The following is a 130,864-nucleotide window of genomic DNA, read 5'->3' as shown; positions in this document are numbered from 1 at the left end:
AGCCAGAGCCTCCCTGTCTATCTGAGCGTAGTTGCGCTCTGCAGAAGACAGTGTTCTGGAGTAGTATGCAATAGGAACCTGATTTCCATCAGACCTGAGGTGACTCAGGACAGCTCCAACCCCGTAGGGGGATGCATCACAAGCGATGCACACAGGAAGAGACTCGTTGAAATGTGCAAGAACACTGTTATAAGTGAGCAAGGCCTTGACTTCTTTAAAGCAAGCCTCATGTGCTTGTGACCACAGCCACACAGCTTGTTTGTCTAGTAGCCTGTGAAGAGGCTCAGCTACACTAGCTTTATGTGGAAGAAAAGAATTGTAGAAATTCAGGAGGCCTAAGAAGGCCTGAAGTTCGGCCTTAGACTTTGGCCTGGGTGCTTCTAAAATAGCAGTTAGTTTGGATTCAGCAGGATGAATCCCAGCATCATCAATTTTGAATCCCAGAAATTCAGTAGAAGGCACCCCAATCTTGCATTTGTCTTTTCTGAGCTTAAGGCCTGATTTCCTGAATCTTAACAGGACAGCCCTCAGCCTTTCAGCTAGAATGTGTGTGGAGTCTCCTGCAATCAAGACATCGTCAAAGTAGGGGCAGACTCCTGGTATACCTCGTAGTGTGTTTTCCATTACGCTTTGGAAAATCCCAGGAGCGACATTCACTCCAAACTGTAGCCTTTTTACCTTAAAGGCTCCCCTGTGGGTCACAATGGTCTGAGCTATAGCAGCATCATCATCAACAGGCAGCTGTTGATATGCTTGAGCTAGGTCAAGCTTTGCAAAAACACGCCCCCCCTTGAGAGAGGCCAGGATGTGACTGACCACAGGAACAGGATAGGCATGTTGCTGCAATGCCTTATTGAGTGTGCATTTGTAATCAGCACAAATGCGAATGTCCCCATTTGCCTTTAGAGGCGTGACAATGGGGGTCTCCCACGGGCTGGAATCAACAGGTTCTAGGATTCCCTGTTGGATTAGTTTGTCTAATTCAGTGTCAATCTTACTTTTTAAAGCAAAAGGGACCCTTCTTGCTTTAATCCTAATGGGAGTGACAGTGGGGTCTAGCTTTAAGGACACAGGTGGTCCTTTGAATGTGCCCAGCTGGGGGCTGAAAACATCTGCAAATTCTTTGCAGACTTCCTGTAGGTCGAGTGTTTGTAAGCTATTGAGTCCTGTGACGTGTATCCCCAGGGCCTCAAACCAATCGAGTCCTATGAGACTCGTTCGTTCACCCCCTACTACTAATAAGTCTAGTGGACCTTCAAAACTCTTGTATTGCACGTTAAGGGTGGCCTCCCCCTTAACACACACTCTTGAGTTCTGAAAATCTGTTAATACAATATCAGAAGGCCTTAACTTGGCCTTAGTCCCACTACTGGAACAAATCTTCCTAAATGTATGCAATGAAATGATGGAAAGGGCAGACCCTGTGTCTAGTTCCATAGATAATGGAACCCCTTGTAGCTTCACGTTGAGTGACAGCTTTTTCTTCATGGGCTTGTGTGTGCCTGTCCTACAGATGCTTCTTCGCGAAGCGCAAAAACCTACCCTATTCTGGCTGGGGAATCTGGTACCCTTCAGGCGTTCTTCTTGGGGTTGTGCCTTTCGTCGGCCCAGACACACAGCTGCAATGTGCCCTTGTTTGCCGCATGCCCGGCAGGTAGCGGAGCGGAACTTGCAGTCGGTTCTCCTGTGGCGACCTCCACAGCCGATGCACTTGAGCGGAGCCGAAGAGCTTCCCTTCTGGTTTCTCTTCCTTCGCGGGGTGTAGACGGTCAACTTCCTCGTCCGGATCCTCCTCGGAGTTTCGTTGGACGTCTTCCTGGTGCACGGACGCACCCTCTGCACTGCTTCTGATCGGCCGCATGTTCTTGACGGCGCCGCTTGCTGCTTCTTCTGCGGTGACTTCCCTTAAGGCGTCTTGGAAGGATAATTCTTCCTTAGCGAAAAGTCTCTGTTGTAGCTCTCGATGCCTTAACCCGCACACGAATCGGTCCCTCAGTCGTTCCTCGAGGTCCTTGAACTCGCAGGGCTTGGCGGCCTTCCGTAACGCGGCGATGTATTCCTTGGCTGACTCACCGGACCGTTGATCCCTCTGTTCGAAGGTGTGGCGCCATGAGATAACGGACACCTTGGGGTGGAAGTGCTCCTTCAGCAGCTTCTTCAGGTCTGCGTAGCTTACAGACTCTACTGGGACAGGTGCTGCAAGGTTTTCTGCGATTTCGAAGGCGTCTTGGCCGCAAACGCAAAGCAGGGTGGCAGCCTTCAAGCTATCTTCCGTCACTTGGTTTGCCTTGAAGTAGTTCTCCATTCTGGATACGTAGGACTCCCACCGCTCTGGATGTGAGACGTCGAATTCCGAAAGCCTTCCGATTTTCGCCATCTTCGGATCTTCAGGAGACGGGTCTATCAGCCAGCCTACCCCCGAATGCGCACCGGATTGGCGGGCAGCTGCCGAGTCGACGCCGTTCCTCTTCCGCCGCTCAGGACTCCTTGGGTAAGCTTACACTTTTCCTTTCCAGGTAGTGCAAGGCATCCCACCCTCGTCGCCAGTGTTGAGTCCGTGGCGGGAAAATAGACACGAGAAGCAGCTGGAGTTCTCAGTTTCTTTTATTCAGCGTTCAGCTTACAGGAAGATGGCTTCAGCCTCGCCCAAACGCCTTGCAGCCTCTTATATAGGCAACTCCCGGGTAAATGGGTTACTTTTCCCGCGCCAGCACCCGCGCATGCGCACGGCGCTGGCGACAGCCTGTCTGGTCCCGGGCAGCTTTGCACCTGCCCGGGACTGCCTGCAAACGCCCGAGCTGTTTGCAAAGGCTCGGGACATAACAATTTACGTTTACACAGATTTTATAAAAATATGCAGGCTGGTCTATATTTTATCCAGATAAAAGCTTTTTATCATATAAGTATCTCTTTTCATTCTTCAGTAATCCTTTCTGTTCCTTTGCATGATTAGAACATTCTGATGTTTTGGTTCTTCTTTTTCTTCTAAAATGCTGGCAGCTGCCTAGCTGCACTAGTGGAACTTCTCATCCAGTATGATATTATTTATATACTACAATAGCATTGAAATACAGTCATGTAACCATTACAGAAATCACTGGAGCCAATAAATAGAATAAAATACATTAAAGATATACATTTAAAATCTACCAAGATTCTTGGGAATGTAGGAAAGTTACTTTGCCAATACTATCTTTAATTTTTATTAGTGTTTTTATTTTATTCATTTTATTTTCCAACATTAGGATATTTTGACTTGAACGTACTTCCAATCAAGGTTCAGAAAAACTTTTTATAGATCATCTTGCTCATTGTCACAAATGTCTTAAGACATGATAGGATATAAGATAAATGTAATTTTGTCTAATACTTGTGATAGATATTTTCCATGTTTTTCTTTTAGTATTATTTTTCCATATATGATATATTTTATAGTAGTTACTATAAAAAGAATGGTGGAACTCTTTGTTTCACAGATTCTGTTCAATATAGAAAAGTAATGATCAGTGCTAATCATAACCACTACTATTATGCGCTTACATTAATCACAAGCATTTCCAAGGCATGTTCCTATGTGGCAAATGGGAGGGGGCTATAATTTGGATATATCATTATCGGTACAAGTTTAATAAAAAGTGCTGTTTATATGAATTTTGAACTATTTATAATGTAAGTTTCCCTTTGGGAATTAATCAGGATTCAGTTTCTCTTGTCTGGAGGTCATAATTAAAGGAGTTATCTCAATTCAGTTTGTACGTTTTTTCTCTGTGACTATAGCAGGTGAATATCAGTATTCTGCATGTAGCAAAAAAAAAATCTGACTGTTATTTTCCTGACAGTTAGCATAGTTTTTAATAAAGGTTATATGTATTGTTAATTAATGTACGTCTTGATGTGTACATCAACATTCAGCAAATATATATAGCACAGCTTTGTTTCCTAAGCTGAGTCCAAATCACATCTGATAAATAAGTAGGATAAATTGCTTAGATTAATTCCCGTATTGTTTCTCCTTTGTTCGAATATTTTCTCTGAAAAAAATGATTCCCAATAGCCAAGTTTTCCACCTCCCAATCCTTCTGAGTATAATTTAAAATGTGTGCAGGTTAATTTGGATATCAGGATGCAATAATGTTTATAAAAGGCATAGGCAACTGCCAACCAATCAGAGTTTGCTTTTTCCAGTCAGAATCCAATTACAGAGAACCATCAACCGGGCAGTGCTTATTTGTTGGCCTGTAACAGAATGCCTTATTCTCTCTCCCAAGATTCTTCCCTTCTGTTCCTAATTAACACAGAAGAGAATATATTATGAGAATTTCTCCATGTTTCTGGGCTTGCCATAGGGACAAACCTCTCTAATCTGCAGACTTTCTCATACTGAAATGCTGACAGTTCTTCAGCATGACCATAACCCGGCAATTAAGAAGTAACCAATAATCCCTCCAGTGAGAGTACAGATTGTCCTTTTTGAGAATAACAAGTGTCTTTCGTTATAAATATTTCTAGAATATGGATAAAATGACACTTCTTGGAATTGTAAACCCAGTTATAATGTTGTATGATCAACAGGAGTCATTCCTTCAAAGTAAGTCTCAATGAGAAACAGGCATGGCATGAGCACAATTTACTATAGATAGAATAATAGACAATTAAAAGCTTGTCTAAAGCTTGTCCAAGTTTCTCTTTGCCTCATCTTATACTAAACAAACACTGACTCATGATTTTCTTCTGGGTGTAATTCATGGTGCCGTTTATTACCTTTATAGCTTTATTACCTTTATGTGGCAAAGGGTGAGATTTTCTGCAGGACTATGTATCCCTAAGGACATCTACCTATCCTACCAGATCAGATAGAATCGGCATGCTCATCGTCCCTCCCTTAAATAATGCCATTTTACGGGATCTAGGAGGCATGCCTTTTCTGTGACAATTCTGCCCCATGGAACACCCTTCCTCTTGATGTCTGGCCGGTCTCTACCCTCCTAGCATTCCCAAAAAGCAGTTCAGACCTGGCTCTCCTCCCCACTGCGCCAGCAATGGGATAGGGCCAGATGGGTAAAAAGATGTTACATGAAACTGTATTGTTAGTTGCAAAGTCGTGTCCGACCCATCGCAACCTCATGGACAACGTTTCTCCAGGCCTTCCTGTCCTCTACCATCTTCTGGAGTCCACTTAAGCTCACATCTACCGCTTCAGGGACTCCATCCAGCCACCTCATTCTCTGCCGTCCCTTTCTTCTGTTGCCCTCTATCTTTCCCAGCATTAGGCTCTTCTCCAGTGAGTCCTTCCTTCTCATCAGACACTTAATTTTATGTCAGATTTTTAATGCTTATGGTTTTAATAGACAATGTATTACATAGTTTTATTATCAATATTGTTTTAATTATTGTTTGGGAGTTTGATACAAGGTGGATGGCTATATAAATATTTAGATAAATAAAATAAATAGAACCAAGGTAGGATTATTTTGAGTTCCTTTCTCACATGCTGTTTCTCAGTACTCTCATGCAAGCCCCCCATTAACTTTTCTGTTCCATCCCCATTCCTTTAGACGGGCTCATAGTACAAATACTGGAACTGCACTGTTATTAGGAAACCCCTCTTCCCTGAATACTTAGAACCTTTATACAGTTTCTTATATAATTCTTAATGTCAGTCTCATTAGAACAGAGTTGTTATTTTCCAGAAACCACATGGAGCCAGTCTTTTGATTTAGTAAAGAAATCAACTGTCTCTGCTTCTCCAAACTTGTTGGCTTTTATTTGTGTGGTACCATACACATGTTCCACCCAAACTTTGTTTTTCAGATGGCACATGTTCTCTATTTTCTCTTAGCTATTAAAGAAGCCCCGTGAGCTTTCTCTGCATATTTATTTTTATATCTTCCGAGCAGAACTAACAGCTGTTGTGAAGGAAGCATAAAATTTAAGGCTATGAATTTACCAGGACTATCCAGTTGTAAACCCTAATCATGTCATGTTTGGTGGGATTAATCACAGTACATTTTGTGATAAACAATTCCTGTATCTGTCTCGCTGATTTTATAAATACAGACTGATAGCACAGTGGAGGACATACTTGCTTCCATTCATAATCTTGATTTCCTATTCAGCATTTGTACCAGTTCCTGGAACAAAGTTTGTAATATTTTATCCATTTCCTAGCAATAATGAAGCAGTCATTTACCAGTGAATTAAAACAACTGAAAGGAATATGGCATAATCCAGAGGAAGTTATCAAGTCAAATTTTGTTAAGTTTTCTAAGTACATAGCTGGTAATTTACTGAGATAGTTCTGTCAGAAAAGATCAACACCAATCCTATCCTAGAATGAGAGAGAATAAATCAGAGTCATTAAGAGTTGGGCAGAATACAAGTTTAGTAAATTATTATTATTTATACAACAAGATGAAATCACAGTTCTTTAGTTGGTGTTGGCCTTCATTGAATCAAATTCTTCCGAAGAATTTAAGATGTCATAATGTATTGGGATAACATATGTGCAGATCCAAGCAGTGTGGCTTTTTGTAATTTAACACATGGAAATTTTATCAATGTGCAAATTTTCTTAACTGTTATCCGAAGTGTTTTGATATTATTGCTGTATTTTTATTATTATACAATTATGTGCAGTTAACCAGATGTTTAAACTGGATTTGGCATTTTTATGCTACTATCAAGTCCTTCCCAATGAGTTGGATTAGACAAATGTTGTTTAATAATATTAAAGGTATTATTGCAGGATGAAAGCTGTTCCAAGTAAAGGTGCCTTTTACAATTGATGATGATTTTGTCAATGTCAATGGTGTTCAAGGGCTAGAGAACATTTTGAATTGCACCCAAGGTACCTATTACTATTGGTACTATTTTTGCTTTCTTTTACAGCCATTCTATTTTTATTTGCAGGTCTTTGTATTTTATGATTTTCTCCAGTTCTTTTTCTTCTACTTTGCTGTTTGCAGGTACTGCTATATCTACTATCCCAGTGATGGCAAACCTTTTAGAGACCGAGTGCCCAAACTTCAACCCAAACCCACTTATGTATCGCTGGGTGCCTGGTGTGTGTGGCTGCTGGGTGGGTGTGGCCTGCTGGGTGGGCATGGCAGATGGGTGGGCATGGCCAGCTCAATGTTACTCCTGGAGAGGGACACCTGTGGGGGCTGGGCAGGGTTGGGGGAGATCCAGGGGGTCTCTGGCAGGTGGGGTGGTGGTCAGAAGGCTGGTCCTGTGGGGTGAGGCGAGGCAGGGCAGGGATGCCATTGTTGCAGGGCAAGGCAGGGGCCTGGCACCATCGGCCAGCAAGCGCATGAGTGCTGGGATGCATCCGGCCACATGGGACCTCGGTGAGTTAGCAAGCGGCTGGTTGAAGAGGACGGTTGCCATCTCCGGGGCATGGTGCGCGTGCCCACAGAGAGAGCTCTTAGTGCCACCTCTGACATGCGTGCCATAGGTTTGCCACCACTGCACTATCCAGACTTTTTTGTCTTTCTTATCAACAAATGCTAAATCTCTGATGTTAACCGGTGTTAGTTTTTGCATATATGTCTGCTTACTTTTTATGATGATTTTTTAAACCAGTTCTCAGAGTTGTTCATTCATTTATTGTTATTATACAGTGGCTATACTCTGAAAATCCAGTCAGTTTATGTAAAGTGGCTATTTTTGTTAATGCAATTATGTTTTCTTATTGTTAATGAATTAAAAACTAGAAAGATTATTTTGAAAAAAGAAACAGAGTCTCTAGCTTATACCTTCCTTATTTCTATGAATAAAGAAATGCTTCTTTGTTCATTGAGTCTTACAGGTTGGGCCATGTTGTGGCAAAACTAAATTGGAAGCAATGTATGAGTAACCTTGGACTCACACATAATATGTGGAAGGGGGGATATTACAAATTACAGTTTTTTTATTAAAAGTTTTAAAGATTTTATACAATATATATCCCAAATCCCTCCCACTCCTCCCCCCTCCCCCACTTCCCAGAACTGATTACAAGGTTATAAATAAACAATCATAATCTAACTAACATTACCTAACTATACAAACAGTCAAATCCATAACATGCTTTAACTCCTTTTCAAAGTAAATATTAACAAATTAATTACGAAAATAATAATATAATTAAACCATAAAACTAAGAGTAATATAAATTCTACCATATTAAACTATTAGTAATAATCTGAAATTTACTCATAAGCTAGATAATACTTTTTAGTCTCATATTTATTCTGAATATAATTATCCATCTTCTCCAAACCGAAATATATCTTTCTTGTAAGTAGTCCTTCAAATAAGCGGAAATTTTTGCCAGAAATGGCAAATTACAGTTTTTATGTCATTGTGAAGCCCAAACAACCAAAATATTGTATGACTTAGTGTTATAGAACAAATGCATAGAATTAAAACATTAATTTGCACAAAAACGAGACTATTTGTAACTCAGGGTTGAACTATCGGGTCCTTGGTGCTCTCTGAGTTTGGTGGTTTTCTTGCAGACATTTCATTAACAAACTAGGTAACAACATCAGTTCACAGACTATAGGTGTTACAGTTCTTAGTTATCTTGGAAGAAAAATCATGGTGAGACAACATTTTTCAGTAACAGGGAATCACTTTGATATGACCCACAGTTTCTGGAAAGAGGTTTTAGGGAACCGTTATTACTTTGCTGGAAAAATACAATGATCTCTGGAATGATTCTAGTTTGTTGCTAATCTGCTAGTCTTTTAATCAGAAAGACATGGTGTGAGCTGTTGCAGATAGTTGTACTCAGTGATTTAGCTCTTCAGCTAGGTATCTTCTACTAAAAATGAACTCTGTAGTTTGAGCATAGTCCTTCCCCATGAATGGAGTGTTTTAATTTAAGCAAATATACTTCTCTTCAAAGCTGATAGTATCAAATGTATTTAAATTGACAGAACTATAGATTGAAGTGGGTTGTTACATAGTTATGTAGAAAATACCATAAACAAAACCTTGTAGTTAAAGTAATAATTAAAGCACTAAATGGATTAAAAGAAAATGGTTTTAAAATGGAAGAAATACCAATAAGTACTACTTTGTTAGCTAAAAATTCCAAGGAACTGCAAGCTTTAATAATAAAGTTAATTTTCTGTATTGACAAGAAAATTACATGAACAAAGGAGATTATATTTATTTATGCCGAAGGATAGCCATGTTAATCTTTTGCAGCATAAACAGGAGATTTTTTGGCATTTTAACAATTGATACATTGGCATAAACTTTCTATAATTCAAGAAATGTATTCATTGATAAATTAATTAGTTTTTGGGATGACATAGGATTGTTCTTTCTGTTCTGTAGTAACATGGAGTTAATTTTATCTCATTCTTCATCTGAATAATTTAATCTTAAAATGTTCATTTTGGTGACCTTTGTTGTGGCTATTAAAGCAAAAATTTGTAGAAATTAATATGGGTTTATTTTATTAGTTTTGGATTATAGGCTTTAAAGCATTCCATAGTTATGCTAGGATGAAAGTGGAACCATCCCTCTGTTCTCCAAACAAATTGAATTATATTGATTTTTGTTGACTAGCTTTTGTAATGATCTCTTCTTAGATTTGGGTATAATAAAAAAAATCAGTGTAAATGGTGGCAGACAGAAGGATTAACAAGTCCTCTGGGAATCTTAAGTAGTTATTCTTTTGTTGGCAACAGATGTCCTTAGATTATGCTTATAAGGGCTGAAGCTGGCAGATGGACTGAATACTGTTTAGGACACTTTTAATATTGAGCAATTGCCTGCTATTTTCTGGATTGAGAAAAGAATGCCCAAAAGTCATTATTTATTAGATTTGTATCCCTCCTTTCTTACTTTATAAACAACTCAAGGCAACAAACATTCCTGATACTCCTTCCTCTTCCTATTTGCCCCCACAACAACAATTGTAAGGTGAGTTGAGCTGAGAAAGAATGACTGGTCCAAAGTCATCCAGCTGGCTTTCAGATCTAAGGTGAGACTAGAACTCACAGCCTCCTGGTTTCTAAGCCACCACCTTAGCCACTAGGCCAGTTGATTTGAAAGAGCAGGAAAAAATGTGATGGGATTTAAACGAGAGAGTTGGCAGATATATAGGATTTGAATCTTGTGATTGGTGATCTTCCTTCCTGTTTTTAATAATACAGATTCTCTTTCAGGAGTAAGGGAGTAAACTTTCACAGGTGTGTGCTGCTCACCATGACGATGCCAAAATCTTGAAACTCTACATATCATGATTCAAAGTCCACCCTTTGTACATGCATTATGATTGTTAGACTATGGAAAGGGAAAGAATTTTTCCAGACACTCAGGCTGTCTTCTTTTGCAACATAAAATGACTTTTATGGTTCCAGTGGAAATAAAATAAATAACCTGTGCTTATATAAAGTAGTCCTAGCTTAGTAATGTAATATACAATCACATACAAGGCTCCTTGGAGGTCTTCAACTGTTTCAGTCTTTCCTTTATTTCAATGTTGTTGTTAAATTTAATCACTGGTTAAGTTAACCCAGTGGTTCTCAACCGATGGGTCGCGACCCCATTTGGGGTCGATCGACCATTTTTCTGGGGTTGCTAAAGGCGGCGATCCGCCATTTTTTACGGCGCCGTGCGCCGTGCATGGGGGCAGCCCCGTGCATGCGCGCCGTGCATGCGCGCTGCACATGCGCGCCACGCATGAACGCGTCATCGTGCACGCGTGCCGCACGTGGGGGGGCGCCGCGCATGCGCGCTGCGCATGGGGCCCCCGCCCCCATGCACGCGGCGCCGCGCATGCGCAGAACGTTTGTGTGACGGGGGTCGCCGTCACACAAATGTTGAGAAGCACTGAGTTAACCCCTTCCAAAGGCTGCGTTGCTTTATTTTCACTTTCATGTTCCCAGCCTAGAGAGAGAGGAAAATAACCTGTTTTTCTGAATGTCCTGAAAAGTAAACATCTTTGTCACACTTTGCTGTGCTATTTTGCTGTTTTTTCCCCCCAATGAAAGTAACTTCATTTCACTAGTTAGTCCGCTGCACAGATTTTCCTGTCCAATTCTGCTTGCTCTGCCAGTAACCATATTCCTTTCCTCTGGAGATCCCCTCTCCGACTCTGTTGCCCTGCTTTCATCCTGTGACTTCAGTCACCCCCATCCTTGATACTGTAAAGCACCTCCAGCGCACAAGGACACACAAAGCACAAACAACCAAAACTGCTTTGCCCCATATAAACATCTTTACTAGAAGGCAGATATGATTGCTCACGGGTGTCTCAATTAACCCAAGAACCCAAGGCAGCCTTTTAACTGTCTATTTAATGCTTTTCATGCTGCTGACAAATAGACAACATTCTCTCCTTGAGGCAAACTACAAGCCGGTCTTAACTAGGGAGAACTGCACAGTGACTCTCTGCAGAAGTACATAAGAGGTGGAGTTGGTTTCATGACATTGCAGTGTGTGTGTTATACCACCTCTCCATCTTTCTCAAGGATGCCTATGGCTTATTAGTTTGGGGAGGGTAAGGATTTACTGGTGGGCCTGAGTGAAGACTGATCTAAATTATTAGAGTGTGAACATTATATATCTAATATTCTATGATATGTCCTATCAAGTATATCAATTATGTGGAAGATATGTGAATGCAAATAGATGTATAATATGCCTTTATTACGTATTTGATGCCTGGAGAAATTGAGCTGTTTGATTAGATCATATGTTTATTATATCAGCATATCAATTCATTTGCAGGGACTGTGTGCAGTGTGCTTAAGGTTATCCCAGTACACTCTAAGAACAGTCTTGGAAGTAGGTCAGGCTGAGTGATTATGTCTGGCACAGAGTCAATCAGTGGACCGATAAGAGATCTGTACTCTGCCAGTATCATAGTGACTTCTGCACAATGTTTACAAGCTTCAGTAAATTCACTGAAATTTAATTTGTCATATTGATGTGACTGAGACAAAGTTAACACTTGAGATAGTTGATGTTCAGGAATCTCACTCTGATAGACAATTGATAGGTAATGTTTTGAGTCAATCACATATTTGAAATTTAGAGAGCTAATTATACACAAATGTGTGGTAAAACACAATGATGTTTTTGGGCTGGTCACAATTCCATGCTATCAAAGGGTTGACCACAAAACACTTATTTATCTAAGTCAAAGTTGCCTGCCATTTCTATTATCCTGATAATGGTACTTTCTACCATTTTATCTCCCCCCCCCTGTTATGGTGACTACAAAGAGTTAAGTTGTAGTCATTAGTCATTTATTTTCTACGAATCCTATGAGGATAAAATAGGACTCAGATGCATTTGTAAAGTAGATATGTGTAGCTTTTTTCAACCTGCCAGTTCTATGTATTTATGTTCAGTTAAATAAGCTTGCTGTATTTGGCAATCTGCGAATTATATTGATTTAATAAAAGTCTTTAAAAATGCAGTCCAATGGGCAAGGTGCCCGTAGGAATTATTTTGCTTTGCCCTGGGAATGAACTTCTTTCAGCTGCAACCAAGATGAAAATAAACGTTAAAAGTGTCAGATCTTAAAGAGAAGGTTTTTTTTTTTTAAATCATTCTGGTTCAGAAAGTAAGATTTGTATATTGATATAAGAAATGCCTCTGAATTTCACCTTAAATTAATTTGGAAACTACGTATTATTATTTTGATTGAATTGCTTTATTAAACCAAGGTTCAGTTTCATTTGTTAAGTGTTGAACTCTCAGGACAAATGAATTAAAGGTCTATAACTATGACTATAGGGTGTGCCAAATGCATTGAATACTCATTGGAGCTGACAGTTGTTACAAACTGAACAATTGAAATAGTTTGCATGTTATTCATTGGAATAGTGCATGCTTGCAAGCACATTGTTGTTGTTGTTAGTTGCGAAGTCATGTCCGACCCATCGCGACCCCATGGACAACGTTCCTCCAGGCCTTCCTGTCCTCTACCTGCAAGCACATAGTTGCAACTAAATGATTATTTCATTAAGAGCAAATAGTGCTGCTCTTATGTAAAAACTGATTTGGAAGAATTTTTTTAGTCTTAGGATAATAAAATGGCCATTAATTTCCAGATATTATGTGCTTCTACTGCTTGTAGGTATTAGAGGAGGCTTGTCCTCAGAAACAGAATTCAATAATGGAGATGGAATAATTGTTCCCTTAAGATCAGAGATTCTCACGATTTCAGTCTTGGGCTTCTTTCCATTTTCAAAAAGTTAAGGACCTTAAAGAACTTTGTTTTATGTGGATTATATCTATTCATACTTAAAATATTAGAAATTAAAACTGAGTTTAATATATATATATATATATATATATATATATATATATATATATATATATATATATGTGTGTGTGTGTGTGTGTGTATATATATGTATATATATATGTATATGTATATATATATGTATATATATATATACATATATATATGTATAAAAACAGTTATATACAAGGGTAAAACAACTTAGCTTTCGCTGGTCCTCTGCCAGCATCCTCAGAGTGGGGCTTAGGGGGTGGGAAAGTTCTTTTTATCCCCTTGCTGATCCAACTGCCTACTCATTGCCCTCGGGACAGGGCCACTCTTCCTGATTGCCTGTAACTGCCTTAACTGTTCCACCCTCTCTTTCTTGCACTCCAATTTTGTATTTTTCTGCTCTGTCATCCTTGTACCGCCTCCTCCTCCCTGCGCTGTTATTACCAACATACTCCTCAATCCCTCCTCTCTACCCAATGCAAGGTGCCTCCTCCGATTCGACACCACACGAGTCCTGTCATGGAGTTCCTCCTTTTTATTCTCCCTGTTGGGCTGCTGGTCTACCTGCCATTTTTGCGTTCCATTGCCAGTTCCTATCTCATCTCCCTCCTCCAACTCCCCTCCTCTCCTAACCTGCCGATTCATACACCCTTTTTGTCTTCTGTTGTCCTTTCCTGTTATCCCTCCCTTCTCCAATTTTTCCCTTTCCCTAACCTGCCTACTTGTGTACCATTCCTGCCTGCCATCATCCTCTCCTATCGCTCTTCCCTTCTCCAAATTATCTCTCCTCCTCTTCTGCCGGTCTACCTGCTGTTCCTGTTTCCCATCATGCCTTCCTATCAACCTTCCTTTCTCAGGTAGTTTGTCTACCCCCTCAGTCTGCCAATCTCCCTGCTGTTCATGTCCTGCCCGATCCATTCCTGTCCCTCTTTGCTCCCTCAACACTTCTCCCCCCCACCTGCCGATCCGTCCATGCCTGTATTACATCATTCATTCCCATCACTCCTTCTTTCTCCAATTCTCCTCTATCTCTAACCTGCCCGTCCTGCCCTACGTCATCCATTCCTGTCAATCCCCCTTCCTTCAACCCTCCCACCTGTTGATTAACATATCGCTCCTGCCTTTTGGCAACCATTCCTATCGATGTTCTCCTCCTCAATATCTTTCCCCTCCTAGTCCGCTGCTCTACCTGCTGTTCCAGGATGAACAGCAGGCAGGTCAGCAGATTACCGGGGGGGGGGGACATTGGAGAGGGGAAGATGGACAGCAGTGGAGGAGGGCAAACAGGAACAGCAGGCAATGAGTAGGCAGTTGGATCAGCAAGGGGATAAAAAGAACTTTCCCACCCCCTAAGCCCCACTCTGAGGACGCTGGCAGAGGACCAGCGAAAGCTAAGTTGTTTTAACCTTGTATATAACTGTTTTTATTGTTTTTAAATGTTGTTTTAACAATAAATAACTGGAGTATACTCTTCCCGGAGATCGAAGATTGCATCATTGAACAAATATGCCTGGGATTCGTATTTTTACAACCATTAAGGATATGTATGTATGTATGTATGTATGTATGTATGTATGTACTATATGTATGTATGTATGTGTGTGTGTGTGTGTGTGTTTAATAAAAATGCTGAGCTTTCGTCAGCCAGCACTGCCAACATCATCAGAGCATAGAAACAAGTCAATGGAAGTTCCCTTTTTTTTTAATAACACCGGCCGATTTTGCGCACGGCTCCTGGACCTAGCCATCGGTCCATCTGATGTCTCTGATTGTTTCATTCTTGAAAGGCACGTACTCGCTGTTCCCTTGATGGTTTTTAAAGCCGCAATTCCCTTATCCACTTTCTTTTCTCCAATCCCCTCCCTTATGCACCCCCTGCTGTCTGTCATTGCACCACCAATTTTTAGGGCTGCTGTTTCCCCCCCTCCTTCCTTTTGCCCATCACTTTCTTCGTATGTATCCCATCAACCAGATTCGTTGTTCCTTCCTCCCCCTCTTTTTCGGTCGTTTCCTCCCCCTCCCCCCCTCTCTCTCTCTCTGTCACACACACACACACACACACACACACACACACACACACACACACACAGAGCAAACTTCCTGAAACTGTTGTGGAAGATGCTGGAAGAAGACATCTTACTTATGTGATACTGGATATAGCTTAAATTTATTTTTTACACTGCATGCAAACTTTTTGAGAAACATCCTTTTAACCAAAAGAAGGTGATGATTGAACATGCTGTTTATGCTTTGACAATGAAACATGGGTTGTGTTCTTTCTTGCCAAGTCAAAGCTGATTTAACAAATATTTATGCCTTGATTAATTTCACTAGTCGCTAAAGGCTCCCTGCAATGGGCAATAAGTTATGCTGCAGTTTTGATGGTTGGCATTTTAGTGATATTTCCAGGATAACTTGAAGGGCTGTTTACCTCTGCTTACCTGTTCACTGGTATACAACAAGATAAACATATTACCTAAAAAGGGCTGTGGATCAAATTTTATTTGGGAACAGTGATGCTTTGTAGGAATTGTAGGAAACATTTTAGGGTAATTTTTATTTATTTTGGTTCTTTAAGAATATCAAATCTATATACGACTAAAACTCTTGTGTCTGAGGGTAAAGGTTCATTCTCCTAGCTTGTGGGTTGGTTTCTGAACATTTCGTTACCAGGGTAGGTAACATCTTCAGTAAAGTTTAGGGGGTGTCAGTGTTCGGTTTATAAGGGCTGCAGGTGTGGGTGTGTCAAGTGAGGGTCTTGTGAAGGGTCAGGTGTGAGTCATCAGTGAGAGGCTTGTGATAGATCTTGTAATAGGAAGGTTAGATCAGGTCAGGATCATTGGGAGGTGAACAGCTGGTGGGGGGGACAAGACCCATCACAAGACCCCTACCTGACACACCTGCACCTGAAGCCCTTATAAACAGAAGAACACTGACTCTGACATCCCCTAAACTCTGCTGAAGGTATTATCTAGCCTGGTAATGAAACATTTTGGAAACCAACCCACAAGCTCAGAGAACGAACCTTCAACCTCATCCTATACCCAAGCTACAGATATTCACCACTATTACAAACTCTTGTGTCTGTTTGATTGTGTGTAACCTTCAGTTGGCGAAATGGTGATTCATAGAACAACATTTTTAAAAGAAATATACCTCAAATGGGCTAACATATAGAATACATCCAAAATCTGTGACCCATTATTCCAGTGGGATTGAATTTGGCAAAGTTGTGGCTGCTTCATTATTGCCATGCTGCCATACTGCTATGGTCAACTACAACCATGTGATCTTCATTTCCAGTGTTCCCTGCCAGCTTCCCATAAGGAAAATAAATGGAGGGGGGAGGGAGGGAGGGTGTGCAGGCAAGGCACAGCACGGGTGGGGCGGAGTGACAAGGAAGGTGTAAGGAAGGTGCAGCACATATCTGGGAGGCTTTTGAGGGACAGTGTGTGAGAGGTGCTGTAAGGTTGAAGGAGATTGAATGGGGGATATGGGAAAGGTGGACATTGTTCAAAGAGGCTGAATGAGAGGGGCCATGCAGATCAGGGAGCTTACATAGGGGTGCAATGCAAGTTGTAGAGAATGCATATTGTTGCAAGGGGATGGACAAGGAAGGACAGGGAAGATCCAGGAGGTTGTGCAGGAGTGTGCAAGTGGTAGGTAGGGAAATATCTCTGAAACAATGACCAAGAGATCACAGGCTATCTAGTGATATACATCTGACCAAGAATTTATAATGCCTTGCTGAGACCACACTTGGAATACTGCATCCAGTTTTGGTTGCCACAATATAAAAAAGATGTCGAGACCCTAGAAAGAGATGATCAGGAGACTGGAGGCTAAAACATATAAAGAACAGTTGCTGGAATTGGGTATGTCTAGTTTAATGAAAAGAAGGACTAGGGGTGACATGATAGCAGTGTTTCAATATCTCAGGGGCGGCCACAAGGAAGAGGGAGTCAAGCTATTCTCCAAAGCATTTGAAGGCAGGACAAGAAGCAATGGATGGAAACTAACCAAAGAGAGAAGCAACCTAGAACTAAGGAGAAATTTCCTGATAGAACAGTTAAGAAGTTGTGAATGGAAGTTTTAAAGAAGAGATTGAGCAACTATTTGTCTGAAATGGTACAGGGCTTCCTACCTGAGCAGGGGGTTGGACTAGAAGACCTCCAAGGTTCCTTACAACTCTGTTATTCTATACTATTCTATTCTAATTAATAGAATAGAATAGAATAGAATAGAATAGAATAGAATAGAATAGAATAGAATAGAAGGGACCTTGGAGGTCTTCTAGTCAGGAGAACCTGTACCATTTCAGACTGTCTAGCCTCTTTTTAAAAACCTCCAGTGATGGGGCACCCACAATTTCTGAAGATAAGCTGTTTCACTAGTTAATTGTCCTCATTGTTAGGAAGTTTCTCCTTAATTAATTCCAGGTTGCTTCTCTCTTTGGTTAGTTTCTAACAATTGTTTCTTTGAGGAATAATTTGACCCCCTCTTTATGGCAGCCCCTCAAATACTGGAATACTACCACCATGTCACCCTATTTCTTCTATTCTTTAGAATAGCCAAACCCAAGTCCTGCAGCCATTCTTCATATGTTTTACTCTCCAGGCCTTTGATCATCTTAGTTGTGTTCTCTGAACTTTTTCCAAAGTCTCAATATCTTTTTTGTAGTATAGTGACCAAAATTGGTTGCAGTATTCCAGATGTGGTCTTACTAAGGTTTTATAAAGCTATACTAATACTTTGCGTGATCTTGTTTCTATGCCTCTGTTTATACAACCCAGGATTGTATTAGCTTTTTTGGCTGCTGCTGCATACTGCTGGCTCATATTCAAGTGATCATCCACTAGGACTCCAAGGTCCTTCTCACAGTTACTGTTTTTGAGTCAGGTCTCACCTAATCTGTACTTATACCTTGAGTTTTTTCTGCCTAAATGTAAAACTTTGCTCTCCTCCCCATTAAAATTCATTTTGTGGATAAGGCCCATTGTTCAAGTTTGTCAAGATCTTTTTGGATCCTGAGCTTATCTTCTGGGATGTTGACTATTCCTGCCAGTTTAGTATCATCTGCAAATTCCCTCATATAAGTCATTTATGAAGATATTGAAGAGTATTTGGCCTAAGACAGAGCCTTGTGGCACCCCACTGCTTACTTCTGTCCATGTGGATGTAGTACATTGAGGACTACTCATTGCGTACGGTTTGTCAGCCAGCTACAAATCCCTCTGGTGGGGATGTTGACTATTCCACATTTTTCTAGTTTATCAAGAAGTAGGTTGTGGTCTACTTTGTCAAATGCCTTACTGAAATCTAAATATACTATGTCCATAGCATTTTGCTGGTCTACTAGTTTAATCACTTTATCAAAGAATGAAATGAGATTGGTTTGGCATGATCTGTTTTTAACAAATCCGTGCTGGCTACTAGTTATAACTTTGTTTGCTTCTAGTTGTTCACAGATCTGTTTTTTATTATCTTTTCCAGGATATTTCCAGGTATTGATGTTAGACTGATTGGTCTGTAGTTTCCTGGGTCTGTTTTTTTTCCTTTCTTGAAGATGGAAACCACATCAACCCTTTTCCAATCCTCAGGTACTTCCCCAGTGCTTTAGGATTTTTGAAAGATATGGTACAATGGTTCTGAGATAACATCTGCCAGCTCCTACAGAACTCTGGGATGTAATCTGTTGGGTCCCAGTAATTTATATTCGTCAAGGTCGGATAGGTCTTACCATTTTCTTGCTCAATTTAATTTTTATTTCTAGTTTGTCTTTTTGCAGTAGTGTTTTTGGTACATTGGGCTATAATTTCTTTTTGTATGAAGACTGATGCAAAGAATGAACTAAGCAGCTCTGCTTTCTCCCTACTGCCTGTTACTTCCTTGCCATCTTCACTCTTGAGTGGACCTACTGTTTCCTTGACTTTTTTCTTGTTATTAATATGTTAAAGAAACTTATTTTATTGTTCTTGACTTCTATTGCAAGTCTTTGTTCATTCTGAGCCTTTGCTTTCCTGACTTCATCTTTGCATGTTCCGGCTGTCTGCTGATAATCAACCTTAGTTATGTGTCCCTCTTTTCATTTTTTCTACTTGTCCTTTTTGTCTTTCAGTTTGTCAGAGAGATCTTTGTGCAGCCATGTGGGTTTCTTCTTGAATTTCTTGTTTTTGTTTTTCGGTGGTATTGTGCTGGACTGTGCTTTTATGATTGCATATTTCAGATTTTCCCATGCTTCTTGGGTTGTTTTCCCCTTTAGGATTTTCATCCATGGAATCTTTCCTAGGTTCTCTCTGAGTTTGTTAAAATCAGCTCTTTTAAATTTTAAGACACTGGTTGGGTTATTTTCTTTGGCTTGTGTGTGCATTATATTAAATTCCATATGTCGTGGTCACTTTCGCCCAAGGTTCTGGCAACTTCGACTTCCTCTCTGATCATTACTTTTAAACTGATTATTATTATTTTTTAGGCATAGCTGATATTTTTGGATCCTTGGTTTTCGCTAATCCATAAATAAATAACTGTTCACATTAAGCATGGATAAAATATTGTTAGTATTATTTTTCCTTTAAGTTTTTAGTTTTAATTTTTTTTTCTTTTTTGGATTAAAAAGCTCCCATAACTGCTACTTCAGATAGAAGATTGCATATTAACATTATTTGATAGACAAATATCCCTTTCTTTTTAAAAATATCGTCCCTAATCTTTATTCTTTAATTCTTAATTTATCTTACCTTTTGCATTTTTGTATAGTAGGTATATATCTATAAGCATAATATAAACATCAGTGTTTGGTTTTCCCAACTTATGTTATTATTCAAAGATATACAATTTTGGAATGATAAAATATAAGAGTTTCCTGTAAAGCAGTGGTTCTAATGCCGCGACCCCCAACTGGTTGTAAGTCGAGGACTACTCAACCGGTCGTAAGTCGAGGACTACTCAACTGGTGCAGCACCGTTTGCAGAATGGGACTTTTGGTGGGCTTAACAGGGCAGAGACAGCCTGGACAATTCCTATTGGCTTTTGAAAGCCAATAGAATTAGACTCTATTCAAGAGAATCTATTCTATTGGCTTTCAAAAGCCAATAGAATAAAAGGGAGTAGCACAGCTAAGGAAAAGGGGGAAAAAATGGCGGACTGCGTTGTTTGGTGACCCCCGTGAAATGGTCGTTCGACCCCAAATGGGGTCCCAACCCACAGGTTGAGAACCACTGCTGTAAAGCATAGAAAAAAATGGAAACTTTGTAATATTGATTTAAATCAGGCAGATCAATGCTAATTTTCTGCTCTTTCCACCTTTCTTTCATATATGTTTTTGTCTCGCAGTAATATTGGTTCAGATTCAAAACTAATTTCTGCATATGTGAACTTGACCTATTCTTTTTATTTTATCTCTCCTGGTTTACAGAAAGCCAGCTCTTACCTTGGAATAATTTCACAAATGAATGTAATATTCCTGGAAACTTCATGTGCAGTAATGGACGCTGTATCCCAGGAGCCTGGCAGTGTGATGGGCTGCCGGACTGCTTTGATGAAAGTGATGAAAAGGAATGCCGTGAGTATACTATACTTTGAATAGTGAAGCTTAAACCTACTGTATGTAATTCAGTGCATCTTCTCAATGAGGATTGATAAGAAGAGAGACAGACAAGTTATCCTATAGGATGTGCAGGGTTCTAAAGTGACAAGACTTTCAATAAGGAGTCTCCCAAATGTTATAGGATGGGCAGATTCACTTTGGAGCAGGCTTTAGAGATGATCAGGATGGACTTTAAAGGTGATTTGCAATACTTTGAATGAAATCAGAAGCTCACTAGCATCAGTGCAGCTTCTGGACTAACATTGCTCCATGGACAAATCTAGATGTGGCCATCATTCAACCCAGGCTAGTAGATGCTGAACCAGTTTAAGCTTCCAGATGGTTTTCAAAGGGAGTGAATTGTGGTAGTACAGTCATGTGGTAGGCAGGAGCGATTGTAAGCAACATCTCCAGGAAGGTTTGCATTGAGGCATAAGATGTAATTGGACATAGGCTGCCTAGGCATGGTCACCCCGTTTGCGCAAGCTAAAGCAGCAAGTCCTGGAGAACCCCCAGACTGTTAACTAGTTCTGCATAGGTGGGATCGACCCATAACTATAGATGAACCATCTTTGGAATCAGAAAGCTGTTATTCCAAAAGCTAGAGTTCAGCCTAAGTCTATCCATATCCTAACAGCTTCCTGCTTATATTCAACCATCATTTAGTCCTCAACTTGCAGCCATTCATTTAGTGGCCATTTGAAGTTTCAATGGCACTGAAAAAAGTCACTTATGACTGTTTTTTACATCCCCATGGTTACGTGATAAAAATTTGGATGCTTGGCAACTTGCATGTATTTATGACAGTTGCAGTATTCTGGGGTCATGGGATCACCTTTTGTCACCTTCTGACAAGCAAAGTCCATGGGGAAGTCATATTCACTTAACACTAATTTAACAACTACAATAATTCACTTAACAACTGTGGCAAGAAAGGTCATCATGGGGCAGAACTCATTTAACAACTGTCTTACTTAGCAATTGTTTTGTGCTCAACTGTGGTTGTAAGAGAAGGAAAATTGATTTGTGTCCTTGATGGATGTTTCCTTCCTCATTAGAAGCATCATTATTTTCTTATTTTTATAGAAAATGGCCCTGAGATTAAGTAAAATTTATTAGCACGATCACCACCACCTGCCTGGAAGAGCTTACTCAAAAGCACTGTGTTTTTTGTGATTGAGTGGACATTTGAGTGGACAGTCTCAGTTCAAACTAGAAATGATCAAATATTCCAAGTTTTAGTTTCTTAATTTCCATGGATCAAAGCTGTCCTACATTCCTCAAACTGGGAGATGCTTTGCAAGCTGTAAAAGTTATCTGCAGGTGACATGTTCTTATGAAATTGCATTTAGTATTCTGTTATTCCAGATCTTGTTTACTTATTAACATAATTATGTCCCCCAAGTTGGTAGGTTGAATTTCAACATTCGTATCCTGATAATGATAACTTCAGACAGCTTCTTGAAGAACCCTGTTGGTGCAGTGGTTAGAATGCAGTGTTGCGGGCCAACTCTGCCCACAGTCAGGAATTCGATCCTGACTGGCACAAGGTTGACTCAACCTTCCATTTTTGTGAGGTTGGTAAAATGAGGACCCAGATTGTTGGGGGCAATATTCAAATAATGCTTACATTATAAACCTCCCAAAAAGTACTGCAATGCAGTATGGGGCAATATATAAACCTAAAGCTATATTACTAAATGGCCCTGAGAGTTAAAATTACCAACCCAATCACCACCATCTACCTGGAATAGCTTACTATTCTATATTTGTATGATCTTTAGTACAGCTGTTTAGTGCCTTTGGTTCAATTCTAGAAAAGTGCCTCAGAGGATATAGGGATGCTCCTTAAAGCGCCTGCATCTTACTGATGATATTGGGGCAGCTGCAGAGGCCAGGTATGAAATCTCACAAAAGTTGCCTCTTTAAAGTATTGTAGATGTGATCTGTTTTTACCCTTATAAATTTGAGAAGCCATTGATTTCAATTGGGAAGACTCTGTTCCAATGAGCTTTATACATTTTTGCAAAGATTTTCTTTATGCTTTCTGTCCTAGTTTTTATATTCCATTTCAGGGATATAAAATAACTTTATATTCTAATAGAATGGTTGTTGCCCAGAACTGTGTGGCCCTGAACTATGTAAAATAAAATTGTTTTTAAAAAAACCAAAGCATTAAGAGTAAAAACTAGATGGGATTTCCTTTTCATATCACAAACATATCTTAAATTAGCTGTGCTGAGATTGACCTTATGAGGCCTGAGATGAAGATTACTCAAGATTTATTTATCTCTCTGTCCACAATAATCAAAATCTGAACGTCATCCTTAAATCTTGTGAAAGAACTATATATATTTATATTTGTTTTCTGGGGTTTTCGTGGGTGTTGGTATGTAGGTCTTTGGTTATTCGGGTTTTCTCCCGCGTCAAATTGGAAGTGTCTTGGTGACGTTTCAATGAAGTCTCATTCGTCATCTTCAGGCTGGTGTTTTTGGCTTTGTGCTTCTAGGAGCACGAAGCCGAAAACACCAGCCTGAAGATGATATATAAAACCCACATAAGAGGCTTTTTACTTCTGTTTTCATATAACTTCTTTATTTCCTCTATTGCATGATATTGCCCTCGTGAAAATAGAGAATTAATGAAGTGTTCCAAACAGAATTTATATTTTGCTTATGAATGAATCAGCAAGTGGCTTGGCAGTGGGCACAAACTACATAATTGTTTTGTCACTGAGAATAAAATGGAATCCAGTAGAATTCTGATAGGAGAGAAAACACTGTAACTGCTGATAAAATCTTAAACAGTTGTAAAACCTTAGTTCATAAAACTGATTTCTTCAGTTGAATCAGCTTAAATCTTGGGATTGTTAACTGATGCTCATGGAGAATTATATGTTCTTTCTTTCCAAGATTATTGAAATAATTTAGCTGGGTCATTTTTATTTCACCCATGCAGAGATAATCATCCTGTTCTTTTTTTCATCTTTCCTTATCTTTGGATAGTAGCATAGCAAAATTCATGAATAAATTTGAACAAGAGTAAAGGGAAAAGAACCTTTGAGCAGGTGATTCATTTCCTGTGCTATCCTACATTGACAGAGGAGCTAAAAGAAACAAAGAGAGGAAAAAAATAGAAGACTGCCTTTATAGTTTCTGGTTCAAGTTACTGTGAAGGGCTGCAGACTGTAATTTCTTTTTATATGAAATCTGTCTCCATATATAAGAGTGATTTAATTTACCTTTGAAAATGGAATAAATGATAAGAACTGTAATGATTTATTAAAATAAGTGAAGGAAAAAAGTAAGCCCACTGTTAACATGGCACAAAAAAATGAATATAGTGAACTAAATAAAACATCCTATATGCCCATAAAACTTATAAAATATGAAGACTCTGGTTGTAGTCTCCAATTGGAAAAGAGCATTTCACATCTGTGTACCACAGATAAGAAAGCCCAGTTTTGTATATGGTTATTCACATTCTCTCTCTCACAGACAGACTGACAGACAGACAGAGTGAGCAGGGCCAGGTCCATAACTACTATTTCCGAAATATCACTTGGGCATCACAGCTATGTTCCCTAATCATAACTGACACCAATTACTCTTAATATTACACTATAAAAATAGATTCAATATATTCAGTATAATCACTTCCATTCAATCAGTTTTGCTATCTGATTTATAATTTAGAATCTAAAGCTCTGCATGAAAAAAATGGAATAGAGACTTATTTATCCAGAAGATGAAATTTTAGGAAAAAATATGAGTGAGGGGTCCTTGGTGCTCTCTGAGCTGGCTTCTTTTCTTGCAAACATTTCCTTACCCGAACTAGGTAACATCATCAATGCTAGTGCTAAAATATGAATCTTGGACAACAAATGTTCTTTATCTCTAATTTAACTAGCCGGGATATATATATAGAATACATATGGTAATTCAAAACCTTCAAGTACCCAATAAAGTGGACTGGTCACAAAAGAGGTTTGTGTGAAGTGTGACTGATGATGTTACCTAGCTGGTAGTGAAACATCTGCAAGCAAACAACCATGAAACATCTGCAAACAACCAAGCGAGCTCAGAGAGGACCAAGGACTCGACAGTTCTACTTTGACCTACATATATTCTCTTCTATTGGATATTTTTCTACGCATCTGTTTTACAAAATAATCTTGGCATGCAGCAATACTTAACTGTCAGTTTTTCCAGGCAAACTAGACAGAAAACACAGCTTTACCATGAACCATACATTAGCATAATCTTGCAAATCTGAAGGTACAAGTCTGCTGTGGCCACTTACCTGATCAATTCGGGCTGGTGCTTCTTAAGTTTTTTCCTCTGACTGTTAAGCCACTACTAGGGGCTCTTCCCCCTCTTGTCTAATTGTTTCCTAAGCAGCATCTCTTCTTGGAGTTCTTCAAGGTCATTCTCACATAACATTACCTTAATTGTATAAAATATCAGTGTACAAGCTCCTTTTTGTTTCTTACTTTCTTAAGAAAATTTAATTTTAAGAGTAGCTTATACGACTGCATGAATATTTAAATCTGCACCCGCTGTGAGTCACTTTTACAACTCAGATGGCATACAAGTCTATTAAATAAATAAATGTACAATTTCTGACCCCTGTTCTTGCACTAGATACTTTAGCATGACTTTAACAAATACAGAACTCTGCAGCATTATTTTCAATTCACTCATGAGAAGTGAAATCCTTCTGAGTAAATTTAAATTTTCGTTTGTACTCTAACCTGTCTGTTAAAAATGTTGATAAGTGTTGAAGTCTTGTAAAAGGTTTTAACAACATCCTGGAAAAAGTATTCCTAATTAAATTAAGTTTAAGTTTCATTAGTAGTTATTCTTTTCTGATGTACGGCATACCCTACATGATGTTTGAGAAATATACAAATGGTAATCATAAAATAATCCTTCAAATATTTATAGTAAATATTCCTAATCATATTATTTTATTCAGGAAATGTCAGTCTATAAAGGTCCCCATAGGGTCTTTAGTGCTCTCTGTGCTTGGTGGTTTTCTTGCAAATGTTTCATCAACATCAAGGACCCTACTGTTCAATCCTGAGTTACAGATATTCTCTTCTAACAGTATAAAGATCTCCCTCTGTCCAGTGTGCAGTTCTCACACCAGGGAGAGGCAGGACATTCTTATTCAAACAAAAAGCTAATATAACAGATAGTATCTCTTATGGCTACTCATATTGCTTAGCACACATCTTCAGTGATTGCGTGCTTAGTTCCCTGTTTTTCCCATATTACTGCCATATGTAAGCTATCTTAATGTCTCCTGGTACTCACTGAAGTAAAGACTTTCCTATCTTTTCTATATAAATGTTGAGGTGACTATTTGTAGCAGCTGAAGTCATGGAAGCATGTAATCCTAATTATTGCTTTATATGTTATGAAAACTATTTTTAGAAAGGTGTCTGGCCTGGAACGCTTTCTGTTCTTTTATGATAGAGTGGAAATTACTTGTAACATTTGCAGTCTCTCAAAGAAATGACAAATAGATTGATGGAGCTGTTTTTGCTGTAAGGTCCATTCCGGCCATGCAAATTAGGCGTTTGTCCATTCATGCTGAGTATATTAGTTGGTAGTAAATGAGGGGAAGGAAGGGAATTGCCAGAAACTCTATGAGTCTGTGTGTACCATGCAAACAAAAATCAGAAAGTATAAAAGGAGGGAAACGTCAGCCTTGGAACAAAGAGATTTAAAATGTTTAATATCTTTAGAAATACTGAAACATCATTTAGTTTTTTATGTTTGCCAATAAATAACTATGAAACACTAGGTGGTTTCTGTCTCCAGAATCCCTGCTGTAAATCACACAGTGTTTAGTAGGTGAGTCTTGTCATCAACTTCATTGAGAGTTGGATTCTGACCTGGCTGCCATATTTAATTTCCCTTTGAGCTCTTGCGGTTTTCTTTATTCCCTGCCCTGATCAACTGTAATCTTCATCTGTCTAAAATAATCGAATAATATGTGAGCACTGAAAGTAGCTTTTGTCGGCTAATAAGCAACAGTTACTTAGAGAATTGATAGGTTGCTGCTTTTATCAGCTAACAAGCAGCAGATGGTGTATTTTCAAAGTATGGCATATCATCCTTGCTTACTGCCTGACATGATAACAGCCAAATTTAAAGTTTTACCAAATATCCAGACACATGTGATTATCTCCCCCACAACACACACACACACAGACACACACACACTCATACACATGCACACTTTGGGGAGGGGGTTAGGTGGGAAGAGCCTTTTCTGCTAGTTCCATGTGCTTTCAGAAATTTGTCTGTAAATCAACAGTGACACCCAGTGTCTAGTTTCCCTCATTTTGTGTTTATGACCATTGTATTTACGCATTAGGACAGCCAGCCAAAATTAGCTAATTGTCTTATACTTCATTCTTCATGACAAGATATAAACATTGAAGTATTTGTACCCCGAAGATGCTTTTTCATGAAGCAACTGGATTTTCTTGTTTTTCTTTGAAGACGTTTCACTTCTTATCCAAGAAGTTTCTTCAGCTCTGACTGTATGGGGGGGGGGGAATGAAAGGATTTATATATGAAGGATTTATATATGTACAAACATATATATAAATATAAAACAATCATTATTAAAAAAACAGTCACTATTAAAATATAAAAAAACCAAAAGGCACTAGACTTGAAAGAGAATATTAATCAGAGTAATGAAGCCATGTTAGAATTTCACCAGTCCACTGGAACCCCAAGGCCTAATGATATAGCCAGGTCTTGAAAGACTTACAGCAGTGATGGCGAACCTTTTAGAGATCGAGTGCCCAAACTGCAACCCAAAACCCACTTATGCATTGTTGGGTGCTGGGTGGGTGTGGCCCATTGGGTGGGTGTGGCCCATTGGGTGGGTGTGGCCCATTGGGTGGGCCTGGCTGTGGTGGTAATGGCAGACTGGGTGGGACTAAAAAGTTCAATCAATCAATTCCAACTTTGCAAGATCTTGTTTTTCCAGCAAGAAGTTGAAATTGACTGATTGATTGAACCTTTTTTTTTTGTATACGGTGGCGGAGACCTAAAGCAAAAAGGTTTTATAAAACCCAGCTGAAGGCCTAGGACTGGGGCGAGAGGGCTCTGAGTGCCGCCTCTGGCACCCGTGCCATAGGTTCGCCACCATGACTTACAGGGATGGAACTAATCCCATTTCAGGAGGGAGAGTGTTCTCTAAGGTGGACACTGCTGCAGAGAAGGCTTTAGCAATGCTGGCTGTGGAATTCTGGGAGTTGAAGTCCACATGCCTTAAAATTGTCAAGGTTGAGAAACACTGCTTTAGACTTGCCTGCAACATACCTTCTACAGTATACCAGAACTCGTGAAATAGACAGATATAATCAGGGAGAGGCATCCCTCACATAACCTGGCCCCATGCCATTAAGGGTTATAAACTTTTAAGCCAGCACCTTGAATTGGATCCAGAAGCAAACTGGCAAATCAATGCAGTTCTGGGAACAGAACTGTGTTCTGTTGTAGGAGCACATATAATTACCTACCCATTGCATTCTGGATGAAACTTTCAGATACTTTTCAAGAGCAACCCCATGGAAAGTGCATTACAGGAATCCAATCGGGAGTTGACAAGGGCATGAGTGACTGTGAGCAGAGCCTCCTAATCTAGGATTGGGCACAACTGGTGTGCAACATGAAGCTGTGTGAAAGCCCTCCTAGCCACAATTACCACCTGCTTTTCCTCTGCATATCCCTGCAAGAGGTTCTCCAAGTCCTGTTCCACCCAACAGGGCACTTGTATCACCGAAACAAGGCAGCAGGGTAGCTCCCTGCAGACCCAGTAATGACAAAAAAAGTACTCAAGCTTTGCCACCTTACTGTCAAAAGGGAGACCATAATAGCGGCACTAATCCATGTTCAGTCAAGCTTATTCTTTCTTGAGTGGGCCTTCAAGCAGGTCTTATATCCAGTAATAAGATCCTATGAATAATGAAATGAAAATTAATAGTTAATGCATGACAGAATAGATTGGCTGCTTTTAAGTAAGGGTTCAGGCGCTCAGTTGAGATTCTGGAGTCTTTGACTTGTGCAGTGCATATGGTTACTGCTGATGCCACCTGTCATCAGTCACCTGTGGCTTCATTAGTTTGAAAGTAAAGAAGAAAGCTTTGCGAACCAGATGCCAACTACCATATATACTTACTGATAAGCCAAAACTGATTTTGGGGATGTATTTTGCGACCTAAAGTTTTCAGCTTATCCATGAATATACTGTTTATAGTATTTACATTAGAACACATATTGCAGAAAATAGAAAGCTGGTTCTTTTTTGGTTGATGATAGTTACTGGGATGGTATAAATGTAAAAATCCCCAAAAATCTGGGACCAGCAAATGTCACTGAGGAATGTATGATTCTACCTTTTACTTAAATGCTATGTAAATCCAATAGTCCATGTAGCCATGTTCAGATTCAACATAAAGTATAAGAATACACATGCTGTTCTTCTCACTACAGCAAACTTAACCATTAATCTGCTGCCCTTCACAATAGGAAGTCCAATTGTGTCTGTGTTAATGGCAAAATCAGAATAATAGAAAAGCACTAACTATATAAGTGAGTATCACAGATGTTAACATAATAAATCAAATGTTTGACTATTATATCAATGTCAACATTGTGATTTTCCCACAATAATTTTTCCCATTCTCAAATTTATATGAGAAAGAAAAAGTACTTATTAATTGAACAGTGGTAAATAGGTATAGCTGTTTCTAGCCATATTCCCCAGTGTATGTATTTTGACCATATTGAAAACAGAGGGAGGAGAAGGAAATTAAGTTTGTGAGCAGTTATTCATGCATTCAGACTCGATGTAGAGAGATAGGGAAACATGAGAATTTTGACAATAGTATGCCCTGCCTTTCTTAGGGCAATTTGTTAACCCTAGTTATTGTATTCTTATTTATCACACCCCAATTACTAAAACATTGCTTGCTCTCTTTCCCTTCATCACTTCATTTTGAAAAAAAGGAATGATAAAATAGTATGCAGTTGCAATTTTAGCTGAATGGATTAGAAATATGAAAGGAAGAATACAGATTCAAATGGTTAGGAGGAATAAGTTCATAATTTACTATCATTCCCATTCAGTTAGCTAATACATTGAACTGATATCAGAAACCGTTCTTGATATTCTAAAAGAGTCAGTGGAATGAAACCGTTGACTCTGATACATGAAAATAATATTGTAGGAAGTCAAGATTGAAATTGTAATAATAATTTAACACAATGCTACATAATTCTCAGTGGAGAATAGTCTGCTGTTTGGGGAAGCAATGAAAAGGGCAAGAAGCCAAAACACAATATTTGGGTTGAATATGAGGCCCTCTATTGACAAAGGATATATTCTACCAAAAGACAGAGTCATTGCCATTCATCAAAGTTTATATACCATTATAATTCATCTTTGTTCATTTTTGTAACTCAGCAAAATTCTATATTTCTGTTGCTTTACATTTATTTTTGAAATCTTGCATGCATTTTCCAGATCTTCGGTATAGGGAGAGAAAAAGTTGCCTTAAAGTAAAGTGCATGTTGTTTTTAGCCATCCTGCTGTGATAATAAAGTAATGTGGTTTAGCAACTCTTTGTTGAGGTACTCTTTTTTGCTAACAACTTTCAAGGTTTCCTCTGGATTTGTGACATAATGCCTTCACCTTTTTGATTTAAAGACCACCTACCAGGCAACAGCATTCTCACTGGTATTGCTTCCATCTAGAACAGGTTTTGTTTTCTTAGAAATTTGGTGGAGTAGAATTTATTATATTGTGCGACTCACAGTATATGCACAACATTATGATTTTTATGGTGCTAATTAGATGCTTTTGTTAATATAAAACTAAGTGAAAATTGGGCCACAGTATTAAAATTCTACTTCTACATCTCTTGAATATAAGATTTTAAGGATATAAAATTGGCTACACAAAAGTAATTGCTTAGTTTGATTTAATGAAGTTCTTAGATGCTCTTCTAACCTTTTGTTTTCCTATGGCGGCTTATGTTGTAAAACAGTAATAATTAGTCCCAAGTTATGTTTAAACACCATGAACAATATCATTTGGAACACCGTGAAATAAACGGGCTGTTGTATTTAATCTCATGTCTAAGTATCCATTTAACATGCCTTTTTATAAATGTTAATATTTCAGCTTGTGTAAAGCTAGTTTTTTCAGAGTTCTTCCTGGAAAGTGAAGAAACATAGAGATTTTATATGGAGTCAAAGCATCAACAGGTTTCTCCTGTTTGGTTGATATCAGACCCATCTTTCTCTATGCCCCTCCCTTCCTCTCTCCCTCCCTCCCTCTCTTTTTATGAGAAAAAATGTTAAGTACAGTTTTGTTGTCCTGTAATAAATTTCATTATGACCTTTATGTGAAGCTTATTTTATATATGGTACAAAATTTTAAGATGTTTCTGAAAGCCATAATAAATTGATTGCACCTTTATAGAAACTGATCTTTATCTGGCCCAAGAGTTTTGTCATGTGAGCCACATGAGGATTCATTCATTAGTCTGAGGGCTGCAACACTGAATTTGTTTTATATATTAATACAATAGTCTCTAGTGAGTTCAAAAATCTTTATCAAATTTGTACCCTAATTCAATAACAACTTTAGGTAGCATACAACATTAAAAACAGAGGAGAACAAGAAACAGCAAAAAGGAAAAATAAAAAAAAGCATCTACAAGGGACAAAACACCCACCTATACACACCCCCAGACAGATATTAAAAATGTATCATGGGTTGTTCTTAAACTTTTCTTCTTAGTAGCAAAGTTCAAACTGGCAAACTGGAGGGCTACCAAGATGGCAAAGGATCTTGAAACCAAGCCCTACTAGTAATGGTTTAAGGGGAGATGAAAGAGGACAAATTTCAAGCCTCAGAACAGTTTCTTGGGAACAGTGAAATATGGAAAATAAGTTTCCTTTCTATTTGGGATATTAGTTCCTGGTGGGCACTTTCACACAGATGAAGGAATGGTCAATTCTCCTCTGTCTCAGCATCTGTTATGGCGTATAAGAACAGGCGGACATATAGTCTTGAAGGACAATGCTGTTTATGAAAGAAAACCTGAGATCCTAACTATACAGACTAATCCTTAATGGTGCCAGAAGATCTGTGTAAGCCCAAGATGTACTGTGTAATTGCCATTGTCAATCTCTTCCTAGAATGGTTTCTACAGCCCAGACTGCAGGTTTGTGTAGCAATCAGCAACTTGGCTTTCCCAAACATTGGCCTTGAGACCTACAAATTTTGTTTCAAGCCACAGAAAACATCTTGGAGAGCTAGGAGTGATCCATGGGCCATGAGTTTGCAACCCCTGATCAAGCCTGTCTCTTAAGAATCCAAGCTTGAAGGCTGAGTAATATAGGCAGTCCTTGACTTACCACCATTAATTCAGTGACTGTTCAAAGTTACATCAGTGCTGAACGAATGGTGGTTATAACTGATTCTTGGATTTCTGCTTGTACTGCCATCCCCACAGCCATGTGATTGTGTTCTGCATGCTTGACAGTTGGTTCACACAACTGGTTGTAGTGCCTCTGATCACATGATTGCCCTTTGTGACTTTCCCTGTCTGCTTCCCCAGAAACTCAATGGGGGAAGCTAGCAGGGAAGGCTGCAAGTTGATGGGGTAAGTCTCTCTCATCCACATGCCCTCTTCCACCCTTCTAGGCTGACATCACACTGGTTATTCACAAACCCCTGCATCCCCTCCCTAAGCCTCATTGTGCCAAGGTCTCAGCCACCTCTTTATTCCAAGCAGTAACCTAAACTTTGGATGGACTGTGCATCAACTCAACAGGGACAACCCACACTTCCCTCTGAAATCTGTTGCTAAGTGAGGAGGTTGTTAAGTGAGTTGTGCACAATTTTTCAAACTTTTTTTGCAGCTTTCATCCTGCAATGATACTTTAACATGATTAAGCAACACCTGCTTATCCTCTGGAAGTACTTGATAGGTGGATAAAAATATCAAATCCAGTGTTAAATATCTGGCTGATTGTATGATGAACTCCAATAATAATTATAAACTACCAACAAGAAAAATAGCATGTTACTGGAGCTCTTTGAAATCAAACCATATTTTTTCAAATATTTTGAAAACAAGTACAATTTTGCCTGGCTCTGTAGCATATTTCTTTAAAATACAAATATGTAACAAATTGTGTGGATTTTTTTTTCACATGGAGATTAGATGTACCTTAGAGACAATGTTTATTTTGCAGATAAGTATGGCTGGTTTTAACCAGTGTTTCTTCTACATCTCTAATGGCATTTACTTCCTATTTTGTTTTTAATGTTGTTTCTGAAAGAATGCTTTACCAGATGTTAAATTCAAAATTATCAATAAAAAATTGTTAGTAAAGGATTAGAGTATTTATTAAGGGATTTTTCAACATTGGTTCTATTAATTGCCTTAGACCGAGTATCTTGAATTATGCCATTTATATGTAATTGACAGCATTTGACATCACAAATATAAATGTGGTAGCAACCACAAGGGTTGCTATTTTATGTGCCATCCTCTTGTGTGAATATTGGAATTATATGTTTAGACATAGCACTTTCTAGGAAATCTTCATAAAAATAGTGGTGGTAAATAACAAATAACTGATGGAAATATATTGAAGATTCCTAAAGAACATGTCCTGTTCAGACATTTTAATCAGGCTCATAAAGCACAAAATATTGATCTTTTCAGAACAAGATATAAACTGACTTTGAAGTTAATTATAAAATGTGTGTTCCATAACTACTTTTTAAGATACAAGGTGAGTTTTTTTAGCTATGGCCCATAGGCTTCCTCCAGATTTTATTGACTATTCTAAATAATACTAATAGCAAAAATAGTTAATATACACCATCATTAATCAACAACATTATTTTCTTCACACTTTCTTATTTTGATAGTGTAGGCTTATAAAATTACAATTTGAAAAATGTTTCAGAAATCTTTAAAAAATGCTTGTTCTCTTTGTTTCGCTTTTCTCAGGATGGTGTATGATTTGTTAGCAAGAAAGTTATTATTTGCAAACCTATTGGTTACTCCTGTTACACTGCATTTACTTAATCTATGATATAAGCTTCTACAAGATCTTATAAATAGTTTAAAATAAAGATATTTCTTTGACATGCATTTAATACATCTATTTTTAGATAAGTGATAGCAAGGTAGATTTGATTGACACCTCAGCTAGAACAGAGGCTATGAACACTTGTTACCAACAATTTACTTGACAAGCACTGGACTATGCAATGATTCTCTTAAGTGCTGCAGTCTTCAGAAACAGATTGTGTTTTCTGCTACAGATGAATTCATAAATAAGTCATAAAAGAACTGGTGAGAAATAAACTGTCTTTTTGCGCTGAATGTTGATCTCCAGACAAACTTTAAAACACACATAAGCATGAAAACTAAAAATGCTAACACTTACAGATAGTAAATTTTCTTTCTTGTTTCCTGCTTAATAACATTAATGTGATGTTATGACACTGTCAAAAGATAAATCATTATCAGAGTGAAATAATGTCAGGCTTTATTTACTCTTACCATCCTATAAATTTAGCTCATTTTTAATTTTCTTTTCTTCCTAGATAATATTGTAAGCCAGTAGTGCTCACTAGCAAACATATTAATGTACTAAGAGAGTGTATGTATGTATGTATGTGTGGGTGTAGATAGGTAGAATTGCTTTCATTAGTAGAATTAGGAGAGATATTATTTTGTCTTCCTCTATTATTTTTTTTTTAAAAAAATCTTTTTCAAAAAAATTTGTTTTGTCAAGAAATTAGTGTGGTCACAGAAACTGTGAAGAAAAAGAACAAAGAAAATTTTGTGAGAAAAGAAAAACCACAACAATAAACAAAGGGCTACAACCATTGTTTAGAGAAAGTTACTATAAATCAAGCATCCTTAACCTGATTCTTTTGGAATCCCCAGTCAGCCTTGGCATTTGTAAGAAATAAGCAACAGAAATTCACTTCACATTGAAATCTTTTAGTTCACATTTTAAAAAGCCACATAAATCTGATAGCATAAATATATGACTGGTAGCATATATTTAAAGGATCAAAAGATAGATAAACAGATAGGATTGTTATTAGTAGTATGAGGTACTACTATTGTGATGAGATGATGGATATATTTATGCACCCTGTTTGAGCCGTGAGACAGTTTTTTTTAATTTAGTAAAAAAAATGAAGGACATATCAGGGTAGACCTTGGACCATACTTGAAATTGTTTTGAACTTCTGCTCCCATGAAATTTTTATCAATTCTGTTATAGTTCTGTTCTCAGTGGTTATATCAAAGAAAAAAAGGTAAAGAAGTGGTTTCTCATTCGGGGGCAAATGCTCTGGGAACTGAGCCAAAATTATAGTTAGTTCATCTGTAATATCCTTGAAAATCAAATTAATAGGTGAAAAATTTCAAATTCCAGGCAACCTTAATGTGCCTCTGCAGAGACAGAGCTGCTGTCTGGCTCATTTGACCATAACACCCCTTATGCTATGATTTCTTTACAGACAAGAAGCCAAATTTTGTAATGTGATATGCTAACATTATGGCAAAAAAATGGATTGAGTTTTCAGTTGGCACAAAAAAATGTCCCAGCTCTTGTTTAAACTACTATTAGGGTGGAATGTTTGAAGTCAACAGACGTCTGCTTTTAGCAGAGTTAAGGAGATAGAAACAGATGTGAAGCTTAGGGCTAAACCAGACATGACATGCAATCATTTATATTTTTTCCCTTTACACATTTTTAACCCCTAGAAGCCTCACAAAGCTCTGGATGTGTTGGAAAAAATGACAGAGTTAAAAGGTTGTTTAAATCTTTCCATTGTTTTTATTCTATTCGAAAGAGGATATTCTAGACTAGCTTCTTCACCATGCAGAAAAATAATCTGTATTCATCTCCACACAACTCTGATGAAATATTTCTTAAAGTCGCATATTACCAATTACAGGTCCCTTTATTAGATGTCATAGAAACTTATTAAAAATTTAATCCTTCAAAAAGTGCTTTTTTGTGCATCTGATTTTAATTTACCATATATACTCGCAGATAACCTGAGAAGTTTTTTTATGCCAAAAGACATCCCCTAAATGGGATTTGGCTTATATGTTTGCAGGCTTATCTACAAGCATATATGTTAGATTTTTCTGTAATCTTTTTCAATGTACTCATATTTTCTGTGTATATTCACATATAAGCCCATCTGCATATATGTAGACCTTCATATCTTGAACCAAAATAGCATGAAAAATGTGCCATCTGCAGATAAGCCAGTTGTGAAAATTAAAACACAACTAAAATTTTAAGGATTGGATTATCTGCAGATGGCACATTATTCATGGAAGTTTGGTTAAAAATATGAAAGTTGGCTTATTTATGGATAAATATATACGTGAATATATATGGTACCCACAGAGAAAACCTCTTTGCTCTGACTCATAGGCGTTTTTGGACTGCTTTTGTTTGTTTGTAAAAGCTACTATGACTTCTATTTTGAACTTTAATTATTCTATTGCCAGTGGCTTGTTTTAGAATGTTGCTTCTCTTGCTAGACACAGATTCATAATATTGTAGTTGTAGAAGAGAAAAGCTGAATTGAAATAAGATGCTATATATTTGAGTTGCAAAAATCTAGGCAGCCATTATTGTTTTGCTGCCAATTAATGCACATTCAATGTTTACAGAGGCTTACTTATTTTCTTATTTATTTGATAATCTCTAAATGAATGTACAAAACAAAAATGGATATGTTGTCTTTTTCATAGGAATTGTGCTGATATTTAACATTATGACATATATTTAAATTAGTGGATCTTACAGAATTTTGGTAGATGGAGTACTTGGGTTGGAAAGGAAAACTACCAAAGTAATAAGATTATATGCTAGAGTGGGGAGCATTTTAAAAAAAATCATAGAAGAAGGCATTAACAAAATCACTCTCATCCTGTTGCCAACAAAACTGTATGCCTGGCTCCATATAGTCTAAAAGACAAACTTATTGTAAGGTGCTTTACCTAGATCAGGGGTGTCAAACTCAATTTCACTGAGGGCCGCATCAGCATTGCGGTTGCCTTCAGGGGCCCGGGTGGGTGTGGCCCGGGTGGGTGTGGCCTACTGGGTGGGTGTGGATGGAGTAGGTGTGGCCTACTGGGTGGATGTGGCCAGTTCTACATTGTTCACGTCAAGGGTGCCTGTGGGAGCCTGGGCAGGAGTGGGACAGATCTGAGGGTCTCTGGCAGAAGGGGGTGAGACCAGGGCAAGTGGCAAGGCATGGTCCACTGGAGGAGCCTCACTGTTCTTCTCAGCCCATGCAGGTGGGGGGCCTGGATGGTGGCATGGGCTGCCCGAAGCCCTGGGCAGCAGAGGTCAAACACCAAGCCTGGTCCTCGAGCACCTGCGGCACCAAGCTGTTTCCAGACGGCCTTCTGGAGTTAAGACTGAATATGTTTCAGCATAGATGGCCACCATAAAATTGTACATTGGCTCCCGGCTGGCCTGGGCCAGGGCCAAGGCAGCGGGGGCCGTTCCCTCACTGTTTCCAGGATGGCTTCGCGGGCCACATGAAGCCACTTTGCGGGCCACATCCAGCCCCTGGGCCTTGTGTTTGACATGTCTGACCTAGATCATAAGTATCTGAAGAACCAAGATATATCAAGACCCTTATGCTGATTTTGCAGGAATTCTTTACAAATGTGGTTGCTGGAATTATTTTTGGACAACCATGTAGAGAAGACAATAAGAAATAATCTGCTACACTGAAGCAACTTGGAGAACAAAATTAGTCCACAAATGGCTGTTGCCAAATATATAAAATTTAATTAAGCTGTGATCCATCAAGGCATCAGTTATCTTTCCAGCTAAGAGTGTGCTTATAATGGAGCTTTGTTTTGTTCGTTACTTAAGGAGGTATAGCCTCAGGCCATATTTTGATGTAATTCCAATATATTTAGTGCAGGCTTTCCTAGTTTGATGCTCTCAATATATTTTGAATTCAGCTTCCATTATTTCAGCCAATATTGCCTTTGAGATTATGGGGGTTTATATCCAATAATGTAGAGGGCATCTGGTTGAGGAAACTGTTAATAGTACAAAATAATTGTCTTCTACTGATGATTTCTCACTCAGTGTTTGCTCTTTAACACATGTCCTGGGAAACTGCTAGAGTTGCTAATATAATATAATAATAGAATATAATAATAGAATAAAATACCCAGAACATCTATTATATTTAGCAAGAATGATGGATTCTTTTAGTTTAGGACTCTTGATTTTTCAGATGAAAGCATTTTTTATTTAATAATAATAATGATGATTATTATTATGATGATAAAGTTGGAAGGGACCTTGGAGGTCATCTAGTCCAACCCCCTGCTCAGGCAGGAAACCCTATACCATTTCGGACAAATGGCTGTCCAGTTTCTTCTTAAAAACTTCCAGTGTTGGCGCATTCACCGCTTCTGGAGGCAGGTTGTTCCACTGGTTAATTGTTCTAACTGTCAGGAAGTTTCTCAGCTTGTCAGCTTGGTGTCGTCTGCAAATTTGATGAGTTCCCCATCCATCCCCTCGTCCAGATCATTGATGAAGATATTGAAGAGCACCGGGTCCAGAACAGAGCCCTGGGGCACCCCACTACACACTTCCCTCCTTTAAATAAACCTATAATAATACTTGTATTAGGAGATGAACTTGAAAGAAACCTTACATATTAATAGCTTGTTATTGGAAAACTGTGTAATAGTATAATCTTAACAATAAAGATTTCTTTTATTTGATCTGAAATTTAATAATAAGTTCCATTGTACACCAAGTCAGTGATGTAATGTTTATATACCAGATGATAAACAACTTATTATGAGAAACTTTTAGTGCCAGACAGGAGATGACCTGCACAAGTGCACATAAAATAAATCACAAATTGAAAAGAGGTTTCATCATTATATTGAAGAATTTGTTCATGATTTTAAAAATGATGTTATTGTCTACTAGGTGAAGGAAAGCAAGATTTTAAGTGCTACTTCTCTATTTTTCCTAACATTCAGCCTACCCTTCCTTTTTTTCCTTCATGTTTTCTCTTTTAATTTATGTGAATTTATACAAAATAAAATAAAATGTAACAAACATCAAAAAACAAAAAAGAACACAAACATGGTAAAATACTTTAAAAAAAAATAAATTGAATTTTAAATATAGTAAATTTAGCCCACACAAAATAATATTGATAGGTCTTTCCTCTGTTTAATTAAATGCTGGAGATTCTTGAAAATCCAATTTTCATTGTAAATATCAAATCCACTTAATAAACATAAAGTTAAAAAACATTATCAAGGGATCTTCTAATAATTTAACCTGCACCCTATCAAAAGTCATTTCTGTATCCAAAGAAACCAACTGCGATTTAAAATATTTTTCTGAATCACTAATTTCTGAATACCAGGGCAAGAAGCTTAGAAGATTTATTAATCAGGATTACTATATCACTGGTGGATTTTGAAATGCAACTAATGTTTATTCCACTCATTATTCTAAATAAAAAAACTCTTGTCAGGTGAGGGAACATGAGTTTCTGGTTGGTTACTTGTTTTTAAAAAACAGCTTTAGGATTTTAGCAAAAATGCATCTCCATTTGAAAGGCTACAACTATCTTTTGAAATTCCAAAAGCTCCAAAGATGAGATGACCTTGCATGCAAAAATGATTCTATGTGTCAAAAAAAAAATCATTATATTTTCTTTCTATTCAGCTGATCCTACTGATTGGGATAGAAATTTGTCTTCAAGAGGACTTTGTATTGATTAGTACCAAAATCAATTTAATAAACAGATTTAATCTCCAATTTGTACTACTCTAACTATAATGAAAACATCCCATGTATGAATTTTTCCATAAATACCAGTATATACTGGCCTGCCTTGACATTATAGACTTACATTCACACATATCTGAATATAAAGTGCAGTAAGAAATTTTGTGTGCCTCTAAAAATTTAATAAATAAAGCATTGTTTATACTTGCCTTCAATTATAAAGTCTTTTTAGAGCACTTCTATTAATCTATTCTTTCTTTACAGGCTTTCTCTAACTTTATGTTGAATGCATTTTTTTTCCTTTTTTTCCTTTGCTTTTTCGTGTCTCCTTTTCCCCCCTTTAAGGTCTGTATATTGTTTTAAATATATTATTGAATTATTTATAGTTTGTTTATAATCAATACGCTTTTGATTAGAAAGTACAATTAAAATGTATTAAATAATAATCGTATTTGATTTAGTCTTTCTCTTTATTCCCTTAGTATATGATATGCTAAGATAGTAAATGGCACTACAGCAGGGGTGTCAAACTGCCGGCCCACAGGCCGGATGTGTCACGAGGAAACCGTACCCACTCCATTGCCAGCAATAGGGAAAAAGTTCTGATACGTCGCAAGACGTCATGTGACGTCACGAGTTTGACATGTCTGCACTACAGTATCACTCTGTTATAAATGCTTTTGTTGCTCATTTCTCCTAATGGCTTCTGCCCTTGGGTTATAAATTTGCTAGTGCCTAGTCATAAATATATTAGCCATGTATCTGAATCCTTAGGCAAATACAGACAGCCTCATGCCTTCAAGGTCTTTACAATTATAAAACACACAATGACTTCCTGTGTTGGCTGACATTGATGATGATTCCAATCCACAATATCTACTAAAGCAACTTTTCTCCCACCTCCAGATTCTTGAAGTACAGATTTTGAAGTTCAAGGCTGGAGGGGTTCAGATATGGGAGTGCTGCCTTAGAACATTGTTGGACTGATGGTCTACCAAGAACTCTAAAAAAAATGTTTCTAAACCATCAGATGATGTCAAGTTAATGTTGAATTGAATTGAACGAGAACACTAACTCAGGGGGCCCCAACCTCCAGTCCGTGGACTGGTACCGGGCCACGGCATGCCAGCAACCAGGCCACACAAAGAAGCAAAGCCCCATTTGCAGGATGCAAGCAGCACACAAAATCACACCCCCTCTGGTCCACAGAAAAACCTCTCTCCACGTAACCGGTCCTGGTGCCCAAAAAATTAGGGACCTCTGTTATAACTGATATGAAGAATACGAAGAATATTGATGCATTGCTTTAGTCGACCACTTTATTATTTAATTTATTGTTTGCTACTATATTAGACCATTCAGTGGAAATTAGAAACATTCTAATGAGTTCCTTGTCAGTCTCCTACGGTATTAGCTGAACATTTTAACATTCAAAATACTGATTCTTTATTCAGGAACTGACTGACTCAGCAGAACACTCACAGACATGACAGATACATTTTTATATTAGTTTCCCTATTACAGATAAGAATGTAGAATATCTATCTACAGAAATAAATAAGGGCTAAAGCCTATGTATAGGTTGTCTGTTCCAGATTTTAAACCATGTTCAAGTCAGCCATTTTTAACATAAAGATTGCTCCTAGTGTAAAAACCGCTGGTTCCTACTTTCCTCCTACAAGCTTACTCATGTATAAATAATTTATCCCATGAAGTGTGAAATCCTGCTCCCTTTTTCTGAAGCAAGCAGCAAATATATTTATTACTACTGATATTTATAATAATCTAATAATAAACTTTCTCTTCCCAGTATTTCTTTGCACACGTACTTTGGTTGTTTTTGAAAAATAGGATGGATAGCACCTAGGAGAGATTTATATTTGAATACCATACTTGAGAAATGAACCGATTAAGAAAAGGAATAATGTATGAATAGAGCCTTGGAAGGCTTGTCTGCTTTTGGAACAATGATTTGTTTAACATCCTGCAAACACAAAGAATTAGTGCCTAGAAAAACACACACACACACACACACACACACACACACACACACACACACACACAGAGAGAGAGAGAGAGAGAGAGAGAGAGAGAGAGAGAGAGAGAGAGAGAGAGAGAGAGAGAGAGAGAGAGAGAGACTGCCGTAAAGCTCAGTATAACATGTTCTCATTCATAATTCTGTTTTCTTATCATTTGGAAGAGGCTTTCAAATGTGTTTTGTTTAAGAATTTTTCACTGCTAGTAACATGTTGATGGCTTATTTTCTGTTTCTTTAACATTGTCCTTGGATCCTCCTCCCTAAATGTTGATATAGTACTTAGTATTTAGTGGCATTTAGTTGATACTTTTTTGATCCTCTAAGCCAGGGGTCCTCAACCTTGGCAACTTTAAGACTTGTGTACTTCAACTCCCAGAATTCCTCAGCCAGCTTAAAGTCTTAAAGTTGCCAAAGTTGAGGACCCCTGCTCTAAGCCTCAGCTTAGACTCAGAGTAATGTAATGAGTGTTCTATAAAGGAATTGTAGTACAATTGGAATTGTTTTGGTTCTGGGTTTTTGTTTCTTCATTTTGTTAAATCATAAATCAATCTAAGAATTGCTTTGGCTTCTGCTTCATAAAATCTTTTATATAATGAAGTACTTGTTCATATACAATTGGGTACAGAGCAGAACTCAACTCTCTTTTTATGATTACTAAGTTCTCTCTGACTCTGCCATAATATTTTAGTGGCAAAACTGCTAAAGCTATGGTGAATACCAAAATAGAAAAAAAAAAAACAGGGCTTTTTTTTGTCATAGATCGCCCAGAATGGAGTTCCGACACCTTTTTGGGATGGAACCTTGTAGGGTAGGCAAGGCGGGTTGTATGAAGTGTGTGAGTTCCGGCACTTTTTTTTTTTTTTTTTTTACAAAAAAAGCAGTGAAAAAAACACTGTGTACCATAAACTTGGTTTAGCAAAAAATATACTTCCCCTTCCCCCGAACCCTAGAGAAATATCTCAGCTTCTTCTGTGTGCATAATATCACCATATCCACTTGTATATAAAAATGTACAAAATGTCATTATCATTGTCCAGAGTGCTGGGCGAAGACCATGCCCAATAAGTAAAAATTTGAATAGATGACTGTTTGAACAGTTTAGAAATTTAAAAACTTCAGTACAATCCTATCATAAACCTCTTATCTGAGGACTGAATCATGTTTAAAATATAATACCTTGAATGAGTTGCAAAGTGATGGTTTGATACTGGATGTGGAGTCCTGAGAACTCGTAAAACCATCAAATTACTGTCATTAACTTTATATAATCCCAAAGGGATAGGTTGAATGGAATTATTGGTATATGAAAGAGAATCCTCCCCCCCCCCCAAATATTAATTAGCTTGGGTCTCGTTGGCATGAGAAAGCCATTTACCAATGTAAATACACTCTGGATCTTTTGCAGTATTCAGTGCCATGGCTACAAACTGGTGCTCTGATGATGGCTTTGGAGAATTTAAGTATGTGCATACACAATTTCTAATCTTTGTAAACTTATAATGGAAATCTCAATTATTCAGTTACATCCAACTAATCTATAATGTGTACTAGTAGATTAATATCTAATATTGAGTTTATCTAAAAAGACCCAGTCAAAGAAGCTAAAAGCTCTGCAAAAAAATCTTGGTTCAGATGCTTAGAGAAATATATGAGTTTGAAAGACTATGGCATGATAATAAGCAATAAAATGATAGCATATTGTTTTTTAGAGAATTCATCTTCCGGGAAAAATACATTGTTTATAGTGATTTGTTAATGTGCCTTGTTCAAGGAACAGTAGATTTGTGAATTGGTCTGGGCACATTTTATCTTTGAGTTACTATTGTTAATCAGAAATCTAAAAATATCATAGAAAATGAATGTTGCAAAGAAGAATTATAAATATTGTTGTTTTGCATGCAAAAGCAAAACGAACAAAATTTAAGTGTGTTTATAATTAGATAGAAATGTGATTTATTAAAAACTCTCTCTCTCTCTCTCTCTCTCTCTTTCACACACACACACACACACACACACACACACACACACACACACATATGACAGAAAGGCAAACATTGGAAATCTGAATGGCCAGAGGTTGTTTTTTTTTGTCTTTTACTGACTTGAGTGTGTAGCTACAAAGATCCAATTTTTCTTGGAGATATAGAGCTGGCAAGGATTCTTATGCAATTGCCAGAGGATCTTCTCTTAGCTGTATAATTCACAAAAAAAGTTTGCTTCTCCTCATGCTTACTAGAAAGTAGTACCAAGTGTGGAGACCAGAAGGTTTATGGCCTGCTAATAATCAGTTCATATATTAATGCTAGTAATGAATGAATGCTTAGTTTCTATTAACTGAAAATTTTGTAAGATATTAAATAATAAGATACAAACATTCTTACAGTTGTTTGCTTGCAGATGTTTCATTACCAACTAGGTAACATCATCAATATACTGTGAGGTAACTAGGACACTGAGAGCATTCTAAATCAAGCTAAATCCAAAAAGTCTAGGGCACCGGTGTCAAACTCAATCGAGTCACATGACATATCATGACATATTGCGACATTATTTGCCTTTGCGGAGCCGGGATGGCCTGACACATCCAGACCGTGGGCCGCCAGTTTGACACCCCTGTTCTAGGGACTTCCTGTAAACTTGGCATTCAGTTGGTTCAAGTCAGCTGATCAATAATCAGCTGATAATTGGCTAATAATCAGCCAATACGAATCAGCCATCAATAAAGACATAGAGATAAACCATATGTATACCCCATTCAAGAGACAATAGAAATGCTAATAAGAAAACAAAAGGGCCAGGACACATGTCCAACAAGCAGGAATTAACACCAGACAAACAAACAGGCAGAAATCAATACCCTAATCAAGGAACTACTAAAGGAAAAACCACACCCCCACCAACACTGGCAGGGCAAGCTACTGAATATCAGTAGGGAGAAAACCCCACACTCACTAGTACTGATGCTATTACTTAATGGTAATTAAATGGCTGCAAGCAAACAATCAAATTCAGAGAGCACTATAGACTCCACAGCAACAATTGTTTTCAGAAATGTACATCACCAGTCAACCAAGCAGAAATAAAGATTACATCAAGCTCTTGGCCAAGTTGTAAAATATTTCTATTGAGCTTTATCAGGTAGACAAATCTGGGACTTTTGTGACTATTTTTTGACAGAAATTTATTTTATAATCATAAAGCTTTCATTTTTTCTTCCCCAGCAAAAGCAAAATCTAAATGTGGTTCCACTTTCTTCCCATGTTCCAGTGGAATTCATTGTATCATTGGCCGTTTCCGGTGCAATGGTTTTGAGGATTGTCCTGATGGCAGTGATGAAGAAAATTGTAGTAAGTATCTACTACTTAAAGGAGCAAGTTTTATTTTTTAAATACACATACAGTATATTAATCATTTATCCCTTATATGATATTTGTTGCCTGCTTTTGCTATCGAGAAACTGTTGCTGCTGCATTTTGAATGCAAGTTTAAATCTGAAAACTTTCTCCAGTAAGTGTAACATCCTGAGAGTTGCATAGACTCATGAAGGCTATATAGTTATTCAATTAATTCTGGCATATAATTTTTGTCTCTTTTAGCTGCTTTTAAAATGCAGTGTTGTGATCAACTTTGTAAGGCACTTACAACTGATTTTTTTTTTTCAAGATTAAGGTTAGAAAGAGCAGGTGAAGATCAGAACAAGCATCCCTAATGAATAAAAAGTGCATTTAAAAAAAAGTTGTTGCAGGTTGCTCTCTATGTTATTGTGCTGTTATGTTTATTTTTTGTTGTTGTTATCTTTCATCCTAGTTTAGATTTAAGATTTCATATATCTACAAGTGCAAAATGTGTTAACGTTGCTTTTTGACCTTATCAATAATATATATTGCTTAGCTTTCCAGATTCACTACAAGCACGGGAAAGCTCTTTTCTGTCCTTTGCATCATCTCTACCATTGCCTGAAGGCTATGTCTAAAAGAAATATTGCATTAAGGTTGATAAATATTGAAAACTCTCCGTTGGAAGACTTGATTAATTTCATTTATATTCTTTTGTTATCTCAGTATGGTTGGAGGTAGGGGTGGGTTCTCCTATTTTTATCCCACAGAAATAATCCTGTTAGGTAAATTGGGATGGGAATCCAGTGAACTTGAGGACAAGGTTTGAATCCCCTCTTCCCTATCCAAGTCCAGTGTGTCAGCTACATTTTACTGGGAAGAATCCAATAAAATGAAAGCCATTTAACACATTGAATGTAATAATACTACAACATTTGCATCTAAATTCCAATAAAAGTATGAAATCTTTTTGTGGAAGCTCTGTATGTAATAAACACGGTAAACAGAATTAGGAAAACTGATGGAAACATGAAACACCTGTTATTTAATGGGGAACTGATACAGAAAGCAAGGCTTCCAGCTGTTAGCTCTCCAGTTCCAATGAATTCTTAAGATGAGGTTAGCATACTATCATGATTTTTTTAGTTACAGCCTTCTCTCATTTTCTGATAAGGAGGAAGTTACAAAAGAAAAACTTTCATTGCTATGTTCTTTCCTGCAGCTAGTTATAAAAGTTATATTTGTGCAGGTGGTTGAATAGATCTCATAATGCTGTGCCCTAAATAATTGTGCACTGCAGCTGTAAGGGGGGAAAAGGTAGAGTGGTTGACTGTGATTTAGTCACATTTAATATTTTGGTGACAGAATCTCTTGCTAAAGGAGAGCACAGAGTTGCTTCTTTAAAAAAACATTAGATGACAGTACTTTTTTTTTTTTGTAAGTTAACAAGAGGAACCAAGAGTTCTGCAGTAATCTTTAGTGGATGTGTGAAACATTCCACAACTCATTTCAACTTCAGTACGGTTGTTCTATATGGTCAGGATGTTCTCACCATTCTGGTAGTGTTCTGAGTGTCTCCATTTTGAACTTATACAGTACAATATAATATCTCCATTGCTCTGTTTTTTATCAGCAATATTACTATGACAGCTATACCATATTATACCATATTATGAAATATACTTCTGAAGGGTCAGAACATACTTTCCCTTCATTTGTATTCATGAAACCTTTTTCCAATGACTTTTAGCTTCAGCTGCTTTGATTCATGGATGTTCTCTAATAAGTTTATTACTATTTGCAAATATGGTTTATTTTTACGCTGTCAGGTACTAGAAAATGCCATATGATTGGATTGGTTAACAAATACAATTAATTAAAAACCAAGAGTCTGTGGAACTAACAATTACAACATTGAAGTGCCTCTGCTTACAATCTGTGAGGACAGTGAGTATTGAGTGAAAGTTTTAAGGTAAAAGTTATAAAGCTGTCATAAAACTAATAACTAAAAAAACCTATAGGTTAACAAAAATTAAATATTAGTTAAAATTCAGGAGATGAGTAAAATATAGTGAGATAATATACTACCCAAGGAAAAATAAAATTAAAATTAAATTGAGCAATTTAAGGTACAAAATTGACAACTAGAGACAGCAATATAATAGTTGGGCATGTGTCACACCTGCTTAACTGGCAATCAATATCTGGTGAATGTTATATGCTTGTAAAGCTTGACTGCTTTTTAAGTTAGGTTTTTAAGAGAGACAGAGAAGAGTAGGATGATGTTAATTTGATCTGATGTAAGTTTGAGCTGTGTAACCTGGTAATTTGGTAAATAGTAGAAGAATAACAGTACTGTGCATGTTTCTGTAAAATGAACAGGGAAAGGAGCAGGGCAAGCTATTTCAAGCTTAAAACATTTTCGTACCCTTTTGAATGCAGAGCAAATGTCCTGACTGCATACCCAGCAATCTGAGTTTAAATCATCTGGAATTTGAAACACTTTGCTATCCTCAGTAATAGTTCCTTACATCTCTCATTTTACCATTCATTCATTCATTCATTCATTCATTCATTTACTTATTTTGCAGTTTCCAGAGCCAAAGTCAGAAGCGAGGGTGGAATCATAGTTAGCCCATGGTCCACAAAACTCATGGGTCAGTTGAATCATTTGGCCCAGATTCAGAGTGACACAGTTTCAGGAGCATAAGAGTTAAGATTTCAGCGTGGGTGAGCAATTGTTTCGAATGAGGGATACCAGACTAGCAGTGGATCTTAAATATATGCCATGCTGGTGAAACTAATGAAAACTGGGAATGCCCTTGACATGTAAGGAGGCATGTCAAATACCACTGATGTGTTCTCTGACAGTAGGCACAGCTGCTTCTGATGACTGCCAGGTGAATCAACCTCAGATGTTTGAATTTTCTGAGCTTCTTCAGGCCAATCCAGAACAGACTCCTCAAAGTCCTCTAAGTTAGACCTGGTCATGACAGAAGCTTCCAGAAGAGAAAGAAAAAAATGGGGATAGGGACACAAACCTGGGGTTTGACAAATCTTCAGGGGTAACAGGTATCTCTTCTTACGAAAGGTCCATTACATTGAAGTTTTGTGGTTCCAGTATAGGTAAAAATAAAAATTGCTATTACTGAATATTTTGCTTTCCAAAAAACCAAATTGAATAGTAAATCAGTTTTTGTCTGATGTTGTCTGCATGAAGTGTCAGTTTCCTAAGCACAATAATTGTATAATGGAAAATTCACTTCTCCTGAAACTTGAAATAATTTCACGCATTTGACATATACTAAGATAAATAACGACATGGAGGATGAAAACAGAAAACAACTTTCCATCTTATTTCTTTCTATATTAAAAGATGTGATCTACTTTTCTATGAAGCAATGTCAATCTCAGAATGCTTCTATAAGACCAAGATGTCCTGCTTTGGAATCGGGCTGCATCGCTTAACAATCCTAAAACTGCAGGAACTTTGAAGGCTGTTAAAGGGCCCAGGCCATATTGCTTGCTAGTGTTTCAATTCTATATATTGCCAAACAAATTATATAGGTTAGTCACAAAAAGAGTCATTACAGATTAACATTTAAAATATTTATTATATTCAATGTGGAAGCTATCACATGTAGAATTAGGATCTCCTCTACAGATAACTGTACTATAAGCTTGGAGAGTGGCTTTTCATTGAGATCAAGAGTGAGTAGAAGAGAACAGTGGCTGTTTACCACTGCTATACACATCTTTCTGGAAAGCCAGTTTAGTGTAATTGTTAAGACATCAGCCTAGAAACCAAGAGACTGTGAGACTGGCTGACTTTGGGTGAATCAGACCTTCTCAACCCTAGGAAAAAGACAGTGGTAAAACACTTCCAAAATCTTGCCAAGAAAAGAAGGGACTTATCCAGACTGTCACCAGGAGTCAAGACTGACTTGAAGGTGCGCGGATACATACATCTTTGTAGCCCCCGAACAGCTGAAATGTTTTCACTCTAGGAGAAAGTGGTATGAATGCATATGTGCCTCTATATACAAAAGAAAATGCTAATATAAATTCAGCCTTTGGACTGTTTTAAAGCAGACTTAAACTAGTATGGAAGAATATAATATATGGTTTTCCATATATAGTTGGAATGGGTGCTTAGTTGCATAATTTCCCATTCTTCAGTAGGAAATTGTTCTATATTTAAAATTCCTCTTATGGCTCTTTTAGCTAAGACTTTGGTTTAATAGTTATCAAACATGCCTTGGATTTTTGAAGTATATCACCATACAGTTCTTACTTGGAGGCATTAGTCTTTCTGAAGTCTTTTAACCATAGCATTTATCTTTAAATCATTTTACAGACAAAAAGTACCTTTCTTTTTACTAAATCACTATCTAACACAACTTAAGACATCTATTTCTAGAGGTTACAGATTTAGCATCACACATCATTTACACATTCAACTCACTGACACATTTCTACATCAAGGTTTGTCTTAACAGGTCTGTCTGAATCACGTGCAAGTAAGAAGGAAGTGTGCTATTAATATCAAATAGAACCTGGGCCTTCAGTATCTTCCTCCTTTTACAGTTTTATGAATACGTATTCATGTATCCACTTACACAATGACTTTCTTCAGTATTTTCTTAACTTCTGTGTCATTTTCCAGAGGTCTACCTTAAACAACAAGGAATTTATGTCTCTAATGCTCTTAAGCTTATTCTTTCTGGCTCAGAGTTCCCCTGAAACAATATCCCTAGAAACTGTGGTTACAGTTAGGGTCAAGTATGAGGTTGCTTTCTGTCAAATTACCTTTTTGTCTTTTCACAGAAATATTTCATTTGCCAAATCCTTTAGACATTTTCTATCTTTGATTCATTAATACACGAGCCAAATTAGACTGTCCTCTCACAATTCATCTGCTTCTAAACTGTGATACTGGATGCACTACTGTGTTCGGGAGAAAGAAAAATCTCTCAGCTAACAATTTAAAGCACAGATGGTATAGAAGTGCTCTTGGGAATAATGTCTATCAAAGAGATATTGCAAGTTTGAATAAAATATGCTTTTGTTTCCACAGCAGCAAATCCTTTGCTGTGTTCTACTGACCGGTTTCACTGTAGGAATGGCCTGTGCATTGATAAAAGCTTTATGTGTGACAATCAAAATAACTGCCAGGACAACAGTGACGAAGAAAGCTGTGGAAACTCTCATGGTAAGTATGAAATTTAAAACATAGTTTTCACATTTAATTAACATTGTGCCATTGGTGGGTGTTTTTTTTTTGTTTTGTTTTGTTTTTGGCCTATATTGGAACTGTGAAGTCTTTTGTATTATACAAATAGCATTAAGAAGTTTCTGAACAGGGAAGTCTTGTATATCTGCATTATTTTTAATTTAATTTCTAAAATGGGTATGTCCAGCCCACAGGCCACATGCAGCCCCACAAGATCATAACAAAATGCAATTCAGTGGTGAAAAAACTAAGGTTATACATTTAGGCAAGAAAAACCAAATGCACAGGTATAGTATAGGTGGTACCTTGCTCAATAGTAGTAACTGTGAGTGGGATCTTGGAGTCCTAGTGGACAATCACTTAAATATGGGCCAGAGGTTTGCTGCAGCTGCCAAAAAAGCCAATGCAGTGCTAGGCTGTATTAACAGAGGGATAGAATCAAGATCACGTGAAGTGTTAATACCACTTTACAATGCCTTGGTAAGGCCACTTAGGTCACCATGATGTAAAAAAGATGTTGAGACTCTAGAAAGAGTACAGAGAAGAGCAACAAAGATAATTAGGGAGGTGGAGGCTAAATCATATAAGGAATGGTTGCTGGAATTGGATATGTCTAGTTTAATGAAGAAAAGGACGAGGGGTGACATGATAGCAGTGTTTCAATATCTCAGGGGTTGCCACAAAGAAGAGGGAGTCAAGCTATTCTCCAAAGCACCTGAGGGCAGGACAAGAAGCAATGGATGGAAACTAATCAAAGAAAGAAGCAACCTAGAATTAAGGAGAAATTTTCTGACAGTTAGAACAATTAATCAATGGAATAACCTGCCTCCAGAAGCTGTGAATGCTCCAACACTGGAAGTTTTTAAGAAGAGACTGGACAGCCATTTGTCTGAAATGATATAGGGTTTCCTGCCTGAGCAGGGGGTTGGACTAGATGACCTCAAAGGTCCCTTCCAATATTGTTGTTATTATTATTATTATTTACAGTAACTATATTATTTATATGTGGCCCAAGAAAATTCCTCTTCACTCAATATGGCCTTGGTAAGCCAAAAGGTTGGAAAGCCATGTTGTAAAGTATGGGGTGATTGCTTTGGGGAGAAAAGACAACCTTAAATAATTTTTGATTATGATTGTTATAGTTTGGGGTCAGTAGATTTTATGTATCCCTTTTTAAAAGTAAAATATATACCCTTTTTGAAAACAGTAACAATTGTAGCTGCAAGGACTACAAGAGTTGAGGTAAGATGGGTGGTCTATAATTTTATATATAAAAAAACAAATAAATAAATAAATTGACATTCTTCTTATCCTAGCAATACTTAAAGGAATAATAAAATACCTCCGTTTGTAGAAGTAATATACTGTATTGTAGTCCTGGATATGTTTGTTTTTATAGCATTTTAGCAGTTTTGTAAGTGTTACAGGTAGGGAGATTACAAAATGTTCCAGTTTCAAACATCAGTTTCAAGTATATCAGAGTTGATCAGCATTCATGGTTATAGGTATTGTTAGCTCAGAGACTTGATGTGAGTGGAAAACGCCTGGAAAGAACTGGGGATTTCATACATACTGTACAATCATACTGAGAAAGAAATGAGAAAATGGAAAGTTTGGAATTTGAAAGGAGAGGACAAGATGCAGTCTTATTAATTTTGCACACAAGATACAGAAATGCCCAGATTTATATGGATTCTTCTCTATCATTCTGAAAAATAACCACTGCCTATTTTTTATTGCGGACAGAAATATATCGACATTTTCGAACAATCTTATAACAAGATGATTTTTAATTTACTAAAGGTCTAGTTTAAGATCTTGAACTTGATTATCTAGTATTTGATTTTATGTAGCACAGGATTTAAAAAAGAGTTTAAATTCTAGCTAGTCTAACTTTTTTCCAGTTAGAGTACACAGCTTAAGAGATTTATATTACCTCCATTTATATAGACAATCAGATTCTTATATCTATACACAAAGGTTTATACACAAAGTTTGATACAGTAAAGGGCAATGATAAGAAGGAAGCTTATTCCATAACTTCTTAAATAACTAAATAAATATTTATATCATTCTGACAAGTGATTGAAATCTTAATAGCAATAGCATTTAGACTTATATATCGTTTCACAGTGCTTTACAGCCCTCTCTAAGTGGTTTACAGAGTCAGCCTATTACCCACAACAATCTGGGTCCTCATTTTACTGACCTTGGAAGGATGGAAGACTTAGTCAACCTTGAGCTGGTGAGAATCGAACTGCTGGCAGTGAACAGTGAGTTAGCCTGCAGCACTGCATTCTAGCCACTGCCCCACCATGGCTCCTTTATTAAGAATAAATGATATAAGGATAAAGGATAAATTAAATAATATCTTCCTCTATTCCAAGCCCTTTATTTATTTAGGCTACATTGTAATGCTAGACGATATACACTATTAAAAAAATTAAATATACAGACAAAAGGGCAACAGGCACTGAGATAAAATCTTCCAACAGTATCTAACAAGAACCATTTTAATCACAAAGAGTCCAGTGTCAACTCTTAACATCAAGCTTAGGCAATGAGCCATGTTAAGGACTCTCTTAAACAAGGTCATGTTGGGTCCAAAAAAATCTGTAGGGTGGCATTGTTCCAGAAACCGGGGGCTGCAACAAAGAAAGTATATTTTCTAGGTCCCATTAGATAACATTGTTTAATGGATGGGACCTGGAGTATGTTGACTCTGCCTGACGACAGAATGGACAGAAACTATAGCATACAGATGTCGGATAGTACAATTGTTTTGCTTAGGTTTTTTTAAAAGTAGTTTTCAATATAGTAATCAGTGCTAAATGTAAAGGAAGATAATTATTATAACCTTGCAAAGATAATTTTATGAGTATTTTGAAAATCCACCCCTCGCTCATCCCAGCATAGATTGTGGAGGCAACATAAGAATTTGTTATAAAAATGAAACCATTCAATTAGTATAGGAATTTAGATTTCTATTTGTGGTTTGTACCGTTGTATTATGAATAAATTATAATCACATTTCCTAGGAATTATTAACAATAAATCAATGAGCTTAAATAAATCAATTATTAGCTTAAAAATCAATGAGATGCTATGGAAAGAACAGTTTCTGTCTCTATGGAATCTTTCAGTTATTGCTACTTTTACTGCAAGAATATACTAATGACAGTTACTTGAATGGATACCGTTTCAATGTCACTTACTTTTCTCATTTTTACTTTTCTCTAATATATACTGCTCAAAAAAATAAAGGGAGCACAAACATATAGGATCCTATACGTTCGTGTTCCCTTTATTTTTGTGAGCAGTATATTAACAATGTCCTTTCTAATTTCTAATTTTGTTTTGCCTAAAACAAAATATTCTTTTCGGAAGAATATATCACAGCTCAGAAGTAGATATTTTACTGCCTTTTATTAATAAATCATATTTTATGTTACTTTTGGACATATATTATTAGATAATACATTCCAAAAAGCCCCTCTGTTATATCCTACAGATGATTTTATTTAGAAAGAATCTTTATACTTGGTGTCATATTTGGGAGATAGGTTAAACTATTATACATTTCTATTTTTCACTTTCTTTTTTCAAATCTATTTATCTGTAAAATATTTTTGCATTATCTTGGGATTCTCTTTGTCTTCCCAAGAACCTCACATTATACTTTCAAACTGTTTCCTTAATCTTATCATGTATTCAATAACTACATCCTGATGTCTTGGATATTTACCAAATGTAGATTATTTTAAAACAATCTTTCAAATAAACACTATAACAAGATGCTATTATAACTTTTTCTGGTGGGATTCTATGTGTATATGTTTCTTAAAAACACTTATTTCGTTCTTTTGGTTACGGTAAACACATTTTAATTTTATTGTCTTGTATGTTCCTTAACTGACTGATTCTTGCAATCTGCTGAGGCATGGTAACATCTCAATAAAGCTATTATTAGTTTAAGGGAAGCATTGTTGATCTTCAAGCCTCATTAATTGTTGTTTTACATTTTTTGTTACTATGCATTTTCCTCTTGATTAGCTTCTTATTTTTCTCCTCAATTTTTTTCTCAAATTTGTCTGCGCTATTAAACCTATTGTTCTACTGAGACTGCTCTCTCATCTCCACTGTCAATCTTCTGTTTATAATAAAACTTCAATTCCGTAAGGTAGAAGAGATAAAATGATCCATTAAAAGATATACAGTATGATGGCATTTGAGCCAGTAGTTGTCTGGGCTCCTGCTAATAGGAAAAAAAATATCAGATAAGGCTTTGTAAAGCGCCACCAAGTGAAATGCATATTATTTGGTTAGGTAAGTCATTCTGCTTTTATTTCCAATTTGGTTTCACAAATGCACTGGAAGTTTCCTATCTCTGACATCAACATTGTGCTTTCAATCTGAAATATTCTTCCCTCCTATTACTCATGGGTTCACTGTTTGTGATCATGCTTTATCATAACAGAGATGAAATAAAAAATCATAATGATTATATAAAGCCTTTTTTATCCTAAACCTTGGCCATTTAAATACCAGTTCCTTCCCTCCCTCCCTTGTTACTGCCCATCTTATTCTTTATCAAACTATAATAACATAATGGATAAAGGTCCTCTAATGGATTAGTAATTACTAAATAGTTGGAAGCAAAGAATAGAAAAACAAGCAGAAACCTTACAAAAAGTAAGACTGGCTTATAGTCTATTTTCACCCTCACTGAGGTATACCAATTAGAGTGGTTTTTTTCAAAATATCTTTTCCACTTGGACAAATATAAAGGTAGTCCTCATTTAATGACTGAATGAAATTATAATGGACTCTCCAAAAGGTTAATTATGACCCTATTCCAGTGTTTTGATGGTGGCTTGGCAATTGACTCACCTTTATGGCTAGTTGCAGTGTTCTCCAGTCATGTGACCACAATTTGCAATGTTTTTTGCTGGTTTCTGGCAAAAAGCATCCATAAGAGATAATGGATTTGCTTAATGACTGCTATGTATCCTTAACAACCACTGTATTTACTTAATGACTGCTGTAAAAAAAGTCATAAAATTGGATCAGTCATGATTTACAATGGAAATTCTGTGCTCGGTTATGGTTGTAAGTTGAGGATTACCATAGGTCGCATAGAGGTTTTTCTTCATATTATCACTTGTCTGAATTATCAAAGTACACAGATTTAAGTTATATACAAAAGTCACTCAAAACAGGATAGTTCAAATATTGTATTGTTCCTGCACATTAAAAGAGAGTCACAGTGGTTCAGTTAATGGATGCCAGAGAAGTTCTATGGTCCGGCAGTTTGAGTCTTACCACCACATGACAGAATGAGCTCTTGTCAGTTGCCTCAGTTCATGCCAAGCTAGCAGTTCGAAAGCATGTAAAAATGCAAGTAAATAGGTGTGGGAAGGTTCTGTGTTTTGCTGTATGCTCTGTGCTGAAATGTGATGTCATGCTGGCTTCATGACCATAGAATCTTCTTCAGACAGCATTGGCTGAATGGATTATAGAAACGGAGATGAGCATCACTCCCTAAATTTGGCTACGACTAGCAAAGTAAAACCTGAAGAGACACCTTTACTTTTTTACACATTAAAAAACAGAATTTTAGGTCTTTTGTTATGCTATATTTTAAATTCTGATTCATTTTGGGTCTGATCCCAAAAGTAAATCCAAGACAGACCTATGCACAATCAATATGACACAGTGATTTTTAAAGTTGTAGTATTTTTAAAATTTGAATTCAGAATAAGAGTGTGATACTCTATTAGCAGATGGTGATAACAGAAATCCTTTGTCCTTGGCATTGCACACATTTAATAATAAGAGAAAAACAACCACTTGTACTGGTTGGACAATTTGTTCACATAAATATTTCACCCTCATGAAAAATAAACAAAAACAGTATGAACCTGATGTGAAAATGAGCAAGATCTGATTGAGACTGTCATTTGTGGAAAAAATTAAAATAATTAATTTTTTAGTTCAAATACCAGAGCGTCTCAACTTAGCAAAGTAGTTAAAGTGAATTTTGTTAGGCAGAATATAAAAAACAGAATCAGAATCTATTTGTGCAGCAGACTATATGAATGGATGCTAAGCTTTGAAGATCATCCTTTTAAAACTTTATGTGTGTTGTGCGTTCTTGTTTGTTTGTGTGTATAAATTATATATAATCATTAATAAAATAGAATTGTTGGTTTAATCTTTAAATGTTTATTATGATCTAAAAGTTTCCAAAGAAGCCAATGCCCTGATCCAAACAGAAAAAGTTTAAAATGTTGTGTCCGAATGTACAACAAACTCTTTGTAGTAAAGCATTCTTTTTACTCATTTTCAAAAGCATTGAGCAGGAGTAATAGTCCCATTTTCAGTCTATACTTCCCCCCTGCCTATTTCAAAATAAAGATTATTGCAAATAATGAGTTTCTCAATGCAAGAAGAATCAAATTTTAGATATTCATCCAATATTATCCAAGTACATCTTGAGTGTCTTCAGTGCTAGAAATTACAATATAGTTCTAATTGCATTTAGAGCCAAGCCCTTGCTAACATTTTAGATGTGCCAGATTATAATTCTTCAGTTTTATCTATAACTATACATTTTCAATGTAATTTTGATTCCAGTGTAGAACTGAATTTAACAAATATGTCCAATATATAATTGAAAATCAGAAAAATAACAGCCCACATGCTTAGTTTCATTTTTCTAAACTGGACATAAGTTTTAGCACATTTGTCCCTCACTAAGCCAAGGTAAGTACTTTACAATAGGCCAATTTCAGTATTTTTACATTCAGAAGGTTAAAAATTGCTTGGACTTATTCCACTTAACCCAATTCTGCTATTTCTCTTTATTGTGTCTGGTCTTGGCTTATTATTTACATAGGATGAAAACTAAAACTTTGACTTGTAATTGTTGTGCTTATCTTAATTTAAATCCAATCTATATCTGTAACTTAATAGTTAAAAACAGACTAAATAAAAAAAAGAAAATGTTGAAGACTGATACAAATTAAATGACACCAAATGCTTAATTAAAGCAAGTATGTGATTGTGCATATTTTACTAGCAACAGATAGCATAATTATAGCATCTGGTGCCCAGAAGCAACTTCTAAAAAATTTTGTCAGCTGGAAGTAATTTCTCCTATAACTTATTATCTTGCCTGTTGTACTTCACTATGCCACAATAAAACGTTTGTATTTTAAGTGAATTCGTTATTTTTAGGGACATTGCTACAAAATGTGAAGCAGAACCAATTCTGGGAGACAATTAAATAGCACATTTGATGACTTAGTAATTAAAAAACATTCAATGCACCATTATACAAGTATTTTACAGTTTGAGCATTTACATAGAGATGCATACCATTGTGCATCCACTTTCAGAAATTGTCAACGCTTGCTCGATTTGAAAGCTTTATTATAGGATTCAAATGCAATCGTTTTCAATCACAGGAACATTGATTATATTAAATCAATATAATTAATAAATAAGCAAACTTTTGAATTAAAAAATGAACATGTTGCACCTTCCAAGAGATGGATTCTTTTCTTAAGTTTCATAATTATCTGCTTGGTCAAGTAGTTAAAGGAAAGTGCTGATTTGTTTCCAGAGATAACCTGAATATCCAAATGGGGTTATCGCTTTTGTTGGATTCTGTTCTGTACATTCTTAGGAAGCTGCTCAGCTTAGTGATCATTTCTTAGTGATCATTTCTTATACAACATACGAAAATTGGTCAACGTTTCCTGTTACATTACAGTTACACCATGTCAAAAGCAAGCATTTTACTTCACATCAATACCAAAATATATAAAATGCCTTTAGATGTTGACCACTTTCCCAAAATCCCTTGAGCTAAACATGTGCATATATACTCACATCTCTCTCTGATAAATACATATCATTATGTTTTATTATGTATCATTACATAATGGTGCCCCCACATATCCTGAACTATTTATTGCTGTCATCAAATCTGCATTATGTCTATTGTGACCCTGTCTTTGATTTTTTTGTATCCTTAGAATTGCTATATGCAATTTAATACATTTAAACAAAGTTATACAAAGTAGAACTGAATGCTTTAAGTGGTATTAATAGCAATAATAATAATTTGTTCATACATATATTATTCCTTTCACTGAAGTACATAGTATATACTTTTTATTGATACCTGATTCATCCTCAGGTGCTTTCAAACTTTTTAAAAGAAGGCTATATCTACACATATACTTATTCTGAAAAGAATAATACAGATTTCTTTGAAGAAAAAAGTTTTGTGGCTTGAATCAAGATGTAATTGGCAAAGATCCATATCACAAAACTAGCTACCAAAATGTTATTCCATATAGAACAAAATTGAATGAGTTATTTGTTCTTCATATAAGAGAACCTTTTAAAATATCATGCTGCGAGGTAAAGTCATCCATGTAGGGTTGTAAGTTCAGACTTTTCATTGCACCAGATTCAAAACCAAATAAAACCCAAGAGGATTTGAATCCATGTTAATGTATTACACTAATTTGTGCTAATGCAGTTCTGGTCACCATGCGCTGATAGTGATGAATAGCTTTTGGCTTCCTATTGTTATTTCATTGAGTCTAGCAACTTATTTATTAGGACAAATCTTATTTCATAACATTTTTTTCAACTTTCTTAAGAGAAAGAAGAAAATAAAATATCTTGGAAACACAATTAAAATCCAATTACATTCTATTATGTTTGGGGAAGTGGAGAGCAACGACTTTGCAAGGAAAATGCTACAAAGTAGAATACTGGGGGGGGGGGATCTCTATTTCAGAAGTCAAGCAATTCCAGAGAAGGGGAGCTGCTACAGAGACCATCCCACATTGGGCACCTTCTCAGTGTACCACCTGGTGGTAAGGGTCCTTTACCATCTGTTCCCTAGTTCTAAGATTTTTTTCAGAAGTGGTTTGCCATTGCCTACTTCCTGGGACTGAAAGAAAGTGACTTCCTCAAGGTCATCCGAAGGTGGGGCTGGAACTCACAGTTTCCTGATTTCTAGCCTAATGCCTTAACCACTATACTAAACTGGTTCTAATCAGATTAGAATTCTAATGATAATGGAATTAGGATTTTTAAATTAGTGAGTACCTGGTACCATTTTTGATAAAGAAGAAAGGTTTCTTTTGAAATCAGTGCATAGATTTCTGTAGGTGACTTGAAGGACTTACTCAACAGAATACAGAAAAACAGAGGTCTTCTAAAATCAACTGTTGTCCTTTTCTATGGATTGATATTGAGGGTGCTGTAAGCAGCACATTCTTGATTTGCTCCAGAGAGGGACTGAAGTGATTATCAAGCCTGCTCTTTGGAATCCATGGCTTAAGTTCTTAATAAACCTGGACATTTTTTACAATTCCATAGGCATTGGCCAATTCAGATTCCACAACATGTGCCCCTCCTGCCACACAAAACCAATTAAAGGTCCTTAGAAGAATATTTCACGGAGGTTTGAACTTGGGGAAAGAAATGTCTGGAGAAAAAAATAGTTAAATCTTCCCTTCTGAGGAATAGTACTCCTGACTTAGTTACAAGGCTTATGCTTTTACTCTAATGTAAATATTGTGGACGAATTATAGTCTAGAAAAATCAAAATAGCTTGACCCTGCACTCCAATTTTTGCTTAGAAAATTATGTCCTCCTTTGTTATTCAGATGATACATTAGGCTAAGTGGGCTTTATAGCTGCTACAGTACTAGTTTCTCTGCTCTTCTTTAATAATAGTTTCTCTGTTCCCATCAGGGAATATCAGTATCCATGCTAAGCGTATTGATGACATTTTCATTAGTGCAGCTTCTTGTCTATTTAGGAGTATTCCAACTCTTTTGAAACAATTTGATGTAATTAAATAGTTTAAATCCTGTACACATTCTATTGAGAGTACAGTTGATTCTAACCTCTTATCTTGCATTGATTTATTTTGAATATATTTTAGATTTTTTTATTATTATGAGAATCCTAGCTGGAATTAGCATGGTCTTTGGATTATAATATGAACCACCCATAGGTATTGAGTCCATTAGCAGAACAATCCATTAGCTAACAATACTGATTTCTCTCTGGAAAGGAGTCTTGTTTTCTTCAAAAGAGAGTCTTGTAACCAAAGCTATAAAGCTATTACATTTCCCTTTTACTGCCAGTTATTTATTATATTAGCTATGGCAATGAAACTATGAACATGAAGGTATAAAAATGAGACTCTCTGATTTTATTGCAAGATCTTTTCCTTTTTCTTCTACATATAGAAGATGAAAGCACAGTGGTTAATGTTCATTTCTTTGCTAATCATTTATTTGCAGGTAGCCTATTTGGAATCTTCCAAATTCTCTGCTCCAACTGAAAAAATAAAAATTTTATCTGATCATTTTATTTATAAGCAAAGAGAAATTGAATTAACTTATTGAATTAACTTATATTACCTTTAGTATATTTTTTTATTTTCAGAAGTGCCTCTGAGCCCTTCACAGGATATATAAGGCACACACATTTTTAGAAAACAAACATGGTATAAAGCTAGTGGTTTTTTTTAGAATATATCCTCCAGGACATAAAAGAACATTTGTAGCTAAAGTGGTTAAAAAAACAGCCAGTCTCGGAGAGCAGATTAGAGCGGATACAGAAGAACTTCACAAATTTCCATCTAGTAAATGAATTATTTATGTCTAACTGTGTCTAACCCCGCAGCCATTCTGTGAATAGGCAAACTTTACCACATAGCAGACACTTTATAAAAATAGTTGCAACATTTGCTTAAATGTTCAAGTTCCTGATTTTAATGTACCTTAATTTTTTTAAGGCATGCTTGTGTAGATTAACCAATTTACCCCTATCTATAACTAATGAGAATGGTTAAAATTGACTGAAGGTTCTAGTATAAATATCCCAAAAAGAAGACTTAACAGAATGTGTAAAATAATGCTTAGTATTAGCCAATGCATATTGGAGTCCTATATGGAGAAAGAGATTCCAGAAAGGCCAAGCAACTTGAGACATTATTGCTGATGCATGCTAAATAACTGAAAACAAACAAAGAATACCAAAAGAAGTCAGTATGTGCAATATGAATCAACACCTGAGCTCTCTTATTATTGAGTACCCAGATTCTTTTACTAATGATCCTGTCTCTTACGTATCTTATGCACAGTCTGTATGTCTAGGTGTACATTCAAGTGTAGTTGTATAGACTTTTAAGAAAGTAGGAATTCAGTGTATGAAAAGTAGGGTGGACAATATTGTTGATAAAATACCCATCTCTCATTTGTGCATTTCATAAGTATTCGCATAGAACTGCAAGTACAGGCTGAATGCTTTGTGTAAGACTTTCTTTTCTGCCGTCAAGTCAAAAATGTATGCATTTTTTCCTACCTTAATTTTTAAAAGAAGCACAAGCTGATCTTTTCTGCAAGACTAGACAGCTTGTAATTCTGTTAGGATAGTTTCTGCTTCTCTTTAAAGAACACAGCAAACTTAATGTTCCCTATTCAGTTTGTGGGTAAGTAGATTACTCTCACTTGTCCTCTATAGAGATATACTGTAATGTATCTTATATCTTGTAAAACTTGCTAAGACAATTTTTGGGAAGGGTTACCCTTTCTCGTGAGTCAGCAGGCTCATTCATTGTGTTTTAAAATACAAAACTGGCAAAGTTGGCTGCAATAAGCAAAACTAGGAATTGCTCCTTTTTCTTAGAACAAAGCAAGGAAAACTATGGTTTAAAACGTTTAGCTCTTTTTTTTGTAGGGTAGTCCACTATCTTCTCCAACTTCCTTAATTGAAAATTGAATTAAGTTGTACTCTTGTTCAGCAAATAGTTATCAGCTATAATTAATATGATATATTGCTTTATTTATATACAATTTTAATCAGTTTATAAATTATAAAAGCAACATGAAAAATAAACAAAGTCTAATAAAACACAGGATTTGTTGAAGAGTTGTGAATGCCATCATGAAACAATAGCAAAATTTAAGATGCTTGAAAAACATCAATATTGTGGACTTCACAAAAAAAGGGCGAGAGAAAACAATTCAAATACCATAAAATTGTCTCCAGTGAGCACCTAAGGCAGATTCAACTGCTTTAAAGAATCACAGACAGGTACTATAGTTATGTCCCAATACAGTCCAGCTTATAGGAGATGATCAAACTGACTCCGAGATAGAGGTTAAGCGCATCATCGGTCTAGAATCCCTTCGTGCCCACAAGAGATCTAAGTCCAGCCCTGATTCCGTTGATACTTACCTACTACCAGTTTGAATAATAATAATAATAATAACAATAATAACAACAACCATCATCATCATCATCTCAGGTCCTTGGTAAGGACTCGATAGGTAGACAAAAATGCCAAATCCAGTCTGAACATCTGGCTGATTATGCAATGATCATCAATAATAATAATAATAATAATAATAATAATAATAATAATAATAATAATAATAATAATAAATTAATAAATAAATAATAGTAGTAGTAGAGTTGGAAGGGACCTTTGAGATCTTCTAGTCCAACCCCCTGCTCAGGCAGGAAACCCTATATCATTTCAGGCAAATATTTGTTCAGTCTCTTCTTAAAAACTTCCAGTGTTGGAGCATTCACAGCTTCTGGAGGCAAGTTGTTCCACTGATTAATTGTTCTAATTGTCAGGAAATTTCTCCTTAGTTCTAGGTTGCTTCTCTCTTTGGTTAGTTTTCATCCAGTTGTAGTTTCTTGTCCTGCCTTCAGGTGCTTTGGAGAATAGCTTGACTCCCTCTTCTTTGTGGCAACCTCCTTCTCTTCATTAAACTAGACATACCCAATTCCAGCAACCGTTCTTTATATGTTTTAGCCTCCAGTCACCTGATCATCTTTTGTTGCTCTTTTCTGTACTCTGTACAGAGTAATGTACTGTACTCTTTCTTTGACCATTAGTAGTTCAGGTTCTTGTAAACAGTGTAGAAAGCATGCAATAAACCTGTATTCATTTGAACCATCTTGCTTCCTGATTTCTTGTGCTTGACACAACTAGTCACTTCAGCTATGGTAGACACTTAGGCCTCATCAACAGAACATCATCCAGGCTTGCTCCCAAACTGTGAATTTATTCTTCGTAATATATTTAATTTCTTCTTTATATAAGAACACATGGGCCAATTCATCAACCTACGCAGTGTAAAAAAAAATGAATGCCCCTGGAAGTTTAGTAGAATACTGAACTTTGAATCTCTCAGGAAAAAAGCTAATTACACTTGGGCATTGCTTAGGTTAGATTTAAGCTCAGTCACTAGATATTTCTTGCTTTCTTAAAAACTGTCTTGTTTTTGGTATATTGGATAACTATTTAAGATATTGTCTGAAAGAGGAGCAAGATACTTTTAAAAGTCTGAAACAGAGGTTTTTGTTGGGTCTTAAAGCTTTATTTATTTATTTAACCTTTGTTGAACTCTAGGTTACTTTGTACTGAGTAAGTAGAATGACTTTATAACATTTTATTTTGTTTTTTGCCTAATGTCTTTGTCTTCCTGCTCTATAAAATGTTTTTTTTCTCTTAGATTGAATAATAACTGAAATTAAATAATTAGTCTCTGTCATCATAGCCTGTTTGGTAGATCTAGTCCAATTCAGATAAATCTGATAATGTGCCTGCACTACAAAAATAATGAGAATATTCATAATTCTAAATGTATTGCTATGGCATCCATATAAAAATTGTGTTTCCTGTACTCTCAGATATCTGTGGTAAGCTTCCTAAAGTACTTATTCTAGGATTCAAGAACTATCTCAAACATTGGTTTTCAGTTCTTCTACCCTGATTAAATTTAAGATAAGATAAGATAAGATAAGATAACCTTTATTGTCATTTTTATACTGTGGGCACAATGGCACACATCAAAAATGAAATTTAGTTGCCCGCTCTCAAAGTGAAACACATACATGACACACACCTAAACATATTATGAACAACACATGTATAGACCCACATCCCTACATATACGTAGCAAATAAATATTAAATATTGTCCATCTTGAATATATAACGGAAGGAGGAAGCTTGAGAGTTCGCAAGGTTAATGCTATATGGAATGAAACTCTGGCTGAATCTGGATGTTCTGCTTCGGATACCTAAGACAAAGATTCTGCACATTGCACTAAGCCTTAATTAGTTTTCTCATAGGAGCCGCGGTGAAATTAGTTCACAAATAACATGAAATCATAAATTATCCTCTACAAAATCCTCTATTGACAAGGGTTTTACATTATGTTACAAATAAATTACATGTATGAATTCAGCAAAAGTCTTGAAATCAGAAACTAGTTTACCTTTTGCAGCCAACAACAAACTCATTTTCTCACACTGTGGAAGCTTCAGGAAGAGTGCAGTTCTGAACAAATTTGGTTACTGTAATACTAGAGAGTATACAATTCAAGAGTTCCTAAATTATCTTGCCACGGCTTAATAGCTGGTGCTAGGAAAAATTTCTGTAGGGATTGCCGTACTTATCGCTTCTTTTCACTTCACAACTCACGCAGAAAAATCTCTGGGAAAAAGCCAGCAAAATTATTTTTGCTGGGATTTTAAGGCTCCCCAGAGTAATTAAGTCTGTGGAAAAGTGATCTTTGCCTTGTAATAAAAAGTGTAAAATGCTTTTTAGGCAGTTCTCACTGTCTACTGATGCCTCTCTCCTTTTCATCACTTACTTCCATGCTCCTTCTGTGTCTTATGCATATCTTAACAATACCCTTTACTGATTGCCTTTTCTTTTGAACAAGTCTTAAAACTGTTTCTCTGACTGGTAGTATGCACAACAACCAAATGTAAATTACTTTATATACTTGTTGCAATGAATAAAGATTGATGAATAATTTTTTTTAAACAATGAAGGGATGAGTTTCATAGATATCTTTAAGACAGTGAGAGCGAAAGGGGAATTTCGCTGATTGAAAATTTCACAAATATATTTGAAGTTTTTTTCATCTTTTTCTCAGTATGTATAATAAACCTTAGCAATGTTTTCTTTGCTTAATATTTTTACTAATTATTACTTCAAAAATACATCAGGTAATGATTGGAAGTGGTTGGAAAACTATGTACAATTATAGCCCTGCAAAATTCTAATGTCCCTGATTATACTAATCAGTGCTATCTGGACAAGAGGGACATTTTACTTTGTGTTGTTGAGATTTTTTTAATTGTTCTGTTGAAGTGTTGCTTATCTCTAGAATGTTTCTCTTCATGCATGCAGTTTCCTTAGAACACACAATCTAAAACATTCTTGAATAGAAAAATATTGTAATGACTGAGCAGATAGATTAAGGAATTAGTTGATTTATTCAACTCTTCTTCAGAGAGGAAAGTTTCTTGATCATTTGCAATGATCCCAAAGTGTGAGAGTAAGATCTAATGATTAAAAGTGTGCATAAACACAATCAGTTGCATGAAAAGTTTGTTGCCATAAGCTGTGTCAGTGAGAGACCGAGTGCCCAAACTGCAACCCAAAACTTCTGTATCATCATGTGCCAGGTGGGCATGGCCCATTGGGTGGGCGTGGCTGCAGTGGTAACGGCTAAAAAGTTGAGACTAAAAAGTTTGATCAATCAATTCCAACTTTGCAAGATCTTTTTTTTCCCCGCGAGAAGTTGAAATTGATTGATTGATTGATTGATTGATTGATTGAACCTTTTTTTTTGCACACGGTGGCGGAGGCCTAAAGCGAAAAGGTTTTATAAAACCCAGGCCTAGGACTATGGCGACGGCTCGCATACCCACAGAGAGGGGTCTGCGTACCACCTGTGGCATGCATGCCATAGGTTCACCACCATGGAGCTATGTAGTCCCAGAGTAGAAATTCAGTATGAAATCTTGGCTGACTAAAATCAGAGGGAAAGTATCTTTGTGTTTTGCATAAGGCAGTTATTACTATTACTCCTACAGCTGCTTTCAGCAAGAAAATATTTCCAACTATCCAGCAAAAAATATAAGTTCATCATTTATTCTATCACAGTGGCGATTTGTCATCTGTGACACTGGATATCCTCACTCAGACTGTAAAACCCTCAGTAAAAGTGGAAGCCACTGATGGTAGGCTATTATATTTTGAACTAGTTTATAAGTACATAGATTTTCTGATACTCACCACCGGTGACTATAAACAATCTTTGCAACTTTATTTGGCTTCTCCCTTAAGTGTTGAATGATGACTTGGTTTCAGATTCATAACCTACATATTCACTGGGCCAAGAATTTCTAATATCTAACTCCCAGACATATGACTTGGAAGGCCTGAAGACTGCACAGCTCTTCAGAAATGAATAAACTTTACTGATCTCCTAAATAGTTTATTTATGCTATATGTTTAAGGACAGAAGAGGCACAAATCTTACCACCCGTCTGATTTTGTGACTGCACTGTACTTTCCTACTAAATGACACTATCCCTTATCTGAAACTCAAATGACCTCTCTAAATCTTTCATGACAATTTTCAAAAGGAATTTATTTGCCCTTCCCCTCACCAGAAGATTTCCCATATTTTTTTTATAAACATAAAGTTTAAAGTTCCAGCTACCTACATTTAAAAGATTCAGACAATTCTAGAGTGGTTTTGTCAACACAAACTGTGCCAAATTGGAAAAAAAACATTCCTTTCATCTATCTTTCTTGGATTATCTAAACTACTTGAAGGCACCCAGATGGACCCTATCAAGGTGAATCCATATGTTTAGGCAATTGATTGGACTATCTGAAGCTTCAAAAGGGCTATCCAGATTTTAAAAAATGATCTGGATAGCAGCAATGAATGTTTATGTACCTCTTATATTCCAGTTTTGATACCTACAAATTATCAAGTTGTGAGAAAGTAGCTGCCTGGTTTGGAAAACAAAAGGCAAGTACTTATACAATATAAACAACATAGGAACAGAACTCACTGTTGTCCCTGAATTTGTGTGGGAAGATGTTTGGACAAGGGGGAGTCTCTGAATAAGATAACAATCAAATGTATTTTGTGCTTTTTAATATCCTGTATCTTACTGATGAAGAATTTCTGATAAATATGAAAACATGTCCAGGCTGGTTTCAGTTAGTAATAGGGGGCAGAGGCATCTAGTCTTCTTCCATTCCATTCTTCTCCATAGAGATTTAATAAGTGGTTTGCAAAATGTGTGCTGAAACAGATTGCAGTTTTCATTATCACTCAACAGGTGATATACAGTTTAGTATTATCATATTTGATAAAGAACTCCGAAGAACTCAGAGCATAAAGTGAGATTCTGTTCCAGTTAGTTTCTATCTCTGAATGTAGCAGCAAACACTCTTGATTTGGAATTCTCTTTAGGAGGAGTTACATATGATTTTAATGTCATATATGAACAGATCACTTTTTGGTTAGGATTGCACTAGCAGACTTATACGGATAATTGCTGAAATGATATTGCAAGCTATTGAAATATGAGATTGATTTTCAGTGTCTATTTATTTTTCAGAAGGGGTAACAACTTTTTAAAATTTAAATTTAAAAATATTTTTCACAGTTTATATAGTTGAATTGTTTGTGTTTTTTTTCTATGTAGAAAAACCAGCATATATATAGCACCATTCCATGCTCCAGGTCTACAACACTTGTGTTGTGCTCTTCTGCTATTTTTTTTACTTTTAAATGTTCATTCATCATCCCCAATGATATTTAGATTATATACTTTCATATTAGTGCTATGCTTAAAATCCATAACTCCTAATCTCTTGAGCAGTAGCCAAGGACATTCCATTAACCTTCACCAATTCTCTCCATCCAGGTGGTTGTCCTTGAGATGCATCTAAGAACATGCTTTAACTAAACATGATCTCTACCTTATGTCATACTAAGTCATATAAAAATAAAACATCCAAAACTTATAGGGGATTACCAGGTTTTCTATGAAACTTAGAAAGTCTGCAGTGAATCTTGTGTGTACAGAGCATCAACAAATACCCTAGGGTCATTGAGGGAAAAGAACAACAGTAGCACTATCACTTAGACTTATATACCATTCCATAGTGCTTTACAGCACTATTTCCCCAACACTCTGGGTCCTCATTTTACTGACCTCCGAACAACGGAAGGCTGAGTCACTCATTAAATAAATTAATTAATTAAATAAGTATTTATATCATTCTGATAAGTTATTGAAATCTTAATAGCAATAGCATTTAGACTTATATACTGCTTCAAAGTGCTTTACAGCCCTCAATGAGTAGTTTACAGAGTCAGCATATTGCCCCAAACAATTTGGGTTCTCATTTTACCAACCTCAGAAGGAAGGAAGGCTGAGTCAACCTTGAACCGGTCAGAATTGAACTCCAGGCTGTGGGTACAGTTAACCTGCAATACTGCATTGTAATCACTGTACCACCACAGCTGCTAAGAAGCCTTAAAAACAGGTACACTCAAGGCTTCTGGTTAGTTGTTGCAATGTGACAGACGCAGGAAGATGGGGGGGGGCTCATTGATTGCAGAAGGGCAGAGCCCCTTCTGTATGATCCGAGGAAGCTCTCCAAACCAGCAGGGAAAAGACTGACCACATTTGTGTGGCCAGTCAGAAACTGCTGACAACCGAGGAAAATAAGCACTAACGAGCAACTCTTGAGCAACATGGATGGAACTGGGTGAGAATCCTCCCCGATGAGAGAGGGGAGGGGAATTTCCGCCCCATTCCTTAGGAAAAGAAAAGCGGCAAACTAATTGCTTGGGGGAAAGCAGAGAAAATTATAAGATTAATTTGGAATCAATACAGATATATAGCTTTGAAATTTGGGGAATAAAAGCGCTTTTGAGACTTTTTTAGAAAAGAGACTTGAAAAGCTTGCAATATAAGTTTGGATTTAAAAAGCTGGAAGTCGGTGTTAATGACATCTAGTGGCAAATCATGGCACAAAATCTTTTATGCTTAAGGGAAACTTGGCTTGAAGCCCAGACTCAGATAAGACTTTTGGAAACTTTGGAAACTTTCACTTTTGAAGACTGCAGCTGGGAAAAGGGAGGGGAAAAAACCTCTTGGGCTGCTTATCTGTGTGACAGAGATGATAAACTATTTTGAAACTGGCCTGCCTAGATTACAAATACAAATACTAACTGACTTTTAGAGCTGTGTTGTTGAGCTATTTTCCTGTAGAAGAAACATGCATTACTGATTGAAATGATGGAATACTTTGGAGTACAAAGCTTTGATAGATGAACAACTTTTAATTGCTTTTTTCTCTCTGGATAGAAAGGATATGTTTTTCACTGGACAGAAAAACTTGAATTTTGCTTATATCTGTTTAGGGAAGGCTTAAGGGTAGACTGATAGGCTGGCTCAACAATTTGGAATTCAAATGACAATTGACTGAAACTTTTTAAATCCTAACCAGCTTGGACTAAAAGACCACATACAAAAACAAAATGGATGTTCCATACTTAGCCTTAAATGGTAAAAAACCATCCCTAACACTTGTCTTCAAAGCCCCCAGCTTCACATACCAATAAGAAAATGTTGATGAAGCTGTGAAAGAAATTCTTTCTATGTTGAAATCAATATAAGAGACAATTGCCTTAACTCATGTTGAGACTAAAAATAATGCAAAGGAGATAAAATAATAATTTTCTAATCTAAACCTACAAATTCAGAAAATGACTACAAAGAAGGAACTAGTAACCCAAAAAACAGAAGGAAAATTAGAGGAAGCGGATCCAAAGATGGAGGACCTAAAAGAAGGAATCAACAAACAGACTCAGACAAACGAAGAATTAGAAGACGTAGCGATAATACTGGAAATGGAAAAGATATCTTACTTGTCAAGATCTCAGAACACATTTGAGAATAAGGAAGAAGAGCTGATCGAATGGAAGAAAAAGCTATCAGGAGAATTATGAAAAACTGGAAAAGGAGGGAGGCTGTTTAATGAATATAAATGGGCTGATTAAAAATATTTTAATCAAATTGTCTTTCTTACTCCAAACCAAATACACAAAAATAGAGGAAGAACTATTTGATGATTAAAATGTATTGATTTGGAAAGTTAGTTGGCAAAGGAAGAAAGTTAGACTCAAGAAAATAGAGATTTTGACCCATTAAATGAGATATTACATTATTAAATAGATGTTTGAACATGGCTAAGAGAATAGATAATTATTAAAAATAAAAGTATTATTACAACTAGAAAGATAGTATCTGTAACTAGAATATTATATTTTGGTATGAGAAGGGAAATATGAAAATGCCAAGAGGGTCTGAATAATGGTAGCTTTTGGTTACCCAAATATAATTTATTATGAGAAAACTATAGGTGATAGAGACACTTTGAACACTGATGGGAAATCAACAATTTTTAACAAAGAGGGAAAACAGGATATTAATTGAACAAATAATAATAATATTTGGAAGGGACCTTGGAGGTCATCTATGGATTTTATGTGCAAATGCAATTGAGATATGTTTTGGTTAGAAAAGATATTTTAAACTGACTCTATTTATATTATGTGTAATATTAGAAAAATATGATAAAGATGTTGATATTCAATTGTATATGTATTAACAGCAATAAGAATTGTATTTGCCTAGTGTGGAAAAATGTATACCGCTGGAAGAAGAGAGGAAGCACTGGATGGTATAGTATTGGATCTAGATTGAGGAAGTTAATATATACCACTGAATTACTAATGGACCCAGACAACACGTTGTTTGTTAAGTACTTGTGATTTCAAAATTAGAAAATTAATAAAATATTTATAAAAAAAACAGGTGCACTCCACTAAAATATCTTTAACATTCTTCTGAGCATTACTATATTAACATATTGTCCAAATATATCAAAATCAGGATAAAATTGGGTTGTTTTATTTAGGAATAATAATAGAAGACCCTCATTCCTCATAGAAAAGTAAAATGTTTTGTATTCAAGTTTACAACAATAATAACGAAAAGTAGAAAATTTCATATTTGTGCTTTTTATTATTACAGCTTATATGCTGTACATCTGGCAACAAATGGCAAAAATTAAAATCCCAATCACCTAATCATATTAAGAGGCATTAAAATATGTGCTATTTGAGATATTAAAACAACATAAATCATTTTTTCTGTACAAAGAAAAGTTCTTATTTCTTGGCATTACATCACTAAGATTTGACTTTCTGTTGTCCTTGTAATGCTTCTTAATCTAATACACTTGTGAATTTTGTTGTTGACAGTGTTTATATAGATAGCTTCCTTTGATGACACTGGGGCATAGTAAATTGTAAAAAATGAAAATATAATTCCAGTAATTTCATGCTTAAAAGAAAAGCTGTAATTATACAAAGCTTGAGAAGAAAAAACGTGAAAAAAGACTGTTGGGACTAGAAGTAATCTTTTGCTGAAAGAAATATGAACAGTGGCAGTAGAAAGCATTATTTGTTGCTGCAGTATTGTTATTAGCAGTTCTGGATTTGTAGAAGTTCTTAAAACCTGGGAAATCAGTAAATAAATGTGAAAAACAAGAAAAAGTAAAGCATGCAATAGATATTTTTGTATTGTATCAACAGTAGATATTATGAAATAGCTTCAGATCTTCACTTTGTGTAGAAAAGGAATGGGTTTAATAAAGTATACACCTCATTTTTAAATTTTTCTGTTCATTGTACCAAAGGATTTAGGACATTTGTTCCCTGTCTGTGGCCCAGGGATCATTGTTGTTGACAAGAGCAATGTTGTCAACATTGATGCAAGTGCCCGTGTTAAGGAACAAAATTTGAAATCACCTTCAAGCCTCCCAAAAAACGTTGGCATTCTTACTTTAAACTCATAGGTTTCTGGTGGCTTAATGTAGAAAAGCTGAAACATTATTGATTACTGTTCAGATGAGCAAATATTAAGACCTGATGACACTGTTAATTTATTTCTTTTTCCCTTCCTTTCTTGGTTTTTTAGTTTATAGACAGTCCTCTTTTAGTGATTGCAGTTGGGACTGGCTACTCCATTGCTAATCCAAATGCTTTGTTGTTAAATGAACATCATATTACTGCCATTCACGATTTTACTTTTGCATTCTCCATTAACTATCAGAAGGTGGTTGTAAAGCACACAAATGGCAGTCATGTGACATCAGGAGACTGCAACAGTCATAAATGCAAGGATTGGTTTCAACTCTGGGGGGGGGGCTACCTGTCATAATTTTGAATAGCTACTAAACAAGGCATTTGGTAAGCAAGAACTAACTGTATACATTTCACAATGAGTACTGTAAGCTTATCTGTTTAGGCAGCCTTTCCATGTTTTAAGGAAATCTTGAATTTTTATATTAGTGTATCCTTTCAGTGGCTAATTACAAACTCAAACATTTACAAGGATTGAATAATATTTTCAAAAAGTATGTGGATCACTACTAAATTACCCCTGCTGATTGTCTTATTGGCAGCAACTAAAAAACTATGTTTTCTTTTTTTTTCCTTTTTATCTATCATTTGTCTGTCTGTCTATCTACCTACTTACTACCTATCTATCTATCCCAGCTAGTGCTGGATATGAGTGCTTGTTGCAGGAGCTGGCTCTGCTGTTTGTATACCCGGGATTTTTTTTTTCTCCTCATAGTGATAGTTTTCCTGAGTCATCAACCTCCTTTCAGATTGTTCTGTTCCCTGGAATAAAAGGAAAAGCAAACTATAGCACAAGATTTCTGTGGGTTTTCTACTTTTTCACTGAAATGGGATCACAAAGAAGGAGTATGAAAAGTTGGAGAAGTACCAGGACCTGAATGAGGAATTAGAGAAGATATGAAAAGTATAGGGCAAAGTGGGCCCAATGGAGGTAGGAGCACTCAGGGCTGTGAATCCAAAGCTGGGAGAATGACTCCAACGATCCCAGGAAGAATATCAGAACTTTCTGTCCAGAAGGGTGCAATGCTAAGAACAGCTAAGGTACTGAGCATAATCCTCAGACTCCCAGGCCTCTGGTAGAAGACCTGAAATTGAGGAAGACACGGACCATCCATAGGGATGAGAAGGGGATTTTTATATATCATCAGAACATTGAAGGCAAAGCTCATTACCAGGTGCAGTAATTTCTTATGTAAGAACTGGCTTGTTATTGCAGACTATTTTATGTCCACAATTGGACATAATTGGAATGGACAACTTATTAGGGAAATCAATACCATCGGAAAATTTGATTATCTGCAGATAATCAGCAGATTATAGATATTTTGATTATATTATGAACCCTGGTGGTGCAGTGGTTAGAATGCGTTATTGCAGGTTAATTATGCCCACAGCCAGGAGTTTGATCCTGACAGGCTCAAGGTTGACTCGGCTTTCCATCCTTCCGAGATCGGTAAAATGAGGACCCAGATTGTTGAAGGTCAATATGCCGATGGAGTAAACTGCCCACAGAGTGCTATAAAGTGTTCTGATGATGGGATATAAGTCTAAGTGCTATTGCTATTATTATTTTGTATGTGAATTGTCATGTAGTATGCTGTCTGTGGTGTTATAGCACAGTATTATTAGAATTACAACTGTCGGATATTTTTGTTGTTTAAATCTTTTGATCCTACTTTGAAATTAATGTACCAAATGGGAAAGCAGCAGAGGTGCTGAAAATTCCATAGATAAACCAGTCAACTGATGTTCATGTAATCGTCCTTTTATGAAGATAAATGTCGATGCCTCTGGTTATGAAAGTTGTAACATTTCTGCTATGTATCTCAAATAGTTATATGTACACCCACTGAATAACTATTTAATGTGATTCCCATGCTAGGGTTATGTATAGAAAAGATAGGATGTCCTTAATATTCGAATTGTGTCTTTCAGTCCTCTGATATAGCATAGACTGATGACTACCATTTGCAGAAAATACCAAAGAATGAAGCATTTTTAAAGTCATCTCTGATTTTTCACTTTATATGAGATGTTTGGGATGGCAGAATACTAGTAGTGGTGTTTATTGTGGTCATTTTTTACAATTTTACACACTTTGTAGCTTTAACCTTCAAATACAATTTTACTTACGTATTTTTAGTATGTCTCTTGTACAATATCAGAATATTCTTCCTGTGAAACTAAGTTTAAAAAAGCACTTTCATGATATTTTGTGGGAGATGCCTATTTATAAATAACCAAGTGAAAATAAATTTCCATAATGCTTTTAAATCTGGATGTTTAACCTATACATTCTCATCACATTATGGAACTGAAGCTCCAGCTTGTGATTTTGTCATGATGTCCTATACATTTTTTAATTTGAAACTAAACTTTTAATCAGTGTTTTGCAAATGTAATGATATTGTTAATATTGTCTATGATATGATTAGCATATAGTATAGGTTTTAATTATTAAGACATACCATTCTTCATTATCATTCAGCTTAAACAATTTTTTCATTAAAATGGTTAGCACAGGTTCAATCCTTCCAGTTAATTTAGCACCTTTCCTATTCAAAACTTTCTTAATTTATAGTGTCCATACTGCATAATGATGTTTACACTGTTATTCACCTATTATGGATGATCACTCTTGGCCTATTAAGCTAAGATAAAAATGAATTTCAGACAGTCACATTGTTAGCATCCTTTTCATTGATGCAGAAAGAAAATTTAGTTAGAAAATGGGTTTATTATAGAGAAACTGTAGTTAATGGCTTACAAACAACCCAGGATATGTAAGCCAACTTTACATACTGATTTAATGTGCTGGATTGAGTATTTATTTGAGTAAGAACTCCTAAATTGATTTGTTTGATCCATTTCTTTGCTTTCTTAGCTGCCATTCTTTTTCTCCTGCTTCTTCAAAATCAACTTTTCCTCCAATAAAGTGTCCCAGGGAATACCACTATCCCAATATCCCAGGGCTTGCACTATTTTGACCTTTGTAGGTATAGACATATCATAACATACCTCTTCCAAGGCCTTTGTGGCTATTTTACCAAGTGTGCAGCTATTGCTTGACTGCTTATTCCTTTTCTGTTGATCCTAAAAACAAGAATATATCTACTACATCAATATTATCATTGTCAATTCTATGGCTGATTGTTGTAACAGATTTCATCAGTTTTAATCTTCTTTATATATAATGTGCAACCCATTTTTTCACTAAATTATTTTATTAAAAGATTTTTTCTGATTTTTTTGCACTTTCAGCTGTCATTGAAAAGTCATCAGAACAGCACAGGCTATTGACATTTCCCTTTCCAGTTCTAAAACCATGTAGTGTGGCTTTCTGACTTGTAGGTAGGCATTCATGAAGACAATGAAATCTCATTTTTCTAAACATATTCTGCAGCTTGACACAATCAACCAAAGGGCTTTCTGTAATCATTGGAGCACATAGTGACTTCTTTTTGGTATTCTTTGCCTTTCTTAGTTATCAGTGTGCATAAGAAATAATTCTGCATTTTCATTTCCTTACTGTGAAATACATTAAGACTTACTCCCCTTTTGCCTTTTCAAAATGTTGTATATTCAATTGACAGCTGTATGGATAGTGAAAATGATTGAATCAAAATGGAAAATCACTTGCTTTATTTTATACTGCAAGTAAATAAAGATAATCAGTTGCATCTCCATACTTGCCTTTTGAAGAAAAATCTTGAACAATGATATTCTAGGGAAAAAAATTTCTGTAATATAATCTCCTTAAAACAGATTGATAGTGTGTTAAAAAAAAATCTAATTTACAAGTGTCCTTTAAGTTCAGAATCACAAATGGAAACGCTACAATTCTAAGCTTTGAAATAAAAAAGTTAAAAAAAAACAGCCAGTTTGTTGCTACGTTTAAAACAGAATATTCCAACCAGATGAGACACCAAAACAATGTAAATTTGATATGGAAGAAGACTGATTAAAGTCAAAACACCATGGGTCATGTTCTCGTTATCAGATTAAAAATGCAGAGTCTGTGCTCTGGCACTGGTGGCTTGGTATTAGAATTAAAGATGTAAAGAGATGTTATCATGATCTTCCTAGGAATGGATGAATAGACAATAAAGATAGATAGATAGATAGATAGATAGATAGATAGATAGATAGATAGATAGATAGGTGGGTGGGTGGGTGGGTGGGTGGGTGGGTGGGTGGATGGATGGATGGATGGATGGATGGATGGATGGATGGATGGATGGATAATGTGATATAGCAGCTATTTTAAATCTGGTACTTTCCAGAATGAGAACTGAAATTCTTCATGGTTTGAGGACACCAATTAGAGAATTTGGCTTTACAGCATAACAGAAAAGCTCACTCTTATTAACATGATGTTATAACTTAGCAAAAAATTAGTGCTACTAATAAGGAAAGAGGAGGGCATCAGAATTTTTAAAAAGGAAACAGACATTAAAATGAGGAAATGACTCTTCGAATAGATTTTCTCTGTACCAGTACAATCTTTAGCACTCTTTTAATAGCAAGCTAAAGTAGAGTTATAATTGCATAAGAAAATTACAAGAAGTATTAAGATTTTATATTGGATATTTTTCTTCGCTATTTAGAAGTTTTCTGCAAATCATAGCTTCATTTTCTACTGACAGAATTAATTACTCAAGTGCATAAAATTGAAGAGCATCAGCTGGCAGCGGCAGAAAATGATATCTTGGCTGAAAAAAGAACAGATGGGCTTCTTTTACACCTTAAGGCTTTATTGACTTTAGGATGATGTGCAAGTGCTTTCTTATGATTTCTACAATTCATTATTTTTTTTTTAAAAAAAGTAATAGAGGATCTTTTGTTTATATAATATTCCATGTATTTTTTGTAATAAACACAAGACTATTTCAGTCAAAAATCTTTAATTTTGGGAACAAAGTTTTGGAAATGAAAAAGTGATAAGCAGCCAATTGCATTTGTGCAATTTTATATCTTTCTTTCCAGTGACTTATTAGTCAAGCTGAAAAATCAAAACTAATGGAGTCAGAAATGTTACCTTGAAGTACATAATTTTCTTATCTGAAAAGGCCAAGTGGAAACAACAGGACTGTACAATTATTGGGTTTTATAGTAGCCTGCAAACAATAAATCATTAACTCATTTTCATAGTTCTGTGCAGTAAATTTACATGTAGGATAATTATAATTTACTGCTTTTCATATTCCAGTGTTAAAGCAACAAATTCCATTGAGGAATTTCTAAGCAGTATATGGATGATTATGGTGATGATGAAGGACATTCTGAATCCATGCCGTGAATATTTATATTCATAAATATATTCATATTTATATTCATATTCATTATAATTTATACACACAGACACACTCTACTTATTTCGGTTTGAAAATCTTTTGAAAAAGTCCAAACTAATTGTTTCTAAGAATGAAATAGAAATTGTTCAGAATGACTACTAAAAGCAGTACTAAACTGTGATTAATTTCCTGACATAATATAAAATGCTGCATTGCACTTTCATACTTACACAGACATTAATTTTAACAAGGCTCCTCAAGGAACTAGAGCTGTACTACAATCTTCCTCATATTGTCCATGAAAGTATTATATGTTACAGGTAGTCCTTGAATTATGATTGTAATAGAGCCTCCCATTATGGTCAGAAGTTGGGATGGCCATTAAATGAACTGCCTCACTTAATGATCCTCCATTCCTGCTGTTCCCAGTGCAGTTGTTAAATAAATGCACAGGTCATTAAGTGGTACACAGAGTGCCTTGGGTGGGTTGAAGGAGTTTGTGGCTGCACTCAGAAAAACACAGCCACTTGTATCATTGTGCCATGTGTGGCCAGCAATGGAATGATCTACCCTACTCCAATTTCCTGAGCTCTAGAGATTTTTGAAAGGTAAGTAGTGACCAAGATGGGCAGAAGCATGTGAAATCTGTTGGGGTGGCAAAGTAGGCCCAGCACCTCTGGAGACTTGGCAAGGCAGGATGAGGGGAGGGGAGGAAGGGCAAGAGAGTGAATGACTCCAGCGGCAGTGCAGCAGCTCTTAACTTCAAAACTGGGTCATAGGTATCTTTTGGAAATCAAAAACTTTTAAAAAGACTAGACACAACATAAATGCATCTAATATTCCATTTCATAATATTCTAAGCTTAAGTCTTCTAACACACCATGATCAACATTTATAAAAGGAAGATGGAAATGAGAAACAAATATTGTTAAAAGACCATCACTGTTTAAACAATTTAATTTAGCTCACCAAGAAAATTAAATGAGGCTGATTCCCATTGCCAAGAATAAATAATAGCCACTCTATTTTTAGGAGATGAGAATAAACTGAGCATAATAAATAAAATAAAATAAATATCTGTTTTGACACACATCCGCAAATACACACCCTGTGCAGATTTCACTGCTAATTATCTAAAGCTTGTCAGGATACAATTGACATTATGTAAATTATTTAAAATGGACCAAAAATACCATTTCTTCAGGGCTTCTCCTGTTATTAGTGACAGTTAAGTGAGAAGATTAAAAAACAAAAGGCAGTATGAAAGGGGTTTATGGACATAATGGGAACAAAAAAAAATTGCAAGGATAGTAAGGTATGGAGATAAACAATGGAATAGTTTTGGTCTAAACTAGTTTTTAGTATCTTTATCTTTTTACATCATTCCTTTAATTTATTTGCCTTGCTTTTTCTCACAACTTTTCTGTACTCTAATTAGCATTGCTTAGCCCAACAGTGAAGAGCATGACAATTTTGGGAGGGAGGAAGCGATCTCAGTGGAGCCGGAACACCTAAAAGACTTAATGTTAAAATCTCAGAGTGTACGGTTGCCCATAGCAACGAGGAGGAGCGTCCCACATGGAGAGGGGAGAGAAAGCATAGAATGACAACCCGCTCGATCAGTAAGGGGAGGAGTAATGAGAGCGGTTTGAGTGCCAAACAACGGGAGGGAACGGATGTAAGGAAGACTGGGGTGGAGAATAAAGACATGATTGCTGAGGCATACCATACTCAGATAAGAGCTGTTGACACGACAAAGGAGGAGAGAGGTATACAATTGGGAAGGGATATTAACCCACAGTTAGTGGAACCCTATCCTCATCATAAGACACAAGAAAACATCAGATTGAATCCTCCCCCCGATATGGCAGGCGTTGGTATTATCGGAAGAGGAGGGGATGTAATGTTACTAACGCCTCCAAAGACCAACAGTGGAGGGATAGGGAAGGGCATCCGAAGAAAAGAACATAACGTTATAGACACATCTTGGTTATCAGCTGGCCAATCAGGGCCAGTAACACGGTCTAGGAGCCATGCGCAAACGTTACTTGAACCTACTTAAACCACCTTTATTGTAATGGCCTTTTAGCCCTGACGATGCTGGGGAGTTCCCCCAGCGATATATATATATATATATATATATATATATATATATATATATATATATATATACACATATACATATACATATACATATACATATACATATACATATACATATACATATATATATATATATATATATATATATATATATATATATATATATATGTCTTTGGTTGTTCGGGTTTTCTCCCGCGTAAAATTGGAAGTGTCTTGGCGACGTTTCGATGAAGTCCCATTCGTCATCTTCAGGTTGGTGTTTTCAGCTTCGTGCTTCGAGGAGCAAAGGAGCATGAAGCTGAAAACACCAGCCTGAAGATGACGAATGGGACAAACCAACAGAAGAATAAGTGCACGCATTGAAGAACATAAGAACTCAGTCAAAAAAGAGGAACCAACTTCTTCCCTGGTCCAACACCTCAAAATCACAGGACATGAAATTGACTTTAAAAAGACCAGAACTATCGCCCAAACTGAACATTTTAATAACAGAATAATCAGAGAAGCCATCGAGATAGAAAAATGCCCACACAGCATGAACAAACAAGATGATACCTCCCGCCTACCAGCCATTTGGAAACCCGCCCTTATTGACAAACGACTCCCTAACACAAAAAATGACACCAGACCCACACTCACAAAAACCATACAGGATGTCACCACCACACATCCACGCAAAAAGCAAACCCAAAGCCACAACGATGATGAGGCATGACCACAAACCAGAAGCCAGACCACAGCTGCATCATTAGCCACTTTAAACCCCTCCAATCCATACATGAAGCAAACTGACACCCACCATGAAGATGAGACACGACCACAAACGTGAAGCCAAAAAATACCAATGCAGTTCACCATTTTAAACCCCCCTGCAACTCAGACTAACCCAACAAAGCACAACAAAGCCCCCACCCAAACAGAACACTCCCCCAGCCAATCAGAGCACAGCCAACCCCCCAGCCAATCAGAGCACAGCCAAGCTCCTAACCAATCAGAACACACTTCCATCCAATCAGAACATAGCCAAGCTCTCATCCAATCAGTTCATACCCCCACTGGCAGTTAAAAGGAGGAAACAGCTACAATCACACATTGCTCCTAGAAGCACGAAGCCAAAAGCACCAGCCTGAAGATGATGAATGAGACTTCGTCGAAACGTTGCCAAGACACTTCCAATTTTACGTGGGAGAAAACCCGAATAACCAAAGACCTACATACATACATACATACATACATACATGTAGGTCTTTGGTTGTTCGGGTTTTCTCCTGCGTAAAATTGGAAGTGTCTTGGCGACGTTTCGATGAAGTCCCATTCGTCATCTTCAGGCTGGTGTTTTCAGCTTCGTGCTTCGAGGAGCAAAGGAGCACGAAGCTGAAAACACGAGCCTGAAGATGACGAATGGGATTTCGTCGAAACGTCGCCAAGACACTTCCAATTTTATGTGGGAGAAAACCCGAACAACCAAAGACCTACATACAAACACCCGCAAAAAATCTCAGAAAACAATTAGATTTCTACAGATTTATGCTTGCTTTGGGTTATACCTTAACTGATTTTGTTCATGTCACTGACCTGTGATTTAATTGTTTATGCACATGACTGTTTAGCATTGTTTACTTAATCTTTACTCCAGAATTATTTATAATACAGTTATTCATTCTGTCAAGTTATATAATTCATGAAATGAGTTTATATTAATTCTGTCATGGAAAGAGAAAAACACCCCTTGTGAAGGAAGACAGGAAGTTATTAAATTACAGGGAATATGTTAATTTTTGAATGGAACTTTTGCAGCTTATGTTTCATATTAAGGCTTGTCTACTAGAACATTTATTCAGATGATGACATCTCCCAGATGTAAATCCTCTTTATTCAAGATATTCACAGATGAATATATGGGTTTCCAAAAGTTATTTTCACTACTAGATGACAATACCTCATTAAAAGAGCCGAGGTGGCGCAGCAGTTAGAGTGCAGTACTGCAGGCCACTTTAGCTGACTGTGTTCAGCAGGTCAGCGGTTCAAATCTCACCAGCTCAAGGTTGACTCAGCCTTCCATCCTTCCGGGTTAGGTAAAATGAGGACCCAGATTGTTGGGGGCAATGTAAATATATATATATACATTGCTTACTGGTGTACACCGCTTAGAGAGTGCTTGCACTTAAAGTGGTATATAAGTCTCATAAATAAATAAATAAATAAATAAATAGCTGATCACCACTGCAAATATTTGTGATGAGGACACCATGGGACAGAATAAGAGAGTAAGAAGAAAAACAGGAAACACTAGTTTTCTATTTAGTTCTCAGTGAGAATGTCTAACACTAATATAATAAAATCTTGATTTAACAGGCAGTTTGAAGGATAAGGAATGCCCATTAAAACTAAACATGTAATCCACATCAAAGTACGTAATTTGCCAGGGACAAAAAATGGCATAATTACTAATAAAATCTTTGATTTAAGAGATAAATCCTTGATTTAATAGGGATGAAGTCCAAATGGATAATTTGTCTATTGTGTCCAAAGTCCACTAAACTGATGTTCATTAAACAAAGAATGTGCTGTACTAACATTCTAACATCAATTCTCTATTGGCTTAGATTTGTAATAAAATTTAGTGGCTTCAACAGATGATGTGTTTTCACTTTAACATTTGCATATTCCTGTTGGTTTAACAGGCTATAAATAAAATCAGTCATTACTTCCTAAGGAATAGTACTTTATCCAATCGGTGGCAGTGTCACTGCATGATGACATGGATAGGGCTATGCCAGGGCTTTAAGAAGTAATAATCCAAATGAGATTAAGTGAAATATGTTCTTGGTCAGCATTATTCTCTGAGAATAGATAAATAAAGTGCCAGTTGAAGAATTAAGACTTGTGACTTTTAGCTGCTACTTAAAGTATTATAAAGAGCAAACTTTGCACAAGAGACACCTCACAAGAGAAAGCAAACACTCCATCAACTCTCCACTACAGTGCCTTCAAACAATCAGAGACATAGCTATAGATGAGGACAAAACCATGGTCTCGTCTGATGTCACAGCCCTGTTCATGTCCATAGAATCTATTACCACATTGCTCCACAGTACACCTGACATAACCAAATATACAAAGATTGAAACTCCCAGGATTATGGATCTCATAAACCTCTGCCTAACCATATACTTCCAATTTGATGGAAAACTTAGCAACAAATTAAAGGCACACCTATGGGATCATCACTTTCAGAACTTATAACGGAGTTGTTATGCAACATCTAGAAGCCATAGCACTTCCACAAATACAAACCAAAATATGGATCAGATATGTAGATGATACCTTCACCATAATAAAAAGGGCTGCAAAGAATTGGGTGAAAAAAGAGCAAACTATTCAATTCAACCCGATTAATGATGTATTCCCTTATTAGGAACTACCGTGGAATATCTTTCTCTGCCTACTATTTTTTCATCTCTCCTATTATTAAAATAAAACTTAACAAAATCTGTGGGAACAGTTGGGAAGATCAGATTGCTAGCTCAGGGACTAACTAAGCCATCTGCTCCATTCTAGATATTGTTCAACTATAGTTCCCAATAGCACAAGGCAGTGATGAGTAATGGTCTTTTAGCACACCCAGATCAATTATATATTATTTGCATTTGCCAGTTAACAGCCACTATGATGAGAAAGACATTTTTTTCTAAGTACCCAAACTCATTATTTTATGTTCTTGGAAAAATTGTACTCAGATAGTCACTTTTACTATATTGGGAAAAACATGCAAGATCTTTTGAGTTCAGCAATTAAAGTTTTCTTTTTGAATTAATTGTCAAAAATATGTACAGACCACATTTTAATACCCAATATTTAATGGAATCATAGGTCATTTCAAATTAACATTTATCAAAGGAATATTATAATGCTTCTTGGAAGAATAAGATACAGGCATTCTAATTAAATTAATATAGCCCCTGGATAATGGGTTGATTCGGGGAAATCATACTTTTAGATTGCATTTCTGTAGGCTACTTACTGTATTTATGGTGGAAACTTTTATGAGAATCAGTCTTTCAATTTCATTATATTATATGTCTAATGATAAGTTTCAAATGGAAGTTATGGAGTTTGTGGATAGTGATTGTAAAAATAACCACTCACTATATGCAACAAAGCTTTTAAAAGATAAGGCGTACATTCAGATCATCAGCTTTTTAGTGCTTTTTCCTTCTGGATCAAGTCAGAAGGCTCTGATGATAAAAACAAATGAAGGATTCTGTTTTCTCAATATTGTATATAAAGGAGGAAGCCCATCTACTATTCTTGCTTTGTAGACATAATTTTCATACTGATTTAGTGGTGAACTCCCCTAAGACCGACTAGTTAAAAGTTGTTGACAATGAAGTATTATTATATATGTTGTTCTTTGTTTAGTGTCTAGACAGTTTAACAGTTCAGGATGTTTCTAAAATATAACAGCAGGAAGGAGCAAGAGAGAGATGATTATACAACCAGACTCTACTATATCTGTATGTATTTTTGGGGGTGTGCATATGTGTGTGTGCGTACTTACACATTCTAAAGTTGCTTACCACTGGCTGAGTAACAGCTATATGTCAGCAAGCAGATATTGCATTACTGGATTACTATGGCATTTATGTCCTTATGCTGAAAGATGTTTAAAATTTGCCATTAGTCCATGAAAGTTTGTTTCCTATAATGTTGGTGCAGACAGGAAATAAGGCAAAGTTCTAATGTTTCTTGGTCTTTGATAACAGGAATTATGTCTGCAACATCAGAATAAAACTAGTTGTCATCAGGGTAAGGTGGAGTTGCATCTCATTGGAAGTCATTTCTGAGAAAGGATTGTGGGATCACAATCATAATCAGGATCAGATTGCTGTGCATTTAAATCTGAGTAAGCAAAATGTAAATGTTTTCTGTTCTATGAGTTAAAAGTAATGTAATATGTTAAATCCCTGTTTTCCCACTTTGGGACTCTATACTTTGGATTATGTAGAAATGACAAGCAGGAACAGAAGAAGAAATTCAGCAAGTAAGTGCCAGCTCCAGTGGATTTTGGATCCATTGCTGTGTCCAATCCAAGCATGGAGAGTGCCAATCCATAGAGTGGTTAAGGGTTGGACATGACTGAATGGCTGGCAACGAAAATGGCAGGACACAGGAACAATATTCAGTTTTCAGTACGAGTATTCTGGGCCATACAAACAAGAACTCCCAGAGAGATTCCTCAGTTTAAGATCTATTCTATTCTCCATTTCTTATTTAGAACTTCCATAAGGGAAAGCGCAGAATTCAACTTCATTTTGGTGCTCACTCTGTTTATATGTTGGGTCTGAAGTGGAAGGCTGAGGGTGTGCTCCATGGTTCACTTACATCAGCGGCTCCCAACCTTTTCTATACCCCGCACCCCTAGAATGTTTCTGATAGAATGCACCCCTTACAAAAGTTTGAACGAATTATCCATATACACTATAGTTTTGAAAACCCAAGTTTTTGCACCCCCTGAATTATTGTCTCTTACCCCCAGGGGGGTGCGAGCACCCCCGGTTGGGAACCCCTGACTTGCATCATGAAAGCTTCAAAATGTGTAGATAAGCCATGCAAGTAGAAGAGAGTCTTTATTTCAGACTTCATCTCCGACATAAACAGTGGTGCATAGAAGCTGACAGGCAGGAAGGCAGCAAATAGAATTGTTGATTGGAAGAACAGCTAAAATGACTTTCTGAACTGTAACTTTAATACAATCTATTGATCAATAGCCAGAGAAGAATTTTGTAACTTTCATTTTTTAAAAACTGTACCTCCTTTTATATTATGCATAATAGTTAGCAAGCTATTTTGCTAATGCATCTATTTACACTGAATATGCAAATCTATATGCACTGCATCTTTATTAAAGATGAAGAATTGGTTTCTGTTTTGCATCTCATTTTTCCATGTCACCACCGTCAGTTTGTGCAACTGCTACTTTAATAATGGGCCATAAATGTAATTGTAATTTAAATGACTCAGGGATTCCACTGGTATTGGGGTTATTTTTTCCCCCAACTATGGTAATATATGTACTGCAGATTTGCTGATGTGGCTTATGTGCTCAGGTCACTATTAAGTCTTGTGACTGAAAGATACAAAATAGGTAAAAAGTTATATTTCATTGCTAGTAATGGAACATGCAGACTTTAGAATTGAATGAATTGTAGATAAACTGTGCACATATTTTAAAACTTTGCCAACTCTAATGGCCTCCTTGTATCTTAAAAATGGATTAACTTCCTTGATGATTCATTTGTTTTAATCTAGACCTTTAAAGATCTAGAATTGGTTGGGGTTTTTTTTAAGTGTGTAGCAAGGTCCGGATGAGTCTCACTCTAAGGACTTCCAGATACTTTAGAATTATATAATTAGAACATATTTTAGTGTTCAGTGTTTTTCTGGGATAAACCCTTGTGTATCACTTGGGGAAAACCCCAAAATTTTAAATAAATGTGGAAGGACAAAGTGCCCGAAAAAACAACAAAAAAAAACATGCAATTAATTTCAATATTAATTATGTAAAAATAATTCCAATCATGTATAGAAAATAAGGAGTTTGACATAATTAGTTGTGGTGTTTTATTTATTTATTTCACTGCTGTAATTACAGTGATGAATATGCATGAGTTAGCTTGGAAAGGCAGGCACATCAAGCAACTGTGTTTAATTAAACTTTTAGCTGGCTTAGTTTTGAATGCTGGTTTTTGTTGTTGTTGTTCTAATCTCGTTAAAATTACTATGAAATTTTCAGGAAAATAAATTCTGTGCCTGGATATGAAAATAACTTTTCATGTTCATTTTCCACAAAACTGTTCCCTAGGGCTATAAATCATTTCCTGAGCCTTCTCTATTTCTATACTGCACTACCTGATTTCTTTGTAGGATCTCTTTCAAAATTAAATAGCTTGACTTAACATTCTTAATATATATGTGTTGGCTCTTTATATATAAGTATAATGAATGGTAAACTTATTTATTTGATAATACAGCATGAACTATGCATTGCTGTGATTGTGCCTTTGTCCAAAGCCAGAGGAGTTGGAATGTATGTGCACACTTAAATGCTTTTGTAAATTTTATCTGAAATCTTAATGAATTATGTCATCAATGCAATAACAGTGAGGTAAACTGAACTGATATAAGTAATGAAATTTCTCAGATCCAAATAGTTGGGAGATACTTTGGGACTAGACCTAAATTTATTATACTATATGCATCTTATACTGATAAAAATATTGATACTGTATGCATTTTATATAACAGAAAAACTCACACAGTATTAATATTTTTGTCAGTCAGTTAGTACTGCTATTTCTCTGATATCTGCTATTTGTATCTCTAATTGCACCGTTAACCTGTGGCACTGTGCTGTTTTTTTGAACTTGTGTATAATAATTTCTCAAGGATTTGGTTTTGGAGAATTTTACAAATGAATTAATCCACAATTTAATTCTTATATTGGCATCAATGTACTAAAACATATTTACCCAAAAGGAATATAGCCCAAAATTTAATATATTTTTTGTTTTAAAAAAAGAATAGATTGAAATATAATATTATGAACATTTGAAAACTCCAAGCCAATGCTTGGCATCCACACATTGTTAACCTAGAGGTGCCAACTCTATCTGAACCCAATACTTTTCCACCTCATACATGCGCACACATACATAGGGAGTGAAAGCATATCTCTGTGTGTGTGTGTGTGTGTGTGTGTGTGTGTGTATATATATACCAGTATAGGAGGAAGCACGGTTGTTAATACACACACACACACACACCATTATACAAGGAAGCAGGGCTGTTAAAGAAAAGACTCCTGAGTCCAGGCAAGGAGGAAAGATTTCTGCTTAAAAGATTTTACTACATTACTGTGTTAGCAATAACGATCCTTCTAGAATTCCAAATGATTGCTGTTTGCTGAGTTTACCTCCCTTGATAGTATATAGGTGTGCCTGTGTATCTGCTAAAAAGTAGCCTTCCCCCCCCCCCAAAAAAAAGGCAAAGTCAGGACAAAAACCTATTAACTGAATTACTAAGTATGATTTCAAATGAATTGCCTATAAAATAAAGCATTCCATTTAGAAAATAACCTGATCTTCCTATAATGTGTCAAAATGGCAAGTGTTTCTCTATGTAGTAATTAGAAATGTCATAGTATTGACATTTTACTTTCATATCCTCTCTATTCAAATAGACAGCACAAATATTGCCTTCCCTGCTTTGAGCAGAATCAGCAAATAAAAGAGCAAGGGGAAAAAATAAAAGAAAACACCAGGATGGAGATGAAGTAAAGAAAGGGATCATTGCATTTGGGAAGAGCAGAAAGGCCATGTTCTTATTGGGGTATCTGTCCATGTTTGTTTGAAACCAGGGAAAAAAGTGCCTGGCTTTGGGGCATTTTCCTTTTCAGATTAGTGGGTCTCCTACCTACACCCCCACCTCTCTATCACATTTTCAAATAAACGTAACGTTTTTGCTTTTTACAAGTGGTCCTCAACTTACAACAGTTCATTTAGTGACCATTTGAAGTTAGAACAGCACTGAAAAAGTGACGTGACCATTTTTCACATGTACGACTGTTGCAGCATCCCTGCGGTTACGTGATCAAAATTCAGACTCTTGGCAACTGGTTTATACTTATGACGGTCACAGTGTCCCGGGATCATGTGATTAGCTTTTGCGACCTTCTGATAAGCAAAGTCAATGGAGAAGCCAGATTCACTTAACAGCCGTGTTACAAACTTAGCAACTGCAGTGATTCACTTAACAATTGTGACAAGAAAGGTCATAAAAATGGGACAAAATTCACTTAACTCTGTCTCACTTAGCAACAGAACTTTTGTGCTCAGTTGCAGTCAGAAGTTGAGAACTACTTGTATTAGGTCCTGTTTCACTTTTTTTCCTCCTTTAGTGTTTTGATAGCTGGATATAGAATGGAGGTCCTTCATGGTGGTCTGGGATCTTCAGTAAAGCTTAATGATAAACTTTACCTATCTTCTGGAATAATATCCCCTCCACTGAAAAAACTACATAGTTCCAACCCTGTGAGGCCCAGAAATATTTTAAAATGTGCCTATTTTCGCAGAACTCAGGGTGGAATGTTTGCAGAGGCCTGGCAGTGCAATGCAGTGCTTTGTTTTGTTTTGATTTGTTTTTTTATGTGTACTATATGGGACATACCTGTCCACTTGCTTCAGATTCTTTCTCTTTTGCTTTTCTGTTTTTAAACTCTAAGCCATTCAGAGTCATTCTGGAGTCAAGCAATCTCCATATCTAATAAATAAAAAACAAGTAGTTCCATTTTTACTTCATTCCATCTCAGATAGTAGAGCAGATTCTGCTGTCCAGTATCATTCAACATTTAAAAAGCTGCACCTCATTTTAAAAAATGGTGGTCCTCCTCCTCCTCCTCCTCCTCCTCCTCCTCCTCCTTTATAGTGCAAAAGAAATACAACTTTCCTTTGATAGGTTTTCATTGTCATTGCAAATCAAATTATTATTTTGATTGCCTGGAGCTGTCTTTTCTAAGGCATCAGTGAGCTTTCAGTTAATAGCTATAGGAGTTATGGTTCTGGAAACATTCTCTCTTAAATCAGTGACATTTACTTTGCATAAATGAGAAGGAAAAATCCTCAGAATATTGAAAAAGTTGGTCACAGATTTTTTTTATGGTTCAAGACTCATCTGAACAAGAGGGAACAATTGTAAAACTGGGGAAATATTTATTTTCCACCTATTATAGCAGACATGTCAAACACAAGGACCGAGGGCCGGATGCAGCTCGCAAAATGGTTTCATGTGGCCCGCGAAGCCATCCTGGAAACAGTGAGGGAATGGCCCCCTCTGCCTTGGCCCTGGCCCAGGCCAGCCGGAAGCCAATGTACAATTTTGTGGTGGCCATTATGCTGAAACATATTCAATCTTAGCTCCATAAGCCCCCCCCCCGCATGGCCTGAGAGGAACAGTGAGGCTCCTCCAGTGGACCATGCCTTGGCACTTGCCCTAGTCCCACCCCCTTCTGCCAGAGACCCTCAGATCTATCCCACTCCTGCCCAGGCCCCCACAGGCACCCTTGACATGAATGATGTAGAGCTGGTCACACCCACCCAGTAGGCCACACCCACTCCATCCACGCTCACCCAGTAGGTTGCACCCACCCTGGCCAAACCCATCCGGCCCCTGAGGGCAACCGCAATGCTGATGCGGCCCTCAAAGAAATTGAGTTTGACACCCCTGTATTATAGCATCTGCAAAGGTAAGGCTATTGCTCTATAATCTCTAGACAAAGTGTGTAATTGTTCTGTAAGACAAGAGGGAAAGGATATATTAGTTCAGAGTCAGAGAAATAGTGTATAGAGAACACTGTACCAAGTCTCTAGTGTCTCAGAATTGATAGGAAAGCATCCTGTAGATCACCAGAAATATTCATTATCACAGATTTCCTTCCTTCATTTCTGTAATCTAATTGTGAGGGAATTCCAGATTTCTTATAAATCATCACTGTGTATTTTTGTAACATTCTTCTATTGTTAATAAAATTGTGACTTTCATCTTTGAAAAAAGCAATAATAGACTCAGAATCATAGGAATTTCTGAGGCTGCCAGTGCATTAGATCCAAATTGAGAACATAACAATTGCTCTGATTGAATTTATTGCCCTTCAGCAGTTTTAGGTAAGTTATATAGCTTTAAAAGACTTGTAGTCTAATTAGCAATAAGTGATTTGCTAACTAATCATGCAGGGTGATAACCCCACTTTCAGCTCCCCACCCAACAAACATTTAACCACAATGTTTAAATGAGGATTATTCCTGAGAGTCAATTTCTCAAGAGAAAGGGGCGTTGTCTTACCTGAACGCCTTTTCTCAGCATGATGATGGAGAATCCACGGATGGGTTGTCTTAATCTATCTGCTCCAATTAGACTAAGTCTGAAATTTAGTACCGCCCCCTCTGTGCCAACTGCACCCCAGTTTTAGGCTAAGGCGATACCCAGACTTTAGTCCGACGCGTCTGAACAAATGGGGACCAGGCCAACTGACCTAATGGGAGGGAGTGGATTCTCCATCATCATGCTGAGAAAAGGCGTTCAGGTAAGACAACGCCCCTTTCTCCAGCATGATTGGATGGAGAACCCACGGATGGGACATACCAAAGCCCTGTGTCCCTAGGGTGGGGAATTAGATTGGGCCTGGTTCCCACCCAATGTTAATGCGTGTTCTAGGACCCTGCGGCCAAATGAAGCCGTAGAAGATGCATATATATCCCTCTTGTAGTGACAGACAAAGGAAGAGGGCGATGCCCATGTTGCTGCTCTACAAATTCCCTCTACAGAGGCCTGAGTAGACGAGGCAGCTGTAGTAGCTGCCCCCCGGTGGAATGGGCCGTGATATGCCTGGGATCTCGCAGTGACTGAGACTGGTATGCCAGAGAAATACAAACTCTAATCCACCTGCGTATTGTGGTTGAAGAAACCTTCTGACCTAGTGATGAAGGGTGATAGTACACAAACAGAGCCTCTGTTCTGTGGAAAGATGAGGTTCTCTGTATATAACAATATAAGCCCTGCGCACATCCGATTTGTTCCACTGAACCTCTATCTCATTAGATGGGTTAGGACAGAAGTCCGGCAAAACTATTTCCTGAGATTTAGGATACAAGGACTTGACCTTAGGCACGAAGGAGGGGCCTAGCCTAAGGGTTACCCTGTCCTTATGGAATGTACACAGGTCCTTCCTCACTGAAGAGTAGCCAGTTCAGATATCCTTCTCGCTGAAGTTACAGCAACAAGAAATGCCACCTTCATCGATAACTGTTTAAACAAACCAGTGTCAATAGTTCAAAGGGTGCGAAACAAGAACCTATAAACCTGATGAAGATCCCACGAGGGGTATCTATGTACAGTTGATGGTCTGACGTTGTTAGCTCCTTTTAGGAAGGAGCGTATCATAGGGTAATGTGTTAAGGATTCATTGCCACAGGAAATAACTGTGGCAAGTGATGCTACCTGCCTGCGGATGGTGCTTGTGGAAAGCCCTTTGTCTAGACCATCCCTCAGGAACTCCAAGATAACTGGCATTGAAACCGCCAAAAGGTCAATTTTTCGAACTGAACACCAATTACAGGAGTCTCTCCATGTGGCATCGTATATTCTATTCGTCGAGGGTCACCTAGATTGCTGAATCATAGCTATGACCCTTGACGAATATGAGTCTCAGCCTAAGGCCTGCCTCTCAAGTGCCAGACGGTTAACTGGAGTCATTGAGGGTCTGGATGGCGTAGTTCCCCCTGAATGTGGGAGATGCGATTTGCTGGGATCCTCCATGGAGGTGATACGGAGAGCTCCATCAGGTCGGCGACCAAGAGCGTCTCGGCCAATGCGGCGCAACCAGGAGGACCTCTGCTCGTTCGCGAAGGATCTTCCTGATCGTGGCAGGAAGAAACGGCAGAGGAGGGAAGGCACAGAGCAGTTCCCTGGGCCAGGGACTGCGGAGTGCATCTGTTCCCTCTGCTGATGGAGGTGGGAACCCAGAAAGGAATCTGGGAAGTTGTGAGTTGGTGGGGGAGGCAAAAGGTCTAAGGTTGGGGAACCAAACCTGTCCACGATCTCTCTGAACACCTTCGGATCCAGCTGCCATTCAGAATGATCCACGGTTGCTCTGCTCAGTGAGTCCGCCTGCTGGTTGGTCACTCCGGATATGTACTCCACCCTGATGGAGGGAAGATTCAGTTCCGCCCAGGACCCCAGCAATTTGGCCTCCTGCATGAGAGGCCTGGACCTTGTCCCCCCTTGTCTGTTGACATGGCCTTGGCTGTAATGTTGTAGGTTAAAATCAGGACATGTTGGCCCTGTACTATATCGGTGAATCTCTTTAGGGCCATATGTATGGCTCTGAGTTCCAGCCAGTCTATATTGTTCCTTAGGTCCTGTTTGGACCACCGACCTTGAGCCCAGTGCGTGTGAAGGTGTGCCCCCACCCAAACAGGCTTGCATCTGTGGTAATGGTAATCCTGTCTGGTTCTAATACTGCTCCCGTGACAGCGCCGGGGAGTCCCACCATTGAAGGGAGTTCAAGTCTCTGAAATGGAAGGAGAAGCCATGTAATTCTCTGGCATGGAGGTATGCCCATGGCACAATTTGCACGCAGGACACCGTCTTCCCCAGTAGCTGTGATACGGAGGCCAATGTGATTACTCTGGCCCTTAGGATCCGACATACAAGAGTCTGAATAGAGTTCCTTCGGTCCTGAGATAGGTAGACCGTACAATTGTCCGTGTCTATAACAGCGCCCAAATGGAGGAGCCGGGTTGTTGTATGACTTTTCTGGAAATTAACAGAAAACCCGTGCTCCTGAAAGACCTTGATGGCTAGGGCGAGGTCTGACTGAGCGTTTCGGAATGATGATGACTGAATTAGTATGTCATCTAAATAGCATTGAATTCTGATTGGAATTTGTCTAAGGTGGGCTGCGAGCACTGCCAGTACCTTGTAAATACCTTCGGTGTCGATGAGAGGCCAAATGGTAGGGCTCTGTACTGGTAATGGGCATAGCTGAATCTGAGGAATTTGCGGTGGTTAGGAAACATGTCTCAGTTAGGTCTATTGAGGTAAGAAAGTCACCTTGCCTGATGCTGGCCAGGATTGATTGAAGTGGTTGCATCTTAAACTTCTTATACCTCAAGTAAGATTTAGACCTTTCAAGTCTAAGATTGCCCTCCAGCCCCCCAAGTCTTAGGGATGACGATGAGGTTTGAGTAAAACCTTCGTCCTTCTTGGTCTTGTGTACTGGTTCAATTGCTCGTATTTGTAATAAATGAGCTATGGCATCTGACATAAAGTCAGCCCTGGACCTGCTCGTTGGGATAGGGCAAGAGCGGAATTGTCAGGTGGTTGAGAACAATTTCTAGTCTCAAACCCTGTTGACAGTGTCTAACACCCATGCATCTGTAGTGATGGCTGTCCAAGTGCTGGAATAAGGGACCAGCCGGCATCTGTAGTGGTGACTGCCCAAGTGCTGGAATAAGGGGCCAGCTGGCTTCCTATGGGAAGTGAGACTGTGAGGTCACTTGCCTCGTTCAGAGGAACGGCCCCTCGGTCTTGAAGGGGCCGCTTGGCCTGGATCTGTGGTCTGCTTCTGCATGCTGAACGATCCTGCTGTCGTTCTTGTCTCTGAAAGGAATAGAGGGATGCCTGGGCCCAGTCCCAGGATGGAGCTGGTCGAAAGGCAGCCTCCTGTAACTGCTCTGTGACATGAGTTAACCAGAGTTTTACGTTTGTCCTTACCTTCAGTTAAGTATGGTCCTAGTGCCTTACCAAAGAGATGTCCACCTGTGTAAGGTTTAGAGGCCAGACGCCACTTGGTCTTGGTGTCTGCTCGCCAATTCCTGGGCCAAAGGAACCTTCGTGCTGAGATGTCTGCAGCGATGGTCTGGCAGTGTATCTAGCCATGTGCAGAGAAGCGTCGGCTAGGTACTGGGATGTAGCCACTAACTTACCCAGATTTTGGTGAGCTCTGAGCTGGTCTGGAGGGATCCTGTCCTGGAGCTCACGTAACCCAGGGGCTGAAGCCCTAGCGAAGAAGGCCATGGACGTTGCCGCCCTTGTTGCCCAGGCTGATGCCAGATGGGAACTACGCAATGCGGAGTCAATCTTTTTATCCTCCGCCCTAAGTGCCTCATTTATGTCCCCAGGGATGTTAACATTGGGAGACAATGAGTTCAAGGCTCATCAATCTCAGGAATCTCCAATAGGGAGGCCAGGGAACGGGCAACATTGAATAATGTTCTCTCTACTGCACCGGGGCTTAAGAAGGATCCTAAGTTCTCCCATTGTTCTTGAACTATATTCAGAAAAAGGGGAGGGCAGGGAATATTGTTCTGCGAGACTGAGGGCTTGGTGTATATGGCGTGGGGACCCCTGGAGGTGGGGTCTCCTGTTCTTGGGGGAGGTTTGCACTAGTGCAGGCCCTGAGTAGCAGGGAATTAAAGAATGAATGGTCAAAGAGACCGACAGGAGGGGTGGGGTCAGAGGGAGTGATGCCCTCGTCCTCAAACAAAATCAGGCCAGATTGTTCAGCCCCTGTAGATTCCAAATCCGATGAGGGATCCTCCATCAAATCTGGAGATTGTGGATGATACGTGGCCTGGGGGGGGTGTCTGTGGTGTTGGAGGTCATAAATTGAGCCACAGCCTGGGCTATCATGGACTGGAGGAGGTTTGAGTTCAGGGCCTGGTTCTCAGGAGGGCGAAGTCCTACTGCAGTGGGAGTGAATGTGGCCTGGGGCCCTGAGGTGTCCTGACCGGTTATATCCCTCCCTGAAGCCACTGTTAGGTTTGAATCTGACTCAGGAATTCCCCTGGGGGGAGACCAGGCCCCTGGGGCTGAGGCACTGTATGAAGAAAGGGGCTCCAAAATAGACCTTCCCATCGTGTCTGTCAGATCTGGGGAGGCCGCTCTCAGTCTTTGGCACCCTTCCTCCCTCTGTGGCTCCCTGCTTGGCCGGGCTCGCTTGGTGGTGCTCTTACCACTTGCCTCTGATTGGTGACTCCTCTTGGCCGGCTCGCTGCCTTTCTCTGCCATGATGAGTTGCTCTGGTCTCAACCTTGGCAAAACGCCCCCCTCGGCGCTGTACTTCACCAAGGGAGTCTACAGAGATACTTCAGCCCAAGAGGGGGATGGGCGGGGAGTTAATGGGCACCCCGATCACTTGAGATCGATCCGGCCCTCCCCGGTCGAACCTGCTCTCTCGACGATCCTGCCACCGATGATGTAATACTGCCTTCAGAAGAAAGTTCCAGGCAGTCTGGCCTCAGCCACACACAAAATGGCCACCAATGACTTCAGGCACACTCAAAATGGCCGCCGAGGCTTCAGCCCCACACAAAATGGCCACCGGTGACTTCAGCCACCCACAAAATGGCCGCCAGTGACTTCAGTCACACTCAAAATGGCCACCAAGGCTTCAGCCCCACACAAAATGGCCACCGGCAACTTCAGCCACCCACAAAATGGCCGCCAGTGACTTCCGCCACTCACAAAATGGCCACCGAGGGCCTCAACCACATACAAAATGGCCGCCGGGGGCTTCAGCCACACCCAAAATGGCTGCTGGGAGGCAATTCAAAATGGCGGCCGCCAATTTCGTGCCCTAAAAAAACGGCCGTTGGAAGAAGGCCTTGAGGCCTAGGGTCTAAGCTGCAACGAGCCCTCGTTCAGGTGAATCGCCTGGGCTCCTAAAGCAGCTGGTGGCATGTGATTAGGCCGGCTGGAAAAGCTGTCGTCCAAGGCCTGACAGGCCCTCCCGGCTCCGAAAATTGGGAGAAGGCCTTGAGGCCTAGGGTCTAAGCTGCAACGAGCCCTCGTTCAGGTGAATCGCCTGGGCTCCTAAAGCAGCTGGTGGCATGTGATTAGGCCGGCTGGAAAAGCTGTCGTCCAAGGCCTGACAGGCCCTCCCGGCTCCGAAAATTGGGCCGCGCCCAAATTCTCACCTGCTGCTCTCTGCTGGGGCCGAGGGACCTGGGAAGGCTCCCTCCAGGCTTGATGAGGCTCTGAAAACGACCTAAATCAAAGGTTTGATCTTGCTGTCCCTAACTGAGGAAAACAAAGAAGGGAAAAGTTTCCCCCCCCCCAGAGGGAGAGGATTGTGAGTCTGTCAGCCTGAATAGGCTTCAGACTGGGATAATTGATCTTTCTTCTAGATATAATCGATTCTGAATCAATAATAAAATAACAAATAATAATAATAGCCTGAGCTAAGTAATTAAATAGAATTAAACAGTCTTCTGCTCCAGGAGCGAAGACAAAACGCGTCTTGGGGCAAAGAGACTAAGTCTAAAACTGGGGTGCAGTTGGCACAGAGGGGGCGGTACTAAATTTCAGACTTAGTCTAATTGGAGCAGATAGATTAAGACAACCCATCCGTGGGTTCTCCATCCAATCATGCTGGAGAACAGGAATTCAACATTAACTTTTTTCTCAGTAATATTCACATAAGTCTATCTGTCTTTAGTGCTGGAGATACAATTAAATGTTGACTATAATTATAGCCATTTGCCCGGTTTTGAGTAATAACTCTGGTTGTGCCCAGAGTCGTAGATATTCAATCTCATTTTCATTCCAAAAATATACAGAAGTTAATACATATGCCTATTGGCACAATTTGATGTCTAGTAAATCAAAGCCTCTGTTTTCATATGAGATTCATAATTTAGAAGGAGAGAACCTGGATCTGACTACAGTGTAAACATAATTATTTATTTCTCTAAAGCATCCAATGGAATTAACATAGCATACATAAAACACTATGTGTATCAGAAGTCAGGCCCAATAGGAGACCATCACATTAGATTATTGGAGAGAATGTTGTATTGTACTCAGGAATGTTTGAAGGCCATGCATCAAAAAAAAAAGGAAGTTTAAAAGAAAATGGCAAACATTTCAAACATTTAATGTAATCCACATAATAAATGATTCATGGGGACCTTTGGTACACGCGGTGTATATTAAGGTGACCAATTGTCCTCCTTTAGGGAGGACAGTCCTTCTTTTGTACTCATTTAAATAATAATTAATAGGCATGTAAGCATAATTACAATATAAAATGTTATTGTTATAAATATTTTTTATTATGCATTTATCATATTATAGTGTATTCTGTATTGTTGCAATGAATAAAATGTTTTATTTACAATATTTTTCTCTTCAATTTATTTGTGTCCTCCTTCTCATTGTAAAAAAGTTGGTCATCTTATGTATATGCCAAATATTTAGTAACAGAGATATTTATTTGGAATAATTATTCCCAAATATATCAAAGATCTGTGCAATACACAAACCCACTTATTTTACTTATTTCCAAAGACAAATAGTTTTATTGGAATCTGGTTTGTTCAAGAAACGAATATGGTGTTTTTTTTGCCTGCTCAAATTTTTGTTTTGTTTTTTTAACAAAGATATGACACCCCACAAGTTGCTTGTGAACCATCTCCCAGGGATCTTAACCTAGGGTTAGAGAATTGGTAGCTTAAATTGTTGTATGAATCACTCACTGTGATTAAACATGGGTAATGGCTTAGTGTGTTTGCTTAAGACCAATCTCTGGGATCCCAACCTCTGAATTCAGCTTGCAAGAGCCATAGATTTTACTGCTCTGTTGCATGTGTGTGAATTATTTCCTTTAAGATCTCAGTCCACAAAAAATGGACTGTTTGTCTAAATCAAAAATCCACCTGACTCAACACATTGCCTTCATGATGGCAAAAAGAAAAATAGAAATAATTTCCCTGCAAGGGGACAATCTTGAAGATATTTGCTTCAATCAAGTTTTCAGTGTCAGCAATGAAAAAAAAAAATAAACTTCCTGCCAAGTGAAGCCATTTTTTTCATTCTGTAATTAAAACAATCTTTTGCTTGAGTTATTCCTCTAAAAACCCACTGAAGTGAGACTGCATTTTCATGCAGCGTGTATGTCAAATGGGGAACACAGAACTTGGATAGAGTCCCAGGTATTGTAATATCTTGATTTAGTGCCAGAGATGCTTCACCGAAGCCATCTATAAAAGAATTCCAAGTTATCTTTACATATTATTTCTAAAGGCAAGTATTTTATGCACCTATGATTTGCTTATAAAGTTTTAAAATTTATGGAATTGCAAATGGAGTCTAAGAAATTTAATGAACTTGGCACTGAGTTAAGCTGGTAAAAATAATTTATTTACTGTTTAAAACAAGGCATTTTGAGCTTGATCTGTAACAGAAGGCTCTTGTTTTAATGGCTAATGATGCAGTACATTAAATTGTTGGTAATTTTTCTAATATTGTGTTCATATATTTAAATAGAAAAATGATAATATATTAGAAAAAGGGGCTTTACTATCAGTGCATAATTAATCATACTTCAGCATATATAGAGTGAAAAGTTAATGGCATTTTTGCTGTGCTGCTGCAGACTTTCAGAAAAATTCATACTGATACAGTAATGTTAGCAACATCTACAGTTTGCTGTACTTATTGGGTATGCCAACAAAGAGGAGCTTGCATGATTCTGCTGCTAATCATTCCAGTAGCAACCATTATCAAGTTGGTGCCAAGAAATAAAAAATAAACGAAATCATTCTAATCAGAATGATAAGCCCAAGAAAGTTTGTCTAGATTAGGAGTCTTCAAACTTGACCCTTTTATGACTTGTGGACTTCAATTCCCAGAATTCCTCAGCCAGCGTACCTGGAATTCTGGGAGCTGAAGTCCAAAAGTCTTAAAATTATCAAGGTTGCAGACCCCTGGTCTAGGTAATGCTATCTTTTGGCAAGGTTCAAGTAATTGGTTTGCCAAGAGAAACAAAGATAGTTTTCAATAATTAAGAACATTGGTACTACCTAGAACTCTGAATTTTGCCATTGTCTTACAAGTCTTATCTAGCAAGGTAGTATCAGAAGAAGTTATTATTTTTTCCTTCAGTTTGATAATTGCTAAATCTGAGATTCATAAGCAGGCAGGACAGCAATTTGCATTGCTTGACTAATCCAGTGATTTGTTTAGAATAATAGGAGCTTTACTACATAGATGGAGGCCGATTGAATTAAGAGGGTTTTTTCATTAATTTCCTTTTAAAGTGGACTAAGATGTCTACCTGTTAAGCAGTGACTCAGTAAATGGTGAAGATATTCCTTATCATGGTCTCTCACCAGAAGTTTTCCATTGTTAGAACTGGACAGTCATATTTTGCCTGTTTTTACCCAAACCTGCCTTGATTTTAAAATAATTTGAGAAGAAAATAAATTAATCTGGCATGGTTTTATTTATTTAATTGTATTTATCTGTCTTTGTAACTCGGCTTTATAATAAATATTTTCAGGAATGTCTATGGACATTCTCAGTCATCCAGGTCACGGTTGTCCCAAAGGTGCTTTTTCAGAAGGCAACTGGACTTTGTTTTTCCTTGAAGACGTTTTGCTTCTCAAGCATTTTCAAAACAGAAATGAAGAATCTTCTTGGATGAGAGGAAAAACGTCTTCAAGGAAAAACAAAGTCCAGTTGCCTTTTGAAAAAGCACCTTTGGGACTATTTTCAGGAATCTTTATAAGAGATAGTGCCTAAGTATATTTGACTTTATATCAGCTGCCATATTTTCATATGAGCTGAAGATACTGAACAGTTCTTTGTGTCTGCTTTGGCTTCAACATCAGATTGATAGCAATGAATTGTACAATGCACATAAGAAATTTTCTCTAACCTTATGCTAATTGCCAGAAAAAAAGTTACCTAACTTAATAAACAACAGTGACAGTTCCCTAAGCCCCATCTCTTTCATATGACATGGGGGCACTCTGGGGAAGTGAGAGTCCTTAAGCAATGTCATCTGCCCTTCTATTGATAAAACAGATAAGGAGAATATTCAACCTGTAAATATGGTCTTTCAAAGGAGTGAAGTTTCATTCAGACCTGGTTGCACACTCCATTCTCATCTGCAGATTTATTTCACAGTTGCTGTTCCATTGTTGAATCACTTCCAGTTCTGATATCATTTCATTAGATCTGCTTGTCAGCAACCGGTTCTTTGGATTCATGTAAGTTCCTGAGGGATAGTCTCTAGCCAACCTCTCTTTTGATACCCTCCCACCCATTTTTACAATCAAGAAATTTCTTACATACATAATATGCTCTTACAAAGTCATATCCTATCATGACTTACAAATTCATACATCATAGTACATCTGAGATGGCTGATACTACTTCCAGCTAAATCCCAATTTCTATTTATACTCATTTCTCATAGTTTTCATGTATATTAAATAAACTAGGTGATAGTACACAACTTTGGAACATAATTTGCTGTTTTGAATTATTTTGTTGTTCTGTATTCCATTCTAATTGTTATTAATGAGATGGACTAGTATTCTGGGTTTTTAAAGGCTATCCATAATTTGTTGTAGTCAAAAAGATCTTTAGTATAATCAGTAAAGCATATAGATTTTCAAGATGCCTCTTGTGTCTTTTGTGTTAATCCATCAGCTACTAATAATGTGACTTTGGACCCTTTGCCTCTCTTGAATCCAACTTGTAGACCTGGCAATTGTCATTCCAAGCATTTTAAAGTTATTAGTAAAATCTTGAACATTTTCTTACTAGATTGTGCAATTGTTCAGTAGTTCAAGCACTCTTTAGAACTGCCCTTTTTAGTATCAGAATATCAACTGCTCTTTTCTGGTTCTTTGGCCATTTCTGTTTTTTCCATACTTGCTTAAAGACAGCAAATAGCACTTTACATGCATACTTTTTCAAGTTTTTAAAAAGTCTGGCTGGTATTTTATTAACTTCTGCAGCTTTGTTGTTGGCAATATTTTTCGGGCCCATTTAACTTCTCTTTCCAGAATGTCTGTCCTTAGTTCAGTGATCATATCTTCTTATTCATACTTGATTTAGGAATCCATTTTTACAGTTTTCTATATGCTCTCACCAATTCTTCTTATTAACTCTTTTGTCTAGTAGATCTTGCCTTCTTTGTATTTTAGGGTGCATTCTAACCACTGATCCACCACAGCTCCTAGATGTTGTGCTAGCAGATTTTTTTTCAGAATAGTGCTTAAAAGATACACAATTTTCTGTGATTATGCTAATTTTAGAGTGGATTAAAATACACTTTACACTCTACATCTAATTCACGCTTAAGCTAGCATATTTTTTCCAGGTGCATCTTGACATATTAAACCTGTGGACAATAACTGAAACTTATAAGCATTCTGCCTTTCCTCCAGCGTAAGCCAATAGTGCCTGTACTAGTATAGTATCTTTCTGTTGTTTGAACTGCTTTTTCTGGATAATACCAGCAAAATATCCATGGACATGAAGTGTTAAGATTTCAGGACAGAAAATTTCTAGGGCAGGCATAGACCTATTACCATTTTGGCAAATATATATCTACAGGCTGCATTTGCTGAAGGGACAAGGGCTGGGGAATGGGGGCATATTCAGTAGATAGGAAATAATTAAACTTCCTGGTGCCTACTGAACCTTCCAGCATTCTCATGTTCTCTGCCAGGCTTCCTTGCTGGAGGATATATGGATTAAATAATTGAGGGCATAAATATTTATGATAAATGGGCATTGGGCAAGATTAACTCTTCCTTCACCCATTTAATTTCTTGCACAGAAGTTTTTTTCAATGTCATCTGTTGCACAGCATTAGTTTTGCATGTTAGACAAATGTTGCTAATCCCTGTGTACATTTTTAAGGGCTACCTCTCTTCAGAATGACAGCAAGAAAGCCCCTGAACACTGATGAATTTGCATATTGGTATTCTCCAGATAATAACGATGTCATTTGTAAAGCTGTTACAGCCATCTGTGCACCTCAGTAGAGAATTATATGGACCTGAGAAAACTAACTATAATTCCTCAATTAATCATGGCATTTTCTAGATTATCTCTACTAAAGGAGTATTCATGCAGAGTGTGGACTAAAATCAGCATCTAGCCACCGATGTACAAATTATGGTTGTCATGGCAGGGAGGAGCAAATGACAAGTGTATCTTGTCTTTGCACAAATAGATGAATTACATACTTGTGTCAGGTATTATAATACAATGAGATAATTGGGTCGTTTTTCTATGTGGTCAGTTTGATCTTATCATGATCCGATATGGATGCTGCAGCATGAAAGCCAGGATTAATTCCTTTTGAAGTGTAACTTTAGAGAGTTAAAATGGTTGCATGGCCTGTGCTGATGATACTGCTGCCTTGACTTAACTGCCTCACAATATATATTTTATATTGATCAATCAGTTAAGTCAGGGGCAAGCAATCGGCAGGCTTTGGAATATGACAGACTCTTAACTTAATTTCAAAGATCTTCTATGAATGATCATGTCAGACCTCTGATCCAATTTTTCCATTGATTTTCTGGCATCTTTTGCTTGGAAAATAGGCAAAAGTGAGTCAAAGAAGGAAGAAAGAAAATGAATTTCAGACATTTTGGGCTCTGGTTCTACCCTCTGCAGCAGGGGTCCCCAACTTTGGCCACTTTATGACTTGTGGACCTCAACATGGCTGGCTGAGAAATTCTGGGAGTTGAAGTCCACAAGTCCTAAAGTGGCCACGGTTGGGGACCTCTGCTCTACAGGTAGTCCTCGACTTACAACCATTTGCTTAGGGACTGTTCAAAGTTACAGCGGCATTGAAAAACAGTGATTTATGATTGTTTTTCACTCTTACAACCATTGCAGTATTGCAATCAAAATTGGATGCTTGGCAACTAGTTCATATTTAAGATGGTTGCAGTGTCCCCGGGGTCATGTGATCCCCTTTTGCGACCTTCTGACAAGCGAAGTCAATAAGGAAGTCAGATTTACTTAAGAACCATGTTATTAATTTAACAACTGCAGTGATTCACTTAACAACTGTGCCAAGTAAGGCCATAAAATGGGACAAAACTTACTTAATAATTCTCTCACTTAGCAACAGAAATTGTGGGCTCAATTGTAGTCGTAAGTCAAGGAGTATCTGTATCACAACCCATTATTGGTATATAGCCCTCGATGATTGTCCTGAAGGGCATGCAGTCCCTGAAAAGAAATAAGAGGTTATCTGATTTAAACATATCAAAGTATTTTATGCAAAGTGGCCAACGGATCAGAAGCTTGTAGAGCTCATAAAATTAATTTTAAAGCAGCAGCTTTAAATGTTAATGGGATCTTGGGTTATTGTCTCAAGTTGCTGATCCTCTCCCCCACCCACCCTTTTTTTTGGCACTGAAACTGGGAGAGAAGAAGCGCTCAAGATAATTATACAGTGTTGTGAGAAATAAAAAGGAGAGAAGGTGAGAGGTGAAGTTCTGGGCCTTTATTTGATGAGTAAGTATGTAATCATCCTGCAGTGCTAAGCAATTGCCAAAATGAGCTATACGACAATTCACTTCGCTCTTGTGAATTAGAGTCCGTAACTAGGAAACATTGTATATGGTAAAAAATAAAGCTGCTTCTAAACATACTAATTTTATAGTATCCTGTCTCAAATATAGAACAAAGGCCCAGATGATGTCTTCGAGGTTGCTTGTTTTTCCACAGATTTTTTTTTTATCAGTAGCCATTAATAATTGAAGAGAACTCATATTAAGATTCTTATATTGACTGACAATTATTTCAGCCTACTACACTGCTAAGCATAAAGGGGTGGATTGTTGGTTCATTTCTCTGGATATTGCTGGCTTCTGGAATCTGCTTTTATGTTATGGTTTCACAAAACAGCAAAGAAGCCATAGGGGAATTTGAACTTTTCAAGTATGGATCATATTTTAATCAGCAATCTTAGCTATTTGATTTATATCATTTTCTGCAACCAGCTAAGGATATTTATATTTTATATCCTCAAACTGCTTCTCTCCTTTGGAGTTAGCTACTTGTTATGAGGAGTGACAAATGTAAGAGTGGAAAACTTTCTAAAGAACTTTCACAGTTCCACTGTGCACTAGCTTAACCAGAGAAATGCTAAAAACTTTGTTCATTGGTAAATCAACAAAGCCATGCTCATTGAAAAACCTGCAGCCCAAAGATCTTCCCATCACCTAGAATTTGTAACAAATCTGTATGGATGACTGCTATCCTATTTGAGGAGTGGATAAGAGGTATTGACGGAGAAATGAAGAAGAAACTGTCCGTTCTCCTTGTAGTAGACAATTGTCCTAACCATCCCCAAATCAATCATCTTACAAATATGAAACTGAAATGTTTCCCTCCAAACACTACATCAAAAATTCAATCTCTCAACCAAGGCATAATCAAAACATTCAAAATGCATTACAGAGCCGTGGGTCACTGCTAAAATGCAAACCTATGGTCCATCTTCAGAAGCAGTTGTTCTGTAGGTTGATCATCTCTGTATGTTTACCACTTTCTTTCTGTCCCTTGGGTGGTAAATTTTCAGAGGTTTTACTGTATATTTGTTCCTAGATTTTGCATTAATTTTAATAAAGTGTTCATGGTTAATAAACAGTAGGTATCACCCTCTAAAGTTTTCCGTTGCCAGCCTTCTGTTCAGTATTAATTATCTGCAGGCTGTTTTCCCATATTTTTATTCTTATTTGGTTTATATATTCAGTATTGTCGATAATCAGTTTAATAGGGAAACATATTCTTGATGTATTAAGCCATTAAAAAACAAACGAGAGGGGAGTGGCGTGTATTTGAGTTAATTCAACTTGCTCACCCATTATTGTATATAAACTTTGTTTTTTAATCTCCTCATCTCATATGTCACAGTGGCTTGCTTCACTTTTATTATCAGGAAACGTAATGTTGTGACCGTGACTGTAAAAGCATTTGCTAAAAATTGCCAGAACAGAACTTAAAGTTATGTTTTATTTTTTCTAAAATTATCTTTGGTATCAAAGGAAATTAGTATAAGCCCTTAAATGAAAGCTGCCTGAGGTGTAAAAATCTATATGACCATTAAATGGGTATTTTGCAGCCCATACATGATAGCCCTATTTTAAATCCATCTGTTATAGTGTTATAAGTGCCACTATCCAGTAAAAGCAGCTAGTAAGGAATAACTCACAGGTGACTCTCTTCTTTTTCTTCCTGAAAAGAATTATGCCCAAAAAGGAAAGCTGCATTTATTTTCTATGTGCACACCTTATTCCTAGGAAATAAAACATCAATTGTCAATAAACACAGAGTGGATTTCTTTAGTTTTCTAAGTTGTGAGAATCTCTTTGTATACAGATTGGTATTTGGACAGTATACATTCTTTTTTGCAGCTCTGATGTTCTTGATCACTTTCATTATGTCCATCAAAAAAAAAATCTACTCTATTGTGTATCATGTGCATCCCACGCTTTAAGGTTTAAGCTACATTTATAACTACTTTTCCCCTCCTTTTTTATTTTCACAATGATCCAGTGTACTCAGGACTTCCCAGGGTCATCCAGTGTTCTTGCATGGCCAAGTAAGAATTTGAATATAGGCCTTAGTATATGTAATTATTGCATTCAGTCTACTATTCTACTTGGCTTACACTTGTCTATCATGTATACTGCTTATCAAATCTTCATCTTGGTCATCATATGAGCCTCCAAGAAAAATTAATTTTATCAGTAGTGTTGGTAATGGTCTATCTAAGTAATTGTAGACTCTATTCCTAGTCTTATACATTCAGCCATTGTAGATACTGTTCCTGTTTGTTAATTAAACTTTGTTAATTAAGTTGGTCCTTATTGTAAACATGATTGTAAGTCTCCTGTCCTCTCTTGTCCTCATTTTCAGGTATAATGTGTTACTGAGATTATAGGCAGTAAACCCAATGGAGTTGCTGAGATGAATTGCACACAGAAGTGTTCTTTACTTAAAATCATTTTATATCAAAGGAGAATATTGAGATCAAGAGATGTTGGTTTCCTTCAGTGGCCTCAACCTGGTTATAGGAGGAAAGACATTTTTCAGGAATAATATTTTAGAACTATGATTTAGCATGTCCTCAAGTATGGCAGAACAATGTATGACTATAATTGGGCTCTTCTTTCTTTCTTAGCTGATAAGCCAGGTATTATCTAAATCTCAACCTATGGGTCGTGACCCCATTTGGGGTCGATCGACCATTTCACAGGGGTCGCCAAGCAAGGCTGTCCGCCATTTTTTTCCCCTTTTCCGGCGGGTGCCTTACCTCCCTTGGGCTGGGCCAGCTGGTGGCCCAGCCGGTGGTCGGCCTGCTCCATCTGCCACTTGCCAGTACGCCTCGGCCAGCGCAGGGGGCGGCACCACGCATGCGTGGCGCTCCCGGGCAGGAAAAGTCCTTGACTTACGACCAGTTGGGTAGTCCTCGACTTATGACCGGTTTAGTCCTCGACTTATGACCAGTTAGGGGTCACGGTATTAAAAAGGTTGAGAACCACTGATCTAAATGGAGGTCTTTGGGTGTAATTAACATGGAGATGGACAGTTAAGAAATATGAAATATAAATAAATAAATCAGTTTAAAATTTATAGTCTTCTCTGACTTGGATCTCTTTTACAATTATCACAGAATAGGCAGCTTGCATTTTAATATGTAAGGTGTTGTAGTGTTGTAATGTCCAAACTGAGAAAGAAGGTAGATTTTTATTTTAGGATATATGCTTGCTGAATCTCAATACTATTTTTGATTTAGGTTATCATGGGTGTCTCGATTTCTTATTATTACCTGTTGTCAACTTCCATGATCTATACTATGCAAGCTGTTGCTTATCAGCATATTAAAAGGGGTTTAATAAAAGAAATTGGTAGAGTGGTATACTTACTCCCTCAATACGCTATAGTGGGAAAAATAGTAAATTTAATTTTTCATAATTGCTTTCTTCCACAGACTCTTGGTTTTTCTAAAAATAACAACCTGCCAATTTTTTAATAACTTGAGGTAGTTTTCAGGTCTTAGTTTGTTTTTATAATGCAGCATATTATTTCTTCTGGGGAAAGTAATAACAGCTTGGTACTGCATAATCAGAACCAATATATAATGCAGAAATATGAATAGTTGTGCATTTGATTGCCTATACTTCATTGTGAACAGTCACTTCCAGGCAACTCAGTTCAGAAATTATAGAATAGGCAAGCGATAGGTAAATGGGCTTGTGATTTCTGTAAATCAACAATGGAGTGAGATGCCTGGGATTTGAATTCTTGCCTAAATCTTAGACCCTGGAAACAGATGTGACTTTCTAAATTCAACTGCTTATTGAAAGCTAAAGCACAAACGTTGAAAAGAAAGCTTATCTTTATATTGAGCTTTCTTTTCCTCCATAGTCAGTAAGAGTGTCAGTTCCAAACAGAAACTTCCAAAGCAGGCGGGAGAAATATGCAATTGAAGTTAGTCGATACTTCTTTTGTTTTTGAGCAGCCAGTTTTCCACACTTTCTAAAGAAAGAACAAACCTTGATGAAAAGCCTAGCAAGCGGTGTTAAATGAGCAGAGAAGACATACATCAAAAAGTGCAGCATCTTATTCGCAGAGGTTAATTGTATCTTTCTCTTCTCTCACTGGCAGAAGCTGACAGCAATCAGAATTACGTGACAACAGAGCCTCAGTTGATCTTCTATCCCAGCGTTACCTATGCAGTCATTGGCAGCTCTGCTATTTTTGTGTTGGTAGTGGCCCTCCTTGCCCTAATTTTGCACCATCAACGAAAACGCAACAACCTCATGACACTTCCCGTTCATCGACTGCAGCATCCTGTCCTCCTGTCTCGTCTCGTCGTCCTTGATCATCCTCATCAGTGCAATGTCACCTATAATGTTAACAATGGAGTCCAGTATATGACCACCCAGGGCTATCATAGACCACCAGATTTGGATTCACCACCATCTTATTCAGAAGCTGTGTTAGATCAGAGGTACATGCAACAGTGTAACCAGTGGAGTTACACCTGTGTTTTAAACCATTTGTCCTGTTTTTTTGTATACAGTACCTGATGCTTTTCTATCATGATAGCTTCCGTTAACAACTTCACCACCCTTGCTTCATTAGCAATGATTTTACTAGGTTGATGCCTCATAAACTGCTTCAATATTTAGACCCAAATTTCCTCCCTGGCTATTTACTGTCATTAAGGCAAGTCACAATTGCTACAGTTTGAACTTTGCCACTCAGCATAACTTCCTCATCAGTACAGGAATCCATTTTAAAGTTCTGCTGAAAGAAATCTGTCTATTTTTCAATTTCAAAAATGATTCTTTCACAATTGAAGTATGTAATGAAAATATATGTGGAGTTCATCTTTTGGTCATACGTACCAATTTAGCTCATCAGAATGAATTGGACTTTATTCAGTGGAGAGGCCATTTGCAGTTAACCTCCCCTTTTGTACCGTAATCAAGATGCATTTGATGCCATTTTCATCTCACGAAAAGATTACTTTTCACTTGTGTTTGCTGTTTTCTTTAAAAAAAACTGAGGCAGATATGTACAATATTTCCAGAATAGTGAGGAACAGAGCCTGAAAAAATACACACACACTCCTGTTTTCAAACTTTACCTTCCAATGTGACATATAGTGGGCAATTCTGCACTTCATTGATATTGGCTGGGAGTTGTTTAATCACTATAAATAATTTAAAGCAAATGAATTTTTTAAAAAGCTTGTCTTTGAGTAAACGGACAACAAGTTGCACTTCAGCATTAATAGCATCACTTGATGCATGTGAGATTCTTACAAACTGATCACAATTTGCGCTAAAGAGACAATCAGTTGTGTTTCTTAGTAACAATATATTGGGAATATATTTGAGAGGAGGATCTGGATCCATTGAGAAAAATTAAAAATCAATTTATAGTATCTCTGACCCCCCCCCAAAGGGGGGGTAATACAAAACCATGGCCACTAATAGTTTATCATTAAGTGGTGCATATATGCATTCTACAGAATTTAATTTAATTCCCCAAGCTTTTAAGATGTAGCTCTTGAAAATCAATGAGAAGTCCCTTTCAACAGCAAATACCAATTCAATATATTTATCTGCAGTCAAGTGTAGGGATTTTTTTGTTTTGTTTTTAACATATGAAGCCAGTCCATTAATTTCTTGATTTTGCTGTTAAGATTCTTACTGATTTCGGTGGTGATAATGGGAATGGGTGACTGCAGCTTGTGTAATGCTGATCAACTTCTAGTATGTCTTCAGTTTGGTTCTGCAGGCTAGTTCTGTATCATTGCAACCCTGAAAGAACAATCAGCATTGTACTGAATAAAATGTTTTCTATCATCATGCTTTCTGTTGCAAAAAATACAAATCACTTTTTTGTTTTCATATGAGGAGAAGCCATTCTAAGCATATTTTGTGAGACGCAATACTTTTAAACAGAATTGCTCCACCCCTCCTTATTCTTTCCAGTGCAAAGTAAGGTCAGCTTAACCTACAGTAATACATAACTATAAACCATTGTATCCCAAAGATGCTTTTTTCACGAGGCAACTGAACTTTATTGTTTTTCTTTGAAGACATCTTCAAAGAAAAACAAGAAAGTCCAGTTGCCTCGTGAAAAAAGCATCTTTGGGATAACTATGACCTGGATGACTGAGAATCTGCACAGACATAAAAACAATTGTAGTATGTTTGTGAGATGCCAGATTATATCTTGAGAAGCCTGAGTCTTGGTGGATTCCTGAGGCTTAGCTTGTCCACCATCACTTTGTGCAATTTTCCTGACCTGACTGGTAGTTGGCCTTGGAGGGACTGCAATCATAAAATAAAATTCCTAAAATGTAACCTACTCATTATTTTTCTCTTCCAGTAACATCAAAAATTGCAGTTTAATAATACTGAGGCCAAGCAGTACTGGGTATAGGCTGAATGGATGTTTCTGGCTTCTGATCAAAAGTTATTTGTCAAAAGTCAACCCATCAAGTCCATTCTATTGTGACTTGGGCATTCAAGTAATAAAAATTTTGTAAGCATTCTTATTGTAATAAGGTAATTTGAACCGGGCAATTTTCCAAGGATGAATGAGTAGAAACCACTCCCTTGCTTAGTTGAAAGCTGCAAGTAATGTCACTGGAAAACCCTGTTGTTTTAGGATAAGATAAGATTATCCCCTGGATTTCCAAAGGTTTGAAGCATCTGAGGGGTAAAATATCCCATTTTCATTCTTAAATTCTTCCAGAATGGCCTTTTGAATGTCACAAATGGGATGGTGGGCAACATAAGTGTTATGAGTGGTCCATCTGTGTCTTTATAACTTGGTGAAGCAAAATTCAGATGCTGTTTATTTCATACATCTGGTAACTTGGTATCTAATTTATCCTTTGCAGCAGACCCCCATGGTTTGATCTTCCTCCACCTCCATATTCCTCAGAAACAGGATCCCGTAATCACTTAGATCTTCCTCCATATCGTTCTCGAACTGGAAGTGTGGTAAGCACAGATGCTTCAGAGGCAAGAGGTCCAGAGACTTTGGACAGCAGTCCATCAAGAAACCTTTTTACTACTATGGAGTATCACAGTACGCTGTGTGAAATTACAGCTGAGCAAAGTGACTCTCTGAGCAACTCAATTTCTGTCTGAACACTGTAAACAATTATTTATGAACATTTTTATGGATGTCTGCTTGAACTTCTACTGAAATTAAGAAGTCCCAAATCGTTTGGCCTTTTTCGACTTGATGATCGCAAGTGTTTTTGTGAAAGGAACAAGAGCTATGTGGATTGCCATTAAACAACTTCCCTCAATCATTTCAAGGGAGAATGAGCAGGAAGAGATGCCAGTGGCCTCAGTTGTGCTAGATTTAACTACTGAATTATGAAGGTTGAAGCAATTGAGAACAACAGTTCATTTTCACTTCTTCTCTCTCATAACATGCTGTTAAAGCCGATCAGGTATTTACTGCAATTCATGTACTGAAATCAAACCTATATACATACACATGTGCCTCAAGACATGCCTGTGTTTCAAATGATCTTTATTGCTTTAAAAAAAATCTTATTTATGATTGTAAGAATGTATATAAAAATAATAGTAAATGAGTCTTGCATTATGCAAGTATTGAACTATATTGCTGATGGCATCTGGAAGTCCACTTCTCTCAGTAGAAAAATAAAATCCTGAAGAGTCATGGGAAATATCATCTGTACAGTTTAACCTATATTGTGTTTAAATCACAAGCTCTGCTATGGAGTAAACTATTATTACTTCAGTAAGAAAAATTAATATTTTTTGATGGATAGGGTAAAAAGGATTTTAAGCCATCTAAACATTAATGGAATTTGACTAGGAGCTAGCTACTGATTAGGAGACATATCTTAGAGTCATGTTGAGTGGTTCAATGAAGATGCCAACTCAGTATGCAGCTGCTGTTACAAAAGAAAATTAAATGAAAAGGAATTCTGTTTTGGGAATTTTTAGAAAGGGAATTGAAATAGAATTGCTGATATTCTAATGTCCTTATATACTGTATATCCATGCGGTGATTGCACTTGGACAATTGAAATGATTTGGGGGGTGGAATTGCTTTCCAGCAAGAAGAAACTATAGCTTGAAATGAAGGAGGGTAAAGGAAACAGCTAGAAGTCTACAAAATCATTCACAATATAGGTAAATGATCGGAGAGAAGTTTTATCCGTTTCTCCATGTTAGAGCTGGAGATCATTCATTGCACAAAATGTAGGGCATTTAGGGTCCTCAGAATGAATTACTCTCTTATACAGCATGTAGCTGATCTATGGAATTTGCTGCCAACAGTAACAGCAGCAATTTGGATGGCTTTAAAAGGGACTGGACAGATTCATGCAGGATCAGGCCACCAAGGTCTACCCTTATTTGTGGCCATTTGCTTTCTCCCTGAGTCATCAACAATGTGCCTTATGTACTGGAGGCCATCTCCTTGCAGTCCAGGTTTTGAGATTCTGTGGTTTAGAATATGAGACTACATAGCCTACAGCCTGATTGAAGAAGGCTCTCATATTCATCTGGCTATCACAGTGCGCCTGATTTCAGCTTTCTTTCTCATAATGAAGAATTTAAAAAGTCTACCTTGTATTCTTTTATAATTAGTATGTGTAACTTGGTGTTGTGTGAACCAGAGTTTAGCATTCTATCTTGCATAAGTGTAATATAACAATTTGGTGGCTTATTTGGTTACTTATTTTGACAGATGTACCCCCCCCCCTCTGTTTGTGTGTGTGTGTGTGTGTGTGTGTGTGAGAGAGAGAGAGAGAGAGAGAGAGAGAGAGAGAGAGAGATATGAAGGAGCATTAGGCTGTTTATGTGTCAAAATGCAGTTTTCTGGTTGTCTGGAAAATAAATATATTTCGTCTGGGCATGCTTTGAATTTGTCATTGTGAAAGAGAAGATTACAAATGTTCCATTTCCTCTCTCTGCATGTATATACCTTTGAGAGAGATTCTGAGTGCCTTGGAGTTCATATATCAGTTTGCAGAGCTTATTAGACTTGTTGCGGAATATCTTTCATACGATGAAACTGAAACTTCTTATAAAAAATAGTGCCAGTTCATGATAGCATTTCCTTGTTGAGGAATCATAGGACTGATTCATTCCTTACATAGCATGCTTATTTGCTACTTATACTTCATTATTTAAATTGTTAAGTATGAGGTGGAGGTAGATACTAGCACTTCTTCCAATATATTTACAAACATGTACCTCTTTTACATACCATATCCTTTATCTTTAATGTTGGTGCATTTTGGAATGGTGTGAATCAGCTTTTAAAATTATTAGCATTATTCATATAACTCTAAAATAGTGAAATAAGAATCAGATAGTTTTAAAAGCATGACAACAAGATTGGGATTTTTGTTTGTTTGTTTATTTTTACCCAAACATAAGTGTTGGAATCGTAGTTCTTATTGGGAAGATTGAATGGGCATTTTAACCCTTTGCCCACTTTTGTGTCCAATCCAGCTCAAGAGCCTAAGCCCTAACATTGTAGTTGTCAAATTTGTGTGATTTATTAATTCATCAATGCAAATTTCAGGCTCAGGCCATCTGATCTGAACTGGCATTGAATTAGCAATAAACATTACAGATATTCTTTCTTTTTTGAGAGAGAGTTTTATTGGACTGAGGTGCATAATGTTTTTTGAGTAAAGACATATCAGTTACTTATATATGTAAAGTAATGTTTTGTGTGACCCTAAGGTACTATTTTATTACATTACATACATTACATTTTGTGCACATTCAATCATTGCCCTTTCTACAATACAGTACAATGCCTGTAAGCTGTATATATGTATATTTATATTGAAATACTTCAGTTTGGACTCTGAAAATAAATCCCTTTTTCTAAGTGTATCTTTTCATTTCCTGTTAGAGGTTTGAATTAATCAAGAGATCTTCTTAGATATATGATCCTGAACATAAGCAAAGCACTGAAAGAATACTGAGTAATTATATAGCAGATCATCCCATTTGAAAGGAAAATAAATATTGCTTATAATATAGTTGTCTTGGACACGGGGTAGAGGTTTGACTTACTGTCGGTAAATGCTAATAGACCAGTATTATATGTGAAGTAAAATAAATTAAGAAATAACGAAGCAGACAAAAACTGGAATCAACCAGTATGTGGGAAACTGGGAACAGGAGAGAATCGGGAGTAGGCGGTGGAGAGGCAATACCAGAGATGTTGTGATGGGCCTAGAACACAGAATAATAGAGATGGAAGAGATCTCAGAGGTCTTCTAGTCCAGGGCTTTTTCACCAGTGGCACCTGGCGACCATCCTAGAAAAGTGGTAGTGGGGGAGGGGAACGAGCTGAACCGGTGGCAGCACCCACAAGCCTGAGCGAGAGATGGCTGGAGCTGCAGGGTTGCCAGGGCTCAGCAGAAGGGCCAGGATCAGCGCCAGTCTCCAGCTGGAGCTCGGCGCTGATCCTGGTGCTTCCACTGAGCCCTGAAGAAGCACCAATCAGCTGGAAAGCAGCACTGATCCTGGTGCTTCTGAGCCCAGAAGAAGTGCTGATCAGCTGAAATGTTGCAGCATCTCCAGGGTCTTGTGATTTACATTCAGATGCTTGGCAACTGATTCTTATTTATGACAGCCACAGTGTCCCAGGGTCATGTGATGTGACCAAAACCTGCTGTAACCACCAAGCAGACGGGAATAAAAACCAAGCACTCCCTCACCCCACCCCCGCTCCAGTCCTCAACAGAAATGCTCACAACAACGAAAACCTTGGACAGGAGGAAGAGTGCCGCTGGATGGGCATGCTGGTGTCTTGCTCGGCTGTGGCTTGGGGGACACTTTTTTCAGTGCCATTGTAACTTCAAACAGTCACTAAGCGAACTGTTGTAAGTCGAGGACAACCTGTATTTTATCACTTTTTTCCTCTTTTGGGGGGGTCATCAAGTTTTTGACACCTTGCTAGGCGACTGGTGGTACTCGGATGTTGCCATATCCTAAAAGTGGTACAATGGGTGAAAAGGTTGAAAAGTCCTGGTCTAGGGAAGTTCAATTTGTTATTTGGTAGAGAGACTAAGGAAGTTAACCTTGATGGACATATGTAAAGCAACAAATGGTGAAATATATCTTAAGTCCAGAACAAAAAAAATGTGCAGAAGCAGCTCAGACACCTCTCTATTTCGCAGAAATATAAGAAGGGAGAGGAGGTACAGCACAATTAGACAAGCAAGATTATTATTATAGCCCTCTTTTGGAAATTAGATAGGATGCTAACTGTAAAAGATTTGATATAGCGATGGCCTATTGAGGAAAGCCAGAGGGGAGAACCTTCCCTCAAGTCAGCTGAGGCCTTAAGTGCAGTCTGGAATTAGTATGACTTGGAAGTCTCGCTCAGGCTTGTGGGTGCTGCCACCGGTTCAGCTCGTTCCCCTCCCCCACTACCATTTTTCTAGGATGGTCGCCAGGTGCTAATGTACCACAGATGCAAACACACATCTTCATTGCGTAAGTGCAGGGCATGCACGCCTGTCACTCACATGAGTGGGACTGTGAGCCCCAGCATGCACCGCTCATGTTAGTCGGGCTACGTGCATGCCGCCACTCACTCAGCCTGGCTGCAAATAGTGGGCTGTGACCCACAGGTTGGGGACCCCTGAGTTAAACAATGTCATCTAGTTAGGACCACAGAAGTATGCCTTCTATATTGCAATGCCAGCCCTCTGAAACACCATCTTCTCAGAAAATTCCCAACCTACAAAGATTTTTTAAGTCTTTAAAAACTTGGCTTTACTCCCAGGTCTGAAGTTGCTGTTTGTTTTGCCCCTGGCGGATTTTCTGTGGTAATGTACTGATGCTTTTGTCTGGATGTATATGTCTTTTTCTCTCTTTTGTGTTTTTTTAAACTATATAATCTACCCAGAGATATTCTAGAGTCAGGTGACCTTGTAAATCTAAAAAAAACAAACACATCATTATTTGGTCTCCGGGAATATGAAGTTTCAGCTCCTTACATTCATTTAAGTTTAAACTAGACATCTTTTCCTCCTAGCCTTCCCGCTACTTAAAGGAAATCCAGCTTTACATTTTTTTTTTTAATGCTTAATGCTAGGGGGCAGTTCATCATTGACATTCTTAGCATTTCTGCCCTGGGAAACACTTCTTCCCAATATATCTTCCACCTATGGCACAAGACATGCTTCATCTGAGAAGGATTGATAAAAATGTGTTAGCCTAAAGATGGCAAGACTGATTAAGAGGTTTAAAGTGAATCTTGTGGTTGGTGGAGACAAATGCTCTGAAAATAAAGACTTAAGTACCAGAGAAGGAAATCCGAGTGTTGCTATAATGAGGCCCTATTAAAACAGTGAAAAATGAGAGGGAATAATATCTCATAATGTTCATGGCTTTTGTTTTCTGTGCCTTCTTTCTCAGAATATGGGAAATAAAAAAATATGACCTTAAAAGTATGAAAGCAAATGATTTAATAGTGTAACAGAAATCTGATGAGGTCAGTCCCACGATTGGAATATAGCAGATGAAGGATACAATTTATGTTAAAAAAAAAAACCCAGTAAGAATAGAAAGGGAGAAAGAGTAGCACCATGGGTTAAAATTATGCACTCCTGCACCAAAATCCAACTTGAATAGATTTGACTGCTATAAAGTTTGTCTTGGTTAAAATAAATAGAAACATGAATAAAGACAATAATGTTGCTGGCATCTGTTGTAACTTGTCCAACAAAGGATAAAATGTAGGCGGTGCTTTTAAAGGCAAATTGCAGATTTTCCAATCTAGTCAATCACGGGAGACTTTATCACAGCATCTCTTGGAAAATCAAGTGTTCTGTCTCAGAAATGCAGGACTTGTGTTGCTGGAAACAAGGCATTTTAGAATTTGATATGTTTAGCCTTGGGAAATGACAACTGAGGAGCTTACGATAGCAATCTTCAAATACCTACCAAGGTTTCTCATTCAAGATCCTCTCTGTTTTATGTGCAGTTATAGGAAAAGAGGTTCTGCAAGAATAACGGGGGAGAAATCCTAACAGTAAGAGTTGTCGAACAATCAAACTAATCAGCCAATCTCCAGATGTGTTCAAGCAGAGTCTAGCCAGCCATCTGTCTATGATACTTTAATCTGGATTCCTACAACGATTATCTAAAGCAGTGTTTCTCAACCTGGACCGGTTTCTGAGGTGTGGACTTCAACTCCCAGAATTCCCCAGCCAGCCTTTCTCCCTGTTGCTTGTCATCTTCTTGCCACTTTCATCCACTAATGGACCAATCGTTTCCTTCACTTTTTTCTTGTTTTTTACATGTTGAAAGAAGCTTTTTTTGTTATTTTTGACTTTGGTCACAGGCCTTAGTTCATTTTGAGCCTTAGGTTTTGTCTTTGCAGGCTCTGGCTATTTGCTGATATTCTGACTTAGTTATGTGTCCTGCTTTCCACTTTCTATATTTGTCCTTTTTATCTTTCAATTGATCAGAGAGTTCTTTATGCAGCCATGCTGGTTTTTTTTGAGAGCTGTTATTTTTCCTCTTTGTTGGTATTGTGCTAGACTGGGCCTTTATTATCTCACTTTTCAAAATTTCCCAAGCCTCTTGAGTTGTTTTCCCCTGGAGGATTCTCATCCATGGAATCCTTCCCAAACCCTCTCTAAGTTTATTGAATTAGCTCTCTTGAAGTCCAAGACTCTAGTTTGACTGTGTTCTATTGCTTGTGCTTCCATAATTTTGAATTCCAATATTACATGATCACTTCCTCCCAAGGTTCCTATGGCTTCAACATCTTCTATCATTTCAATCTTTGTTAGTGAGAATTAGGTCCAAAATGGCTAATCCCCTAGTTCCCTTCTCTATTTTTTGGGAGACAAAGTTGTCTGCTAGGTTTGTCAGGAATCTGTTTGATCTTCCACTTGGTGCAGAGTTTGTCTCCCAGTTGATGTCAGGGTAGTTAAAGTCCCCCATTACTATTGTGATGTGCTTCCTACATACCTTAGTTAGCTGAATAGCAAAAAGTTCATCTATTTCCTGTGTTTGGTTGGGTGGCCTATAGTATACACCTATGGCAATGTCGTTCCCCCCCCCCCTTTATATTGATCCATATGCATTCAGGACAGTTTTCATCATTGTTGTGCTCTATTTCTGTAGGGATGTAGTTATTTCTTATATAGAGAGCAACTCCACCTCCTCTTTTATTTGGTCTGTTTCTTTTAAATAATTTAAATCTCTCTAGCTGTGTGTTCCATTTGTGGGTTTCATCCCACCATGTTTCCGTAATGGCAACAATATCATATCTACCCTCATTAACCTGAATTTCTAGTTCACCCTGTTTGCTGTTCATACTCTGTGCATTTGTGTATAGACATTTGAGTCCTTTATGATTGACCCTGTGTTTACTTCCTACATAACCTGTGTGGTATCTGAGTTCCCCTAATGTCTTACCACCTATTTGGTTAGTGCACTTTGTGTGGCACTCGCTATTAAGAGCTTGATTTTGCTTGACAGCAAGGTTGATAATTTCTTGTGCCATATCTGTTATCGGACATTGCCGATCATGTTGGCGATCCTGCTTTTATCAGCAGCCACACAAAAAAGTGCTGCTGAGTTTTGTCCAAACCAGTCCCTTAGATTTTGAAGCCGTACTGTAAGAGGCAGAACTGCTTATGTATACTTCTTGTTTTATCCACAACAGAACTATTTATTTAACCATATAGTATCTATAAGAAAGGCTCTGAATATTAAGTTAAGTATCTGGAGAATCAAGATTTATTGCCCAACCTGGCAGGAAGTCTGACAATAGAAAAGGGCTGAAAATAATATGATACTTAATGAAGATACATTCAAATGTTTCTACTTATGAAATAGAAATCAAATTCACAGGTATAAAATAAGGAGTAACTGATTTAGTCATTGTACTGTAATCTTGAAATAGTAATTGAATGCAAACTAAATATGAATCAGCAGTATGAGGAGGCTGCAAAAAAAGGAAGGGGGGAATACTATCTTAAGCTGCACTTTCAGAAATAGTTTCCAAATAATGAGAAGGAAAACTTTATTCTATACTGGTTAGATCCTACTTTATATCCAATTTTGGTCTTCATACTTGAGGAAGTATTCAGAGAAAGTGGAGCAGCTTCAAAAAAGTTAAACAAATATTAGAAACTAAATCCTATAGTTTGAAGGAGCTAGGCATGTTTAGTTTAGAGAAGGGAAGATTGACAGGAGATATGATAGCATTCTTCAAATACCTGCAAGATCAAGATGTGCTCTGTATCCTTCATGGGGAAAGATACAGAATGATGAAGACATTTTAGAAGAAGGCAGATTCCAATTGTTAGGAGGAAAAAACCCTTTGTAATAGAGCAGATTGACAGTGGAACCAATTCCCAAAGAGGTGGTGTGGTCCTTTCAATTGTTTGTATTCAAGCAAAGGCTAGATAGCTTCTATCAGGGATGCTTAATTTCTGGCAATGAGTCAATGGCCTAAATAATCCTGTCCATTTTATGATTCTCCTTCAAGGCTTGCTTGTTTCTGTGTCAATTAAAACTTCCTTTTTACAACCCTGTAATCCCTTAATTTGAGTAGAGTTGGATGACTGGACAATTGTTCATGCCCTAAAAGATGTGTGCATGGTTCTCTCTCTCTCTCTCTCTCTCTCTCTCTCTCTCTTTCTCTTTCTCCAGAGTCTATTTAGAAATGGTCTTCCAGCTTCAATTTATTAATCTGTCTCTTTCCAGAACAATCTGTCCTGTCCAACAGCAGGAGAAAATTATTTCTATATTTTGCTTAACTATGTTTTCCTTACTGAAATAATTATACAAATTACCATATGTAATTTAAAGACACTTTATAGAACTGTTTGGTACACCATTTGGGGAGCAGTTATTTCAAAACCCCAAGATATTGTAAATAAAACTAAGCTGCTGCAATAGACATGTCCTCAAGGGAAGTGACTCATCATCATTCACCATGCATCTGTGGGATGCCTCCAATGTTTTTTGAGAGTTCATCTTTTCCATTATGTACACTCCACTGCTAATTACACACTTCGTAATTCTCATTCAAGGTAGATATTGGCTGTATTCCAACTGGTCTGTTTACACCATAAATAGTTACCAGCAACAATACATTTATAGTTCTTCTTTATGCTTTCCTCCCTCTCATCTCTTTTGTTGACATTTTTTGTTAGGTTCATGTTGAAAATTGAAGCTCATTTTTAAAAGAATCTCTTGAGATATTTTTTTTAAATAGGGAAAAGGAGCCAGTATAATAAAAATATTTTACTTTTCAAAAAAAATTAATTAACATACACTTGGATGCTCTGACACTTGTGTAAGCTTCATTGAAATCTTATTCTAGCCATTGTTTAGATTAGTGGTCCCTTGGCAGACCAAGACATCCTTTATTCAGTAATGCCAATTCATATATTTAACCCTTCTGCAGCTGTCTTTTTGCCATTAAAGAATATAACATAACAGCATCAATTGCAGGTCCTGTGCAAATTGCTCATGAGGATACATCAACAGCTATGGTAACATATCACCTTCTAATGAGGACAGGAAAATGGGCTGCTTTTTCCTAGTGTTGTCCCTTGCAGCCTTTCCATCACCATGATAAAATGATGAATGTTTAGATAATGAAAGTAATAATTAAAGTAAATAATAAGAATTGATTCCCATCTGGAGTTTTAAAAAAATGCTATTCAATATATTAGATCAATTCTAACTAGGTCACAAGGCCATTGTTAAATAGTTTCAGACATTCAATGAATTCAGGTGCCCAATTACAAAATCATGATTTAAGAATTGGCAACCATCCAATTCTAATCTTTTTTCTTCGTGCTCAAACAGCCAGATTATGGTTAGTGATAATGAGATTTACGTGCAAAGTGGTTTTAGATCCTGTGAGTACTAACCATTGATATATGTTATAGAATTAAAAACAGTGGGGAATCTAGGGAGGAAGTGCTTATATCATCCTCATTTTCAAGCTACTGCAGAAAGAAGAAATGGAGCAGAGGTTTACACTCATACTAGTTAGGAAAATAGATTTCAACAAGCCTAACAGGATCACATAATAGAAAACCTCAGAAGAAAGATGCTCAAGGGAGTTGGAAATTTCTCAGACCTAAGATACTGGAATTACTATAAAACTGCACTGTTCTAATGAGAATAAAAATGGACGTTAACTTAGGAATTATTGTGAATGCACTAGGAATTTACAAAGAAGCTGGAGTTACATAGTTGGTTATAGTTAGGCATATAACAAAAATGAAAGAGGGGTGTAATCAGCAAAGAAACATGCCAGCAACTAGCCAGCATCTGCAGAAAGGAAGTCAGAAGGGGTAAGGCACAAAGGAATGCAGCTCACAGAGAAGCTAAAAGCATCAAAAGGCACTCTTTTGGTTATGTCATTATTAAAAGGGAGGAAATAAAAGAAAGGGTGGGTCTATTGCTTCAAGGCAATTGAAAGATGGTATGAATGATGGATAAAGGGCAGAATACCTCAACTCCTACTTTCCTTCAGAGGAGAACTATATTTAAAGGAGCTCAAACATAACAATTAAAACAAGGAGGAAGAGAGAACCTAAGGGAAGAAAAAAGATAGTTAGGGATCACCTTTATAAACTGAAGTCCTCAGGATCAGAGCAATGATATCCAAGAATCTTGAAGAATCTCATGATCTCAGATCCCCTTTGGTATCCTCTGAGAAATAATAGAAAAAGATATACTGTTAGAAGTTTGAAAAAAGGGAAATGTTCTTCCTGTTTTTTTAAAAAAAAAAGGGAGAAAAGGGCTCCTTGTAACTGCAGATTTGTTGATATAAGATTGATAAGCAGGCTGTGAATATTTAGAAAAGAATTGCATTGTTTGACAGGACTTATTAAGAACAAGTCATGCCAGGCAAGTTCAATCTCTGGCTTCTTCTCCCTCTCCAAGTAAAAATTATTATGGGAATGGGATGAATATACAGTAGGGCATTTTTCAATTCAGCCAAATGAGAGTCTCCCATGATATTCTAGAATAAAAGATAAAATATGCACTACCAGCTGATAGATACATATCTGATTCAACAATCATGTCCAGCAAATATACATTAGTGTATCAATTTGGAAGTCTTCAGTAGTGCATGGCTCCATTTTGGATCCTATATAATTCAATTTATTTACACGTGATTTGGTGAGCAATTATAAAACACAATTTTTAGATTTGCAGATATAACAAAAGTAGGGAAGATAGCTGGTACTTTAAAGGACAATATCAAGATTCAGAAATAATTTGACAAACTGGACCACCAGGCTGAAAAATAAATTTCAGCAGGGACAAAACAATCCTTCTTTTGGGTATGAAAAACATAAAATAAAAGATATAACTATATGTGGAGGATACTGTATTAGGCAGGATATATGTGGAGAGAAAAAACTGGATCCTTGATGGATCACAGTTGAATTTGAGCTAACAGTGTGATGCAGCATCAAAAAGAAACAAATGCAATCATAGGCTCATTATTAGAAGAGTACTTTCATTAGCAGGATAAATAATTGATCCTGTCTGTTCTTGCTGGACAGACTACATATAGAATAGTACATTAGATCATTAACAAACTGGAATGTTTCCAAATGAGAGAAATCAAAGTGAGAAGAAGCCTGTTGAAGGAAAAATGTGCAAGAAACAGCTAGAATCATTAGGTATGTATAGCCTGGAGAAAGAAAGCTGTGGAGAGACATGATAATTGCATTCCAAGTAACTGAAAAACATGTAATAATTGGTAGATTGTTGTTCCAGAAGTGAAGAAATGGTAGCTTTAAATTACAAGAAAGTAGATTTTGTTGGCCTTCAGGAAGAATTTCTAAGTGTAGGAGTTCCTCAAAATTGGAGTGGACCGTGGAGATGTTAGGGCTGTCCTTGCTTGAGGTGTAACAACTGAATGGGATGCTTTAGTCATGGATTCTTGCACTGAGCAGCAGATTCAGCAAAACAACCTTCAGGATCCTTCTAGAATCCGTTATGATTCTATGGAAAATATTTTCTGATTGTGTCCCAATTTTCAGCGCTTTATCATTATAACCTGTGGTACGCTACTGAAAGATCAGCAGAGGCTTTGCCATAGTTAATAATAATAATAATAATAATAATAGTAGTAGTAGTAAAGTTGGAAGGGACCTTGGAGGTCATCTAGTCCAACCCCCTGCTCAGGCAGGAAACCCTACACCATTTCAGACAAATGGCTGTCCAGTCTCTTCTTAAAAACTTTTAGTGTTGGATCATTTACTGCTTCTGGAGGCAGGCTGTTCCACTGATTAATTGTTCTAACTGTCAGGAAGTTTCTCCTTAGTTCTAGTTTGCTTCCCTCTTTGATTAGTTTCCACCCGTTGCTTCTTGTCCTGCCTTCAGGTGCTTTGGAAAATAGCTTGATTCCTTCTTCTTTATGGCAGCCCCTGAGATATTGGAGTTCTCTGGATTCTTTTGGGGGTGTTTTGTTTTGTTTTTCTTTTGCACTTCATTCAGGATCAACTTCCAAATAAATAAATATACAAACAAATCTTATTAAACCATTGAAGAAACACTTATTCTATTTTCTCAATTCTGACTTCCCATGTGCAGAATTTTATCTTAGATTACCTAAAGCTGCTTGTACCTTTTCCCATTATTAACATTTCAGCACTGCTCTCTAATGATATCTGTCAGAATCAAGCTTTTATTAGGAACAGAGAAATTTTCCATTTTTGCCTTTTTTGGCATTTGCCATACATCAGGGCAAGAAATGTTTTTACTTGTGACTTTCAAGTTAAATAATTTGTGGGAAACACTGCAATAAAAAGGGACCTAGGAAATAAAGTGGAGTGGGGTGTTGTTGTTTTTTTGTAGTTTTACTTGATTGTGCAGTAAACACTCTGGTTTCATGCTTTTTTTCTAACTGAGTTATAATTTAGCCACAGTGAATCTGAATTTTTTAAAGCTGAACTGATATGCTGTTTGTAGTTTTGTATTTGCAGGAGCAGAAATGGAGAAGAATGTTTCAGCGATTTCGTTTACTTCATAAATTTGTATCCAGTCTTTTATTTAGAATGTCTTTAGGATACATGCTTCTTCTGTTCCACACAATGTTATCCTCCTATGAGTTTGGTTAGACTAAAAAACTAAACAAATATTGGTCCAGTGATAGTTTTGAATTTGTGTTTTCACTGTCCTAAGGTATTCCTACACTGTCAGGTTGACACATTGTGAATAAGAAGCACTCACAGTTTATAGAGGGTAAGAAGAGATGATGTTTGTTTTGTTTGTTTGTTTATTAAATTTATGTGCCACCCATCTGGTTTCAAATGATTCTTCAAATGATGTTTTCCTTTTGCTATCCCCAACCCATCATTAATGCAATCTCTGCCTATGTTTTCTTGTTCTACACTAAAATAGGAGTAGCCCAACTAATGTGGATTCAAATGTTAATGTGTGGTTTGCCTGTGGCACTTAAGCCCCTGCCTTTTGTTTAGCTAATATGCAGAGACTGGAACAGTCCCTAATCTGAGTCAGTGATCTCATTCTGTGGCTCTGTAGTCTCTGCTATGGCTACTGTTGCCACTAGTGTTAGAATAGCGTAGTGGTTATAGTACTTCACTGTCATGCAGAAGATTATTCTTGTAGTACTGTTTAATAGTGTTCTTTTTTTCTCTGGCTACCTACCTTTCCACTGAGTTTTTTATAAAAATTGTAAATCTGTTGATAAACTGGCTTGGGTGAAAAACTAAGGTAGTTTAGGGAAAAATAGGTTATTAAAAACTATTTCTGCTGGTTTTCTATTTGTAATGTTCTGCATATCATACAAATAGTATAATCACTACATTTCCAACAAAATTTCAGGGACTAGTCCAGGCAGTTTCCAGGAATCAGTACTACCATACTGCTATGGGTTTTTTTTATGACAGACCTTATGGAGCCTATATGTATATGTATATATGTCGAGTAAGATCTGCACATTGAAACTGAGAGGGCACAAGAGCAGAGAAAGTTCTTAGAGCAGTGTTTCTCAACCTTGACAATTTTAAGGCATGTGGACTTCAACTCCCAGAATTCCACAGCATTGCTGGCTGTGGAATTCTGGGAGTTGAAGTCCACATGCCTTAAAATTGTCAAGGTTGAGAAACACTGTCTTAGAGAGAGGAACATGGTAGTCCAGACTGTACACTTGGCAAATTACTGCTGAAGCGTATCAATCTAGGCAGAGTTTTCTTAAACTGGCTCAAAGTCTAGCCAAGATGAGAACAGCTTAAGCATGTTATACAGATATCTGTGCTAAGCTGTAATTGGGATTTTCATTTTTACCCCTTTGCTCAACACTTTTGAAATCCCATTCCTTCATAAGGTACAAGCTTTGTGGTCTCTTGGACTATGGATAGCCTACAAAAGAGTTCTACTGCAACTTGTGGGACTCTGGAGATGTCACAGAGTCATAGAATAACAGAGTGGGAGGTGGCTGCTTTCAAATCAGTATAGCAGCCACATCCTTGGCTGCTATAATAGCCATCCATAGCTGGGATTCACAGATGATGATGGTTATAAAAATCAAAGCCCTGCCCCTTTGAACAGTGCATTCACAATGCCCTCTCCCGTTCATGGATGGCTCGGATTGTAAGAGGCTTCTGCAGCTGCTTCAGAAGCTGCTCCCAGCTGTCTCTCCATTCAAATGCAAGTGGCTGTTGCTATTTGCATCCCATCACACAGCTAGAGATAAAACAAATGCATGCAGACTATTATTAAGATCTGGGTATGGGGAAATAAGTATTCTAGCTTGAGGACCATTTTGGTCTTATTATTTCCTCTCAGCCTTGGTTGTCCCCCTGAGAACTCTAAGCCTCCTCTGCAAGACAACTGTTCCTAAAGACTAATTATGTGGTTAGAAATGAGTTAGGAGGTTGATTTTCCCCATCCTCTCTAAACAGCAGATTTTGCTTGCTTGATGGAATACAACTGCAATATAAACCTGATTAGAGGAACTTACTAATGTTACATAGATGAGCAACTCCATCAAGGCAGTATGTTGAGTTAGAAAGTAAGTAATATATGAGAGTTTTCAAAATGCCAAACTCACCAATGATTCCATGTTTATATATCCATTTTTGACCCTGACCTGATGAAACCTCTCCACCACAAAACTCAGCACAAGCCTCTCACTGATGACTCATACCTGACCCATCACAAGACCCTCACTTGACACACTCACACCTGGAGCCCTTATAAACAGAACACTGACACTGACATCCCCTAAACTCCACTGAAGATGTTACCTAGCCTGGTAACAAAATGTTCAGAAACCAACCTACAAGCTCGGAGAACGAACCCTCATCCTACACCCAAGCTACAGATATTTGCCATTATTGCACATCCATTTTTGTTATTACAATACTTTGAAATGAAGTTCCCAGCTGCATCAGAAACCTGCCCTTCAGCTGATCCCGAGAGATTTCCATCCCTTAAATTCCCATTCTACATCAAACAGAAGGAAAGCACTGCATTCCTAGCACAACAGCATTGTAAAGAGTATTTCTGCATGGCATCCCTTCTCTTTCTCTAATTCTTCCTCTGTATAGATATAGTTTTTTGCTTAGTGCTATTGATCAGATAAAATCTCCATTTAGGCAGATGCAACAAGCATGCAGGGACTTGATTGGAAGGTTGACTGGATTACAAGGTTGATCATCTTGACAAGGAAAATATTACAAGGAGTTCCAAGTATAATTGTAAGATGGGAAATCTTGGGTACTTGGGTGAGAGGAAGAACTCAACTGTCCCTCTTAATAGTCATTAGAGCAACACAATATCCAACCCTGATTTTTCCACCAGCCAATCAGAAGGGAAAACACCCAACCAAACACAACCACTTCATTTTGAGACCTTCTTTCCATCTTTAGTTCAAGTCACTCAAGGGTTTCGGCTGCAGCTCTGAGCTTTATCTCTCTTGGCAAGTGTAGTCTCCTTAACAGATTGGAAATTAGCCTTGTGAGACCACAAAACAAGCACAGGAGCCTCTCCTTTCTCCTCTGCCTATTATACAATATGTAGACTGACTTCTTACTTCTTCTTTCCTTTTCCTCAGAATTTGACCCCAAATGCTGAAGCCTGCACAACTTTCCAAAACTTACACTTCTTCTGTCTTCCCATGGCAAAAATGTTTATTAAAAACCTGTACCAGACCTTCTTTCTCCCCTAAAACTGTGATGGGCAGGCTGCTGTTAGATACCCCTCTCCTCCCTGGGACTATTCATAGCTCTTCCTTCAGAACTGCTTAAACTCTATTTCCTCATTAAAGGCTATTTCCCCAAAGATTGTTCCTTTCCCCTCCATGCCATTTGCCATTGATGTACTTTCCTTCTGCAATTTCTCAATAAAATTCAAAGACTTTCTTTGATGAGTGTCTCTGGCCATCAACTTCAGGATCCATATTCACTCTGAGACATGTAGTTTTTCAATACTGTTTCATTAAAAAAATCTCACTTGCATATTGGACCTGCCGAATGCTCCCTCTGTAACAATTCCCATCAGTAACAAGAAGCTGGTCATTGTATACCAATGACCAATGCAAGCTCTGTCTGGAGAACTGCTAACAATCAATACCATCTTTCAGGCTAGATTACCTATCAGTCAAGGGGGGCAAAGGATCCACAGACTTTGATGTGTTGGCTGTTCTGGAAAGATGGGTTATTGATTGTTAGTAAATCAAATGAGAGCTTTCATAAGGAACATTTACAGCCCCTTCAATTAAGTATCTCTTCAAAGGCTAGGGTTCTTTAAAATTGCACAAAGTGATGTTTCAATACTAGGGAAAGTAATCATCTATTTAATCACAATGAAAAGTCTGAGGATGCAATTATAGAGTATTATCAAAATGCCCTAAGCAAGGTTGACTGGACCACTTTTAAACAGGGAAAGAAAGAAAATAGAATATTTGGGTGTCTTGTGTGACTTCACTGTGTTTTATGTCATCCCTTAACTACTTGCCTAGGGAAGGGGTACCTAACAAAGTGTTTGGCGTTTCAGTTTTTACTATTTTTATAATTGCCTAATCTAGCCTCCCACTTACTGTGAACTATTAACTTCACACAGACATAGGACTCTCTCAGCTATTCTTCAGGTGCTTAGTACAAACTTATCAATGCAAAAAAAAAAAAACCTATTATATACAAAACCAAGAGATGAAGCAAAATTGCAGAAAAGTGCATACGATTTGGTAGCATTCCATGTATTCTATGGCGTAGCAGCAAAGAACTGGCTGAACAATCAACTGGAACCTTAAAGCCATGGCACCCTATTGGGTTCCAAAATACTGGAGCGGAAGCAGTTGGAGCATAGTACGATTTTTACATGCATACTAGATTTCAGGAGAGCTTATTGCAACAAACTTCAGAAGAATACTAGGTCGAAAAGCATGGACTGAAATCCACAGGACAAAATAGCTCAGGAGGGGTTAAGTACTTCACAAACATAAGACACTAGATATACAATCTTCTACCATTCCAAAGGAGGAAAAATGGAGGTCAGTTAGGGAGATGATTGTAGATGCATACGGAGTTTGCAACATATATAGCAAATGGAAGATGGGTGTAAGAGGAATAGCAGCAGGTCTCTAATATCTGAAAAAAAGAAAGTAGCAAAGGCTGAAGCACAAAGGTAATCTAGGCTCTTAAGGGAAGCGAAAAGCAACACAATGGCTTGTAACTTTCCTTGTAGCTAATGTTAGTTTAAAAAAAAAAACAGAAACTGGGAGAGGTGACTGTTATCGTAAAGACTATTTCTGTGATCTTTCAGAAAACATGGAGGGCTTAGTATTAGTGATTTGCAGAAAGGCAAATATTTTTCCGATCTTTGAGTATGGGGAAAAGGAGGACACGGGTGACTACAAGATTGGTCAACCTGAGGTCAACACTTGACTAAACTTTAGAACAGACTAACTAACCTGTGACCTGTTGGATCACCCTTTCAGAACTATTTCCTTACCTAAACAAAGAAACAGAATGATCATGGGCAGGCAAAAAATAAAAAAAATAAAAGCAGTGGGAGCAGGAATGATTTCTTCTGGGTTTTCCATTGCCATTGTTTGTGGGAAGCTGTCAGGGAGCTTGGAAATAACTCCTCCTCCTCCTCCTCCTTGAGTGACGCACGGAATTGTCTGTCACTTTGCTGAAGGGATAGGGAACAAAGGGAGTTGTGGACCATGAGGAAAACTGCATCCCAGCTCCACATATAAAGTATCCCTAAGTGCCCCTCCCTCCAGAGAGGAAGAGGGCTCATCCATCATCCACCTGCATCCCTGGCCAGCCCTACCTCATCAGCAGGCCTGGAGTTACTTCCCCATCCTTCACTCATCACTATTAAGAGATTTCAGAACATCTGTTCTAAAGTAGCCAATCCTGCTTGTCCATCAGGCGTTGCTGCCAGCCTATGCAGGGACCAGAGAGAAATGGGTAATAGGGTGGGGGTACTGCATTTCATCTTCCTTCCGTCATATAATCTATGGGGTTCTGGCAAATGTAGTCAGAAAGTGGGGTGGTGCTAAGGAGTTAACAACTTTCCAAAATTTCATCCCTATGGGAATCATGAATCCCAACATTCTGTAAATTAATCCACTTGAATTATCTTGGTTTAATAATTGTCACCCGTTACTTTCCAATTCCACCCAACTGAAGGTTACAGGAGATCCTACTGAAGTAGATGACAGAATGTGAGTTGTGTTGTTTCTACCATTTTCTTAGATGCAGAGCTGATTGGTGTAGAAGTGAGGGTTATTTCATCAGTTCTGAAAACATCTCTAGAATATTTTCCTGCATAAGAAACCATGCCAAATTAGTGTTGCTGCAAATGAACTAGAATGCTGTTAATGCTGCTTAATTGATATTAATATAACTTCTCAGTGGTGTTGGACTTAACTACATGCAGATGCTTATAGGAAGTCTGAGACTTTTACACATTGCAGCTAATTATTTGCCTCCTGTTGTTGCAGAGAAGTTGATGCTAAATGTAGTAAATTGTATATTTTTGAGGAAATGAGCCTTTATTCTAGTATCTATTGAGCTATTCCAAAGATTAACCATGATTATTACTATTAAATTTGTATTATTATTAGTGCTTGTATCCCATTTGTACAGAACAACCCTAAACTAAAGCAGAGTCAAGAGAGCATAAGAAATTATGTAGGAATTGTCTAGTTTATGGCCTGCAATTCTAAATTGATTGTGTCAGCACCTCTGTGTCATCCTATCTCACTGCAAGCAGTTTATACTCCCAGTAGCTAACCATTGTTTGAATGGTTTCATGGAATAGCTAATTAAGTAATCATTAGCATTTGCTTTTATTAAAAAGGAAAAAAAACCTGAAAGTGATCCATTGGCAAAACAAAGTCATTGCAATAGACAAAAAGTATCCCTAACGCCTATGCAATCTCCTGTTGCAATACATTATCCTAAAATAAGTGTATAACCATGCACCCTATTGGCTGTCATTTTATAGCCCCTAAAATAGAAGTGGCCAAAAGATTAAGACTTTTATTCATATTCTGGGGCAGGGGTAAGCAACCTTGGCTCTTTTATGACTCGTGGACTTCAACTCCCAGAATTCCTGAGCCAGTGGCTGGCTCAGGAATTCTGGGAGTTGAAGTCCACGAGTCATAAAAGAGCCAAGGTTGCCTACTCCTGTTCTGAGAAGTTAAGAGGTATATAGGTACCTTAAAGCTGAAGGAACCCCCTTTCCTTGTTTCAACTCTTCCCCAACCTTCCCAAAATGAGTCCAAGCTCTGCTCACCTTTGAAATGTGGTTCCTGATATGCCATACAAAGTCTGATGGTGAACATTGATTCTCCTGTTGCAATAAATTTTAGTGGCAGCCCATAGCAATTTCATTCATTAGTCTGGTATGATTAAATGGACACTGGTAACAGCAGGCAAGGGAAAATACTATCAAAGGAAAGGACAGCTACATCACCTTAGAAAGTATTCTGTAGAAAATAAGCTTCTTTTGACAAATCTCTTTTCTTTTCAACAAGATCTTGTGTACATCTACTCATATATCTACTGAACTTAGTGAGGGGAGCTCTCTAAGCTTGGTTGTTTTCTTGCGGATATTTCATTACCCAAACTAGACAACATCATCAGTACATTGGGTAATGAAACATCTGCAAGAAAACAACCAAATTCAGAGAGCACCAAGGATCCCTCATTTCAATCTTACAAATATTGTCCTTTATTGGTACTGAATTCAATGAAGTTTTTTTTCCAAGTGAGGTTAGGATTGCAAGTTTACACCACCGATTATTAGAATGAAAGGAAGGGTTTGCTATTGGA

General features: G+C 37.4%; 1 protein-coding gene across 2 annotated transcripts; it reads left to right on the top strand.

Annotated features, from left to right (window-relative positions):
• The first annotated feature begins 18,791 nt into the window (after positions 1-18,791).
• LDLRAD3 (low density lipoprotein receptor class A domain containing 3) lies at positions 18,792-113,423 on the top strand. Of its 2 annotated transcripts, none has more exons than XM_039321698.1 (6): positions 18,792-18,846; positions 20,661-20,807; positions 44,981-45,106; positions 50,172-50,306; positions 107,665-108,010; positions 110,426-113,423. In XM_039321698.1, exons 1-6 carry the CDS (start codon positions 18,813-18,815, stop codon positions 110,673-110,675), a joined length of 1,038 nt encoding a protein of 345 aa, XP_039177632.1. In that variant the 5' UTR covers positions 18,792-18,812; the 3' UTR covers positions 110,676-113,423. The 2 variants fall into 2 exon arrangements, with proteins under 2 accessions (XP_039177632.1, XP_039177631.1); XM_039321697.1 differs by having other exon boundaries at positions 110,423-113,423.
• Positions 113,424-130,864: the final 17,441 nt, after the last annotated feature.

Source organism: Crotalus tigris, unplaced genomic scaffold, assembly GCF_016545835.1.
Source record: "Crotalus tigris isolate CLP2741 ecotype Arizona unplaced genomic scaffold, ASM1654583v1 scf7180000023809.187372, whole genome shotgun sequence".
NCBI lineage: Eukaryota > Metazoa > Chordata > Lepidosauria > Squamata > Viperidae > Crotalus > Crotalus tigris.
Note: the sequence above shows the minus strand (reverse complement) of the source record. Positions and strands in the feature narration are given on the sequence as shown.

Coding starts and splice junctions, on each gene's coding strand:
- LDLRAD3 (XM_039321697.1), top strand. CDS start 18,813: ATGGAAACCACATCAACCCTTTTCCAATCCTCAG. Junction 18,847..20,660: donor AACCCTTTTCCAATCCTCAG/GTACTTCCCCAG, acceptor CCTGGTTTACAG/AAAGCCAGCTCTTACCTTGG. Junction 108,011..110,422: donor GAAGCTGTGTTAGATCAGAG/GTACATGCAACA, acceptor TATCCTTTGCAG/CAGACCCCCATGGTTTGATC.